Below are 144,179 nucleotides of genomic sequence, written 5' to 3'. Positions count from 1 at the left end.
TCAAGTGCAATATGACATGTCACTATCCATGCTACATTCCTAATGATGCAGATAAGGCTGGGTGCTGGGCAATGTCAGAAGGCTCTTGTAGGATTTGCCCAGCAAATTGCTATTGGGACTCTCACAAAAACATGGGCTTTAGGTTTGAGACAAAGTGGAAGAAAGAAGAGCGTACAGTGCAAGAACTTCTTGACAGATATGAAAATGCCCAAAAGGGCAAACTTGATAAAGAAAGTATTATCAAGGCTATTGAGGGAGACATCAATGACCATGCTAAGAAGGTTTGGAATATGATCAGGGAAGCACAGGCCCATGTAGAGCGTCTGGATGAAATAGCACTGAAACCCAATCCTTTATCAACAAAGGAGTACATTGAGCTCATGATTGAATCTGAGAAGATGCAGAAGCGCCATAACTTTGAGAAAAGAATTCAGATGCTACAAAAGATAAAAGATGAAGTTAACGTGATTCAGGGAGTGAGGGGAAACTATGGAAATCACTCAGGGGAAGGCTTGTTGAAATACTTCCAAGATCTAATGATTGATTAAAGATGGTTTGCAAATGAACCAGCACTGAAGGATGGAGATTTTTTTTTTAAGGCAACAATTGGTATTGCTTCTAGTAGAACACCAAAGAAATTTTGAGGAAATCTTAATGACCTCAGTAGGGATTTTGTGAATGTTTGTTATACATTGAGTGGAGAACTAGTGCATTTTTAGTGCTGTCAAGGAAAAGAAAAGGAAATTTGCATTTGTAGGTACTTCTACTATTTTGCTGCATTTATTGCAAAGAAATTTGTTGCAAAGTGTGTGTATATATATATATATATATATATATATATATATATATATATATATATATATATATATATATATATATATATATATATATATATATATATATATATATATATATATATATATATATATATATATATATATATATATATATATATATATATATATATATATATATATATATATATATATATATATATATATATATATATATATATATATATATATATATATATATATATATATATATATATATATATATATATATATATATATATATATATATATATATATATATATATATATATATATATATATATATATATATATATATATATATATATATATATATATATATATATATATATATATATATATATATATATATATATATATATATATATATATATATATATATATATATATATATATATATATATATATATATATATATATATATATATATATATATATATATATATATATATATATATATATATATATATATATATATATATATATATATATATATATATATATATATATATATATATATATATATACATATATACACACACACACACACACACACATACATACATACACACACACACACACACACACACACACACACACACACACACACACACACACACACACACACACACACACACACACACACACACACACACACACACACACACACACACACACACACACAGCATGTATGTGTATATTTTATTTATTTATTTTTTTAATTTAATTTATTTTTATTTTTTTTTTTATTTATTTATTTTTTTTTTTTTTTTTTTTCTCTTTGTATACAAGAGGCATTATTTATGGTAGATTGATAATTATGCATGACCAAACATTAACAGAACTATAGAATTTAATTGAGATAATATTTTCATAATGATGAAATATATCTAATGTATCATGGTTAATTTCTCTCTCTCTCTCTCTCTCTCTCTCTCTCTCTCTCTCTCTCTCTCTCTCTCTCTCTCTCTCTCTCTCTCTCTCTCTCTCTCTCGGAAATTAGGAATTTTGCAGTCTGTTGTATTGATTTACCACAAAATACATTAACTTTGTTCCTCTTGTTGCATTGTGAAGGTTTGTCAATAAGAGCTAAAATATGATGTATTCCTTCGGTTTAATTTCTGTTTACTGCAAACAGTAATTGCTAGATTTTGTATTATATACATAAAGTAAACAATTTGTTAGAATTCAGAAATAGGAGGGTTTTCTTAATTTGTGACTTGGAAAAAAAGATGCATTTTATGCATTTGTAATGTGAAGTATCCAGTTTTATATGTATTAATACTGTCAGTTTACAAATTGCTCGGAAAATAATTTTTAAGTTACTAAAGTATTGTGATTCTGAATTATGTGAAAGCCATGAGGTTTGAATACCTACAGGAACCTGGTGCATTATAGCTATGTATCATATACTTTGAATAAATATTATTGCAGGATGTACATATACATGTATAAACACTTCCTCACTTCATGGATATGATCTTTGGTAGCATCTGGTACCTTTTAAGTTAAAGATGAAACTAGCAGATTCATGGTCAGGTTAACACAAAGATGAAAATTGTTATCAATTACATCCTTATGATCTTTCAAAGTAGTATCATTAGTTATTGTTTTGCTATCTTGTAAGGTAATGGTGATCTTTGTAATTGTGTTAAGTATGAATAGATTGAAAATTAACTGCACTGTTTTCTTCTTCCCTGGCTCTAAGTGGTTTAACTTGAAGTGATAATATTACTTTACATACTTAATATTATTGTATGTTGTTTGCTAAGGTGGCATTACTATTTTTGTCATTAATAGTGTAGTTGCAGCAGCAGCAGCTCATGAAGGCAAAATTTCCCTAAATACTTCTCTCCATGTGGTCACTGTCTCCATTGGACTGATCACAACCCAATAGTATGTACCTTGTCCAATTGCTCACATTCCTCTTTAGGATTCCCGAAGGCAGAGATGCCTGTAGTGTTTTACCTCTAGTAACTGGTGACCTGAAGAGGTATTACTCTGATTTTCCTTTGAAGAACTACAGCTTGTCAGAAACTTGATATGCTATACAATACTTGTTTCATCCATACCAAAATAAAAGAGGATAAGGGAAAGCTTTTAAGGTTAAGTTGAAAAGTGTAAATGTATATTGAACACAAATGTGCCTGATGTCCTCAAGCTTGGTGGTATTTTGTTGTTACTCGTGTTATTGATTCAACTTTTGATGAACTGCGTCTATGAAGTAAGACATTTTTTCTTTTTAACTAGGCTGTATTTTAACATAATTGCATCTCTAAAATTGCATGATCTTGCTTTAGTTATTTTTACTATACATATTTTATTTAACAAAATAAAGAATTCTCTCTCTCTCTCTCTCTCTCTCTCTCTCTCTCTCTCTCTCTCTCTCTCTCTCTCTCTCTCTCTCTCTCTCTCTCTCTCTCTCTCTCTCTCTCTCTCTCTCTCTCTCTCACAGCAAGTTTCATATCCTCATTAATCTCAACAAGCACTTAAATAAAAAAAAATTTTTTTTGTATTCCAGAAGTAATGGCTATCATATAGATGACTTCCTTGAGTATCATGAAGTAAGAATGCTTCACCTCTCTGCTGGATCTTGGAATCGTCTCTGACAAGAAACAACCTCACTCACCATGGACTTGTAAGTCAGTCTCTCTCTCTCTCTCTCTCTCTCTCTCTCTCTCTCTCTCTCTCTCTCTCTCTCTCTCTCTCTCTCTCTCTCTCTCTCTCTCTCTCTCTCTCTCTCTCTCTCTCTCTCTCTCTCTCATCAAGATTACTCTAATTTTAATATATAGTGGACAATTGCTTGGAGTAGTGAAGGCTTTAAAGAATCTCTAAATGTTGACTTCCAGGGGTTATTGCAGATAAGGATGATAATGATAAAGGTTCTAGATTGTTCTGATCAGCTCTGTCAAGTGCCAACTGCATATTTATTTGTTTTGTAGTTATTAATTATTATTATTATTATTAGAATTAATATTTTTTTTTTTTTATTATTATTATTATTATTAATAATATTATTATTAATTTTATTTATTATTTTTATTTTTATTAATTTACTTATTTACTTGTTACATATTTATATATTTGATACTTTTTAGAGAACCAGAGGAGTCAGTAGTAAGTGCATACTCCAAGGATATCTCTCTTGGATATCTTTATGATCCTTCTACAAAGGAATACTCTCCTGGAGACACAAGGCATGCCATCAACACAGAAAAATGTAAACCCCAATACGAGACTAGGATTAAATCAAAGGAAGAAATATCGAACAATGTGAATAAATCAGAACTACTGAAGGACACACCTTGGGGCAAAGATTTTACAAACACAAAATTTTTAGACTATATTCTTCTGCAGGGGATAAAAAATTGTGAATGTAAGGGCAATGTGGAACCTCATACTAAGCTGTATGTCGTGTCCTCTGTTTATTATGAGTCATATATTTATATGCTGATTTGCTTTGATCATGAGATTGAGGACAAAGACATGGCAGACTTGAAAAATTATATTGAATCTCTAAAAGAAATGAAAATAAGTGAAGACATCCAAAATAGAGGTGAACGTACAGATTCAAGTAAAAATCAGCCAGATACCACCGTAGCATATATACCAACAAGAGTTGATGGGGCATTTTCAGTTGGATATATATATGTAAATGGAAAAAGAACCACAGCATCATCAGTGAAGTATATGTTAGAAGAATTCTGTAATTATCTAGTACACTCAAATACAGGCAAGTTCCCAGTAAAGTGCAAAGTAAAGAAACCTCTGCACCCTCTTATGTCTTATGCATCTGTGGTAAAGAATGACACTACAGTCTGTGTTGCTGATAGGATCCGTGCTGTTCAATCACAGATTAATCAGCCTTACCGTACTGGTGGAGCACCTGATAATGCATCACATGTCAAACCAAATATACATGAGCGTTCAGAACTTAACAGGCTGTGCCATACTGGTGGAGCACCTGCTAATGCAGCACATGTGAGGAAACCAAGCCAAAGAGATGAATTACCAGTCGCACACAACACTCAAAGTAATAAAAGACTGAGAGAAACCACAACTGATAGGATACATGCTGTTCAATCACAGCTTAACCAACCTTACCATACTGGTGGAGCACCTGATAATGCAGCACATGTGAGGAAACCAAGCCAAAGAGACGAATTACCAGTTGCACACAACACCCGAAGTAATACAAGACTGAGAGAAACAACAACTTTAAGCCACCACTGTAATGTGACCACGAAAAATTCAGAGCAGAATGAGAACTTGGCTGACAGAAACACTTACTTGCCAAGAACAGATAAGAATTTGTCTGTGTACCATCATGTAGAACAGAATTCAATAAATCATGAAGTTGATAGAAAAAGTGCTTTTTCTGAAAAGCAAGTTGATATGAAAGGAGGGCAGCAGGTAATTCCTCACCACCAAGGTAAAGAAGGAAAATCATGTCCTAATAAGGATAATGAAGCACACAATACTTTTGAGGCCCCTCTCGATGATGCATCCTGTCAATTATCAAGAAAAAATACTATTTCTCAGTCCAGCCAGAATTTAACACCAGAATGTGTTCAGTTGGATACATTAAAGAACTTTAAAAGAGATGAACCAGAGTCACATGATTCTACTGTGCAAAGAAGAGCTCAAGAAGTACAATTTCAGCATAAAACAAATTTGCCTGATTCGACATGTGTTGGTAACATGAATATTTCAGAAAAACGAGGAAGTGTGGAGAGAAACCAATTGAAATTTGAACACAAGGCTGGCCAAGTTATGCCTGGAAAATCTCTAAGTAATACACCAAATCCACCTGAATTCAACAGTAACAATGCTGAATCTTCCATGCTTTTTGCCCCCGTGAAAGAAACGGAAGTATGTGGAATTGCAAGGAAATTTTATGGAGTTATTCCTGAAGCTGAAGGGAAAACTATAATTCTCTTAGGTGCATCTGGTAGTGGTAAAACCACTCTAGTAAATTTTATAGCAAATTATTTCATTGGTAACAGAAAAGCTACTGGCAAACTAATTCAAGTAGCAAGGAATTCCAATGACATTCAAGGACACACCACTCAGATAACTGCCTATACTTTTTGTGAAAGTAAGGACTTTCCATTTACCATTATTGACACACCAGGGCTCAATGATTCCTCTGGAGCTGAAGTCTATGACCATGTCCAGTCTCTCAAAACCTTCTTGGCGAATGTTGACTCACAAAACTTACTGATACATGCCATAGGTTTTGTAGCACAAGCCCATATAGTGCGACTAACCTCATCAGAACGCTTAGTCATGGATTACATTTCCTCACTGTTTGGTAAGGAAATTGGAAAACATGTTTTCTCCTTTATAACTTTTTCTGACAATCAGGAGGCTCCACCAGTTGTTGAAGCAATTAACAGGTATGGTGTGAGCTGCAGTGTTTTTCTCAAGTTCAACAACTCTGCTCTCAGTAACAACAAAGAAGAAGAAATTGATGAGCTGGACAAAATTTATTGGCGGATTGGATGCAAAAGCTGGAAGAAGTGTATAAAATTACTTGGAAATCTTCCTTCACTCTGTTTTAAGTCTTTGACAGATGAAATTTATGTGACACAAATTATGGAAGTGGCAGAGAGAGACCTTATGACTGAAATAATGGATTTTATTAATTGCCGTAGAAAAAATAAGGTTGTTAATAAGGAAGTACTAAAAAATGCTGAAAGAGTTTGGGTCTTGGCTGAAACAGTAAAAGAACTAAGGCTTATCCAAACATCACAGTGCTCATCTGTCAATGATATCTTACTGAACTATGTTGAAATATGTGCATCACAGAACTCGTACTGGTCCACAAAAGAGTGTATGGAATTACTTTCTCTGTCTCCATCAAGACCATTACTAAAGGCAGGTCTGGCAATTGTAACCAGTGTTGCACCCATTTATAACTCAGTAAAGCAAATATGTGGTTCAGCATGGGAAAGAAAAACTGATCCCCCAGATATGCTTTTTTGCCTTGTCTGTAAGGAGAACCATGTTTTGAACAGAATAGAGACAAGAACATGGAAGAACACAGTGTTGACAAATAAGAACATTGGATACAAGTGTAAACATTGTAAGTGTCCAGGAGATGTACATGGAAATGAAGATGAAGAATATGAATATCCTGAATCATGTGGATTTACACCTGGGAAATTGCTTCAGCATACTAGAAATAATATTGAGAAAGTTTTAGGAGATCTATGCTTACCAGGGTATGGGATTCAAGAAAATGAATACATCAAATGGTTGAAACATTTCGCAAAACAAGAAGTACAACAGTTTTGCAATGATCTACTCAGAATTCAGTAGTCAAACTAACAGACAAGCTAATGGTTATTCTCTCTCTCTCTCTCTCTCTCTCTCTCTCTCTCTCTCTCTCTCTCTCTCTCTCTCTCTCTCTCTCTCTCTCTCTCTCTCTCTCTCTCTCTCTCTCTCTCTCTCTCTCTAACCTGAAACTTTTATGAAGTAGCTAAGTAATGAAATTTCTTAGAAAATGTGTTTGTCTCTTGGATGATATCACAAGAAATTATATATGTGATAAAGTTGCTGAGATCCAGCACTCGTACAAAGATCACTGCATGTAATTAACATAATGGTCAACAACATTTTTTAGAACTTATAAATGTGGCATTTCAATCATTTCATTTATTAACCTGTACTGAATATCTTAATTGGTAGCTTGCAATTGGTATAACATTTTGTTTTGTGAACTGAACTGTACTGATTTATTTATTTTTTTTTTTTTAACTCTTGGTAGTACCTTGTGTGATGTTCTAATATACAATGCTTTATTATATAATATGCAGTATATTTTTGAGTACCGATAGGCATTTTGTATAGTACCTATGAAGTGGAACAATACGAGTCTTCATTGGAGCATTTCATATTTTATATTGGATAATGTGTTGGAACTTCACTTCAGCTCGTTAATTTAGCATTCATGGCTTGGCCAAGGAGACAGTGCTCCATAGTTGTAGTTATTAGTTGATTGCATGGTTATATTGGAAATTAGTTTTTTTTTTTTTTTTAGATTTCATGCTAGGGTTAGAAAATTATTGAAATTTTGAAATGTGTTGTAGTTTAAATATTGTTTGATTAAACAGTTAACATTTCAGTAACACATTTTTAGTAACCTGATTCAAAAGGCATGATATATATCTATATATATATATATATATATATATATATATATATATATATATATATATATATATATATATATATATATATATATATATATATATATATATATATATATATATATATATATATATATATATATATATATATATATATATATATATATATATATATATATATATATATATATATACATACATACATACATACATACATACAGAACTTGAGTGGTTATGAGTTAATAATATGAAAGGAAGTACTAATAAGCAGATGGATGATTGTTTTACATTAGGAGAATTTGGTCTTTCACTTTGTGGCCCACTTATTCATTCACTGTATGCCTTGGTGTAAAAAGTTTGACTAAACTACTTAGCTTTGGGATTTATGAATTTAACTTATTTTAACTTGTAATGATAATTTGTTTTTTTGCATAGCATTTCTGCTACTTTAAAAAGTTGACAGACAAACATTTTATCTACATACTATGGTCTGAGAAAAAACTGATGTAAGTGCAATATCATTTAATGTAAATATAAACTGTGTATGTTTGTACGGACACATGTCTACTATGCAGATTTCAGAAGTGGATGTACCCCAGGAAATAGAATCCATATATATATATATATATATATATATATATATATATATATATATATATATATATATATATATATATATATATATATATATATATATGGTCTAAAATTTTAAGTGTATATGCACACATACATAATGCAATGAAACACAGTAAAGCATGCTTTTCTTTGCAGGGTTCGTGCTTATGAAGTTACAAGCAATAATGAAGTGCCAACTCCTCAATCACTACACACTATGGCTTCAGAAAAGTCTGAACTAAATAGAAAGGATAATTTTGAGACTGAAGAAATCACTGAATGGGATGTTAAGTGTATAACTGCAAAAACTTTAGAAACAAGATGTGGAAATGACAACAAAGAATTTCCCTGGTTACAGGATCTTAAAGGTATAAACTGCAATTATGCTATTTTGGTAGAAGTTCTGAAAGCCTATGAAAAAAAAAAAAGCACTGAATATTGTGGTCAGCCCATAACAGCTTCAGTGAAAATCAATCATGAAAGTAAGATGGTATTGGTTTTTTCAAAGCCTATTAATGCACAGATTTCTGCATTTCGTCGTATAATTAAAGATGTTCTTAAAAATGCCAAGCCTTGCACTCCTGAGAACTTGGACAATAACTTTGAATTTGCTTATCTTTATTTTAATTGTGAGAAGTCTCCTAAAATAACATCATTTAAAGTATCTCTGGAACAGTTCTGCTCTCATATCCATACCAATTTTCAAATAACTAGTGATATTGTTATGAAGCCATCTAATGCAATGGATGTTCCAGTGACAAGGGAAATAAATGAGCAAGCAGAAGAAATTAATCCTATTGAGTGTGCTGCTAAAGACAGCAAGTACCTTATGTACCAAAAGCAGTCATACAATCATAGCAACTCTAACAGCACTGAATATAAAGACATAAATCATTCTAGGAATAATAGAATGCCAAATGCTGAAGTTCAAGACAAGGCTGTGGACTCTGGCTTATACAATAATGACGAAATTCACTCTGATTCAAAAGAAAATTACCAGAGAAATTCTAAAACTCATCAAAATCAGGTTTGTGTAAGTCACCTTAATGTGAATGAATCTGGAAATTGTGGAAATGGCTATGGTCTGAAAAAAAGAGAGATGGTGGATGGTTCAGTTCAATCCAGTATTAATTCACCCTTAAGAGATGAGCATACATCACATGACAGAAGAGAGAAACCATTGAGTACAGGATGTGACTTACATTACCAAGATAGATCTGCCTCAGTTTTGCAAGTTGAGAGTGCACAAGTATCAAGCACATGTTCAGTCAGTGTCAATGAAAAAAGCTCTTCCACAGAGCATAGTATTGAAGAACACCAAAGCAGGCATATTAAATTTTGCTGTTTAAGTGAAATAGCTTGTGATGAAGATTGTTCTGGATTAAGAAGAAAATACTTTGGTGTTAAAAGTTCTTTAAAGGAAGAAAAGGTAATAATTTTAATTGGGAATCAAGGAAGTGGTAAGACAGCTTTAGTAAATTTTGCAGCAAATTTTTTGAAAGGAGTTGAAGATGCTGATGATAAACTATACTATGTAATGATGGATAAATTAAATGGAGTCTGCCACACTTCTTCAGTAACTGCATACACATTTTGCTTTGCTGAGGATGCTGCACCAATTACTATCATTGACACACCTGGACTGAGAGATGGCAGAGAAACTGACAAAAATAATCCTCTGCAAACACTGAAGACTTTTTTCATCAACAGTGACTCCAACATACAGCTTCATGCCATTGGCTATGTGATCTCCTCCAGTGCAGTTGGCTTAACTTCATCAGAACACCACATGATTGATTTTCTTATTGAGCACTATGGACATGGAATTTCAACAAATTTCATTACAATTGTTACATTTGTTGCTGATGTGATGAAAAATAATCCTCATAATGATATGTTTACAAAATATGGCATTAAGTCAAAAGTTCTCCTGAAATTCAACAACACTGCTTTCAGTAAGAAGGAATTGGATGATTTTGATAGAGCCTATTGGAAGATGGGCATTAAGAATTTGAAAAAGTGTATCAACCATCTTAAGAAACTACCACCTCTAACCATGAAGACTCTTAAATTGAAGCAGAAGGAAATTTATTCAACATGTATGGTAAAGTCACTTGAAGAAAAGTTAAAGGGTGAATTGAAGAGTTTTATGTTGGCATACAAAGACACACATAGTCTAATGCCATCAATACAAGTAAAGTCAGAACAAATATGGCGATCAGCAATAGTTCTGTATCGTCTCTTATCCACAAGTGATTGCTCCTTAAGTGTTGAAAGTGTTCTTGTGAAATATGTTGATGAAGTGGCACGAGAAATTTCTTTTCCTTCTAAAGACTGTGTAATGTTACTCTCTCTTTGTCCATCACGAGGTCTTCTTGAAGCAGGGAAAAGAGTTATTGAGTTCATTGGACCAATACATACTCAGATAGTAATTGATGGAAAGCAAAAGAGACCTATGGGGAAGGAACCAGAGGTTTTGTTTTGCAAAAAATGTGATGATCAACATGAAATAAAGAGAGTAGAAAGTAAGTCCAAGAAATCTGATGTCACTTACCATTGCACAAAGTGCCAATGTGATGAAAGTGAGCATAGCAAGTGGACCAAAGCAGAATATTGTGAAAAGAAATGCTACATTCCCATAAAGATTTGTCTTGAACACACCAAGAAGGCCCTTGAAAATGTCTTACAAGAATTTTCAGTTCCTGGACATAAGTTAAACATAATATCTTTTCTGAAAATCGTCAGACAGAATGTAGATGAACAGTTCAACTACTTTATTGATAGTATTATTCCTTCTTGCACTTAGTTTCTTGCTAGCATAATTCCTACATGTAATGACAAGCATTACTGAAAAAAGATTAACATTTCTTGAACTACATGTGTTTAAACTTAAGAAAATAGTATTTTCAATGTTTCAAACATTTGTTAAACTTATTACAATGTAGGTATATGAAATGCATAATTTCGTAATTACTTCCAGTCCGCAGTTTATTTATAAATTACTTGTAGTTTTTGTTAGCATTAGTGTCAATAAAAGTGTATAATTGTATGAGGTCATACAAATGTTAAGTCTATATTCTACTGTTTGATACATGATACTGCTGTTATCCTCTCTTGTAGTGTGATTGCTTTCCTGTATTCTCTAGAAATAAAACATTCATATGATGTTACTTATTAAACTAGATAATTCTTAATATGGGGAGTAGGAAGTCCATCAGTCATATACACCATCATATTAATTCTTTCAAGTAGTATGGATTCTAGAACTAGTGATTATTTATTATTATTGTTGTTGTTGTTGTGACTGCAGCTTCATCATGTCCTCTTCTAGCATGTTTAATTATGAAGCAATGATTATTGTCAGTAATTAATGGAAAAAAAGAAAAAAAAATTATATATATATATATATATATATATATATATATATATATATATATATATATATATAAACCTCATATTCTTGTGAATATATTTCACAGCTCAGCAGTATAGACAAATATGTTATCACCGATTCAGTCATACATAATATATACGAACAAAGCATGAAAAACATTTCATAATCATTATTCTGTAATGTAATGCCTTGCATGTAAATGGGGTTTCACAAATCAATAAGGGAAAACTAAAGTGTGAGAAGATCCATTGAGGAAGGTTCAGGCTCCATAAATGCCACTATCCTTTGAGGACCATTATTACTAAACTGGTCTGAATACATACTTTAGAAATGGAAGACCTATTGTATGACAGATCAATGTGGATACTGGAATAACCAACTAATCACATTGCCACCTTGACCCACAATAGTCTACTAATTTGTTTGAAACACTTTTTTATAAAAATCTTTCTCCATCAATTACTGATCATAATTATTGCTCCATAGGTAACATGCTAGAACAGGACATGATGGAGCTGCAATTTCAATAATGATAATCACTGGAATTAAAAAATCCATACTACTTGAAAGAAATTATATATGGTGTATATGACTGATGGACTTCCTACTCATCATATTCAGAAATATCTAGTTTAATAAGTGACTTATGTGAATCAGTTATATATATATATATATATATATATATATATATATATATATATATATATATATATTTATTTATTTATTTATTTATTTATTTATTTATTTATTTAATAATAAGTCAACCCTTCTCATCTGCCCATGAGTGGCAAACACACACACACACACCCACCCACCCACCCACCATGGAGAGCGGACGTGCCTCCTACTTAGAGTGGCATCTGACTAGCGCTCCACACGCTGAGCAGTGTGCTTGGGTGAGGGTCGTTATTGGTATTGAAGGGCGGCCGGAGCGAGTGTGCAGAGTGAGCATGGCCTGGTGGCGTGTGCATGAGAGTGGTCGGAGGTGTGAGAACCTCCGCACTCCAAGCGACGGAGCGGGAACCGCACAAGGGCCAGCCATAGCAGCCGCCGGCGCATCCCACCACACACACGTAGCTACCAGGCCTGGCCCCCAGTGACCACACACCCACATGCTCCCAGGAAGAGTAAAAAAATGGATAGACCGGTAAGAAATAAATTACCAAATTCAAAATATGCCGATGAGGCCCAGGGAGCAAAACCAAAAGTGGCCAGTCAAAGCATGAGTCCATCTTCAACAGGGGCAACAATGCAAGGTCGACTGGTAATGTTGGAGAAGAGATTTGAGGAGTTGGTGAAGGAATTAAAAGTTCAGAGGAGTGAGGAGGAGCAGGATAGAGAATTCCGCAAGGCTTTGAAGGAAAGAGTTAAGAGACTGGAGGAAAATGAAAAACGATTGGTGGATGAGAATGCACACTTGAGAGTGGAGGTTGAAAAATACAAGAGACGGTTGGAGGAGAAAATGGAGAGAGTAGTAAAAGAGAAAGATGACTTTAAGGAAATGATCAATGAGCAGAATGAAAGGTAATGGGAACTGAAGAAAACAATGGACTGAGTCGAGGGAAGCAGAGATGGTTGGATTACAAGAAATAATTAAAGAGCAGTTGAAGGAAGACAAAAAAGAAAGGTCTAAGGAAACTGGTTAATGTTATGAAGAATAAGGAAACATTGATAAGAGAAATAGCAGAAAAGAAGTGTTAATATTTGGGATGAAAGAAAATATAAGCCTAAGAGAATTAAGGAAGAATTAAAAACGGTAAGAGATCTCTTCAAAAATCTAAATGATGAAAAAAAAAAGACCTACAAGAAGTGGAAGAGATCCTTAGACTGGGTCCGTATAAGGAGGGAGTGAGCAGACCGATTAAAGTAGTACTGAAGTCACAACAATCTGCGGAGGATGTCCTATATAGAACATCAAAGTTAAGAGAGATAGAAGGTTGTAAAGAGGTGTTTGTGAGAAAGAATAGAAATGAGGAAGAGAGGAGAAGATATAAGGAATTGTTGGAAGAGGCGAGAAGGAAAAATGATCGGTCTGAGGAGGAAAGAAAAGTTTTTGGAGAGCTATAGGAGAGAGTCAGAAAGTGGTATGTGGAAAGAAAGAATGCGGAGAAACCCCTAGAGCAGTGTTTCCCAACCTTTTCGCAGCGATTACCCAAAAATACAATTTCACAATTATCCATTACCTCAATGAACAAATACTCGTAATATAGGAAAAGAAGTAACTATTTCATACTTCAAAAGCAGACAAAATAGAAACTATGCAACACAATAATGCAAATCTATAATACGAAAAGTAATTTTAGTTCATACATAGAAAGCAGAAAAAATTAATAGAAATCTTCATTGAAATTATATGAAAATGTAAACTGATTGCCTCATCCCATGCCAAACATCCATTAAAATATGGGGTCATTAACTGGGGTAATTTAAGAGTTGGGAGAACCACTGCCCTAGAGGGAGCAGTGGGTGGACCGTAATGTATACTAATATAAATGGGATACTGTCAAGTAGATTGGAATTGCAAGACTATATGATGGAGAAGCCTGATATAGTGTGTTTGACTGAGACAAAATTGCATGAAAAAACAAAGGTAAATTTGGATAATAAATATAATATATGGAGAAAGGATAGAGAGAGTAAAGGTGGAGGAGTTATGATTATGACGAAGAAATAAATAAATGTGGATAAGGTTTGGTATGGGAAGAACAACGCAGAAGTGAGAAGCATGAGGATAAAAAGTGATGGAAAAGAATTAATAATCATGGTGACCTATGTACCTCTTAAAACAAATTCTTGGACATTAAGGGAATACGACAATATGATCAAGGATACTTTACAGAGTTTGGAAAGTGTATTATCTGGGAAAAGAAAGGTGATACTAGTAGGAAATTTTAATTGTAAGGAGGTGGATTGGGAAAATCTAGTAAGTGGTGTTGGAGAGGAAGCATGGGGAGAGAGATTTCTTAATCTAATGATGGAAAATATGATGGAACAGAGGGTGAAAGAAAATACTAGATATAGAGGAGATGATGAACCGGCTAGACTGGATTTGGTGTTAACAAGAGAAGTGTACCTATGTGGAGATATACAATGCAAATGTCCTTTGGGAAAGAGTGATCATGTGGTTATGGAAATGCAGATAGCAACAACACAGCGAAGGAGAGACGAGACATACAGGAGTGGTAGATTGAATTATAGAAAGATGGACACAGAAAGTTTGAAAAATTATTTCAGAAAATTAGATTGGGAGGAGATGTTACAAATCAGAGAAGTGCAAAAGAATATGAGATTTTTATGAAATATTATAAAGAAGGAGTTATGAAATTTGTACCAAAGTATAAACCGAGAGAGGAAGGAAGAAAGGATTGGTTTAATGCAACTTGTGTTAAGGCTAAGGAAAAGAGAGATGTGGCTTGGAAAAGATGGAAAAGAGCAGGAATATACTAAATAAGGAGAATTATAGAGTGGCGAGAAATGAGTATGTGAGGGTAAGGAGGGAGGAAGAAAGAAAATTTGAAAAAGATATTGTAGACAAGAGTAAGGAACATCCAAAATTGTTTTACAGGTTCATAAATGGTAAACTTAAAAAGAGAGAGTCCATTGAAAGATTAAAAGGAGAGCAAGGGATAGTAGATGACCCTAAGAATATAGCGGAATTGCTAAATAATAGGTTTCAGCAAGTATTTACTGAAGAAACAATGTTTGTAAAGCCTCAGAATGTACAAGGAAATGTGCACATGGATGACATTAAGATACCTAAAAAGGAGTTATATAAAATGTTGGAGGAACTTAAAGATGATAAAGCGATGGGACCAGATGAAGTTTCAGGAAAATTATTGAAGGAGTGTAGAGAAGAATTGATTGATCCATTATATGATATTATAAGGTGCTCATTAGAAACAGGGGAAGTACCAGTAGAGTGGAAAAGAGCTGAAGTGGTGCCCATTTATAAGGGAGGCAGTAAGGAAGAGCCTCTTAACTATAGACCTGTGTCTCTAACAAGTGTGGTCGGTAAGATTTGTGAGAGGGTGATAAAGAAATATTGGATACGGTTCCTGGAGGATCATAAGTTATTATCGGATCATCAATTTGGCTTTAGGAAAGGGAGGTCATGTGTAACAAATCTACTGAGCTTTTATTCAAGAGTGGTTGACAAAATACAAGAGAGAGAGGGATGGATGGACTGTGTATATTTGGATTTAAAGAAAGCTTTTGACAAGGTACCTCACATGAGACTGCTATGGAAATTAGAGATTTATGGAGGACTGAAAGGAAAAGTGTTAAAGTGGATGGAAAACTACTTGAGATGGAGGGAGATGAGAACGGTAATAAGGGATGCAAAGTCGGACTGGTTGGTGGTGGAGAGTGGAGTCCCACAAGGCTCAGTGCTGGCACCAATACTTTTCCTTGTATATATTAATGACATGCCAGAGGAGTAAACAGTTATATTAATTTGTTTGCGGATGATGCGAAGTTGTGTAGGTGTGTGAAGAGTGAAGAAGATTGTGAAATTTTACAGGCAGATCTGGATAAGATTTGGGAGTGGAGCAAGAGGTGGCAAATGGAATTTAATCTGAGCAAAAGTCATGTGATGGAGATGGGGAAGAGTGGAAGACGGCCAAGAGGGTCATATAAGATGGGTGAAGAAGTAGTGTTGAAAAAGGTGGAAAAGGAAAAGGATTTGGGAGTGATAATACAAGACCATGGGCAGTTTGAGGCTCATATTGATAAGATGTTTGGAGAAACGTATAATTTGATAAGAAATATTGGATTAGCCTTCCATTATATGGATAAAGATATGATGAAGAAATTAATTAGTACGGTAATTAGACCAAGATTGGAATATGCTGGAGTGGTTTGGTCCCCTTATAAAAAGAAGCATATAAGGAAGTTGGAGAGATTGCAGAGAATGGCAACAAAAATGGTTCCGGAATTGGCAGAAATGACCTATGAGGAGAGATTAAAAGAAATGAATTTGCTTACCTTGGAACAAAGAAGAGAAAGAGGAGATTTAATACAGGTTTATAAACTGTTGAACGGACTGGATGAAGTGGATAATGAGCAAATGATGTTGAGAGAGGAAAACTTAAATAGAACTATGAGATCGCATAGTAAAAAGATAGCCAAGGGAATATGCTTGAAGGATGTGAAGAAATATAGTTTCCCACAAAGATGTGTGGAGGTGTGGAATGGTTTGAGTGAGGAGGTGGTGTCAGCGAGGAGTGTGCATAGTTTTAAAGGAAAGTTGGATGTGTGTAGATATGGAGACGGGGCCACACGAGTATGATACCCAGGCCCTGTAAAATTACAACTAGGTGAATACAACTAGGTGAATACACACACACACGCCGGATGGAGATATTTGGGTGTGTCTCCCTTCACGTGTAGCCCCTGTTCACCTAGCAGTGAGTAGGTACGGGATGTAAATCGAGGAGTTGTGACCTTGTTGTCCCGGTGTGTGGTGTGTGCCTGGTCTCAGACCTATCCCAAGATCGGAAATAATGAGCTCTGAGCTCGTTCCGTAGGGTAACGTCTGGCTGTCTAGTCAGAGACTGCAGCAGATCAAACAGTGAACACACACACACACACACACACACACACACACACACACACACACACACACACACACACACACACACACACACACACACACACACACACACACACACACACTGGGAAAGAGTGAAAGACAACCCGTGAGAATCTATAAGGTGGGAGATGGAGTAGAACTGGAGAAAGTAAAAAAGGAAAAGGACTTAGGAGTGACGATGGAAGAAAACAATCAACCAGTAAGCCATATTGATAGAATTTTTAGAGAAACATATAATTTGCTAAGGAATATGGAGTAGCATTTCACTACATGGACAAAGAAGTGATAAAGAAATTGATAAGTACTATAAAAAGACCCAGATTGGAATATGCAGGAGTAGTGTGGACCCCTCATAAAAAGAAACACGTAAGGAAATTGGAGAGAACAAAAAAATGGCGAAAAGAATAGTTCCAGAATTTGAAGGGATGACATATGAGGAGAGACTAAAGGCTATGGATCTACCAACCCTGGAACAAAGAAGGGAGAGAGGAGACCTGATACAACTTTTTAAATTGATCAACGGAATGGACCAAGTGGATATTGGGAAACTGATCCTGATAGAAGAATGACATCCGAAGCATAAGATCGCATAGTAAAAAGCTGAGAAAAGGAAGATGTCTGAGAGTTGTTAAAAAAATATAGTTTCCCGCAGAGATGTATTGAGACGTGGAACAGTTTAAATGAAGTAGTGTTTGCAACGAATGTGCATACTTTTATTAAAGTAAGATTGGATAAGTGTAGATATGGAGACGGCCACACGAGCATAAAGCTGGCCCTGTAAAACTACAACTAGGTAAATACACACACACACACATGGCAGAACTGTTAAATAATAAGTTCTAAGAGGTCTACTAAGAAATCCAAATTTGAAAAACCCCAGGGTAATAGAGAGACCATTTATATGGAAGAGATTAAAAGTAACCAAGCTTGAAATAAGAGTTAATGAAGGAACTGGATGAAGAAAAGTCAATGGGACCAGATGAAATCTCAGGCAGAATACTGAAAGAATGTAGGGAAGAACTAGCGAGACCTATACACCATAAAATGCTCAATAGAAAATGGAACAGTACCAGTAGAATGGAAAAGAGCCGAGATGGTTCCCATAAATACCATATTTATGAGAGGAAGGAAGGAAGATCCTCTGAATTACAGATTGGTATCACTAACTAGTGTAATATGTAAGAATTGTGAAAGTAATAAAGAAATGTATCGAGTTTCTTGTAGACAACAAAGGATCAAATAGCCAATTTGGCTTTAGGAAAGGGTCGTGTGTAACAAATTTACTGAGTTTCCACTCTAGAATAGTTGACAAGGTACAAGAGAGAGGGATGGGTTGATTGTATATAAGAAAAGGCGTTTGATTAAGTGCCACATGCAAGGTTACTGTGGAAGTTAGAGGAGAAGGGTGGCTTAAAATGAAGCACATTGAGATGGATGGAAAATTATTTGAGGGGGATAGAAATAAGGACGGTAGTCAAAGATATGAAGTCCAAGTGGAGAGATTAGAAAGCAGAGTGCCGCAGGGGTCAGTATTGGCGCCAATACTTTTTCTCATTTATATAAACGATATGCCAGGAGTGAACAGCTACATAAATCTGTTTGCGGACGATGCGAAACTGCAGAATTAAAAAGTAAAAAGGATTGTGAAATACTGCAGGAAGACAAATAAGATTTGGAAATGGAGTGAAAAGTGGGAGATGGAATTCAATGTGGACAAGCCGTCATGGAAAAGGGAAAGAGTGAAAGACGACCAGTGGGAATCAATAAGATGGGAGATGGAGAAGAATTGGAGAAGGTAAAAAAGGATAAGGACCTGGGAGTGACATAGGGAGAAAATAATCAACCGGTAAGCCATATAGATAGAATTTTCAGAGACAATTTGGTAAGGAATATTGGATTTTGCACTTCACTACATGGACTTAGAAATGATGAGGAAATTGAACAGTACTATAATAAGACCCAGATTGGAATATGCTGGAGTTGTGTGGACACCCCATAAAAAGAAGCACATAAGGAAGTTTGAGAGACTACAAAAAAATGGCTACAAGAGTGGTTCCAGAATTTGAAGGGATGACGTATGAGGAGAGACTAAAGGCTATATGGATCTTCCAACCCTGTAACAGCGAAGAGAGAGAGGGGATCTGATACAAGTTTAGAAGTTGATCAACGGAATGGATCAAGTGGGTAATGAGAAACTGATTCTGAGAGAATATGACAATCGAAGCACAAGATCGCATAGTAAACTGAGGAAGGGAAGATGTCTAAGAGATGTTGAAAAACATAGTTTCCCGCAAAGATGTGCTGAGACCTAGAACAGTTTGAGTTAAGAAGTGGTGTCGGCAACGTGTGTGCATAGTTTTAAAGAAAAACTGGATAAATGTAGATATGGAGACAGGACCACACGAGCGTAAAGCCCCAGGCCCTGTAAAACTACAACTAGGTGAACACACACACACATACTAGTAGTATGTAAGTATATAAAAGCTGAAATTTACATGGTCAGTCCATATAGTTTTATTGTGCTTTATTACAAACATATACTCACTACAAAGGCTGTGGCAAGTCTATTTGCATTCCAGCCTGACTTTCTTGGCTGAAGAGGCCCGGTGTGGGCTACGAGGAATGATAATATGATATATCAGAACTGAATTATAATTGCTTTAATAAATCATGATTGGAGAAGTTTTCTTTTGTTGCCTGCCTCTTTCTAGATGGTGCTGAAATGGTTTGTGAATTCAGAATAATCGAGAAAGGATTGGAGCATTTTTTCGTGTGAATTGCACGGGGAAATTATTTTTGGGTTACATCAATATTTTGTAGGTCATGAGGACCACCTACCTAGACTCTATACCTTCCATTCTGAATAATAGAACAAATACAGCCTATCAGGTGAATTACTCGGTAAAGTAATCAGAATAAATCAACCTTTTATTTGGTTTGTCTTGTACTGTGTCAACACGTGGATCACTTCATGTGGTTCAAGGCAGTGAACTGTAGTACGGCATGTGTGGGGAGTGATAGTAAGACTATTAATAGTAGTTATAATAGTTAGATAATAATAGCCTGTTAGATATATATGTATATGCTGCGACCCTCCTTCAGCTTCTTCTTCAGGGAGGGACGCCTCACAATCTTCTCGGGATTCGGGCGTGTGTGTCGAGGGAGAAGGACTTTACCTGGGTGGCGCGGCGCGGCTGGGGTGGAGCGGCGGGCAGATCGCTCTCTCAGGCCTGGCTGTCTGCTTCTATAGCACCCACTCTCACTCAGCTCAGTCACACAGAGTGGGAAGAAGGAAACACTTCTTCCTTATTTCTCTATATTACAGCAACTATACACGAGTCACCGGGAACAGGTGGCGGCGGCACACAGGACGGGCAGGGGCGGCAACAAAGTACGGGTAACACTTTGTTAGTTCGTCAGGCACTTCACTGTCTCTCTGTCTCTCGTTCACTCTCTGACTGCTCCCCAGAGTACGACTTGTTCCTTCGAGGTCTCTTGCTACACTCCCCTTTCCTCTGTCCTCGTCGGTGCCACACAGTGCCCCACAAACCACGCCTCCTGTGCCGTCGCACCTGCCAGGCAATGTCCTTACGAGTCTATTTCAGCTTATTAGGTAACGCTATCTACCTTAACCGCTAATTACCAATATATCCCTGATAATGCTGGCTACAAGCAATTCACACATGCATGCCTTTATTTACACGGTACCGTATGACAATTATCCCAGGGCTGGCCAGTGCCCTCACACACACACACACACACACACACACACACACACACACACACTCTTATCTCCCCGTGACCTCCGGGGTCACATCTCCTCCGTCATGGAGGCCTAGCTCAGCGTCCCTTCCATTAAGGTGTGACAGTTTCATAAACACGAGCAACCAACACCTCGCTCACCCTTTAGCTAAAGTCTGCACATATGTACTCATATGTACTACCCATATGTACTCTCTTATGACGCTGCTCCACACTCACACAGGCACACGTACATATCTGGGAGGCTGCTGCAATACACCTTCGCAACACTGCCCCCTCCCACATAAATAGTCGTCTCGACTATTTCCCTAGTCTCGTCCTCCACATTTTACATCCTAGCTACTCAAATCTGTTTCCTCATCTAGAATATAGTCCTGCAATCTCCGTGGTGGTCGACGCTGGCGGGGTGGGCGGCGGGCGGCGGCTGGCGGTGAGTCACCCACTCCTGACTCAGCTTCTTCATCCCCGCTCGTCCCCGCTCCACCGTCCTCGCTGCCCACGAGGCCGGCGTCAGGCCCCGTTACGTCCTCTGCTACTATGGCAAGGGCAGCTTCCTCCTCCTCACTGCTGCTGTCACACGGGGCTTGGCCCCAGGTGAACTTCCCCGGCCCGTGGTATCTCCACAGTCGGTCAGCATGAATTATCTTGGGCTTCCCGCGTTGTCCTCGACGAATACGGAAGGTTACCTCCGACACCTTCTCGATGACAGTGTATGGCCCCTCCCAGGGGCTCTGCAGCTTCGGTGAGAGACCTTTCCGCCGGCGGGGGTTGTAAAGCCACACCTTGTCGCCAACTGCAAACTCAGCCGCGCGACTTCCCCGGTCATAGCGGTGCCTCATGGCCTCGCCTGCCAGCTTAAGTCGTCCTCGCACCTGATGATGAGCCTCCACTAGCCGCTCCTGCAGTGCTATGGCGTAGTCCGTGGCCACAGTAGGCAGTTCTTCATCTGGAGGGCGTCCTGTTGTCAAGTCCACCGGCAGGCGAAGCTCCCGGCCCATCATAAGCCGGGCCGGCGTGTAGGTGGTGGCCTCGTGCGCGGCAGACCTGTATGCCATGAGCAGAGCGGGAAGCTTCCGGTCCCACTCTGTCTGTCCCTCTGTACAGTATTTGGCCAGTTCCTGAGCCAGTGTCCTGTTGAAGCGCTCCACCATCCCGTCAGACTGCGGCCTCAGTGGTGTTGTCCTCGTCTTCCGCAGGCCCATTAGCTGGCAACACTCGCCGAATACCTCCGACTCAAACTCGCGGCCTTGATCGGAATGCAGCTCTCCAGGCACACCAAACCTGGTGAAGAACTGCTCCACCAGTACCTCTGCTACAGTCACTGCTTCATGGTTCGGCAGTGCGTACGCCTCGGGCCATTTCGTGAAGTAGTCCATGGCAACACAGATGTAACGATTGCCAGCTGCAGTCGCGGGTAGCGGCCCCACGATGTCTACTGCTACTCGCTCCATCGGGGCTCCCACCTGATACAGCTGTAGCGGCGCTCTACCCTTCCGTGCTGGTCCCTTCTTGGCGTTACAGGTGTCGCACACTCGGCACCATTCTTGTACATCCTTGCGCATCCCCAGCCAGTAGAACCGCTGTCGTAGACGACTGAGTGTCTTCTTCACTCCTAGATGCCCACTGGCGACGCCCTCATGCATCTCCCGCATCAGGCTAGCTCTCATATCACGAGGAATGACTGTCTGCCAGTACATCATCCCTCCGTCAGGTGTCAGCCACTTCTTCACCAGTACTCCTCTACTCAATTTCAGCGTGTCCCACTGCCTCCAGTAGAATCTCGTAGCTGGGCTCAGGGCTGCCACTTCTTGCTCGCCAGGGCGACCTTGACCTTCCTCCAGCCACTTTACTACTGGGTGGAGATCCGGGTCCTTCCTCTGCGCCTCCTGCAGAAGCGTGTCTCCGTCACCCTCCGCGCCATGGACTCGTGTCAGCCTGCAGACTTCTTCTGGCTCCTTCCTGCTGCAATGGTGACACTCAGGCTCACATGGACGTCTGCTGAGGCTGTCAGCGTTCTTGTGGACTCTCCCAGGGCGATGCTCGACGCAGTAATCGTACTGCTCCAGCCTGCCGATCCACCTCGCCAACTGCCCCTCAGGATTCTTCATCGTCTTCAACCACCGCAGGGCTGCGTGGTCCGTCCTCACAGTAAACTTTGCCCCATACAGGTACGGGTGAAAGTTTTCTAGACTCTTCACCACCGCCAGAAGTTCCTTCCGCGTGACACAGTAATTTCTCCGCGTGACTGAACTTGTTACTGTAGTACGCCACCACATGCTCGCGTCCGTCCTTCAGCTGCGACAGCACCGCTCCCACGCCCTCAGCACTAGCGTCACAATCCACGACGTACGGGCAAGCGGGGTCCGGGTATGGCAGCACAGGAGCGTTCACCAGCGCCTCCTTCAGCCGCTCAAAGGCTGTCTGACACCCAGCATCCCAGCAAAATCGGGCCCCTTTTCTTGTCAGGTGGTGCAGGGCGCCGCTATGCTGGCGAAGTCCTTCACGAACCTACGATAGTACGTGCACAGGCCCACGAAGCTCCTCACTTCGCCCACATTGGTCGGGACAGGCCACTCTGCCACAGCTCGCACCTTCAGTGGATCGGTGCGCACCCGTCCTCGCTGACGACATGCCCGAGGAAGGGCACCTCCTGCTGGAACAACAGACACTTCTTCGGGCTAAGCTTCAGATTAGCTCTCCTCAACCGCAGAAGGACGTCCTCCAGCCTCTGCAGCTCCTCCTCGAAGGTGCGTCCGAAAACAACCACATCGTCCAGGTAGACGAGGGCAGTCTTCCACTGCAGGCCCTCCAGTACCCGCTCCATCAGCCTTTCAAAGGTCGCTGGTGCATTGCATAATCCGAAGGGCATGACGCGGAACTGCCATAGTCCCTGCCCAAAGGAGAATGCTGTCTTCTCTTTATCCTCGTCCGCCACCTCCACCTGATGATAGCCAGACTTCAGATCCAGAGTGGAGAACCAGCGGGCACCTGTCAGTGCATCCAGCGTGTCGTCAATCCTGGGTAGTGGATAGGAATCCTTCACCGTGACGTCGTTCAGGGCTCTGTAGTCTACACAGAGACGCGTCGACCCATCTTTCTTCTTCACCAAAACTACTGCAGAAGACCACGGGCTGTTCGATTTCTCGATCACACCTTGCGCCTGTAAGCCTCTCACCGCTTTCTCCATCTCCTGACGTCGAGCGGGAGGTATTCTTCGTGGTGCGTGCTTGATTGGGTGGCTGCCACTGGTATCGATGCGATGTTGAACCAGATTCGTGCAGCCCAGGTCCGTGTCTCCTTCGAGAAGACATCAGCGTACACGCACAGCATCCTCCGCAACTGTACTGCTTGCTCAGTGCTCAGACGCTCCATACTCTTCTGCAGCATCTCCCGTAGGTGCTCCGGCACACGTCTTCCGTCACCGTCCCTTTCAGCAGGCTGTATCGCGCTCCTCGCTGTCCGCCCGCTGGTGGCGGCCGGGTGCGCCGCGCTCCTCACCGCCCGCCCGCTGGTGGCGGCCGGTGTTGCCACGCTCCCCGCTGCCCGCCCGGCTGGCAGCCGCTGCACCTCACCTGCTGGCTCCACTTGATCACCGCGCCCGCTCACCTCCCGGCGCCGTTGTTGCTCGCCCTTGTCCTGCTCCCTGAGGCCAGGCCAGCAGACCGGGCGCTTGCTACCTGAGGGCAGGCGTCCTCGGGGAGTAAGGGCACTTCCGTATCATGTACCCTCAGCGTTCCTTTCCCGAAGTCGATACAAGCCCGGCCCTTCGTCAGGTAGTCGATACCCAGGAGGCAGGGTTCCTCCAGGTCAGCCACGTACACAGGTAGCTGCATCTCCTCGCCTCCCACCTCTATCCGCGCCTCCACTGGTCCCCGCATCGCGCTGCAGTGCCCCGTCACTCCACACATCTTCTGTGGGGCAAGGGGAGGTTCCTTGCTGCGATGACGCCCTTCCTGACGAGCGTCCTGTCCGCCCCAGTATCCACGGTAAGGCAACACGGTCGTCCATCGATCACGCCTTCAACCTGGGAGGTGAGGGCGGCAGCAGCTGCAGCGGCGACAGAGCGGCGGCCAGTTAGCGGGAGTGGGGCCTGGGTGATGACGGCTGGTGTGCGGCCCCGCTCCCCAGCCAGGCGGTGTTTCCCGCCCGTGTTCTCCTGCCCGCCTGCGTCTTCTGGGGGCAGGACCGAGAGAGGTGGCCCAGTTGGCCACAACCCCAGCAGCAGGGCTGGTACACGTACTGCCCCACCTGCTCGGCGGAATGAGACCGAGCGGGGCTGGGGACCGGCGACAATCTTGCTTCCTATGTCCCGTCTCCTTACAGTTCCAACATGCCCCTCTGAACGGCCTTGCTCTGCTTCTCCTGGCCCGTCCTTCGCCCGGCTCCGTCGGTAGCGTTGGTTTCTTTCGAGTCTGTCCTGGACCTCCCGGCGCTAGTCTTAACGAAGGACTCGAACTCCAGTGCCCGGGCAAGGGCCTCTTGCAGATTTGCAACATGCGCCTGCTTCACGTAAATCTGCGATTGCGCGTCCTCCAGCGCATCAATGAACTGATCCTCATCAGCAGCGTTGCAGTTTCTTCTGATGCCCGTGGGTACGCCTTCCGCATCAGATGCTCCAAATCTTGTGCCAGCTGTTGTAACGTTTCTCCGCGTCCTCGGACTCGGGCCCGGAACCTCGCCCGATACACCTCTGCCTGGTACTGGTGTCCGTAGCGCCTCTCCAAGACGCCCACTACGTCGGTGTAGGACTCCTGTTGTGCAGGTGTTAACTGACTTAACACCTCCACGGCTGGCCCCTTCAAACTTGTCACAAGATTCAGGGCGCGCTCCTCTTGACTCCAGCCTTGCGCTCGAGCCACGACTTCGAATTGGGCCAGGTAAGCCTCCAGCGACACCCTTCCGTCGAACTCCTGTGGTCTAGGCCGCCTGGGGGGCGCAGAGGGGGCGGCCGCTGGCTGGGAGGAAGCTCGAGGCGGGAGGCGGCAGGGGAGAGCGAGCTTTCCGTTGGTGGGGGGGGAGGCAGTCTTGGGTGGGGCGGCTGCGGGAAGGGCTAGCGGAGGGCAGGGGGGGAGACAGTCCGAGGCGTTTTCCGTCTCGTCGCCCTCAGACTCCTCGTCGGTCTCACCCGCCAGCCGGACGCTAGCCCAGAGCAGACGGGATGAGCGCTGTGCGACTGAGCACTCATTCTTCTCACTGGGCCTGCCGTCGCTTGCATGGCATCTGCCATCGCCCCAACTCCTCCTTCATCTCCTTCTTCAGCGTCGCACATTGGAGTTCGTTTTCGTGCCTGACGGTAATCAATCCCTGCCCGACGGTAGTCACTTCGTGCCTGACGGTAGTCAATTCCTGCTGGATCGCCACCAACATACACATGAGTTCAGCCATTGAAGGCGGCTCCTCGCCCACAACTTCCTTCTTCACGATCTGCTCGCCGTCAGCCATTGTACCTCCGTCAGGTAGTACCTTGCCTTCCGCCACAACACACAAGACGCCCTTAGGATCCCACTCCTGACACCAAGTGCTGCGACCCTCCTTCAGCTTCTTCTTCAGGGAGGGACGCCTCACAATCTTCTCGGGATTCGGGGCGTGTGTGTCGGGGAGAAGGACTTTACCTGGGTGGCGGCGCGGCTGGGGTGGAGCGGCGGGCAGATCGCTCTCTCAGGCCTGGCTGTCTGCTTCTATAGCACCCACTCTCACTCAGCTCAGTCACACAGAGTGGGGAGAAGGAAACACTTCTTCCTTATTTCTCTATATTACAGCAACTATACACGAGTCACCGGGAACAGGTGGCGGCGGCACACAGGACGGGGCAGGGGGCGGCAACAAAGTACGGGTAACACTTTGTTAGTTCGTCAGGCACTTCACTGTCTCTCTGTCTCTCGTTCACTCTCTGACTGCTCCCCAGAGTACGACTTGTTCCTTCGAGGTCTCTTGCTACACTCCTGTCCTCTGTCCTCGTCGGTGCCACACAGTGCCCCACAAACCACGCCTCCTGTGCCGTCGCACCTGCCAGGCAATGTCCTTACGAGTCTATTTCAGCTTATTAGGTAACGCTATCTACCTTAACCGCTAATTACCAATATATCCCTGATAATGCTGGCTACAAGCAATTCACACATGCATGCCTTTATTTACACGGTACCGTATGACAATTATCCCAGGGCTGGCCAGTGCCCTCACCCATACACACACACACACACACACACACACACACACACACACACACACACACTCTTATCTCCCCGTGACCTCCGGGGTCACATCTCCTCCGTCATGGAGGCCTAGCTCAGCGTCCCTTCCATTAAGGTCTGACAGTTTCATAAACACGAGCAACCAACACCTCGCTCACCCTTTAGCTAAAGTCTGCACATATGTACTCATATGTACTACCCATATGTACTCTCTTATGACGCTGTTCTACACTCACACAGGCACACGTAGGCTACATATCTGGGAGGCTGCTGCAATATACCTTCGCAACAATATATATATATATATATATATATATATATATATATATATATATATATATATATATATATATATATAAATAAATATATATATATATATATATATATATATATATATATATATATATATATATATATATATATATATATATATATATATATATATATATATATATATATATATATATATATATATATATATATATATATATATATATATATATATATATATATATATATATATATATATATATATATATATATATATATATATATATATATATATATATATATATATATATATATATATATATATATATATATATATATATATATATATATATATATATATATATATATATATCATAGAAAAAGCTCGTTTATGCTTGTAAAGCTTATACATTTCGCTTTCACTGATAACAATATAGATTTATGTACTGCTTGACATCAAGAGCGTGTAATTAAAACAATTCAACTGAAATGTTATTCAAAGATTTTTGGGAGTCGGTGCTTCTCAAAAACTGACGAAAAGGACACGAGTCTTAGTAATTGAACCTTGATGTGTGGCACCGTGTATGACTTGCTGGATCACTATGAAAACTTTTAAGCTTTTGTGGTCCCAAGCAGTAACTCTGTAAACTTTTATTGTCTTGAGCAGTATTCCTTCAGTGACTTTAAAGTTACTTTTTTTTTTTTTTTTTTTTGTAGAGTTAGATTGACTTTATGTTTGCATCCTAGAAGATAGATGTCTTGGTAATCATAACATAACATATAACATAACATAAATAACAGGATAACAAAGGGCCACCAGGGCCCATCTAGGTTATCCTGTATCAGTCGCACAGCGACCTCGTCATCAGTACTTAAAGATACACTTACAAGTACACAATACATTATATACTAATTCTAAATATTTGGCCCATTAACAGGGCTAAGTCCTGCAGCGAAATCCTCTACAATTTGTGGTCCCCATATATGGGGATCATGTCTTGTTTAACTATAGTAAATTTCTTATAAAACTATCATGCAATGCTATACATAATTATAAATTTAATAAAGTTAAGTGCTTATCTAATCTGTTTTTAAACATTGTCAAACTAGTGCTATTTACAACCGTCTCTGGCAATGCATTCCAGAAGTCTACCACCCTATGACTAAAGAAATATTTTCTTATATCTAACCTGCAGCCTTGCTTTCTAATCTTCCTGCCATGATTTCTAGTCCTATTTCCCTCCTCTAAGGTAAAGAAAGATCTCACATCTATGTAGTTTGTATCTGAGAACATTTGAAATAACTCTATCATATCCCCTCTTATACATCTCTCAAATGAAAACATGTTTAATTCCTTTAATCTATCCCTATACTCCAGGCGCTTTAATGCTGGTATCATCCTAGTTGCTCTTCTCTGAACTGCTTCTAACATGTTGATATCCTGCCTATAGTGGGGTGACCAGGCCTGTATGCAATACTCTAAATGGGGCCTAACATAGGAATTATATAAGCTACGCACCACTTCCTTACTTCCTAATTGTTTTCAATTCATCCATTCATTTGTTTTATTGATCTATTTATTATTATTATTACAATTACCACTATCTTATTCATTTTCCGGAGGACGAAGACCGCACACATGAATAGGTGGAAGATGTTGGCGGGAAGCACGGTCATTTTCCTTCCGGCGTTTCTCTACTGCATCAGCAGGTCCTCCTTCTCGTTCCCTCACATCACAAGTGGAATCGATAGACTGGGTCGTGTCGCTTTTAAATCATCTAAGGTAATGAATAGAAAATAAGACAGATATCTTTATCCTCTAGTTTCTGCAAATGATATTGCCATCCGGTATAGTCAATATGTGGTTTTGTTAAGATTTTTAAAGGGCTTATATTAGTTTTCATCAGAAAGAAAACATAGTTGTTCTCAATTGATACAATAATAGGACATCAGCAGATTATGTTGACTTGTTTTTTATTAACTTACTTATTGATTTATTTGTCTATTTATATATGTGTTTTTTTTTTATTTGCTCAGTTCCCCAAGGGATTCGTAAGGCTTCTGGAAATAACTTTCAGAGAGTGTTCCTAGTACGGAACTGTTTTCGTAGTTGCAAGTTAATGTCTGTAATTATCATGGTCTGTGATGGCGTAAGTAATACAGTATAGAATGATGTAGATAGTTATAATTGTAATCATGCCTCTGCAGAGAAACCACTAAGCTACCACTTAGTCAGTAGCAGTGGTTTTGCAGCGCTCTGCCTTGTAGTATCTGAAATCTAAGGTAACGTACCACTTTCAGTTTTCAAGTGATACTCTACTCTTTTATTTAAGTAAACTTTTTGCTCTGTCTGTTGGTGAGGTAGCTCCAGACTGTGATTGGACCTAAACCACAAGACGACTTGGTGTGGTGGGAAGCCGAGGACTGTCAATGCAAGACAGAAGAATGCCGTGAGCTCTCGGTGACCTTCAAAAGCTCGGTAAAAGAAGAATTAAGTGGAACGTGTGGCCGACGACCATGGAATGCTGGCTCTAAGATGCTGAGCTTCTCGTTTTATGGCACAAATCCAGATTACTGGAGAGGATTGGAACACATACTCTTGGAGGTAACAAAACTTTTGCTCCAGAGCATAATCTTTCTGAAGTTCGTTGCTTTTAAGATGAAATACAAGTTCGTTGCTTTTAAAATGAAATACATTATCAATTAATATATATATATATATATATATATATATATATATATATATATATATATATATATATATATATATGTATATATATATGACTTGAAAAACAGGGCGTCTATAGCGTACACGATACAGAGAGAAGACCCACAAAAGGACGGTTGTGAAGTGGATATAATGAAGATAACCGTCCTTTTGTGGGTCTTCTCTCCTGTATATATATATATATATATATATATATATATATATATATATATATATATATATATATATATATATATATATATATATATATATATATATATATAGTGTTGACCTTCGGTAACTCGGACTGAAAGGGGAAAACGCTGGTCCGACAAACGGAATGTCCGACTTAAACGAATTCCATCCCTCTTCCCTCAAAAAGAAAGAAAAAAAAAAAAGATAAATGAATAAATAGATAAATAAAAAGGGGCGGGCAGTTCAACTCGGACTTTGTGGGAGTTGTGCATGGTTTATTTGGGGATTATTGCCTCTCGGAAACGTTCAGACCCTAAATTATCCCATGGTGTACCTTATTTTTTTATGATTAAATACCCATCCCATCAAAATGCCATTTTTAAATGTCTTGTGTAGTCGCGTCATAGCGTGATTCACGCCCTAAGAAATTATATATCACTTAATGCTTGTGGCTACGCAAAAAAAAATTATATGAATATTTTTCTCTCTTGATAAATTTCAACCTTTCGTCTCTCTCTCTCTCTCTCTCTCTCTCTCTCTCTCTCTCTCTCTCTCTCTCTCTCTCTCTCTCTCTCAGTGCGTGGCCAGGCGTCAAGAGGGGTCATGGGTCAGTTAGCTCTCAAAATTTTCAGAAATAATTGCCTTCTTACAGGCATAAATTTGATGAGAATTACAATCAGATATTTCAAGAAAAGAAGACAACAAGAAACAAACGTATAATTGCAGACAGCTATGCCTGACAGCTAGACCTTGAACCCTGGCCTCCTCTCCGTCACAGGTGTTATCTCCCCCTCCTAGACCCTCGCCGGCCGCGCCTCAATAGAAAACGAAATAAAATATAAGGAAATTATAAAACAGGCGGGCAGTTCAACTCTAGACTTTAGACTCTGGCTCGGTCGTAGTTTGACTTATCGCGAAATCCATGTTATTGAGGTTCAACAATATATATATATATATATATATATATATATATATATATATATATATATATATATATATATATATATATGTGTGTGTGTGTGTGTGTGTGTGTGTGTGTGTGTGTGTGTGTGTGTGTGTGTGTGTGTGTGTGTATTAGGAATAATATTTGGCATTTAAATGACTTACTTCGTCATGCTAAGCGTAAAATCTTTTTACGATATAAATAACGCTGAAATGATTGGTAACTTTAGGTAAAGAAACTTTATCCTGGTTGGAACGTGCGCCTGTACACGAATCCACGAAACCGAGCAGCGATTCTGTGTCCTTTGCTGCATCGCTACAGCTCTTTGCTGTACATCTGTGATATTACTAGCCTCCCACACCCTCTCGGTAACCTCTCCAATGTGCACCCAATGATGTGGCGAGTGGTGCCCCTTGGAGACTCTGAAGTGGCCGCCATGTTGATTCGCGACACCGACTCTCAGGTAAGGAAACTTTTTGGCTGAAATATGCGCTTCATATCAGTTACAAGCAGCCATTCCGCACCTCCTCAGCTGGAAGGGACGGCAAATGTCAGCAACTATTTAATCCCATGGCATTCATTTCTTTATTCATTTATTTATTCCCGGATAAAAATGATATATAGTATATAGTATCGTCTATCATGAAAATAAAATTATCTCTTGAGTCCAGTTGCACTATGTCGAGATGTAAACTGAAATATTTCAATGCATCAAAAGAAAAGTCACAGCAAATCGATGACTTTCAGCACAACAATTACTTAAAAGTACATTATGTGTGTTTTCTCCTATAAGACAGGTGTGTTAAAAGTGAGTGCAAAAAATACTGAGAAACAACAACAAAAAATAGATAAATAAATAAAAATACAATCACTATCTTAGGAGACGTGAAGAACAATTGAAGTGAAGCATCTCTTTACTACGTGCCTGTAGGTGAGCCAGCGGGAGTTGGCAGCGGTGGAAGAGTGGCTGGCATCGGGAAAGATGTTCCACGTGATGAGGGACCATCCTCAACACGGCACGCCCGTGCTAGGTGGATTGTGGGACGCCCGCTGGGACACCAATCCTGCATTTGCTACCGAGTTAAGACACCTCAGGAACAAGATGCTATCCATGGCTATCAACAAGACGAAGTACGGTCTCGATCAAGAAATTATCAAGGTAAAAAAAAAATGCCTCTCTAGTCTAGCTTGACTAACCGCCTTACTCGGTTGGCAATGCAATCATCGTCATCATCAGTGTCATCCCTATCATCCTTGTCATTGTTATCACCATTCTCATCGTCGTATTACTAGTATATTAACTTCTGTCTATCCTTTTCTATTAGCATACTTGTCTGTTTATCTGTCTTGTTTAATTACTGGCCAGTGTGGTGTTCTTTCTTCCATTTTTGGGATGTCTATCAAGTGTCCATTGAGCAAGGTGTTTTGTGTCATCTTGGGTTGCAGAAAGTTCTGTGGCCGAAGATGATTGGCAGTTTGGTGGCACACGACAGCTATACTTGCAAATCATTTAAGGGATCTTCTCCATGGCCCTCGCAGCGATTGGAAGGAGATTTCGTTGGAAGACCAAGGTTTGTTGCTTAATATTTTTGCTAAAACATGAAGATTCAAATATTAATGAGCTTTCTTCTCCCCTTTTCAGTACGAGAGCAGCTCAGAGGAGTGTATTTCCTGTGACTTTCTGATCCTGCATTGTCAAAAGTTTCAGCGTCCTTTGAGATTTTTAATAGCATTAGTAAAAGTTATTGCCGTTTTCTACGGGTGTTTTCACGCTTCTAGTTGGTCTAACGGTAATGTTGGGTCATCAGAGGGATACACAATCACAAGGGCCTAAATACTCATATGTTTGATCCTTGAAAGTGATCTTAATGAGACCTCAAGGCTTTTTGGAATGCGTGGATACAGTTTTCATGCAGAGAGTAGTGACGTTACACCCATATCACTGAAATCACCTCTATGAGAATAAAAAGCCAAAAATGTGGAAAAAGTGCGTGATTTAGTTGCATTTGTATGTTTCCACAGGTGTGCCTGCATACACGCTTCCACTGGTGTTATGTTTTGTACAGCTGTGTGTTGTGATTTACAGTTGTAGTTGATCTCAGAGGGTGTCTGGCATAAAAAGAAAGAAAGAAAAAGAGTGAGTGGGGATGGAATATCATACTATCGTGAATATAAACTTGTCAGTAAACCCGCAGTTGTAGACTTGGCAATGCCCTTCGAAACGTCCAGAACAAATACTTCAAGTCTACAGCTGTGGGTTTACTGACAAAAAAAAAAGAGTGAGTAATTGGTTCACAAGAAACAAAATAACTTTACACTATCACATCAGTGAACATTTTTGTTTTTTGATTGCAGTTTTGTTTGCTTGGCCGGTGCCCTTCTTACATAAAGCACATTAATAAATAGATAAAGACTACAGACTGTACCACAAAATAGTTGCTGTGCTTACCTTTGATGTTTTTCCTTATTTTGTTTTTTTCTGAAGTTGTCTGAAACACGGAGTTCGTTTGAAGGAAGAAAACAATGTAATAAGTCTTTACCTTTCAGTGTTCATTCAAGAGCTTATGAAAAAATGAGAGTCATTTAAGAATTTATAAAAAAAGAGAGAGAGAGAGAGAGAGAGAGAGAGAGAGAGAGAGAGAGAATGAAAAAATGAGTCATTCAAGAGTTTATGAAAAAAATGAGAGAGAGAGAGAGAGAGAGAGAGAGAGAGAGTTTATGAAAAATGAGTTATTCAAGAGTTTATGAAAAAATGAGAGAGAGAGAGAGAGAGAGAGAGAGAGAGATGAATAACTTCCTATACTCTGCTAAGTTAGAGATTCACATTCCAGATACCGTAAGAAGTATGAGAATATTACCTTACACAAACCCTGTCCGGTGGCATGCCGTCCCCGTGACCATCAAGACTGGATATACTGCTGAAACCACCTCCCTTCTGCTGTTGCTGTTGCCGCTGCTGCTGCTGGAAGAGGTTGCTCGTATTGCTTGTTTTACTTGCATTGTTATTGTAAAAAAAAAAAAAAAAAAGCTTACATTGTATCGACGTATACCAAGGAGAGAGAGAGAGAGAGAGAGAGAGAGAGAGAGAGAGAGAGAGGACAGATGCTACGTAGAGGACAACCACAGCCCGAGAGTTGAGGAGAGAGAGAGAGAGAGAGAGAGAGAGAGAGAGAGAGAGTGAGTGTGTGTGTGTGTGTGTGTGTAAATAATAATAAACAAGGACGGCTAAACATTGGTTAGTAGGATGCATGAGGGAAGTGGAGGAGGACGGCGTATATTCCCCTGCATATAAGGCTTATTTATTTATCTATTTATTTTTCCTGCTTCTCCTATTGGGTGTCGCTCTCCGGGATACAGCCTGCATGCTATACTTTTGAATGAATACCATACTGTAAACTTTTATGATGATGAAGTAGAGTTGCTTCACTGTGAATGATTTAATGGTTATTGGCTGGCGAGGCGTGAATGGGACACAGTGATACCTTATTATTTTTTTCATATTCTGCATGACAGAGAAGAATATCAGTATTTCTTTGGATAAGATGTTTGAAAATATGTTTAAAGGAAAAAATAACATGTGCGGTTACTTAATTCCTTGTAGCTGAAATGAAAAAGTGGATTAATAGAACTGTTAAATTTAAACAATGAATTATGATTGAACGAGCGTCATAGAGATGATGATGATGAGCGGCTAGCGGTGAAGGGGAAGCCGCTCACCGTGTCTCGAGCCAGGAGAAGAATCGACAGGTTGAGGTTTTGTTCTCTCTCTCTCTCTCTCTCTCTCTCTCTCTCATTAATTTTATGCAAGCTAATTATCATTATCGTACTTTCTCTGGTTTCTTGTGGCCTTCAGAATGGGCGGTTAGTTCATCTTGCATTGAAAACTACAACTGCACACCACATTATATAATGTTCATGGAACTTAGCCTTTGTTAGAACAAATCACTTCCACGGCAAGAATAATGGCCATTGCTGCTTCAGAACCTCGTGAACCACTGAATGAAACACTGCTGCAGAGTCCTTGTTGATTATTTCTGTTCTCAACGAGCTTTTCACTAGAGTGGTTTGGATTAGTGCTTCCCAAATTTGGAGGACGCTCCTTAAACGGATGTGAGGAGAACACATGGAAGGGGGTTGGTGATGCTATCTGGCCAACAAACAATTGTTTGAAAAGTACATGATGAAATTCCATCAGGATTAAATATGTCTTGAAATACGCTGTTCAAACCGTTCTATTCATGCAGTCAGTTCTTTCTTTCAGTATTAGGAGACACGGAAATATGTATATGTCATCCCTACATGTTTCTCAATTAGTTATATAGGTATGTATGTATATATATATATATATATATATATATATATATATATATATATATATATATATATATATATATATATATATATATATATATATATATGATCTCCCCGAGACAAAAAAGGAACGTCCCATATGATGGTTAGACTAGTTAACAATGCCTTTAGAATGATGCTTATAATGAGTAGTTAAAAACCATCTTTATAGCAGACAAGGAGGAAAGGGGAGGGGGAGGAAGAGGAGGAGGAGGAGGAGGAGGAGGAAGTAAAGAGGAAAGGAGTAGGAAGAGGACCGTTCATTTCTTTTGGAGACTGTTCGCAGGTAAGTTTTGTTCCTCTCCTGGAGTCTTGTCTTGTTGTGGGAGGTTTAAAATGTGTTGGTTTAGTGTAATGCGTTTTCGTTAGGATGTGGACAGTTCGATATTGCAGAAGAGCACTGTGAAATAGTGCACTAAATTTGTTCGTTTCTTTAATACGATAGATGTTAGGGTTTGATGTTGTCTCGGAGGAAAGTAGAGAGTGTGCCTGTGAAAGTTTGGTGCATAAGGAATATTACAAAAGATGATGTAACGGTTTTGTGTATGGTATTGTGATGCATAGTATTTATAAACATTGGTGCTTCAGTGTAATAGTTGATGGAAGAAGCCTCATAACTGTTGAGTGAATGGAAGAAGCCTCATAACTGTTGAGTGAATGGAAGAAGCCTCATAACTGTTGAGTGAATGGAAGAAGCCTCATAACTGTTGAGTGAATGGAAGAAGCCTCGTAACTGTTGAGTGAATGGAAGAAGCCTCGTAACTGTTGAGTGAAGCGTTTGTTTAACATGTGGTAATAGTAAATAGTAGCTATTTGAAGAGGTATTTATTGGAATGGTTGTGATGCGTAGGATATTTCTAACCATTGGTAATGCAGTGTAATCGGTGTAAGGAACCTCGTAACAGTGTAATTAGTGTAAGAAACCGTAACTGTTGACAAGCATTTGGGTAATGTATGGTTATACGAAATGGTCGTTACTTGATGTATTTTGAGATGGTTATGCATGTTTTTCGATAAATACATTAAGTAGAATATGAATAGAACATCATTAACATAAGCCGTAACCTGTAAAGTCAACTGGGTAGTACTGATTTATTCAAGACGTAGGTGGTTTGATGCAGGGCAAGTGGAGCGTGACAAGGAGTTAGGTTGTTACTGTCTAAGGCCGGAGCTCGCAGTAGGGAATGATCGTTAACTTCCTCTTGTGGATTTCAGCGAAAGGCATTAGACTGGCTGACTGGTTCATGTTCCTCTTACCGTAGCCTCCATACGGCGTTTAAAGTCATTGTTTAAGTTGCCAATTTTAGCATGTTCTGATATTTGGGGTGTCTCCTTTGTGCTGTGATTCTCCTTTATTGTTCTGACATCTGAGGTGTCTCCTTTGTGCTCCGTCTTGTTTCCTCCGTTTCGTCCACAATCTCGATTGTATTCAAATATAGAAGTGTATCGAATCTTTATTTTACATAACAGCTGCTGCATATCCTGTATGGTAATCTGTTATAAACTGATTTTGGTGAGTAGCGTTCAGTGACCATGTGAATCCTTGTAAATCTTGTTCAACAGAACCGTTGTATAGGACGACATGCTGCCGAGACCACCCAGAACCGAAGACCATATTATATTGATGTGGCGGAGTGTTGGTGCCTCATCCACGTGTTTAGTGCTTCTTGTGAATTGTGCAGAGCGACTGAGGTTCGGAATCCACATCAGTAAAGGCTGTTGAGTGACAAATTCAGTTTCAAACACCGAGAAAATGAATAGAAAATGTATATAGAAGCCACGAGCTCCTGCAGGCTTTAGGTTTCGTGAGTTTCGTGAAAGTAGTCGATGAAATTCACGCAGATTTAGACTAGCCTAGATTATGCCGTTATCTTAAAATGGATTACAAATAAAGATTAAAACGACAGATGGAATGACGGATTTGCCTTGCGAATCGAGACAGGCGCTTTTGAATCTACAGCGAATAAGGATGTAGAGGTCTTAATTAAGTGTTGAGGGTTACTGCAACAGAAATCTGCCGTATCATTAAAAGCTTAAATTCAAATCTGGTAGGTCATCAAAAAAACAAAATCTGTATTCAAATAGTGGTGGATTAATGGAAGGAAATAGAACTGTATCAGTGTCCTTGTGAAACATTTACAGCCCTACGTGTTCATAACAGCTCGGAACACTCCCGTAGGTATAATCAGGAAGGGAGTGTGCATTCAGATCAACGTGTGCTTACATTTACAAGTTTTATTCAATTTATTTCAGGTGCCTCCACTACTGAAGGGAGAACCAAACCAGTGTATCCTGCGAACTATCCTGATCTTACTGTTGCGCTGGGATATTTGCAAACGATCCTAATCCTATAGTGCAGGAAGCTGGCTGAAGGAGGAATGAGAGATCTGCAAACGATCTTTATACTACTGCAGGAAGCTGGCTGATGTTGGACTGGGAGATCTGCAAGTGATCCTGAGATTATGCGTGAAGCTAGCAAATGTTACCCTGGGATATCTGCAGACGATTATCTTACTGCAGGAGGCTGGTTCGTGTTGCACTGGGCGACTTCTAGGTGCCATCTGCCTCGCTTCCCCTTCCAGAGGGAGGAGAGACTTGCTTCTCTCTCCTACATGCTGTCATTCTTGCCTTTTTGTCCTATGAATGTACTTTTGTCTATGGTTTCAGCCTTAAAGAATAAAAATTATGGACAAATCGCATCGCTTTGTATTAAGTATATCCTAACAGGCTTAGACAATACTTGTCATGCTAGCCTTTCTTTTCCCTCTGAATGTACTTTGTCTATGGTTTCAGCCTTAAAGAATTAAAATTAAGGACGAATAACTGTTTTCAAGTATTTCCTAACAGGTTTAGACAATACTCCCACAGATAGATATATTTTAAACCAATCGGAGAATAAAAACCATGTTTAGGAAATGAGATTTATTTGGATTACTACGATTACACTAATTTTGTGAAAAATGGGTGAGTATTTTTTTGCCTTAATGCCCTATGGGCAAGCAAAAACCAATGTTAAAAAAAAAACTATAAACAAAAGCACTAAAGAAATCACCTAGATTTAATTAAAATTTTACAAAAAAGCCCTAAAATTCAGAAAATTGCAAAAAAAGGTACAGAAAACTGCCTATAAAAATTTACAAAAAAGCCCTAAAATTCAGAAAATTGCAAAAAAGGTACAGAAAACTGCCTATAAAAACTGTACTAAGTCAAAAATACTCAAAAGGGTCTCCGGAAACAGATGCATATTGACGGTAAAATTAAATGGAAGAGTCTCCCTTACTTTATATATAATGCAAATTACATGGAATACAAATTACATCATGGTCTTATATAATACAAAATCTCTTGTGTAACAAATTACACATGGTCTCGTCTAATAAAAACAGTACACTAAATTTCCTACAACAGTCTATGGGAAACTTTCAACAATTTTCTCTACAACAAAATTCGCAACAAAAACTTTTCATACAAAAGTCTACGGGAAACTTTCAACTTATACAATTCATCTACTTTCAAGCATTTCACAAAACAAAATCAAAATAAAGTCTATAAGAAATCAAAATAAGTCTATAAGAAATCTTCAATAATTAATCTATCTTTAAGCATATCACAAGTGCAAACACTGTAAGGCCATCATAAATATAAAAATAAATACCTTTAAAAGATACCTTTGGAGTCTTACAAAGAACACACTAATTGCAATCAAAGTTCTAAAAAGTTGAAAAGCTGGCTATACTTACAATAGTCAAGCTAATATTCTCAGCTAATTACTGTACACACATTTCTTTCCTAAATGACACTTACAAATAAGAACAGCTATACAAAGACCTTGCAATTAAGACTGTAAAGTTCCATCAGTAGGAAGTGCAAAGATTCATATCTGGACCATTAACCCGTCTGCTGCAAACGATGACACAGTGTCGTCGGTAAAAAAAATTCCGAAGACTGCGGACGACGCACATTATGCGTCGGCAAATAAAAATATTCGTAGAATATTCCCAATGCATTACCGAGCTCTCAAATTTTGACAGAGTCATCCCTGAAGACTGCCTGTGCTTTGTTTATGTCCATGACCTTGGACGAGGCTTATCTCATGACTCCCCACCCACCAGCTGGTATTTACCGCTCACCACAGTGGGCGTAGAAAATGCCTGGCTCAGACACGTTTTGGCTTATCGCGCAAAACTTTACATATACAACAGGTACTTAGAACCTATTTTTCTTTGGTTTTTGGATCACAAGGATTCCATTTCCGCAATAAAAAAGAATTAATCAAACCCGCCGCACTGGCGGTACATGTTTTGAAAAATAGTGTCGCAGCGGACGGGTTAAGCACAAAGTGAACTGACTGAAGAATACACAGAGATTGCAGGATTTGAACTGACGAATGACTGACAAAATGCATGACTTGAATAGGTGACAAAGACTGACTGAACTAGATCAAAGGTCAAGCTAAGAACTTTAAACAAATCTTCATAATGCAAGTTCTAATAAAATTTTATGCATAATAAAATTAATAAACTATGACTCATTCTTGCTAAATGAATGGGTCCAGGAAATTAAATGACTTGACACACACAGATGAAAACACTGCCAGGTCATGAATAGTCCTATACTTGAAGCTATATGCACTACCTACACCTTTCACAAAGAATAACTCTTCAATTAATTTGCTGTGAATGTCATTGCATCCTCCATCCTCACTCGATGCTCTATCTTGTACTTGCCACTGGTGTCTCTGCATGCCTGTGTGCTGCTGGTGCTGGACATCCAAACGCCTGCAAGAAAAACAAAAAAAATCAATAATTGCCTCAGAAGAATAAAGGAGGAAGAAAATAATAGTAAGGAAGAGTGATTGAAGAAAGGAAACAAACAGAGGTTTTAGACTCCCAGTGATCTCATTGATGATGTGAAATGCTCATCCGGGTTGTGTTCATGTCTGTCAAGAAATCTGGATGTCATAACTGAAGTAAGAGGGCAAGAGGTGGGTGATTATTACCTTAAAACATAAAGCCAACACCTACACTTGTCCTAATCAACTTACCTTGAAATGTTTACTTGTGGCAGTACACACGCACAGGTCACTATGAGGCCCCACTCGAACCCTGTAATGTACAACTAGATAAATACACACACACACACACACAATTAATGTAGGAGATTTCATAGAACCAGATGATGAAGCAATGCAAGATAGGTTACAGAATGTCATGGTGCAAAAGCAAAAAATTAGCAAATTATTAGAGAAGGTAGATGTTAGAAAAGCAATGGGGCCAGATAAAATGTCAGGTTGGACACAGAATGTAGAGAACAGCAGGTGGAACTAATTTGGGATGTGATTAACAGTTCTTTGATATAAAGGAGAGTGCCAAGGGAGTGGGAAAAGAGCAAAACTAGTGCCTATATATGAAGAAGGAAAAGAGACTGAGCCGCTAAATCACAGACCAGAAAGATCTATGAAATTGTGATCCAGAAAGAATGGGTGGAATATCTGGAGGAAAGTGAAATTACAAATAGCCTCCAATTTGGTTTTAGAAAAGGAAGATTGTATATAACAAATTTACTAAATTTCTACACAAAAGTAATAGATTAGATACAAGGAAGAGATGGATGGGTTGACAGTAGTGCATTTGGATATCAAAAAGGCTCTTGAGTACCACACAAAAGACTCTTATGGAAAATAGAAAACACAGGAGAAATATAAGGAAATATCTTAAGCTGGATGAAGGACTACTTACAGAAAGAGAAATAAGGACTGTGATAAGAGACACCTCATCAGGTTGGAGCACAGTACGTAGTGGTGCAGCACAGGATTCTGTGTTGGCACTAATAATGTTCCAAATATATATTGATGATATACAAGAGGGCTTGAGTAGGAAACTTGCATTTCAAGTCTTTCTTTTTTTTTTTGTTATTATCTATTTATTTATTTATTTTTTTTTTTTTTTTGGCCTTGGCTGGTTTCCCTCTTTCATTAGAAATAAAAAAAAAATGTTTGCAGATAAGCAAAATTCTTAAGAGTAATAAAGAGCCATGACAGCTGTGTGGAACTGCAAGGAAATATTGACAACATCTGGGAGTGGAGTCAAAAATGGAAATTAGAATTTAGTGCTGAGAAATTCCATGTGATGGAAATGGTTAAAATTAATAGAAGACCTATGTGGTAGTGCAGAATGGGAGAAGAAATTATAATGAAGAGGAATGAAGAGAATGACCAGGGAGTGGTTATACATGACACCCTGACCCCAGAAAGACACATAAATAAGTTATTTACTTCAACATATAAGACACTAACAAATATCAGGATTGTGTTTAATTACATAGATAAGAGTAAAATGAATAAAATCATAATTACAATGATAAGGCCCAAACTTAATAGGTAGCAGTGGTGTGGTCTCCACATATGCAAAAGGATATCAAGAAACTTTAAAGAATTCAAATGGCAGCTATAAAGATGGTGCCAGAGATGAGGGACCTTACCTATGAAGAAAGACTGGGACTACCAACTTTGAAGGATAGTCAGGAGAGAGGAGATCTAATAATGATGTATAAGATAGACAGACAAGACCTAGTATCACTGACTGAAGATGGAGATAGATGGACAAGAGGACACTCCAAGATCATGAAAAGTCAATGTTTGAGGAATATTTTAAAAGTTCAATTTTTCACATAGAACAGTAAATATCTGGAATGGCTTGAGTGAAGAGATTACAACAGCAGAAAATATGCATACATTTCAGAAGTTGGATAAAAGTAGATACGGAGACAGGTCATTATGAGCTCTGCTTGAACCCTGTAATATACAACTAAGTAAACACACACACACACACACACACACACACACACACACACACACACACACACACAACATAGAGAAGGTTGGGTGGATGCTATCTACCTGGACTTGAGAAAGGCCTTTGATAAAGTACCACACAATAGACTGATGTGGAAACTAAAGAAGATTGGAGGAGTAAATGATGAACTAGCAAAATGGATGGAAAATTACTTAATGGGAAGAGAAATGAGAACAGTGGTGAGAGGAAGGAAGTCCGAGTGGAAGAAGGTAACCAGTGGAGTTTCACAAGGGTCAGTGCTTGGTCCCATCATGTTTTTGATTTATGTTAATGATATGCCAGTAGGAATTGACAGTTACATGAACGTGTTTGCGGACGATACTAAAATTATGAGGAGAGTAAGGAATGCGGAAGATTGTAACAAGTTACAGGAAGATCTTGATAAAATATATGAGTGGAGTAAGGAGTGGCAGATGGAATTTATTATAGACAAGACCCATGTCATCAAAATGGGAAGAAGTAGATACAGACCAAACTGGGATTACAGGCTGGGTGATGAGAAAATTAAAGAGACCAATGAGAAGAAAGACTTTTTTTACCTAATTACATATTTTTGTTTATTTGTTGTTTTCCTAGGAACCTAGGCAATCTGTCAACTAATAATCTATGAATCTAAATAATTGAACAGGAAAACATGAGATTCTTAGAATGGCTCCTGAATTCAGTCCCTGTTAACTCTATGTCAGGCTGGAAAAGAAAGGCTATGTACAAATAATGGTCATGAAATTAATCCGCTTTCAGCTGCATTATCATATTATTAGCCATCAGGTATCTATTCACATTATCTTTCATATATATAACAATCTACCTATGATATTCCACAAACAAAATGGACTATCCCACTCCTCCATCTGAGGCACAAAACTACCGGTGTATGCCACCTGCCAACACCACCCGGGGGTGCTGCTGCCATGGGACTGTGGCCACAACACCACTCCTCTCCAACCTTCATCAACACATCAACTAAACTCTCAACTTTGGATACAAACTGAACTAGTACAAAAGATCTTCCTACTATATAATTGTACTGTGGTCTATTATTTTCTTAAAAGGTTATGAAATTGCCAATTTTCAAAAAAAGGATTTCAAATGCCATGACAGTTTGTTAATTCAAATGCACTGCACACTTATTCCGACTTCAGAATAGAATTACCTTTGTTCAAAGTAAATTTACTTGAAAAACTAAATACATTTCTTTCATTCAAAAAAGTATTTTTCTTTTATGATGAGTTCAGTATTCCTTATGTGGTACATGCCATGCTACAGAAAAAGTATTTGTTGGTAAGATAAGTAACATGTTATTTTGTTTATACATGAACCTGAGTTTATGGGATACAGTAATACTGTATTAAGAAAATAAAAGACACACAACACTTCAAGGTATTTGGGAAATGTAATGCAGTAAAAATAAACAATAGAATAGTCACAATGAGACACTTCTGGCTGGGGATGGAATCATTATATACCAGATAAAAAGAAAAAAAAAAAAGATAAATAAATGAAAAAAGACACTTTGTCACCGGAGAAACACATTAACAAGATTTTTTTGAAAACATATAACATGCTTCAAAATATTGGCCTTGCATTCCACTACCTAGATGAAGGAATGATGAAGATATTATGTACTTTAATAAAACCCCAGTTAGAATATGCAGCTTGTGTCTGGTCACTGCATATGAAGAAAAATGTGAAGAAGGTAGAAAGGATACAGAGGCTGGCAACAAGGATGGTACCAGGACTCAGGGAGTTAGACTATGAGGAAAGACTGAGGAAGCTGGGGCTGACCACATTAAAAGAAAGAAGAACAAGAGGAGACATGATAACTATGTATAAATTGGTGAACAAGATTGACATACTGGACAGAGAGTTGATAAAGGTGACCACAAGTAATCATCTCCGAGGACATGGAAAAAAGCTAATAAAAGACATCTGTCTAAATGACGTGAGAAAATACAGTTTCCCGCATCGTAGCATTGATAAGTGGAATAAACTGAGCAGTGATGTCGTTGATGCGGTGTGTGTCAATCAGATGAAAGAGAGATATGACAGGAATGGACAAGGAGACAGGACACAGAGAGCTTAGGTCGGGCCCTGTAATTCACAAATAGGTAAATACACACACACACACACACACACTCACAATCAAATTGGAAAGAAGTAATAAGTGGAGTCCCACAAGGTTCAGTACTTGCACCAATCACATTTGCTGTTTATGTTAACATGCTGGAAGGAGTAACTTGCTACATAAGTCTCTTTGCTGATGATGCAAAGATCATAAGGAGAGTCTCAAATCACGACTGTGAAGCAATAAATCAAGAATTATTGAAAATACAGGAATGATCAATGAAATGGAACATGGAGTTTAATGCTAAGAAATGTAGCATGATGGAGTTTGGAAGGAGTGCTAGGAGAACAAAAGGTACTATCACCTGGGAAATGAAGAAATTAATAAAAGGAGAGAAGAAAAGGATCTCGGAGTAACCCATCTCTGACAGCATGTCATTTGAAAAAGCATAACAAGATCACAGGGGAAACCTATAATCTACTTAGAAATACCAGAGCAGCACTTACATACATCAACGAAGATAACTATGATAAAAAAAAGTTGATAACAACAATGATATGTCCACGTTTGGAGTATGCAGCATTACTGTTGTCACCAAATCTAAAAAGACATCAGGAAGCTGAGAGAATCCAGAAAGCTGAAACAAAAATCTTTACAAATCTGAGTGAATATAGTTACAATGAGAGGTTGGAAAAACTGGGACTAACTACACTGGAGGAAAGGAGGGAGAGGTGATATGATAGCACTATATAGGATATTGGAAGGCACAGAGAAGGTAGACAGAGATAATCTACTGGAACTCGATATGAGGAACACTAAAGGACATGGAAGAAAACTGAAAGTGAGTGATTGCAGAAGAGATATCAAGAAATGCAGCTTTCCTCACAGATGTATAGGAGTGTGGAACAAACTTGATGATGAAATGGTGTGTGCAAAGACCATACATAAATTTAAGGAAAATTTTGATACAAACAGATCAGGAGGCAGGACAGCATGAGCCTAGTGTGGCTCTTTTCCTGTATCTCACAACTAGGTAAATACAACTAAGTAAACCATCTTATTGACACTCTTCTTCCAGGTGTTTTGAACACTGACAAACAGGTCTACCTTTCCTTGTCATTTTCTGATGGTGAAAGAAGCACAGTAGCACTTCCCTGACATACATGATGGCAGAAGCTCAAGATTGTAACAAATGACACTAGCTGCAAGCCAAGGTGGTGGTCTCTGGGCAGTGGTAGAACACAATCCATTATGAAGAGATGAGAATGATTATGTCTGTTTATGTCCTATAACCAATGTAATAATAAAGGCCACAGAACAATATCTAAAATAAAAAAAAATGCTTATTATGATTATCATTGTAGCCAGTATGAAAGTTCACATGTAAATAAACCATGTACCTGAGGTGTTTGATGTTCCTCATTGCTTAAATAAGTTTTGCAATAAAAATTTGTTTGTGGAAATTCTATGGTATGAGGTACAAAATGCTATACTTAAATAATATGTACCTTTTTGGCCCATATTCTGTCTTCTGGGTCGATATCTCTGTGAAGTTTGGCATAAAGCTGAAGTCCATCTGGTCCTTCTCATGTCCATCAGCATCATTGGATCTTGTGTTTTGATGCCTCAGACACCTTGCTTGTGGGAGAATAGATGGCTGCTGCTCCTCACTTACCACTACTGGAAGCACTCACTTGTAGTTAACCAAATTAGTTATGATATTGTACTTATATAAGACAAAAATTCAGTATTCGTTATCTCATACCTGTTACTCCTGGTCTTGCAGAGCTATAACTATCTATAAAGCACTTCATTAGTCCATATACTATCATTTTTAATTTAATTTGGAAACACAAGAAATTGGATGCATGTCTGCCAACAATGTAGAGGAAAGTAGAAATAATTGCCACTGATTCAGCCTGAGTGAGAATCTTTGTTTGCTAGAAAGAAGCCAGCTCATGCAAGATATGGTTCTTCTATTCACTGCTGTCTTTGTCTTTTTTTTTTTTATCTTTCTTTTTCTCACCTTACCTTACCGCAGTGCCGTGTCTAGTTGACGTTGGCAACAATGGCGTGCCAGATTCTTCTGTTCCCAGCCAATTCCACCACTTCCTCCATCCTCTCTCTTCCCACCATCTCCTTGATTGCATCCATATATTTCATCCTCTGTCTTCCTCTCGCTCTTCTTCCCTCGATCATCCCCCAAGAGGCAGTCTCTCTCTAGGCCATCCCCTCTCAAAACATGCCCAAGATACCCGAGCAGTCTTCTTCTCACTGTAGTCATTAACTCCCTTGTCGTGTTGGCCATCTGCAATACCTCCTGATTTGTTCTCCTTGCCATCCACGGGATCCTCATCATTCTTCTAATGAACCACATCTCTGTTGCCTCCAGCCTCTTCTTTATTTCTCTAATAATGGTCCAAGTTTCACAACCGTATAATAGTACTGACCATATGTAACACTTTAAGATTCTTAACCGGATCCCACTACTCAAGTTCAGGTTTGTTAGTATCCCTCTCATTTGCCCAAAGTTAGCTTTTGCCATTCCAATTCTTGATCTTATTTCTGCATCACATCTACCATCTTCTTCCACCAAACTTCCCAAATATCTAAATGATTGAACTTGCTTCACTGCTTGAGCACCTATTCTCACATTCACTCTTAATTGATCCTTTTTCTTGGTCACTCCCATCACTTCTGTTTTACCGATGTTAATCCTCAATCCAACTCCTCTACATTCCACATCCAATCGATCCACCAATCTTTGTAACTTTTCCTCTGCAATCAACACTGTATCATCAGCATATCTAATGTTATTTATATTCATTCCTCCCACCTTAATGCCTTCCAGATTGGTCATTTCATCCAAGACAGCCTGTGTATAGAGTGAGAACAAGTCTGGTGACAACACACATCACTGTCTCACTCCTCTTTCTATTTTAATCCAATCACTTTTATCATCTCCAATTCTCACCACAGCTCTCTGCCCCCAGTACACATTTGTCATTATCCTTATATCAGCATTATCGACACCCAACTTTCGCAGCCTCTCCACCAATACCTCGTGCCGTATCATATCAAAAGCCTTTTCAAAATCTACAAAACACATAAATAGGTCTTTTCTAAAACCAAACTGCGCTCTGTCCACCGTTTCCTCTACTTTTCTCCTCAACCTCTCATCTATCACCCTTAGTACGATCTTCGCTACCTGACTCATAATACTTATTGTCCGATGCTTACCACACTCTACTGTTCCTTCCCTTTTCGGTATAACAATGAATTCAGACTCCTCCATTCTCTTAGGTATAATACCTGTTTCATATATTATATTTGCTAATTCTGTGATCTTCTCTATAGCAAGATCCCCAGCAGCCTCCACCATCTCAACCACCACGCCATCACTCCCTTCTGTCTTCCTCCATTTCATCCCCCTCACAGCCTTCTCCACTTCACATTTCAGTATCGAAGACCCTGGTTTGATCTCCCCAAACTCTGGTCTCTCTCCTCTCGTATCTCCATACAGTTCCCACCTCTTTAAAACTTCTGCTCTTTCTGTCAAGATGTTGCCATTTTTGTCTTTTACTATCGTACTCCTGGTTGTTTTCCGTTTCCCTGTTATTTCTTTAATTTTCTCTGCCGTTAGCCTGGAATCTACCTTTTCCAGCTGTTCCATCTTCTCACACATCTTTCCTAGCCACACCTCTTTCTTTTCCTTGCACATTTGCTTTATACTTCTGTCCAAATTCATATATCTTTCCTCCGACTTATTTTTCACTTTTCTTCTCTCTTCCATTAGGTCCAGGATTTTATCAGTCATCCACGCTTTCCTCCCTTTTCTTTTTTCATTTGGAATAATATCTTCTGCTGCACTCACCAGCGCATCTTGCAACACTCTCCAATTTCTCTCCACACCCTCATCATCAGCTTCTTCCCACAAAATGCTGTATCTGTTAGATACCTCTACAGCATACTGTTTGCCCACTTCTTCATCTCTTCGTAATATATTCGTCTTTCCTCACTTTTTTGTTTTTCTTAATTCTTTTGTATTTCAGTCTCATTTCAGTCACCACCGGAACATGATCACATCCTCCACCACAGTCTGCTCCCGGATAGGTCTTTACTTGCTTCAAGCTGTTCCTGAACCTTTTATTGACTGTGATGTAATCTATTTGGTTCCTCGCTCTATCTCCCGGACTTCTCCATGTGTATAAGTGTCGTGGGTGATGTCTAAAAAATGAATTCATTACAATTTGTTCCAACTTTCGCACCACTCTACCCATTTGTCTCCCCTTGCGTTTCTCTCCCATAATCCAAAACTTTTTCTCACCACATTAGCTTATCATAAGTTCAGCAAATGAATAGATACATTTTTACTGTCAATGGAAGCTCTAACCTAATTTGCCATGTAACTTATCAAAACATTGAGCACCCTTGCTAGCAAATAAAAAAAATTATCATTTGTGATTTGGAGTTCAGTTATAGAAAGCAAGAATCATCCTACCTACAGTGACTATCCACATTTTATGTACTGTAATATACAAATCTCCTCAAGCACGTTAAAAGTAACTTGTTGCAGAACATCATCTGTCTCATTTGAGAAAACACATCTGCAACAATCACATCTGCAGAAATCAATAGGATATGCTTCCCACAAGTACAACACCTGCAGGCAGCTACAGAGTAAGTATACATATTATTAATAAACTATTTAGCTAATACCACAAGAACAGGGAACACATCAAGATGAGATGAGACTATCATAGCACTGCAAAGCCATTATATGTTGATAAATTTTTACAGAAAGTAAATATTAGTCAGCATTTTCATTAATGGGATTTAAGCCTTCTCACTGAGGAATGAAAGGTAGCTGTCACTATTCTGGTTATTGTAACATACCTTTAGATTTATAACATTTCCTCTCTATTACATAGGGAGGAAAGGAAGGCATTTCCACCTCATTGCTGCTAAATGGTTGATAGTTAAGGGTATTTAGATATTTTGTCTTAATTTCTTGTCTGATCTTAACTAGTATATTTTCTACTGTTAATATTAAGTGTTTACACTTTGCTGACATCTCTTTCCTCTTTCTTCTAAGGAATCATTTATCAATCTTGTTAAGGAAGGACTTCAGTGTCATCTTCACTAAAACTTTGGATGTAAAACCTATATCATATATTCAGTTGTAAATCCTCATTAAGTTACCATAACTGTTTTACTAAGATGATATTATATACTCACTTTTTTGTATCCTTATATCAAAGAAATAAAACTAAGACACAAAATTTTATTTTTATTTACTCCCTCCAGGTCACATGAACATCATCAGTCCTAAACCTTTGTGTTACCCAAGTATCCTGCAGTGGAGTTGTGATGCCTGACGTGTACATGAGGTACCCAGCCTGTGCTATCATGGCTCCATTGTCAATACAGAATGATTCATCAGTTGCATAGAGTTTTGCTCCTCTCTCCTCACACATTATTTTCATCATCTGTTGTAACCTGAGGTTACAGCCAACACCTCCACAAATGAGCACTTCTTGTGAGCCACAATGAGCCATAGCTCGTTCAGTGGTCTCCACTAACATCGCAAATATTGTTTCCTGAAGAGAAAAGCAAAGATCACTTTTTGTATATTGCCCACTCTTCAGAAGCTTATCTGCACGGTCTTCCAGGTAGGAAAGAATACCAGAAAATGAAACATCCATACCTTTCACACAATATGGAAGAGGAAGATATTTTGAACCATTCTTTGCCATTTGTTCAATATTATATCCAGGACTTGGATCATTGGATAGCATCAAAATTCTAGCAAATCTGTCCAAGCAGTTTCCAACAGCCATGTCAATAGTTTCTCCAAATATTCTATATCTTTTTTCTAAATAAGCAATTATTTGTGTATTACCTCCACTTACATATAGTACAGTTGGATTTTTTGCACCCGTTACCAATCTTCCCATTTCAATATGTCCAATACAATGATTGACAGCAACAAGTGGTTTATCCCACAGCTGGGCAATGGTGCGGGCCACTACTGCCACACTGATCAGTGGTGCAGCCATTCCAGGACCCTTTGTGTAAGCTATGGCACTTATATCCTGGGGAGTGACATCTGCTTGTGAAAGAGCTTCATTGAGGACTTCTAGTACATTTGCCTGATGGAGAAATTTGATCTGATATAAAAGCTACAACAATGCATGTAACTGCTATAAACTATTGATTCCCTTAAGTTAAGGTTGAAATTAACATTACAAAACAAAATAAAAAAAGAAGTGTAGATAATCCTTTCTTAAAGATATCTCAAATTTCTTACATTCCATACAGAATCCTGGCACAAAAAAGACCACCAATGCCATACAAATTTCTCTGCAAATTTTATAACATAAGAATACATATATGTATATTAAAATAAAAAGTCAAACAAAGAACAGCACCATCTGAGCACTCAAACTGAACATTACCATCCTCATCCATAAATATCTAACGTCTAGTCGCCTACTTTGTTCACTGAGTTTGTTCCACCATCCACAACATTGTCTTTATACCAAATTTTGTCTATAGCTTTTTCAAAATCTAAAGTTGTCTTGTTTACAACCAACTGTATGAGCTTTTTATTTTTAGCCAATCTAAGTGCTGTACTTTTCTCGCTTTCCCATGAATACAACTTTGGCATTCTAACCTAACCCTTTCAATACTGGGACTCTTTTATCATGATTTTTGAGTATGATGAGACAATATTATTTACATTAGGAAAGGTCTACAGAGGTCAAAAGATTAACGGCCTGAGTCTTTACTCTTCTAATCCCACCTAAGTTTCTGAAACTGTATAAAATTGCTAAATAGTAACCAGAATGAAAGTTAAAATGTGGTACAGGTAACTCTCCGATTTATGCGTATTTGATTTGTGTGTTATTGTTATAACGCGATCCAAAAAAATAAAAAAAAAAAATAATTAATGTAATTTGCATGATTGGTTAGCTTATATGCGATATGGCCCAACTGCATTTTCAAACTGAGCGGCAGACGCATTTTCAAACTGCGCGCCAGAGAGTTCCACAGCTGGCCGATAGGTGGCAGCTCCACTCTTCTTGTGCCTCATTTGCAGTCTGCCAGCACTAAGTACAGACGGAATCTCTTCACTCTGCCTATAATTCACCAAGATGGCCCCAAAACGTCCTTCATCTTTTTCTGCATGTGGGGTTATTTTTGATAGGTGGATTTTTGATAAAGTGGTAAAGCTCAGAGGAAGATGGTGACTGACTGTGGTGTGAGTGGTGAAGGTAGTGACGCAGTGAGTGTTTTGTTTACGTATTCTTTGTTTTGTTGTTTTCTCTTATTATTTGTTACTTTTCCCTTTACTTTAATTACACTTCTAGTATTTAAAATGTTAAATAATAAAAACATGTTAATTTAGCCAAATAAATAGAGTATTTTGTATTAATTTTTTTGGACCACATCCCAAACAGTGAAACACATGCCCCCTATTACCTATTGTTTCTTATAAGAATTACATGTTTGTTTTATCCAAATTTTGATATACGCGATGCCTCTTGGAATACATGTTGCATAAATCGAGTTACCTGTATAGTACTGAAGGGGTTAATCATTGTTTGTGGACAGAATCTAGCCTAAGAGTACAGGCAACCCCTGCTTAACGAAGGGTTACGCTCCTAAAAAAAAAACCTTCGTTAAGCGAATTTTCATTAAGCGAACCAATTATAACAAGTTTAACCTCTGACTTGAGCTTCCACTGAGAGTAAACAAAGTGAGAGTGCATCATAGTACAGTAAAAGGTTTAATGAAAGTAAAAATTATGAAGTTAAACATTTAAGCAGTTTAATTTAAGACTAAGTCATTATAATGTACACTAATGTATGTATGTAAGTAACTTTATAATGTTGTTGATCTTAAATTTATGAAGGGAGGGTGAGTGGAGCAGGAAATACACTAACTGGCAACCTATGGAATGTAAACAAAGGGTGTATCATTGTACATATAAAGAGGATAGGATACAATGGCTGTCTCTACAATGACAGCAGGAAGTGAATTAATCTTGCAGGCAGGGCTCCTGACAGAAGAAGGACACTTTCTGTATGTGCAGAGATCAATTACTTCTCACCTGATGATGCTTGGCTGTGTCGTGGGGAACAAATCCTTGACCAGGTGGGGTGATGTATGTTCGGCGAGGATTTGACAAAACTACTCCATCTTGAATTATGCCAATACCAATCTTATTGGCACTTCCCTCAAGGCCAATGACAATGACCATTTTTTTGTGCTGATTAGATCTGTGAAAAAACTGTATGTATTAAACAATCATCACTACTCAGGATGGAAATTTTCTAACCAATATCAATTCCATTTAACAATTAATCTTTGGGAAGCTGTAACTTTTTTGGCATCCTTCATTCAGGTATAACCATTGCTGTTCTTATTACTATGCTATTTATTTTCTATGAAGAATATTTAACTCTCCTTTCTTCACCAATATATGACAGTTATTTAATTCTAATCTCATCTTTCATGTTGAACCATATCATGTGTATCATCAGCCCAAATATCTTCCTATAACCTCAATCACACAAACAATCTTTTACAACTCATAATAGTAATTACACACACACACACACACACACACACACACACACACACAAAGGCTATGGATCTATCAACCTTGGAGCAGAGAAGAGAGAGAGGGGATCTGATACAAGTTTATAAATTGATTAACGGAATGGATGAAGTGGATAATGAGAAACTGATCCTGAGAGAAGAATATGACTTTAGAAGCACAAGATCGCATAGTAAGAAACTAAGGAAGGGACGATGTCTGAGAGATGTTAAAAAATTTAGTTTCCCGCAAAGATGTGTTGAGTCTTGGAACAGTTTGAGTGAGGAAGTGGTGTCAGCAAAGAGTGTACATAGTTTTAAAGAAAAATTGGATAAGTGTAGATATGGAGACGGGACCACACGAGCATAAAGCCCAGGCCCTGTAAAACTACAACTAGGTATATACAACTAGGTAAACACACACACACACACACACACACACACACCCCGGTAGCTCAGTGGTTAGAGCGCTGGCTTCACAAGCCAGAGGGCCTGGGTTCGATTCCCCGGCCGGGTGGAGATATTTGGGTGTGTCTCCTTTCACGTGTAGCCCCTGTTCACCTAGCAGTGAGTAGGTACGGGATGTAAATCGAGGAGTTGTGACCTTGTTGTCCCGGTGTGTGGTGTGTGCCTGGTCTCAGACCTATCCCAAGATCGGAAATAATGAGCTCTGAGCTCGTTCCGTAGGGTAATGTCTGGCTGTCTCGTCAGAGACTGCAGCAGATCAAACAGTGAAAAGTGAATACACACACACACAGACACACACACACACACACACAGGGAAAAAAAAAAAAAAAAAAAAAACTTGCAATTACAACTCCCTCTCCGGTATGTAAAATATGTGTGTGTGTGTGTGTGTGTGTGTGTATATATATATATATATATATATATATATATATATATATATATATATATATATATATATATATATATATATATATTGTAGCGCTCCTGTTGAATTTTCGGTTGTATTTGCTTTAACTTTCTAATGTTTCCCCAAATTGATTCTTTTCTTTGGAACTTCACGGTGGATTAGAAAAACGGGAGGTGAGGCTAATGTAAGTTTCTTTTTCATAGTGCTATATTTATACTCATGGCATGAATTTAACCTCGTTTTGTACTTAATTCTATTTTCAAGCATTTATTTCATTATTTTTCAGTATTATTAGAAGACTAGAATGTGTCTAATGTAATATTCATGTAACATGATGCAATAAGGATAACTCAGTGTAGTATCGGGAAGACTTATAAACTTAGGGTAGAGTTCAGGTCGTAATACTAAGTTTAGTCTAAATTATGGGGCCAGCAGATGTACCTACCTGGCTAACCAGCTTGCCTACGTTTTTTTTAAATTCACGGTTCAGTGTAATTCATTCGTAGTAAAGGAAATTCATTCAGGAGGTAGTTCCAAAAATTTTTTGGTGGCGTCACTTAGGCCGGTGTTCTTCCCTGGAACAGGGTCAAGGCCATAATCTTGTCGAGTATCTGGGAAAAGCGTGCTAGTTTTTTTTTTTTTTTTTTTTGTCTAGGTTAATAACAAAGGATATTGTAAGTGCCTGAGCAAATCATATATCTACTACCTCAGTGTTCATGAACTGGTGATATATGTACCGGCCAGGTGGTTCTAGATCTGAGACAACTCTGTGTCAAATTCATGCCAAAGTTAGGGTGGTGTGTGTGCTGAAAGGATATTCCAAGTCGAGGTCTAAAATCACGCCAGAAAATTTCTCAGTATAACTTCTCTTGTTGTAATTTTTTTTAATGAGTCAGCTCTATTTTTATACCAGTCAAATAAAATCCCTTGTGTAGTACTTTGTCTCAGTCTCCAGCCCCTACCCTCTGATCAGAACGAGGAAGGCACAGAACTTCTCCTCCAACTAAATAATTTTTGTTCTTATTATTATTTTTTTTTTTTTGTGCAACATCTGTTGAGATTTAACCTCGTATATTAGAGTTGATTGAAGCAGTTGTTACACTGGTGGCAGCGATACCATGAATCCTTAACAGCAACAACCCCGTGTAACTGGATGGTGGTGGGTCTCTTCGGAGTTGTACCCCATGCAGAAAAGGGGGGTTGTAACACGGGTTGTTACAAGATAAATAAAAATAGGTAATCCAGTGGTTCCCAGCCTATGGTACACATACCACTAGTGGTACACAAAAGCCTTCCAGTTGGTACATGAGCACTTTCGGAATCATTTGTGATTTTTAGTTAAACTAAATCAATTCATTTTTCAGAAAAATTATTATATACTGCCTTACACAAGATAATCTGCCATTGATCAGTTGGTGGAGAAGAAACAGATGCATACCTCACATTAAACTGAGTTGTGTTCCTTGTTGTTGGTTAATATGTGTGTTCTACTTGTGAATGAATTGATATTTGCTGGAATTGAGTTTTCTGGAACCAGATAGTACACAAGGACTGTACGGAACTTCCAAGCGGTACTTGCTCAGTAAAAGTTTGGGAACCACTGAATTCAGTCAGACTGACACAAACAGATGGGTAGACAGATACAGGTGAATATAGGTAAACTGAGACTATACTTGGTCTCATATTATTTACTATCTTTGTCACTCAGTTCATTACATTCATGTGATATTAATCACTCTCTCTCTCTCTCTCTCTCTCTCTCTCTCTTTCGAGTATAAAGTGATTGAAACACAATTAGGAGAGGGAGGTGCATGAGCTTTAGAATGAACAACACTGGACAGTGTTTGTTCTTAACTCAAACCACAGGGTCCCACTGAAACCTATGTAATATACATTCATTTACTATATTATGTTTATATAATAAAAAGTGGCAAGACATAGATTTGTATGAAAAGGTCCCCTTAATGTCAGTTCTACTTGGAATATGTGAAAACTGGCATTAAGTGGATCTTCTCTTTGTTACCCTTGCACAATGCCCCTCTTACATAAAAAAAAAAAATGTCAATGTTTACTACCAGTCCTTGTCAGCATCTTTTTTCTTTTTTTTTATGTTAAGGCCTATAGCACCTGTAGGCTCACTTGAAGAGTGTGTTGGAAGCACTGTTCAGCTTCCACCCATTACTGGCGCAGGCAATTTTATTTATAGTGGTACCCACATTAGGGCACATATCACCACCCAAGCTCATAAACTCTTCTTGGGTGTAATCACCTAGAAACCTGGATATCATGATGACATGTAGGTAACTTTAAACCACTCGACAAATGGCAAAGTGTTTAAGGCTGCACGTGGTGTGATTTAAACCTACGTGTGGATGTCTGCCTGATTCCACGCTCACCACTTTATCCACTATGCCACTGCCTCCCCATGAGCATGGCATGACTGCATGTTGTGGTGATACACTGATTGTACTTCACAGTTAAGTTTTCTTCACACACTCGGCCATTACTGTCTCATATTGATGCTTTTGGAAATCAAAACATCAAACCAAAATGGACTTAGATTAGGTTTACGTTAGGTTAGCTTAGGTTAAGTTGGTTTTGGTTTAGTTGGTTGAGTGTACAAAAATAGACCAAATCTAGCATTTCCTAAATTGTCTACGGAGACAAACGGCCATATTTGGCAATAGAAAGACCTCTTATTGATATGTACTCACCATTCCCCTCAATAAAAATAAACAAATAAATAAAACAAAGCATAACTGGCAACTTAGATCAGCAGGTTACAGATCCAGTCTGGCCGGACCCTCATTTCTCCAGGAGTGGCCACAGACCAAACTAACTGTGTCATGAAAAGCACACCAGAGTGGTGACTGGTGCCGCCTGCTGAGCGTCAAGGCAATCAGATCTGCACTGGTGCCTGGCGCTAACACCTCACTGCACTACACTCACTTCCACACCAGTGTCCTCGTGGTGGCTGCTCTTTATGTAGCTGGCTTAGCGTTAAGTGCTGGTGCCACGACATACAAGTGCTACTGAATGATGTGCCACAAAATACAACTTGTCATGACCAGAACACATGTTACACAGCCAGCTAGTGTCAAGAGGCTCTGAGCCGAGACGTGGCATGACGTGACTGCAACACAGTTCTATTCTTAATAACCTGCATGACTGAACTACGTACCAAGTGGAGGTAATTCCGGCGTGTGGTTATACTTAGCACCAGAACCGCCTCTTCTGACTTCACGCCGCCGTTCTTGATCTTGATACTACAGGCGACTCGGGATCATTCCTGAGCCGGGCCTATGGATCGGCAGCTCCTGTAGACGAAAAAAAAAAAAAAAAAAAGGCACAGAATAAAAGGGAAAAAAAAGAAGAAAAAGGAAACAGGGTCTTTTGCTCTAACCGTCTGTACATCTGGCACGCCACATTCTCTCCAGAAACTCCTTCACCGCCTCAATCATCCTTTCATTCGTTTCTCTACTCAGTCCCAGCAGCACCACCATCCACTCCCTCCCTGTCTTTTCCACTCTTTCGTTCCTATTATGCCCTAACTCAGTCAACACCACTTGCATCATCTTATACCTGTCTCTGGCATACTTCACACACTCCAGCATCACATGCTCCATCGTCTCGTCCTCTCCCGAGTCACACATCTGGCACACTTTGCTGCGGCCTGCGGGACTCAGACCACCTGTAACTCAATTCTTATGTTGATCTTGAATCCTTGATCTTGATGTTATAGGTGGCTCGGGATTACTCCTTTGGATCGGCAATTCTTGTAGAAGACAGAAAAAAAAAAAAAACAAGCAGGAAAGAAAACAATACTAACTTCCACACTAATCATTCCAACATCTGACACGTCACATTCTCTCTAAAAACCCTTACACAGCCTCAATCATCCTATATTCTCTACAAAAAATTATTTTACAGCTTCAATCATCCTTTAATTCACCTCTCTTCTTTACCTACCTACCTACCTACACAATCCCATCAGCACCATGCCCATTCCCTTCCTGTCTTCACTCCTTTATTAGCATTATGTCAAAATCACTTGCATCATCTTCCTCTTGTCTCTTCATACCTCTCACATTCCATCACCGCATGTTCCACCGTCTCATCCTCTCCTCTGACAGTTCTAATAGGCTATCTACTTCCTCCCCGTAGGTACTAATTTCACCCTTATCCTTTATCTTTCTATTATTTCCTTGGTTGTTGAGTCCTTACAAAATCTGACTACCTTAAATTCTGGACAGCCGCGTGCCCTTTTATCTCGGAGCCGCTCCAACTCATATGGTAGGGGGGAAAGGGAGGGAGAGGAGAGAAGAGAGGGAAGGACACAGGTGAAAGAGGCAAGAAACTTATTGAACACACACACACACACACACACACACATCACCGCGTAGTGTAGTGGTTAGCACGCTCGACTCACAATCGAGAGGCCCGGGTTCGAGTCCTAGCGCGGCGAGGCAAATGGGCAAGCCTCTTAATGTGTGGCCCCTGTTCACCTAGCAGTAAATAGGTACGGAATGTAACTCGAGGGGTTGTGGCCTCGCTTTCCCGGTGTGTGTTGTGTGTGATGTGGTCTCAGTCCTACCCGAAGATCGGTCTATGAGCTCTGAGCTCGCTCCGTAATGGGAAAGACTGGCTGGGTGACCAGGTGACGACCGAGGTGAATTACACACACACACACACACACACACACACCAATAAAAACAAAACTCTCTCTCTCTCTCTCTCTCCTTTATAATTTTTTTCTATTACTACTACTATTACTACTACTACTACTACTACTACTACTACTACTACTACTACTACTACTACTACTACTACTACTACTACTACTACTACTACTACTACTACTACTACTACTACTACTACTACTACTACTACTACTACTACTACTACTACTACTACTACTACTACTACTACTACTACTACTACTACTACTACTACTACTACTACTACTACTACTACTACTCGTCTGCTTCATACGTCTCTACTTCCTTTTCCTTCTCCTCCTTCTTCTATTACCACTCCACCAACTATACGCCTAAAAATACATGAAAACATTAGAAAATTAAGGTGAACGTTGAGTTTTGAATCTTTTCTCGTTTCCCCTCGTCCTTCGTTTCTCCATTCTTCCTCTTCCTCTTCCTCTATCTCTCCTTTCTTCCTCATCCAATTACTCGTACTATTAATACATACCTCTTCTCTATCATCCCCACCTAAGTTATCTCTCTCTCTCTCTCTCTCTCTCTCTCTCTCTCTCTCTCTTAGTGAAAATTCATAATTTAGATATTTTACTAATATATATTTTGTAATACAAAATATGCATACAGTTAAAGATTGGATATTTCAGAATTTGCAATGATAATAATAATAATAATAATAATAATAATAATAATAATAATAATAATAATAATAATAATAATAATAATAATAATCCGTGACGGCAATACAAGTCGTGCTTGAGTGTCATCAGTGACTCACCCTGACGGTGGAACTTTATAAACCCACTGGGGATTAATCAACGGTCAGTTTAGACTGTGCTTATACCGATCGTGAATACAATAGTATAATGACACCACTCACACACACACACACAGGGACAGCACTTATCACACACATCTGAGGCAGGTCTAGCCAATGACAGCTACCGTGGAAAAAAAATTATGATAGATACTTTTGTCAGAGCTATAGGTAAGGAAACTGCTTCACCAAGCAGGTAGCCAACACAAGTGGTGACGAGACCAGGGGAAACATATCACCGTGCTATGATTATAACTCCAGTTTATTTTTCATGTAAGAGGGGAACTGAGCAAAAACAACGAAAACGAAGAGAATTAAAAAGGGGTTATCAAGGTCCCAAAAGGATTACACGTGAGACATACAGACACACAGATAAACCGATCTAACGTTAAATGTATCATGCGGACAAAGTCTGCAGCTGCAAGAGGCAGCGTGCAACTAGTACAGCTGTAGTGTTGCCATCTCTGTATGGTGATCTTCACAAAATTCATAAGTAAGATGTACTCAAGACTTTATTTCAATCCTTCCCCAAGGCGGTGCACTGCATGCCGAGTTGGTCATGTGTGGCGGCTCAGGAAGAGAGCGCTGAAGGCACTTCTTGGACTGAGAACGAAGGACCCCTCCTTATCTCGCCGCCAGATGGGACTCTCCCGTTCAGTACCTTCTGAGAAAGAGAAATATAACACATTGTACTTGCACGCTGCGTGCTAGCTCTAAAAATTCAATTGAAAATTTGTTCTAATGTTCATGGAAAATAACGACACAAGTAAGTATAGCAATGAGTCGCGTTTTGCGTGTTGTGTTTGACAATGCTCAGTTATGTTTCACTATACTTCTAATTTGATCTATCCCTCTCTGTATTTGGGTGCTTAGTTTATAGGTCATTCACTAATTTGCTTACTTAAATATTCCAGTTCTTTCTTTACTGCCTGCAAGTTTGTACCAATCACGTCGGCATGAGCAGGGATTCTAGAAATAACTGCGTCTTTTGATACCTGGTCATTGCTTGAGGACGTGACTGCTGACCGCGAGAGTCTGCTAGAAGAAACAGAACAAGACGGACTCATATATGGGGAAATACGTTTGATATTAGGAAAAGTAAGTAAGTCCTTTTTTGTTGACGATGAAAGAGAGCTAGTTGGTGACTCTCTCCTGCTGCCTACGGTGTCCTTCCTTTCACTGGCGGGTGGATGCCGCATGCGTGGTGGTCTGCGCAGAGTGAGGAGGAATATGTCAAGAAGCAGCTCCAGTACCTCCATGATGCTAACCATGGACACGCCTACGAACAGCCCCAGTGAACCACCAAGATTGCTGAGTAGAGTGTCCCACTGTGGAAAAAGGAGAAGTGTGGTAGTGTGTAATGGAGAAATGCGAGTAATATAGCTTGTGGCGAACAGGTTTTTATACATACGTGAAGATAACCATGACTGGACTGGCAGCATAAATGAGTGGCATGGGGTAGGATGTGCGAGATACTTGGAGCGAGGCAATGGTTATTGGGGGCTGGTGGTGCTGAAACAAACAAATATGTGCTCGACGTTAGCATGCTCGGTGCTGCTATACCACACACGGACCGTATAGGTGGGACTCTCCTCAATCAGCTGGTAGGAGGCGGCGTCGAGGTACACGTGCAGCGCCGCCATCTCTGCTGTCCTGTTGCCAAAGACAATGTTAGTAAAAACGTCTGGCGTCAGTGGTGGAGGATGGTGTGTTTGTTGTGATAGTAAACTGATGCACGGTCCCAGTCGGTCCCTCCGCAATAAGCCAAAAGGTTGCCTCTTTAGATAGTATTAGCTGACTGGATTGCTGGCATCAGTGCATCGACAATGTCACGATTCACAGTGCGTATAGTGTATACTGCTTCTGTTGTTATTTGTAGGTGTAGGTAAACTAGAGCAAAGGATGTTGAACGGGAGGGTATGTCAAGTGACTCAACTGTGAGAATAAACACGTCCCAGAAGACATATTGAGAGAGAGAGAGAGAGAGAGAGAGAGAGAGAGAGAGAGAGAGCTCACCTTGAACATAAACTAGTGTCGCTTTTCCTGAATTGGTGTAGGAAATCATAGTACTGTTCGTTGATGTGACTCGAGGTGACCTGCGTGTGGTATTCCGTCTCTCTGCCCGCGGGACACAGAGGACAGCGTGACGAGAGGATGAAAGTGAACGTGGAATCAGACTCAAACATTTTTACATCCCTTACCTATTACCAACATATAACCATCCAGTTTGTGTTCTGTGGATAGAGATCGTTTAACAAGTATTCGGCCCCATCAATGAAAAAAAAAAAAAATAAATAAATAAGAATAAATAACACCGAGAACATGTCTAACCGCCTCTGTAGCTTATGAGAAAGGGAATATTTTTTTTTTCAGCATTGGCGCCTGTGTTAATGGCAACGTTCAATCAACTGACCTGCAAGCAACCGGACAGTCACACTGGAGAGCCCTGCTGAGATAGTCTGCATGCACCAAATCTATGCAGAGTTCTGAAGGAAAGAATGTGGTTGGGTGACGGTTTTCATAAAGTTGGATCGATGTTCTGTGCCACTTCCGCCGATATTTTTCTTATTCTTAGCTGCCAACCTTATACAGTGTTCCTATATCCCTCCATGTATAGAGTGCTGCTTCTATGCACACTAAAATTCAGCTCATTCAGTATATAGAATGGGTATCAGACAGCTATGAGTAGGAATGTGAAGGTAGCGGTGAAAGAAACTGGCTACCTCACACACATGCCGAGGCCCCAGACTTGTGTTTGCTCTAAGGCCTGTATTCAGAAACACTTTTCTCTCTCATCACGACTATTTTCAAAGGCCACAGATATGATTTGCTGGGTTTTCAATATCGTTTTTCCTGTTAAAATTATGGAAAACTTATTAACCCGCCATTAGAATACACACATGATTAAAAGAAAAACATGTCAGTTTAGCAAGACCCCTTTGAAAGCTGTCGTGATGAGGAGAGAAGTGTTTCAGAATACAGTATCGAGTATCTTGCCAGCTGTTCACTCCTCGCTGACAACCTCTCACGGCGCACTCATCCCGACATGGGTATATGTGGAAAGTGTGAGCGATGACTTACTTTGCGTAGCGTTCTGGCGGGAGCAGAGGCCCAGTGGCGGCGGGAGTAGCTCATCATGCACCGGGCTTGCTCCCTCTCCGCACCCACAGCGTTCTCTCTTCTCGCGCTCCACACACACTTGCCTGCACACCTGTCACGCCCATCACACCATCAGGAAATGTCCTCCGTATAAAGATAAGGCCAATAGTAAACAGCTTCTTGTTACCGCTTTTCCAGTTATCCTTATTCTTATATGTTATTATGTCACCACACAAATGTTGCTTTTGATCTATGACGATGCGTTACTTTAGAAATATATAAATTAGCAGATTTCTAACAGGATTAACCCGTTCAGTACCGTGACGTGTTTCCATATTCATTCTACTTACTGCTTGATGGTTTTACACAGCTTCAGAAACTTATGTGGGGATTAAAATTGTGAAGACTGTGGCCATTAATCTTCTGACCTTCATAGACCCTTCCTAATGTCAATGAAATGGTCTAATCGTACACAAATCTCAAGGGAAAAATGTGTCCGAGTACTGAAGGGATTAAAGACTATATACTATTTGTTTACAGAATGTAGTGCTTTGATGAGAAGTTTCTGTGTAGGTGACTATAGTTAGGTTGGTGCATGATGACAATTTACGTAAGATTATATACGAAAAGTGGAAATTTATAGCAATCCATCAATAAAGTCTAGCAAGAATGTGAGCTGAATACACTCCGAAGCTGCAGACTGTCTCTTACATGCCGAAAAGAATAAGAGCGTAGACTTAACCCTCTGACTGGTATGAGATCTCTTCCAACTGACTTTAGTTATAATGATTGCAAGTCACCGATACCAACAAAGTGAATGACCAAACACTTCGAACCTTTTACCCTTGTAGCTTTATATTTTGCTAATTCAAATAATCTTGAGCCACTTAGCCCCTTCAGTACTGAGACGCATTTTTATACCTTGAGTTTTGGGTCTGATTAGATGATTTTATTTTCATTAGGAAGGGTTTATGGAGGACAGGAGAATAATGGCCTAGAGTCTTTACTGTTTTCATCCCCACGTAAGTTTCGGAAGATGTATAAAATCACCAAATAGTAAGCCGAACAAACACGAAAACGATATTCCAAACGTGTTTTGGTACTGAAGGGTTAAATGAAACAACAGGTATGAAGTACAGCATTGACTCAAGTCGAAGGGTTAAAAGGAACAACATTTAACTCCTTCAGTACCATGACGCATTTTCATACTCATTTGGGTTACTGTTTTGTGACTTTACACAGCTTCAGAAACTGTGGGGATAAAAAGAAATAAATGAATAAAATAAGACTGTGGCTATTAATTTTCTGACCTCCATAGACCCTAATGTCAGAAAAAAAAGAAAAAAAAGATAAGACTGTGGCCATTAATCTTTTGACCTCCATAGACCCTTCCTAATGTCAGTTAAACCGTCTAATGATTCCCAAACTCATGGTAAAAATGTGTCCCAGTACTGAAAGGGTTTAAGTCCGCGTGTACCGTAGTGGAGTAGTGAGGCACGGAGGGAGGGTCCTCGCGACACAGCCAGTGAGGTTTGCCAAGACGTCGATTTATGATCTGGGTGGAAAAAAAGTCACAATGGCTACGTTTATTTATATCCGCATTAAGATTGAAATGGTAAAGTGTGTGTGTGTGTGTGTGTGTGTGTGTGTGTGTGTGTGTGTGTGTGTGTGTGTGTGTGTGTGTGTGTGTGTGTGTGTGTGTGTGTGTGTGTGTGTGTGTGTGTGTGTGTGTGCGTGTGTGTGTAAGAGTACGTCAGATTTACATTTACCTTGTTCCATTTATTCACGAATCTTTTACTGTTTTAAACTACAAAATTACGCGTTTCTTTTGTTTCTGCTATTTATTATTATTATTATCATCATCATCATCATCATCATCATCATCATCATCATCATCATCATCATTATTATCTTTACCATTATTTCCTACAGTGTAAGTATCGTACCACTGGCCTTCACACAAAATTATACAGAGTCGCACACTGACTCACCCGGCTGACAGAGACGGAGGAAGCACCGGGCCCACATTGAATCCCTGTTCATCTGGCACCGGCAAGTGGTAGGGATTGTGAACCACCACGCGCAGCCCCATCTCAGGCGATAACAGCGACAGGCCAGGGTGAACTGTGAGCGCCAAGCGAAGTCCATTCTAAAAACAAAAACAAACTCTCGCAAGGAATGTAAAAGAAGACTGTTGACTGAAGTGACTCTCATTGGAATTCGATTCAATAAGTTGTGATGCATTTGACTTGTATAGCACTACTGGATCTGACTTTTCGGTGCAGTGGTGGCGACGAGGCAGGGCAAGGAAGAGATGGAGGGACTGCATAAAGAGACGATTTGATAGAGTAGGTCAAAGCGGAGAAATGAAAGATGGAGGTTTGTGCTTTGTGAAGAGAGGATCACTAACGCCATTGTGGTGATGAAGGAGGAGGAGGAGAAGGAAAAGGAGAAGAAGAAGAAGGAGAAGGAAGAGAAAAGAATGAAACAGAAAGGAGAAATAAAAGAAAAACAAGAAGAAAGGAAAAAGAAGAAAAGAAAGGAAATAAAAGAAAAAAAAGAAAGGAAGAAATAGTGAGACAGGCAAAATAACAGGGAGAATGAAAACACAGTTCGCACTCAGCAAGTTCAGAAGTTCACTAAGTTTTGAAGGTAGTGAAGTCAATGAATTAGAGAAGAGAGCCACGCGAGCACCATTACCTTGGGGCCCACGTGAGCGGTGGCGGCCGGCGGGCGGGGGAGGGTGAGATTGTCGCTGTGTCTCGCGTTGAAGGTGTAGCACATGCCGTGTGTGTCACTGGGCCACGTGAAGAACCACCTGGAAATTAAAAGCTGATGACGCTGATAATTCTTACAAGAAAAAAAATAAAAGAAAAAAGAATATAGGGTGACTGACTCCTTAGATGTGAAATGGAGGGATCTCGGGATTAATTTCCAAGTTGGTGTGTGTGTGTGTGTGTGTGTGTGTGTGTGTGTGTGTGTGTGTGTGTGTGTGTGTGTGTGTGTGTGTGTGTGTGTGTGAAAACAACCGTAGCCCCGTTCAGTCTAATAAAGTCAAGTGGCAGTATAAACATCTCTGGAGTCCAGCAGCGTCATCTTTTTTTTTTTTTTTTCCATAGCGAGGTCCATCTCCCACTGGCAATACCATGAAACAGAGAGGGGAAGTGTCCATTCACCGTCCAGCAGCCGTATAGCGCTCCGACACATGCAGTATACACTACCCAAAAAGTCGACAGAGGGTGTTGTTCTTTGGGTCAGAGTGAAGTCAGTGGTGTAACGAAGCTATGAAATTGTTTTTTTTATTCTTCATGAAAGAACTTTTATCTATCTTAACCTACCGATAGTCACAGGGGGTGTTGTCAAGTGAACAAGAGTAAACGAGGCTCTCAGGGGGGAGGGAGTAGAGGAGCTGGTCGGCGGCTGGGGTAGAGAACACTTCTTGAAGGTCTGCAAAGTCAGCTCTCTGGCGAAGCAACATCAGCTTCAATGTGGTCTGCTCCAGCCGCCCTGCCCGCCAGTCGTCCGCCCCTGTACGAAACAGAGGGCACAGCTAATAAAGATGTAAGAGACGAAACGAAATGATCACTGCAACCATGCATTCAGGCACACTATAGGCAGCAGTGGACAGACCAGACACCACCAGTAAGTTTGGGTCGCACCGCTAAGTCACCAGCGAACGTATGGTCTCTCGTATGCTTGAACTTCCCACACTCACATCTGGAGGGCCAGCAGAGATCAGTGGTGCCGCCACACTTGGAGCACTGCAAACCAGGTCTAGGCGTGCTCTCTTGATAACCTGCCACAATACAATATATATATATATATCAAAGAAATGTCGGTGTGACGCTGGTTGCTATCGATTGTGTCAGTAAGCCATCAGGATTGTTTTGAAAGGCCACATAAATGATGGGTAGCTTCTCTTATTAGAATATATATAAGAGAAGAGGAAATACTCGTCATGCCATCACCATCATTATGAAAATATCCTTGAGATTCCATTTAACTTCCACTTGAAGACTGTTACCAGCATGTGAAGACAAGACATCGAAACGTTAGAGAATGCTGTTCCAGGACTTACTTCTGAGGTGATCATCATAACACCCGTAGTGGTCACAGAAGATCCCCGTCTGGCAGATGACACTCCAGTCGATAGTCTCCAGATAGGTGTCTGTAGGAGAAGCTACTTTAAGATACGTCTAGCCATGCCTATCCCTGCGCCCTGAGTACCTGATGATGCTCGAGAGAGTTAGTGTCCTTCACTCAGCTTTGTGACCAACATTAACTGATCCGAGAAGTTATACCTCAGAAAGTGAAGTGTTCGAAATATGGGGAAAGATGACTGTATGTTTTCTTTTAATGGTTTAATGATCATAACTTTCATCTGGTAAATACTTGCTCAATAGACGTAAATTCACCACACACACACACACACACACACACACACACACACACACACACACACTATACCGCAGATATCTTGCTGAGAATGAGCAGGGCTGACAACAGATCTCCCTTGAAGACGAACTACTTCCCGGTATTGTTGGCTGCACTGACTACGCAGGTTGTGCACTACGGCTAACGATGACACGTCCTCTGCTTTCAAAAGTCTAATTAATACTCAGAGAGAGAGAGAGAGAGAGAGAGAGAGAGAGAGAGAGAGAGAGAGAGAGATTTTCCACCCTTATAAATTCTCAAACTTTTCTGTGCTTCACCTCTATTATTTCATATTCAAATTTACACTAGTTTTTTTAAGGTGTTTTACTGTTTTTGAGGCAGAGTGACAAAATTTTTACATTAATATCTGGAAAAACACTCTTGAAAACCCCGCTAATCATCTCGGTGGCCTTGAAAAACAGTCCTGGTGAGAGAGCAAAGCGTTTCTCAACATGGACCAGAGAGAGAGAGAGAGAGAGAGAGAGAGAGAGCTGATACGAACCACAGTATCGACGTCGTAGTTCATCAGGGCAAGGCGAGGACGACCATGGTTCAGAACACAGAAAACGAGGATTGACGCAGCTCCCTATCCCGCACCACACCAGCCCCGCGGGACACCCCTCGGCCGCGGCTGCTGAGGGCGAAGGAGCAAAAGAGTTTCAAAGTAGGGTACTGATCTGGAGTTTTATGAAGAGTAAAGAATGATTTTGAAGATACTGCAGCTGTGGAATCTTGGTGAAAAATTGGAGGCTTCATTTCCATCGATTTTTTCTTAAATTATTATTATTATTATTATTATTATTATTATTATTATTATTATTATTATTATTATTGCCATTATTACTTTTTCTATAACTACTACTACTACTCTTACTACTAATAATAATAATATTACTACTACTACTACTACTACTACTACTACTATACGCGTTATTCTACTTTCTCAAGTAACAGTTATGATACTTATACAAAATGTGATTAATCTCAAATAAAACAACTATGGTACCTGTAAATTGTACTATTCATTCAAGATGATTATTTCTTATGATATTAATGTGTCATTGCCAACATTTGTGGCTGAATGTTGTCTACAAAATGCCAGTGCTAAAGTGACTGCTGCTGGAACATTAGTGTGTCAGTGATCTGTAGGTTATGACTTGTAACACTTACTGCAGTTCTGTTCCTGTGATGGTGCGCTGCAGTCTGCGCCACACAGGTGATGGGCGGCAATGCACGTGTCATTGTCTGCACAGTAATGTGCGCCACCCACACAACTGTCTGAGAAAAAAAAAAAAAAGAACAAGACAATGCTGGACTTGCAATTTTTCTAAGTCACTTAATCATTCCATTTTTTTTGTAAACTTACCTTTATTCATGTATAAACTTACCTTTATATATATACATATATATATATATATATATATATATATATATATATATATATATATATATATATATATATATATATATATATATATATATATATTTGTCTCAATGTATCTATGTCTGTCTGTCAGCATACTACAATTTTATTCATCTATTATTTCATTGCATTTATTTGCTTATTTATTTATTTATATAGTCCTATATGAGAGTGAGACCTCCATTCTTCTCATTACATCCCACAAACTGAGAAAAATTCAATATTTCGTCACCCATACCACAGCTCACTTCGTCCTCGCCAGTGGAGCAGTCTCTCTCCCCGTCACACCTGTACCTTGCCGCCACACACGTGCCGTCATCACACCTGAAGTCGAGCCCCGGACAAGCCTCCACGTACTCCTCTGTGTGCAAGAAACGACACTTTACCCGGCAGTTGTCTCTATCTAGAATACATCTAGAATCAGGCAGCCCGCTGTGTTACACATATATATTGAGTTTCGGGCAAAATGTCTCCCAACAACTCATTCATATAATGATGTCTATGATGGCCTTGATACTCACCGCACAGCAACTCATCGGCTCCACTTCCACAATCGGCTCGTCCGTCGCACATTTGTTCCAGCGGCACGCAATAGCTGGACAGCAAGTCTTCACAAAGTAGTCCCAGCTTACACCCAGCTGCAACAAAGCAGATCAGGGTTATTAATGAAAGACATAGGGAAGTGAAATTGCTTCAAATCAAATTTTCGTCACTTTCATTTGTCAAGTACTTACTGCAGTTCCTCTCGTCGTGAGCACCGTCACAGTCAGCGTAACCATCACAGCGCCGGGTTGGGTCAACACAGCGCCCCTCGCTGCACCGCATCACGCCCTCAGGACATTGTTCTGCGGATGTTGTCACCTGAACAGTCTTAATGTAGACCACCAAGGCAAATTTTTTTTGCAGTGTACTCCTGTAACGAACTTTGCTTTGGCAAATGTAGTTTTTAGTTTGTTCATTTACTTCACTTTTTCAAAAGATACTTTGTTTTTGATCAGGCAAGTAACAAAAAATACTGTTATTCAGAACAAATGCTTTGTCATAAGACTGTAAATCACAAACAGATGAATAAGTACAAAAACAGCATCAAATTAAGTATTTGGCACACAATTCTTAATAACATTAAATATTCAAACAAAGCAGAAACTCTTGGACTCAAAACTCACTATCTAATGACTTCCACTCAGAACTCACCGCAATGCATTTCATCTTCTGCGCCACTGCAGTCGTCGACGCCGTCACAGCGAAACATTTGGTGCACGCAAATGTAATCGTTGCACACAAAATAGTCCTCTCCACACAAACCTGAAGTTTTGGGTCGCTTTAGTGTGACCGACATACTGAGTGACAGCAGTTGATAAAACAGTGAAAGGCATTATGGAAAACTGCAAGGCGCGGAGCACACTGCTACTCACCGCACTCCAGCTCGTCTGTACCATTCACACAATCTATCTCCCCGTCACACAGCTGGAAGGAGTAGATGCACGTGTCGTCGCCACTGCAGAGCACTCGGCCCTCCGCGCAGGCCTCTGAAATGAATCAAAACACACATACACTTAAATAAGAAGCTTGAAATGATTCCTTAACAGAAAAGATGGTGCTTCACCAATGTTAACAATTAGCTAAATATTACAAGCTACTGCAAACTCAAAGACGTGTGTGTGTGTGTGTGTGTGTTCATCGAAACTGTTGTGTTGTGCAGTATAAGCGCGTCTGATGGATGAAAGTGAGCGTGACGGGACTCACCGCAGCCTCGCTCGTCCCTCCCATTTCGACAGTCTCGATGAGCGTCACAAAGATAGCTGTTGTGGAGGCAGTGGCCATCCCCGCACACCAGTGAGTAGTTCATGGGACAGTCTCCTGTGCGACACGGGAGAAAGACAAATAAATCAGCTGTGTAACAAATCGTAAATGAATCCAAATTATTATTTTTCCCCAATTCGTTATTTCATTCTCAGAAGACAATCCATGACATGAATGCTGAAATGCTCACAAGAATTGATCTTGACATTGCTATTACCATCATAATTATTTTTCTTATTTCATAGCTACAGCACCAGTAGTAGTAGTAGTAGTAGTAGTAGTAGTAGTAGTAGTAGTAGTAGTAGTAGTAGTAGTAGCGTGTTTTTGTTATTATTATGTTAAAATCTTCACTTTTCTTATTTTCTTTATTCTTTTCTACCGAAATCATTACTATTGCCACTATTACTACTACTACTCTATTACTACTACTAACAGCTCTATTACTATTATCACTACTACTACTACTACTACTACTAACCTTACTACCACTAATGCTGCAACACATAAGTGCATGACATACATACCACAGATCTCGTCCGAACCGTCGCGACAGTCTTGTAAGCCATCACACAAGTTGCTGGCGGGGAGACACACTCCTTCACCTGCGCAATGATGACTCCCTCCAAGGCAACGCTCTGGCCAAATAATTCATAAATCAGTGTGTGTGTGTGTGTGTGTGTGTGTGTGTGTCGTAGATGCACTGTGACATATAGACAGGAACCGATTTTTTTTTTTTTTATTAATTTTACACCATGTTGGCTTTTCACGGGAATTTATGGGATAAAGGTGATACTTTTTGTGTGGTACCTCCTATCTCAAAGCCCACCCGCTAGGAAACCGTTGCCCCGAGTGAGGAATCCCAACCTACACTCAAACCGTGGACAGGATTCGAACCCGTGCGCTTGGAGACCCCTCGGACCCCAAAGCATGCATGGTTCCAACACTGCTATCCAACACTTCACTGCAACACTAACAGTTAAACAAGCACACAATTAATTATTCATCCGTATTTTTCTTTTTATGGAAGAGGAGGAAGCTGGCCAAGGGCAACAAAGAATTATAAAAAAAAAGGCCCACTTGATTGCCAGTTCCTTAAAAGATTAACAGAATTAGCCAAGTCTGGGACAAATGTCTTGAAATCTCCCTCATAAAAGAAGTCAAGTCGTAGGAAGATGGAAGTAAAGAAGCAGGTAGAAGCGTGGTACAGTGGAACCATGCGCGCTTTGGGGTCCGAGAGGTCTCCAAGCGCCTGTCCACGGTTTGAGTGTAGGTTGGGATTCCTCACTCGCGGCAACGGTTTCCTAGCGGAAGGGCTTTGAGATAAAAGGTACCCCAAAAAGTATCCCCTTTAGCCCATAAATTTCCGTGCAAAGCCCACATGACATAGAAAAAAAAAAGTATAGGAACGTATGAATGTTTTACCACACTCCCTCTCGTCCTCGCCGTCCGGACAGTGGTGGCTGCCATCACAGCGCTGGTGGAGAGGCACGCAGGTGTCGTCCTCGCAGTGAAACAGTCCCTCGCCACACTCACCTGGGTTGAATTATAAAAAGAATACACCACTAATTACTGAACCTTAGACAGTGCAAGACATTAATGAGCCGGACGGTGTAAGTTAGCTAGTACAGAAAGAACGTAAAGATTGAGAAGGAAAAGATGGTATTAATCACTTATAGGAAATTTGAAAGACTTAATCAATGAGAAGCCGAGGACGTTGAAAATAAACAAAAATGATAGCCATAATGATAACAAATATAGTGATAAAATAAACTATCATTATTATCAGCCCGAGGAGTTGCAGGGGCGTTCGTGCGGCGGTACTTGGGGATGCTTCATTCGCCCTCGGGATAATTCTGGTCCTCGCCTAACACAAATACGGACGTTTGGCACTTAGTTGCGGTTTGATAAGGTGGATTAGGTGGTGAGTGTGGGATCGGGCAGACGCCCATGCGCATAGGTTCGAATCCCACCACGTACCAGCTTGAAACTTTTCTGTCATTTGTCGAGTTGTTTAAAGTTACCTATATGTCGCCATGATATCCAGGCTCTAGGTGAAGGTGTGATTGCCTTACACCAAAGATGCGCTTGGACAGAGTGCGCTTGGACCTAATATGAGTACCTCTATAAATAAGATTGCCTGCGCCGCTAATTGGTGAAAGCTGGAAAGCGCTTCCCATACTCTTCAAGTAGACCTACAGGTGTTATAGGTTATGACAAAAAAAAAGATTGATGTACGTGTCATGGTGAGCAGATGTTTGTCTCCTTCATGGGATTCGAGATGAGGTGAATGGAAGTATACTGCTAAGACTGACGGATTGGTTGATTGATAGATGGATTGATCGGTTAAGTTCTGGTACCGCGACTAAGTGGTATTATGGGACCTGTGGTGCTGAGAACATGATGGGAAAAAAAATTGCCAATGTGGACATGAGGAAAGTCAATGAAAAGTTTACGCTATCTTATTCTCCTTTCCACGTCTATGAGCAGAACTTAACTCCTTCAGTACTAGGACGCATTTTTACAACGAGTTTTGGGTATAATTAAACTTTTTTTTTTTTTACATTAGATTAATGGTCCAGAATCTTCACTATTTTAATCTCCACATGAGTTCCTGAAACTGTATAAAATCGCCATATAATAACCAGAATAAATATGAAAGCGTGTCCTGGTACTGAAGGGGTTAATGAAAGAGTTACGCACTGGTGACATCAGATGCTTTTTCTTCCTATTGCACCCATTGCAGTCAATGTTCCCACCTACCGCAGTCTTCCTCATCGTAGCCAAAAGAGCAATCCTTTCTTCCGTCACAGAAGAAGGCCGGGTGTAGACAATAGTGAGAGAACCATTTGTAGCAGGTAAGGTGGTCTGCTGGACACTCCTCACTTCCGTCCGCTGTGGAAATCATCAGTTCTGAAACACTTCCGCGCCGCACCTCTACTATTGTCAAAAGCCTCCCTCCAGTTGAAGTTACACAGGTTTCAAAGGGTGTTAATTTACGTTTTCAATGACAGATTAACAAGATTTCTACATTATTAACAGGAGAAATCTTGGGAATCTCGCTAATCATCTCTGTCAGCCTCATAATCATTGTGAGAGAACCGAGTGTTTTTTAATATTGTATACGTGGCCAGGAAACTTGAAAAAACAGAAAAAATGTAAGTCATAGTATCCCGCGCAATTCACTACATCTGGTGTCCTGAAGGAAGTAATGGTAGGCAAGGTAAGTGATGGGAATGCACAATAAGCATACTATAATCATGCTCGTAACAGCCACAAAGACATTCGCGGGAGAATATAGTATACATGTATAAGCTTGCGAAACAAATGAGCAGACGATCTCAAAGTATCTTTTATCACTGTTACCATAGCCATTGTCAAGCACGGCAGTAGTCATCGTTTGGTGTTTCCTCTCGTCTATCTAGAGCAGGGATGTTAGCAGCTTACTTACTGCAGTTGGCCTCGTCCTCGCCGTCGGGACAGTGGTATTCCCCGTCACATCGTAGGTGCAGAGGGAGACAAGTGCCACCGCAATGGAATAGGCCCTCTCTGCATTCACCTGAGAACACCACGGATGTAAAAGCCTAAGTGTTGTGGCTCGTGATTTATCAAGAAGCAAGAAGGAATAGGAAAATAGATAAAAAAAACAAAAAAAAGATAGATTACTAAATTTCCAAGTGTATTTTTCATTACATAACATTCAAATCCCTCAGAAAGTAAAATGTTATACGAGAGTTCCCCGTTTGTCAGGCACATGCACTCACCACATTGTTGTTCGTCGGCGCCATCAACACAATCCTGCCGCCCGTCACAGAGGAAGGTACTGGTCACGCACAGCTCGCCGCACGCAAACTCCCCTGCCGCGCAACTCGTACTGTTCTCTTCTGTAAGCCGTGGAGAGGAGGACGGCTGTTGTGAAATGGTGGTTGAGAGAGAGAGAGAGAGAGAGAGAGAGAGAGAGAGAGAGAGAGTGTGTGTGTGTGTGTGTGACTGTGTGTATGTAATAATGCCAAACACTATATATATGTAATCTTCAGCATCATCACCATCGCTTACGAAACTCTACCATACCATATACCCTATACTATTCTAACACACTAACATGTAAAGGCAATCAACACATATCATTACACCAACACATTTTACGCAGTCCCATTCACCATCGACTCACCACAGTTCATTTCATCGCTCTGGTCGTAGCAATCTGGGGCGTGGTCGCAGCGAAGGTAGTCTCGGATGCACAGTCCGCTGCTACACTGCCACTCCCCACTCTGGCATTTCCTGGAGATATATATATATATATATATATATATATATATATATATATATATATATATATATATATATATATATATATAGAGAGAGAGAGAGAGAGAGAGAGAGAGAGAGAGAGAGAGAGAGAGAGAGAGAGAGAGAGAGAGAGAGAGAGAGAGAGAGAGAGATGATGGTGAAATGGTCATCAGGTGTGTGTGTGTGTGTGTGTGTTGATCATCTTTACGTCGTCAGAAACTGGTCCCAGAGAGTATAAAGTCGCCTGTCTCTGCAAAGAAACATTTACGATTTTACGAGGAAGAAAAAAAAGAACAATAATGAAAAAAAAGTAAACACGAGACAGACTGAACACCATAAAATTCCATTCAGAAGAAAGAGAGAGAGAGAGAGAGAGAGAGAGAGAGAGAGAGAGAGAGAGAGAGAGAGAGACCGACACCTCGTCAAAGAACCACTGCGGGTCTGGCATGTATCTGTTGCGTGCTATACGAGTAATACATCAATGTTTACCACAGTTGCGCTCGTCGTCATCCAGAGGGCACTGCCATACGCCGTCACACACCATGTTGGGAGAGAGGCAGATCAGCTCCACGCCGTTACATCTGTACTCCCCAACGCCGCACGCTGCAAGGATAATAAGTAGTAATGGTAATGTACACATGCACACACACGCACACACACACACACACACACACACACACACACACACACACACACACACAATTCCAAATCCAGAAACATTTTGGTCTATCACCGCGACTATTTTCAAAAGGCCACATAATTTATAAGTCGGGTTTTCAAGAGCGTTTTCATTACAATAATTTGTCACTAAAACTGTCAAAACACCCTTAAAAACCCTTGTTGATTCATTCAGAGCCTTTGGAATTGTAGAAGTGTGACGCAGAAGGAATATGGTCCAATGAATGACTCTTATTCGTTGTCACTCACTGCAGTTCTCCTCGTCAGTGTTATCGGGACAGTCCTTCCAGGCGTCGCAGGCTCGGTGCTCCCTGAAGCAGGTATTGTCCCGGCAGGAGAGGTATCCTGTCCCACACTGGCCCGAGTCGTTCTCCTCCACCTCGGAACTGTTACTCAGCCCTGTTGTCCGGCCATGAGAGGAAAGAAATGTTATGATGCAGCAGATTTTCGTAACCAATGCATTTTTGTGATGAAGGGAAAGACGCGATTATGAAACTTACACTGTCATGAGAGGAAAGGAATGTGACTAGGTAAATCTATGTAATGAGAGAAGAAAAACACGATTGTGAAACTGTTATACTGTCATGAGAGGAAAGCAATGTGACTAGGTAAATCTATGTAATGGGTGAAGAGAAACATGATTGTGGAACCGTTACGTATATATACTCAGCTACGAGAGGAGATGATCAATAGGTAAATAAGTAAAAGTTTCCTGTCATTAAGAAAAACATACTGAATAACAAAAAAAAGTGCAGTTTATCATATTGAGTGACGAATTTTGTCTTTAAGGTAACAACAGAAGAAACAACAAATACAGTTAATTGTAATAAGAGAAATATTCTGGTGATGAAGATGATAACAATTCAAAAAATACAGTGAATTCTAATGATGTATAAATTCACCTCACAAACATGGCCTTTATTCCGAACCGCTCCAGTGCTTTACCTCTACAGCTTATAGTAGAAGTTACTAAAGCTTTCATGACTGTTTGTACGGTTTCTGCACAATCTGTAAAGAAAACCCCCATTTGAGCTTGATTCCAGCTAGATGAGGCTCACTTTCCGTCTCGTTGAGCCTCTCCGTCACCGTTACTGGAGCTTTCAAGACTTTTTGTGCGATACCAAGGTTTTTGCATAATCTATAAAGAAATCCCCCATTTGAGCTTGACTCCAGCTAGATGAGGCTCACCTTCCGTCTCGTTGAGCCTCCCCGTCACCGTTACTGAAGCTTTCAAGACTTTATACGATTCTACCAAGATTTTTGCACAATTTATAAAGAAAACTCCCATTTGAGCTTGACTCCAGCTCGTAGATGAGGCTCACCTTCTGTCTCGTTGAGCCTCTCCATCAGCGTCTCCAGAGTGAAGGGAGCACAGTGCAGCAGGAGCAGGATCGAGGGAAGCAACACCGTGACGAACAGATTAATGGAAAGAAATAATATTATGTTCGGTTCAGGTAGTATATACAAGATTAAATAACGCGAACAGAAAGCAGACGAATAGAAACAACTAATACTCAGGAGACTTGAGTGTAAGCGTGTGAAAAAAAAAAAATAGTTATCACACGGAAACAAGACCGAGTAATTACAATGTCCATGCATGCGTTCTATATAGTACACCCATTTGAGAGACTGGTTGAGTATTAACGCCGCAACAACAGGGTCATATGGCGCCGCTTTTTTTAAATTCTTCACACTTATACAATTTTTCTTCTTTTATGCAGGAGGGGAAGCCGGCCAAGGGCAACAAAAGCTTAGAAAAAAAGGCTCACATTAAAAAAAAAAGCCCACAATGCCAATAAAATACGACTAGATTCACTGTAAGGAAAATAAAAATGTTAAATCTCAAATAAAAGGGACCTGTACCTGGGGACTGGAGAGTGAGGCACGGGATGGTGTTGGTGTCCCCACGTCAGTAGCTTTCTTCAGCGGCAGTGTCCTCAGATCGTTTCTCATCGCATGTCCACTCTCTTCAAACTGTACTCTAGCTTTTACGAAATCCTGCCCTTTCATTTCACGTTCGAATTTCCATATATTTTCCCTCCTGGCTGAGCTTCTTTCCGGCTGTCCGTGACCAACAAACAGGGATTCTGCTCTTGAGAGTTCTCGATGCTGGGTCAGACGTAACATCCTCTCATGGACTCGATTGCGTTCTATTTCACTTACTTCTTGCCCTAGGTTAATATTTTCTCCCTTATACTGATCATTGTCCTTCCAGAGTTTCATAATTCGGTATGGAACACTTTGGTCCTGTTCTTCATCCATAAGTTCTTCCCTATACTGAACTTTATCCTTCCCAGACTTCCTGACTCGCTGTGGGACTCGATTCTTTAGCTTTGAATCTATGAATTGTTCCGTGTGTTCACTATCTTGCTTCCAAAGTGCATCCAGAACTTGATGATCGTTTAGGTGTTGTTGCTCAGGGAGTCTCGGATACTCAAGGTGTTCATTGGGTGGCTGTGGCTTCCTCCGCTCAGGGTTGACCTTCCCGTAGGTTTTATACCTCTGTGGAAAGATTTGTGTTTCTTCTGAATTGAAGGATTGAGCTTGAGAGACAATCCTACTCTTCTTGTTATGCAAAAGACTCGCTACTGCATTCGTCCTCATTGGTGCGCTCTGAACATTTCTACCTAAAGCGTGAGGGGATGAGTACTCTGAGTCACTGTCTGGTAGGTGCTCGTTGGCTGCCTTGTGGTGCATCAGTGTTGTAATAGCATGAGTCCGTCGTGAAGCTTCATTCTGGCGTCTCATTGCCGTGGCTTGAAAGCCTCCGTCAAACGAGGAATGGGATGGATTCATTGGTTGACTTTGTCGGACCTTCTCAAACTTTACTCTGGCTTGGAGATCACCGCCTTGCTCGTGGCCCAGCGTGCTGGCCTGAGCACCGCCACCTGCCGCAGGGTGCCGCCCCCTCGTGGTGCGGGTGACGCTCTCGGCATTCCTTACTTGGCTAATTTCTGGCTGTGTCTCATCGCATTCTGAACAATAATAATGATAATAGTAATAATGATGATGATAATAATAATAATAATAATAATAATAATAATAATAATAATAATTATTATTATTATTATTATTATTATTAATATTATTTATTATTATTATTATTATTATTATTATTATTATTATTATTATTATTATTATTATTATTATTATTATCATTATCATCATCATTATTATTATTATTATTATTATTATTATTATTATTATTATCATTATTAATTACTTATTATTATTATTATTATTAATAATATTAATTATTATTATTATTATTATTATTATTATCATTATTAATTATTATTATTATTACTATCATTATTATTATTATTATTATTATTATTATTATTATTATTATTATTATTGTTAATTATTAATTATTATTATTATTATTATGATTATTATTATTAATATTATCACTATCATCATTATTTCTGGTTGTGAGGAAGATTTACGCAGTTGGTGGGCAGGGTTACCTGGCGTGGTGGCGGCGTCCTGCAAGGCGAGGAAGGCGCCCCAGGTCGGGTGTGAGGCTAGTGCCGGGGTGGCTGGCAACGGGCTCAGGTTGCACACGGTGATGGCAGGCAGCTCCACCAGCCGCTCCTCCTCGGTCTGCCACACGGGTGGAAATGCAGCGTACACTCATGAGCTTATAGATCTTTTTTACACAGCTAGTGTATTACAGATAAGATTTCATCTCGCGAAACATGAAATGTGGTGTAAAATAAAGAATATTATTACCGTTGCCGAGGATATTGCTAAACAATTTTTATTCCCATTAGTGAATGAAAATATTTGATTCGGTTAATGAAGACGGTTTACGAGGTATTTATGAGATTTGAGCAGACCGCATTTTGGTGTGCAGTGAGCTGTGATGTGCAATATCACCATGCATGGCCAAAGTCTTGCTTAAGACGGGACGGAGGGATTAATGAAACAAATAATCGCCGGGAATGAAAGGACGTCGTCGGTGACTATGCACGCCTGAGGTGGCGTGCCTGACTCAATCATTAAGAAGGTTATACACACACATGCACACACACACACACACACACACACACACACACACACACACACACACACATGAAATGGTGGTGAATATACTCACGCTTCGAGTGATGGTCTTCGGATATTTGGCGTAGTCCACAGCCACACTACAAAGCTGGTAAATGGCCCAGACTGACATGCACGCCCACAAGGCGAACCACATAGCCCGCCGCCACCAGTGGCCAACACTATTATAAAAATGAAAAGTTACTAAAGCGCCTGAACTGCAACATCTCCGGTCTTTGACAGGAATACTCATCCACACAACCTGAACACTTGGTATTGGTGACTGGCGTAATCGTCCACACCACACAGTGCCCGTGAAAAGGTTGCCTGCTCAGCTCTGAGGACGCTAGCGGCTTGCATGACTTATAGGGAACGTGAGAACCGAAAGTGGACAAAGACGTGCTTTATAATTTTATTCATGAGAGGGAACTGATTCATCAAACAGTTAAAAATTCAGTTTTCCACTAGCCTGTAGATGCGGCCGACCCCGTGAATGGTTGTTGAGCTGAAGAAGTCTGCCACCCTGGAGGTTAAGGAGAGCTCCTCCTCCCATCTCCTGTTGTCTTCCTTCTCCCATCCCTCTTTCTCATGTTCATTCATGCTACCCGTCACTCCTCTGAAAGCTGATACAGAATGACTATAGTAACTGGCCATACTGACTGAAGAAAGCAGGTCTACTGTTACGAAAATCTTGTCTGCTGATATGCTGCTAACCTCACCATTGCAGAATGTCACTCCCTACACCTCTACGTTAAAAAGGCTACTAAAAATCACAATAATAAATAAATAAAATTCAAGTGATATAATAAATAAAAAGAGACGTGAAAAGTGGTGGACCATTGACGAGAGCGCGGTATATTTTCTGTAGTTATTTATCTTCATCTTCCCCAATACAATTAATCACATCTTACTACTCCGCCATTGCAGTAACGGAAGTAAGATCAACTAAGTAATATGACACAAAGCTTTATACGCTCACACTGTTTTTTTTTTTTTTTTTTCCTCTGTGTTCCTCTCGTGGAGTCCCGATGAACTCTGAGGCAAGTTTCTTCAAGTGCACGGGGTGGAGAGGGAAAGAAAATGGCTGAACCTCATGTAGAGTTTGCGCAGAAGAGGACCGTGTGTGTGTGTGCACGCGCGCGCGAGTGATTAACCTCTTCAATACCGGGACACATTTTTATCTTGAGATTTACGTACGATTAAACCATTTCATTAACATTAGGAAGAGTCATTGGAGGTCAAAAGATTAACGGTCACAGTCTTCACTATTTTAATCCCCCACATGAGTTTCTGAAGCTGTTTAAAATCACAAAATAGTAAGCAGAATGAATACGGAAATGCGTCATGATACTGAAGGGGTTGATAATACATTTCATCGGCATGTCATTAGTGCGAGTGATCGATTCAATGTCCTCCATCCGTGTGTGCTGCATCAGTTATACCTATACTCACTGACTGGTTTTATGGAGTTATGGCGCCACAGAGAGGAGCGCTCTTCCATAACTCACTGACATGTTTGAGTCTTCACTATTTTTGGTTTATTTTTCATTGACGGTACAGAATCTTTGTTAAACTATGAAAATCCTCTCGAAAACTGTTTAGCTAAGGTGTCTCACTGAGGGAAATGGGAACTTTAAGGAGTCTTATGATAGCTTACTAAGGAAAGCAGAAACCAGCTCATATTTAGGCTCATATTCTCAAAAACTCACCTTCACTATTTCAAAAATCTTTATTTAAATTAATACTCTATTTTTTTATGGTGTTTTTACGTTCCTAGAGGCAAATTGAGGAGATTTCTGTATTATGAACTGGAGAAACACTCTTGAAAACCCCGCCAGTCATCTACTGTATATGTGACATTGGAAAACAGTCGTGGTGAGGGAGCAAACCGTTTCTGAATACGGACTTATAGTGACGAGGCCTCCCGATACCAAACACCCACATGACGGAGAGGTCAACAGAAAGAAGCAATGATGTTGGCAGCACACCATGACTCAGCATTACACGTAGCCATGCACATCCTTTTGATTATCCCTATAAGTTACATACACGTCCCATAGCCTGACAGCCCTTGAGGCAGAGGGAGTTAGTTACCAGTCATCTACGCTGCTACAGAAATCTGCTTAACTGAGTTTCGTCATTCTCACATAATTCGTCTTATAACGTCTGATACTTTTCACAAACTCTGGTTAAAGTTATTTGAATTTTCAAGGATAATTTTAGAACGCTTGTGTATCATCGATGGAAACATATTCTTTCGAAAATTCCTGCACTTATAACCTTTTTAGTCTTTAGAAATTGTTCTTATGAAAATCCAAAGCATTGTAAGTTAAAAGGAGCAAGCTTATAACCGCTTCAGTACTGCAGGGGACACATTTTTACCATGAGTTTTGTGTACGATTAGACCGTTTTATTGACATTAGGAAGGGTCTATGGAGGTCAAAAGATTAATGGCCACAGTTTTCACTATTTTAATCTCCTCACATAAGCTTCTGGAGCTGTATAAAATCACCAGATAGTAACCAGAATGAATATGGAAACGCGCCATGGTGCTCAAGAGGTTAAGGATGAGCAAACTGTAGCAAAAGGAACACGATGACGCTGTGTATACCCGTAACATTAATCTTTTGAAGGGTTATACAGACAGAACAGATAGATAACCTCAACGTAGACCCACATGACACTCGCTCGACGTAAAAGAAAAAAAAAAATCAAATTAATGAGACGGAAAAGCGTTAAACATCAGCCTATGTGACACTGCAGAAAAGTACTGACATCATCTTCACTTCATGACACTATTGCACGTAACATTGACAATGTACGCCTGACAACTCTCTGGAACAGCCTTGAGGGTGCGTGGTACTATATGACTCCTATTCTCAAACTCCTCTGTGCTTTACCTTCACTATTTCAAAAAGCTTCATTTAAATTTACACAAATTTAAGGTGTTTATACGGTTCTAGAGGCAGAGTGACAAGATTTATGCATTATTAACTGGAGAAACACTCTTGAAAACCCAACTAATCATCTCTACAACTTTGGAAAATAGTCGAAGTGGGAGAATAAAGCGTTTCTGAAGACTGACCTGTATGACGCGTGCTCTAGTCAAGGAACAGGTGAAGGCTGTGCAGATAGATATAGAGTAGGTTGTTATTACAGATGAGCGTCATTATGAAGATAAGACTCACAGCATTGTCTATAATGAATGGCGCAATTAGCGGATTGGTTATCTTGTGCCATAGCGTCTGTTCATGTTATCAGCCAAGGAGGACTAATGATACACAGGCACGTCACACCAGTACACGCCCCTCATAATGATACCGAAGAATTATTGCTTCTCCTTCCTCTTGCTTTATCATTTCACTTTCGCCATAACATATAAGGAAATCTAAACAACATTCGTAGCGATGCATTCTTAATTTCCTATCATCATCATCATCGTCGTCGTCGTCGTCGTCAACATGTACAAGTCCAGAAAGGCTTCAGCGGGTTGTCAGGGAGCACTCAGGCATTATGGCACGGCACGCAGGCCCACATAGGGAGTCTTAGCGAGATTGCCGGGTTGCGAGATCACTACATGACCTCACAGTTAAGAGACAAGCACGTCAGCCACTCCTACATCACCAGACCGCTAAGAGTGAAGGCTTCTGCTGCCAAACGATCTTCACGTTATAGAAATACATTAAAGAGAGAGAGAGAGAGAGAGAGAGAGAGAGAGAGAGAGAGGCAGACAGACAGAAAAAGAGACAGACAGACAGGAAGACAGACAGACAGACAGACACACACACACACACACACACACACACAGAGAGAGAGAGAGAGAGAGAGAGAGAGAGAGAGAGAGAGAGAGAGAGAGAGAGAAAGAGAACACGCCTAGTCATGGAAGGGGGAAATATCTATTACTTTACTTTTCTGCCGCTAAGTCGCGTCTCGGCATGGGCGTCACGCCACAGCCTGCACAAGTATCCCAACGCCGCAGCTGTCACTGGGGAAGAAAGGAAGTGAGAAGCCTATACCTATATTGTTTGTCAGTTCTCCTTCTATCAGCGCTGTAGATAACGACGCCACAGGCTCTAAATGGACAACACAACGCCGCTATAGCTGGCTCGCTCGCATTGTAACGAACAAACTATAGAAAATCATTAACCCCTTCAATACTGCGACACATTTTTACCATGAAATTTGTGTACGATTAGACCACTTTATTGACATTAGGAAGGGTCTATGGAGATCAGAAGATTAATGGCCACAGTCTTCATTTATTCAAATCCCTACATAAGTTTCTGAAGCTGCTATATAAGATCACCAAATTGTGAGCAGAAGGAATACGGAAATGCGTCATGGTACCGAAGGGCTTAATGACTAAACTGGCTGTTGGTTAGCTACCGGGATGTGATGCCAGTGGATTGACATTAGCAACGAGGTAAATGTGGAGGGAAAGCTACGAGTTGTATGACTTAAGGGAATTCCCAAGGGTTATTAGGGAAAGCTATGGGAGTTAAATCACCCAGGGGGAATGGGGAAGCAAGGAAGTATATTACCTAAAGGGGAGGGAAAATCCTACGATATTTACATTGACACGTTTTCTTCATAACGTATCAACTTTGTCGGTAGTATGTGTGTGTGTGTGTGTGTGTGTGTGTGTGTGTGTGTACGGGGCGGGTTGAGTGACGGCAAGTGGCGGTGATGCCGTGGTGGTGGTGGTGGTGATGGCACTGCGAGGGAGGGCGGTTGGGGTGCCTCAGTCTTGCCACTCACACTCTAGAGCTCAGTGTTTGTATAATCCCGCCAGCTTCTTTCTGCATCAAGCACCACCAAACAGGATCTGAGAGGCACGACTACTTAAGGTGAGTACAGCAGTGAAAGTTTTACCTAAGTCATCCTTTCCGCCTTCGCCATAACACCCTCATTTTTCTCGTATGTCTTGCAGTTGTTTATTGAGGTTTTATTATTCGTTATTTGAGTTTTTTTTTCTTCTGGTGCAATATTTTCATTTTGTACCAGGCTTCCTGCCACCTGGTGACCACAAGTCTTCAGCAGGACTCGCCAGTGTGAGGCCTATGGAAGCGTATGGCGGGATGAGGGAGTACGTGCCGGGTGGTCGTCGCCAGGGCCAAGGGCACTGGGGCGCCGCTAAGTGGGTGGATATTTACCTCCTCGCCTTCATGCACACCATCATTCTCCCTGGACTACTCGTCCTCTTCTTCGTTTTCATTCTCAACCCACTTTACCTCCGCGTCAACCAGGTGAGTCTTCTGTGTCCTCATCTTGAAACGCCTCAGCCTCTCATTGGCGCTGTGACTGTTTTCAAAGGCGGCAGAGATGTGGCTGTGAAGTGACGCTGGGTTTTTCTTTTTTCTTTTTCATATAAACTGCAATTTTTTGTTAAATTATCCATGAAACGATGAAAATATCTTAAAACCATGGACAATTAATTTCCACGACAGATTCTTAACAGCAGTCGATAGGACGCTGAAGCGTTTCATACGTATAGGAAATACTGTGCATCACACACACACACACACACACACACACACACATACACACACACACGGTAGCTCAGTGGTTAGAGCGCTGGCTTCACAAGCCAGAGGACCGGGGTTCGATTCCTCGGCCGGGTGGAGATATTTGGGTGGGTCTCCTTTCACGTGTAGCCCCTGTTCACCTAGCAGTGAGTAGGTACGGGATGTAAATCGAGGAGTTGTGACCTTGTTGTTCCGGTGTGTGTTGTGTGCCTGGTCTCAGGCCTATCCGAAGATCGGAAATAATGAGCTCTGAGCTCGTTCCGTAGGGTAACGTCTGTCTGTCTCGTCAGAGACTGCAGCAGATCAAACAGTGAAACACACACACATACGTACAAGCGAAAATCTCTTTGTTTTGAAAAAAAATAAATAAATAAACATGAAAGAAAAAATGCTTGCTGATCATGAGTGGAAGGGGAAAGGTTTTATTTGAAGATATTCCGATCCCAAGTTTCTCTCAGGTGTTGAATAAATGTGTTTGTAATTCAAGTCTGCTGAGCCAGCTGCTTTATAGAACAGCTGGGATATTTTAGTGGTTGTGATATGCTCCGACATTTTGAAAATTGATTTCTAGTTGTAGTAGTAGTAGTAGTAGTAGTAGTAGTAGTAGTAGTAGTAGTAGTAGTAGTAGTAGCAGCAGCAGCAGCAGCAGCAGCAGTAGCAGCAGCAGCAGTAGCAACAGTAACTGTATAAGTAGTGATTTTTGTTCTTCTGTCACTAGTTATGTAAGTCAAACTCACGAAGTTTTCCATACTGTTCACAAAACAGATCTTTGGCCACAATGAGACCGACAGCTCACCTTTCCCGCGCTTCTCCATGGTACAAATCTTGCCCATCGCAGCACTTGTGGTCTCCCCTCCCTCTGTCCGCCTCGCAGCAGTCATAGCGGCCACGACTTGCTCTATGGTGCTGAATCGAGGAGCTGCTGACTCGGTAGACTCCACAGCAGTGATGAGGGAAGAAGACGACGAGACAAACGAGAAAATCTGAACAAAATGCACTCGTTATTTTTCCACCTTGTGGTACCTTGTTGTTGTATGCAAAGCTGCTACTAATATTACCATTGTATTACTCATCAATATGTACGTACAGTACAAATTAATACAGTGCAGATACGCGAAACACTTGCTAGTCATTATGTTTCACTTGGATGAAATTAAAAAAGATCATGTGAACAGAAGTACATACCTCCTATTAAGTCAGTAAAGATTGTAATCACATGCAGTCTGCAACATATGAATTTGCCAGCATTGCGTGAGTTATGCTTATGTATTCAGTGCATAATAAATGTTTTTTATTCATACTTAATTTCCTTTCCTTTGTTATATAACGCAACGCGTTATATCTATCAAATCTGATTATCTTTGAGAAAGCTTACTACTTTTTTTTTTTTAATAAATTGTTTTTCCTTGAAATTATGTAAAGATATGAATGGAAAATAGCATGCAAAATACCTTTAGTACACTTGAGGTCACTTGTCGACTCACGGCTAAATGTATTACAATGCCTAGAATTGTGACAACACCACCAATGAACACCAATGAAACAGCCGGGCCGGATAGGTTTCCAGGTATTCACTCTTATATGTAAAGGAAATCTAAGAATAAGAACATAGCCTTAGAAATACCTTCAAAATATGAATGTAAGGCACTGTGAAGGGTTATGGTGAATGTATGTAGTAATGTTGGCTTGGTTTGAAATGCTGGATCATCCTTTTTGGGAATATGGCAACGCTTCACTTGTGTGTGTGTGTGTGTGTGTGTGTGTGTGTAGGCATGTTCTGCATGTGTCTGTATTAGAGTGTTTTGAATATATAAGGGTGTGTGTTTTGGGGTATAGTTGGCTGTGTGGGTGTATCTGGATGTGTGGCAAGATTACACAGTCCACACCACGGTCATTACTAGTACTGCCACCACCACCATTACTGTTTGACCCGTAGCCGTAGGTATGTCTGTGATAGCAGTGTCTGTCTGTCTGTCTAGATTCGCCAATCCGAAGGACTGGCCTGGGCCTTTACTGCCATGGTGGCGGCCCATAGGTGTTTGCTTTCCATCGGTGTTTGCGCTTGTAGAAGGTGTCCATCGTTGAGTCTTGCCTGCCTGATGGCAGTGTCTATAGTATAAACTGTAATATTGTCTATGATAACTATCTATTACTACATTTATTTTAATGAGATAATACTATACTTTACACATTTCATATATCAATTCATTGGTTATATGGTAACATTTTTTTTTTCGCTATCGTGTCCAGCTAGGGTTAATTGGCGAAGCAGTAAGTAGTACATTATTTCTAGTTAGTTTGACTGAGATGTGTCTATTGTGCTTACATTTTGCATATCCCGCGGAAAGAGAGAGAGAAAAAAAAAACGAAGATTTTGAAAGGCATACTATGATATTATTTTTCATTCTCTCTTTCTATCGCCTCTGTTATTAATAAATAAGTGTTTTGACGATATACCAGAGTGAATTAATGATAAGTAGGAGAATACATAACTTTTTTCATGCTTATCTATCTTCTTATCTGTCTAGAAATTTATTTACTTATCTATCTGCAAATCTATCCATCTATTTATCTATCTATCTGTCTATTTATCTATCTACCAACCTATCAAATTACCTGTTTATCTATCTATTTATCTGTCTATCTTCACACAGACATGGAAATATTAACAAACTGGCACAGGTGACATCTCTGTGGGAAATAAAGTGTGTGTGTGTGTGTGTTATCAAGGATTTGGCGCGACAGAGGCAAGCTTGTGTCAACTATTTCCTTGCCTCACAATGTCCATTTATCGCCAAGAGGAGAGAGAAATAAACGACGGTCAATTCAGAGCAAAAACTGATAACGTCAAGAATATTTTACAGATTCTGAAGACCATGAACTTCAGAGACGTAAGTGATGGGGAAGACAAGTGTTGTAAACTGATTCAGGGACTCCTATGTTGCCACTAGCATTATGTGTGTGTGTGTGTGTGTGTGTGTGTGTGTGTGTGTGTGTGTGTGTGTGTGTGTGTGTGTGTGTTAAAATGACCCAGGTGTTATCGGTGTCTTGACTTCCTTGCATGATGAGTGTGGTTTTGGCACTGTCGTAATATAGGTGTCCCTCCAGCTGTCTTCGTTTCCTGGCTCCCCCTTCGCAGCTCTTTCATTCAGTTGACGGGACGTGGGAATGAAAATATGACCTAAACTAACCAAACTTAATCTAACCCTAATTCTAGCCTAACATATCCTAGATGAGGTGACGCTTATTGCCGATACGTTTTCCTCTGAACCCTTCTGTCCAATAATGTGGTTAGGTTAGGCTAGGGCTAGGTTAGTTTTAGTGATCATGTTTTAATTCTCCACGTCCCTTCAGCTGAGTGACAGAGCTGCGAAGGCGGAGCCGGGAAGCAAGGACAGCTGGAGGGACGTCAATATTAGGACAGTGCTGTGTTTTATTACATACTGGCAGATAATATCATGTTGAAGAGAGAATTGACAAAAACTTTCCGGAGAGGAGGGAAGCATAGTTACAGTACATACACGACAGCCTTGAAATCTGGGTAGAGTTGACATTATTTTGGTAAATGTTTATTTTGGTAAATGTTAACTCTCTGGTAATTATTGGTGATTGTTTTTGGAGAAAAGATGGATTGAATGTTTTGTTCTTGTGGAGATAACTGTTTGTTTTCCAGAAACTTGTAAATATATTTTGTGAGATGTTTCAACTACACTTCAAACATTCCAAGAGAGAGAGAGAGAGAGAGAGAGATTGGTTTTGAAGAAAAAAAGAATACACCTCCGAAACAAAGCTAAAAGACGAACAGATTAAATGTAATCCAAATTTTAACTGTAAAAGTAAAGAAAGCAAGCTTTGTGGAAGATCTGACACTAAAATTGCACATTACATCCTATCTTCTACTTCTTCTCCTCTCTCCCTGACAGAGTAGGAGAACTGGCAGGAGAGATGGGTTTTGGGGTGGGAGAAGTCCAGTTAGGTCAAATTTGGATGTTATAATTTGCCTGACATAATCATACCTAATTTAACCATGGGGTGTGAATGGACTGCCTTTTAAGGAAACTGACAACCTAAAATGACCTAACAAGACTTAACTCCTTCACAAGAAATGGGGCTTTTGTAAAATGAGGCTTATGTGTTCAATGCTGAGCCAGAGGCCATCAGGGAGCAGACTGGAGTGTCAACAGACTCCTTCAAGTGTCAGTTGGACAGATGGTTGGCAACAGTGCCTGATGAGCCCCAACACCAGGTTACCTCACCTCTGGAACCAACTCACTGGCTGGATTGCCTACTACCAGAGAAACGAAACTGCCTGACGGCAGCAGTCGGCCACCTTAGCTGTGCCCTTGGAGGCAAAATCTTAATTAATATCAAGAAGAAAACAAGAAAACAGTGGTATTTTTCATGGCTATGAGTACATCAGCAATGGTATTTTGCCAACTGATAGATTTAAACTATATTTGTAATTTTTCTAAATTATATTTTCATTCATTTTGTTTATTAATTAATTAATTTTATTTATTTATATATTTTTTTCCAGCAAGCCAATGTTGTTCTCTCTCCTAGTGGCATCAAAGTAACAGTGGAGAATGTCAAGTGTGCACAAGCTAATGCCTTCATTGAGACTGACTTGTTCCAGGTATGATATTGATGAATGACATGTTATGGTAGGTGGAGGTGGAGGCTCAGGACATATACTCTATATTTTTTATATTACTATATTGCTGGTTCAGGTCTCATTACTACAATATGTATAACAAATTATCCATGAGGATATGAGGTTCAGTACTGCCCTCTTCAAAAAAGTTTCCTGAGAGGAGCACTATAGTGCAACCCAGCAATGTTCCATTGTTGAGTTTGTCAAGCACCTGCAATTTGAGCTGAATCTTCACATTAGACTGATGGTGGACAGGACGAAGTCTGTCTTGACCTCTGACAGCTTGCTCTGTATGACCCAACCTTCTCATTAAGGTCATCACTAAAAATAAAGCTTGCTTCTAAAGTTGCAATTCCCAAATAAGATAACAGTTTTCACAGCAGAAGAGCCTAGTATCTCCATGACTGAAGAAGGCATTGTTTTTATTGCCATTTGTACGATTGGGTACTGTTAATTTATTCCTTGATTCTGTTGCAATTTTTAAAGGCTTTTGAGGAAGACACTTTTTTAAAGTACTAGCCTGAAATGTAGTGATTTAAAGCACCATGATGACCACATATCTTTTCATCCCACTCTTGCAATGCACAAGTTTCTGGTAACAAGGAAATGACTCCACATGAATAACAACTTTTTTTTCTTTTCTTTTAAAGGAATATGAAATTGAGGAAGAAATGGTGATATTCAAGCTGAACCTGACTTCATGGATAGAGTGCCTCAACATATTTGGTGGGGGCTCTGCTGGTGCTGCCTCACCCTCCCTGAAGATGGTGTACAGAGGCCATGGCTATCCACTGGTGCTGGAGTGTGTCTTCCTGTCATTTTTGTTGTTGTTTCATCTTAGTTATAATTTTTCTTCAGCTCTCGTTGGTAGTACTATTGATAGTCTGTGTCACATATACAGTAGTGCCACTTTTCCAGTCTCACAATTTAGCTTAAGGACATGACAGCTGGCACTATGGTGGTTCACTGTCTGTTGACACCAGTAAAATACTATAACAATAATGTCAATAAGGGTTTGTTAGGATTCAGACCACAATAATGAAAGTTGCATATGCTGTGTGGTAGAACTTAAATTGGTCTTGCTGATTGTTTCTTGTGTAGGTGTATGTAGGTACAGATATAGAAGAAGCAGGAGTTTTGGAGCGCTTAAAGGGATGAAATTTCAGAAGTTAGCTTCTCTAGCAGCGAGAGAAGCTGAACATTATACGAGAATGCCTTCAGGCACTAAAAATAATACAGTGAGATGGAAGTGGAGTACTACTTTGAAAATTCACCAAATACTAGATGAGGAATGAAGAGATAGAACATTGAAATTAGCAAGTAGGAATCTGTTAATTTCTCAAAACATTTTCAAGTATAGGATAGAGTGTAGTGTGTATTTACCTAATTGTAACATACGGGAAAGGAGCTATGCTCGTACTGTCCCGTCTCCATATCTACTAATGTCCAGCTTTTTCTTAAAATCATGAATATTCCTTGCGTTGACCACTTCCACGTCTAAACTATTCCATGCTTCCACCCTTCTATGAGGGAAGCTATATTTTTTCACATCTCTCCTATAAGTGGCCATTTTTAGTTTTTTCCCATGCCCTCTCGACACTCTTTCATTCCACATACACAGATCTTCCCTATCCATTTTTTCCATGCCAATCATCACTCTGTATATTGCTATCAGGTCTCCCCTTTCTCTTCTGTGTGTGTGTGTGTGTGTGTGTGTGTGTGTGTGTGTGTGTGTGTGTGTGTGTGTGTGTGTGCATGCATGTGTTTCACTGTTTGATCTGCTGCAGTCTCTGACGAGACAGCCAGACGTTACCCTACGGAACGAGCTCAAAGCTCATTATTTCCGATCTTCGGATAGGCCTGAGACCAGGCACACAACACACACCGGGACAACAAGGTCACAACTCCTTGATTTACATCCCGTACCTACTCACTGCTAGGTGAACAGGGGCTACACGTGAAAGGAGACACACCCAAATATCTCCACCCGGCCGGGGAATCGAACTCTGGTCCTCTGGCTTGTGAAGCCAGCACTCTAACCACTGAGCTACCATGGTGTGTATGTATGTGTGTGTGTGTGTGTCTATGTATTTACCTAGTTGTAGTTTTACAGGGCCTGGGCTTTACGCTCGTGTGGCCCTGTCTCCATATCTACACTTATCCAATTTTTCTTTAAAACAATGCACACTCTTTGCTGACACCACTTCCTCACTCAAACTGTTCCAAGTCTCAACACACCTTTGCGGGAAACTATATTTTTTAACATCTCTCAGACATCTTTCCTTCCTCAGTTTTTTACTATGCAAGCTTGTGCTTCGAATGTCATATTCTTCTCTCAGGATCAGTTTCTCACTTGATCCATTCCATTAATCAATTTATAAACTTGTATCAGATCCCCTCTCTCCCTTCTCTGTTCCAGGGTTGGTAGATCCATAGCCTTTAGTCTCTCCTCATATGTCATCCCTTCAAATTCTGGAACCATTCTTATAACCATTTTTTTGTAGTCTCTCCAACTTCCTTATGTGTTTCTTTTTATGGGGGGGTCCACACAACTCCTGCATATTCCAATCTGGGTCTTATTATAGTACTTATCAATTTCTTCATCATTTCTTTGTCCATGTAGTGAAATGATAATCCAATATTCCTCAGCAAATTATATGTCTCTCTGAAAATTCTATCAATATGTCTTACCGGTTGATTGTTTTCTTCCATGGTCACTTCCAGACAAATGTGTGTGTGCGTGTGTATGTGTGCACGTGTGTGTGTGTGTGTGTGTGTGTGCATGCATGTGTGTGTTTCACTGTTTGATCTGCTGCAGTCTCTGACGAGACAGCCAGACGTTACCCTACGGAACGAGCTCAGCGCTCATTATTTCCGATCTTCGGATAGGCCTGAGACCAGGCACACACCACACACCGGGACAACAAGGTCACAACTCCTCGATTTACATCCCGTACCTACTCACTGCTAGGTGAACAGGGGCTACACGTGAAAGGAGACACACCCAAATATCTCCACCCGGCCAGGGAATCGAACCCCGGTCCTCTGGCTTGTAAAGCCAGCGCTCTAACAACTGAGCTACCGATGTATTTACCTAGTTGTATTTACCTAGTTGTAGTTTTACAGGGCCTGGGCTTTATGCTCGTGTGGCCCCGTCTCCATATCTACACTTATCCAATCTTACTTTAAAAGTGTGCACACTCGTTGCAGACACTACTTCATCTAAACTGTTCCACGTCTCAATACATCTCTGCGGGAAACTATATTTTTTTATATCTCTCAGACATCTTCCCTTTCTCAGCTTTTTACTATGCGATCTTGTGCTTGGTGTCATATTCTTCTCTCAGGATCAGTTTCTCATTATCCACTTGGTCCATTCCGTTGATCAATTTATAGACTTGTATCAGGTCTCCTCTCTCCTTCTTTGTTCCAAGGTTGGTAGATCCATAGCCTTTAGTCTCTCCTCATATGTCATCCCTTCAAGTTCTGGGACCATTCTTGTAGCCATTTTTGTAGCCTCTCCAATTTTCTTATGTGTTTCTTTTTATGAGGGGTCCACACTACTCCTGCATATTCCAATCTGGGTCTTATTATAGTATTTATCAATTTCTTCATCATTTCTTTGTCCATGTAGTGAAATGCTACTCCAATATTCCTTAGCAAATTATATGTTTCTCTAAAAATTCTATCAATATGGCTTACTGGTTGATTGTTTTCTTCCATCGTCACTCCTAAGTCCTTTTCCTTTTGACTTTCTCCAGTTCTACTCCATCTCCCATCTTATAGATTCCCACAGGTCGTCTTTCACTCTTTCCCATTTCCATGACATGGCTTTTGTTCACATTGAATTCCATTTCCCACTTCTTACTCCATTCCCAGATCTTATTTAGGTCTTCTTGCAGTATTTCACAATCCTCCTTTTGCTTTATAACTCTGCACAGTTTTGTATCATCCGCAAACAAATTTATGTAGCTGTTCACTCCTTCTGGCATGTCGTTAATATAAATGAGGAAAAGTACTGGTGCCAATACTGACCCCTGTGGCACTCCGCTTTCTACTGCTCTCCACTTGGACTTCATATCTTTAACTACCGTCCTTATTTCTCTCCCCCTCAAATAATTTTCTATCCATCTCAATGTGCTTCCTTTTAAGCCACCCTTCTCCTCTAACTTCCACAGTAATCTTGCGTGTGGCACTTTGTCAAACGCCTTTTTTAAATCCAAATAGATGCAGTCAACCCATCCCTCTCTCTCTTGTACTCTATCAACTATTCTAGAATAGAAACTCAATAAATTAGTTACACAAGACCGTCCTTTTCTAAAACCAAATTGGCTATTTGATATTAATTTGTTGTCTTCAAGGAACTCGATCCATTGTTTCTTTATTATTCTTTCACACATCTTGCATATTACACTAGTTAGTGATACCGGTCTGTAATTTAAAGGTTCTTCTTTCCTTCCGCTCTTATATATGGGAACCACCTCAGCTCTTTTCCATTCTACTGGCACTGTGTGCATGTGTATGTGTGTGTGTGTGTGTGTGTGTGTGTGTGTGTGTGTGTGTGTGTGTGTGTGTGTGTGTGTGTGTGTGTGTGTGTGTGTGTGTGTGTGTGTTTGTGTGTGTGTGTGTGTGTGCGCGCGCATGTGTGCATGCGTGCGTGTGTGTGTGTGTGTGTACTTTTAGCAACTATTATTATTATTTTTTCCTGATAAAGATGTCTCGGTACTGAGAATACGTTGATTGCTATACATTACAATTTTAAGACATGATATGTTTGATAAGGCTTCACTTGGCTCCCCTCTCCAGGTTAGAAGAGGATGGAGTGGTTACTGACTGTGAGATAAAAACTGAAGAGCCAGAGGACACCCTAGACTTTGATTTTTTCAGTACAGGTGACCATTAATTTATACTGTGTAGAGAATGTGAAGGACAAAACTATCTGGGGTAGAGTTCATGTCTGTGTTGGAGTGGAAGACCTTTAGGAAAATGTGAGGAAATTATTAGCATTAGAGATTTTAAGAATTTAAGTATTTGAGAGGGAAGGATGGAGAAAGCAGGATCTGAGGAATATTGTATGCAAGAGTGAGGTGTGTGGGAATGAGGTAGTAAGTAGAGATTTGTGTATTAAAGTTTGAGGAGGACAGGCATCACAGTGTTTCTCTCTCTCTCTCTCTCTCTCTCTCTCTCTCTCTCTCTCTCTCTCTCTCTCTCTCTCTCTCTCTCTCTCTCTCTCTCTCTCTCTCTCTCTCTCTCTCTCTCTCTCTCTCTCTCTCTCTCTCTCTCTCTCTCCAGGATTTAAGAATGAAATGGTTCTAGTTCACATTATATTCACCCCTGACCATTTCTTTACTGTTATTTTCCTAATCAATCTGTTTTCATGGTTTCATCTTCGTTTTTTTTCACTTATTCCAAGGCATCATTGGTATCAATGGTGTGCTTCACAACGACACATGATTAGTACATTTAGATACTCTCACTTCAGGTACTTACTCAAATGTATGTGCATATATCTTCAGGTATTCATATATCTTCAGAACTATAATCTTTAGGTACATTTGCTTGATATTAGTGTTATATACTTAACAGATTTGTTCCTTCAGGGGTGATGAACAAGATCATCATGCGGTCAGAGTGCTTGAAGGAAGTGTTCACTGACCTGGATGTCACAAGTGAAATGATGGAGATCCTCATGTCTCCCGATGCACCGTACTTCAGAGTCTCCACCTTTGGCAACTATGGCACCAGCCAGGTTAGGAGCAGATCTGGAGGATTTTTTTTTTTTTTTTTATGCTACACAGTTTTGATGATCAGGATGTATGTTTATGATAGTGCATATAAATAAATATAATGAGTAAAGTTGAACTAGAGGAGAAAAATTTTTTAATGAACTTTTTGAAATGCCACTTCCACACACCCAGACACCCATACATATACCCTTGCCCACACACACATGAAATGGAGTATAATATATGAGATTCTCAGATTTATGAGATTCCTGTTGCAACTGTTCCTCTGTAAGGCACAAATAGAGAAGAATAGGGAAGTACAGTACAATGGTATTGGTAGATCTGCAAGCATGTAACCTAACCATAGATTATTGTTTGGGTTCACCAGTCGTAATGCAATGTGTAGCATCTTTTAAAGTAATGAGTGCTGTCAGTCAGGACTTTTCACTTTTTTTTTTTTTTTTTGAAGTATTAAATACTAAATATTAAATATTTTGAGAGTACAAACTAGAACATTGTATTTATTATTAGCTATGCTTGCAAGTAATTAAAATTATAATTTCAGACAGAAATTTCTATGGAGAGTGAGTTGGTGGAGCACTTTGAGTGCAAGCAAACGCTGAAGCAGCGGTACAGGATGTCCCTGATTAAGCCCAGCATCAAACCCCTCACTGCCGCCCTGAAGGTCTCAGTGAGAATGGATGCCCGGGGATTCCTGTGTCTTCAGTTCATGATCAGAACAGAGAGTCATCACATCTGTTTCATTGAGTACTTTGTGAGTGAGGAAGGAGGAAGGATAACTTAACTATGGATTTGGCATATATGTAGTGAGGTTAGATGTAGCTTCTTGACATTAATACTCAATATGTAAATTACATAATATATCTTAACTATAATCTTTCTGTGAGTAGTGATGTTACTATTTCATGAAAACCTGTAGTCCATAAAGGCATAACATAACCATATTAACGTAGTGCTAGTATGATTATTAGAATGGTTTGCAAAATTGAAGTGGTAGCCAGTTGCTTATTAGTTCACTGCTGTCCTGATTCTTTAAAGAAGTCAAAGCATAGGGGTGAAATTTTTAACAAGGCAGTGTTTCAGGATTTACAATGCAAAGGGATGGCAGCGTGAACATTCTGATAAGTTGAGCAGAGTATGGATGACACTGAACAGAAAATAATTCTGCCAAGTTGTAACAGAGTAAAGCATGCATTTTTTTCTTTCCTTGTTAAGAAAGGCCAAGAGATTAAAAAAATTGAGAAGAGCAGGTTGATAGGACAACTGGTAGGGAAATTAATTTATTTTCTGAGATGGAGTAGAGAACAGTAATCATAACAATATCAGTTGAAAATATGAAAGATCCACCATTACATTAGACTGAGGGATTAAAGACAGTAAATTACAGGACTTGAGTTTTGAGGTAAATGATATAATTTCAAATAGGAATTAGGGAGCTGGATTGATTTGCTGGCTTATATTAGTTGTCACTGTATTTTTTTTCAGATAGCATAAACCTAAGAGTTAAAGGAATTAGGATTTGAGATAAATATATTCAGGAATACAAGAGGAGGCCACCATGGTACAGTGGGACCATGAGTGCTTTGGTGGCCGAGAGGTCTTCAGTTGCATGGGTTAGAATCCTGACTGTGGTCTGTAGGTAGGAAGGATATTCACTTGGGATAATACTTCTCAAGTACCAAAACCAAAAGTCCTTCATTAGGAGGTGCTGTCTCAGGTTATATAAACTAGGGAAACTAGATGTAAAAGAAACAGAATGAATGATGTAGTTAGGAACATGTGTAAGAATATGCCATATCAATTTAATTTAGTTGTGGAGGAGCCATTCATTTCCAGCTATGCTAGAATGCATTAGTTAACAATGAAAATCTTCTGTGTTGCAGTGCTGTCCTGAGGAAGAAGATGGTGATGACTGACAGTAGCAGCAAATATTTGATTACAAGTAGCTGATAATCTTTTAAGGAGCCTTCATATATAATTTTCCAGAACTTTGTTTTTAACTGCTAGGAATTACAAGTAAGTACATCTGTACGCACTTGAGTACCATCAACAAATAAAATGTCTCTCATCATTTATATCCAGAATTTTTTCTCCCTTAAGTATTGAAGTGAAGTTCTTGTCTAGAGGGAGATAACTGAAGTTGATATGCTTCCTACTTACCTTACTTTGCAAAACTAAACACCATTTTGCACATTTTGCTGACACATTTTAAACAACATATTGTTTCTTTTGGGTGAGGTGCCAGTGACAGGCATCACCATCGGCTAGATCAGAGCCACGTCAGAGTTGGTAGATTATAACAGTGTTTCCCAAGTTTTTGGGGTTGCGAACCTAAATGCAGTCTTAACCTGGAGCAGGGACCCTAATTGTAATAATAAATCCAACCATTTCATGTTACAGTTATTGTATTGCACATGAAAACTATTGGTACTATGGGCTGAATTGCACAAGTATAGGTGTTTTATGACTGCGCCTCTTTTGTTATTGTGTCAAGTAAAATTGTCCTACTAAAGTAAATCAGTTACATTAATCAAAATGAAAATGTGAAGTTAGGATATATTTTTGTAAGATCCTCTGGCGACCCTCAGAAATAACCTCATGACCCTAATTTGGGTTGTGACCCTGGAGTTGGGAACCACTGAATTATAAGATGGTTGAGGAGAAATTAGAATAATTTTCAAATGTCAATTGAGATTAGTGATTGATTTTTTTTTTAACTATTCTATCAGTAATTTACTAGATTTGATGTATGCGACTATCACCGTGTTCATTGTTACCTGAAGTCAAACGTTAGTGCTTTTATATTCTTCCAACATCTGTAATACGTATATGCCACAGGCTAACACCTTCCTTCGTTGCTCTGTGTCAAATTGAAGTTGAGAAGGCAAGTAGGAAAACTAATATGTATCCCTTGTTTTTTTCATAGTGATAGGCAACATTTTTTTTTTACCTATTCAAGATTATGTTTCAAACCAAGTACTGAAAAGAGACACAGTCCAAATGTTGGATTGAGGAACTTGTTTATGAGGGCTTTCCAGCTCAAACTGGACACAAGTCACATTAACTCTGAAACACTTGTACTTTTTATGCAAGAGGGAAAGCTGGCCAAGGGCAATAAAAAAAATTGGATAAATAAATAAAAAAAAGTCCCACTTACCAAATTCTTGCTTTTGCTAATGTATCTTTAGTATGTAAGCAACAAGTAAACTCACTCCTGCATGTCAATGATGGTGAGTGACATGACGAATATTTTATGAAAGTGATAGCTGCCTGCAGCTATGTTTTGAGTGGACACTACTAAATCTAACTACTAAATAATTGTAAGACTGTTCTGTACATCTTTGACTGGTCCCTCTTCCAAAGAACCCAACTCAGGGCAGGGCCAAGACTAAAGTCCTAACATTGCTGCCCTTGTATGCCTTCCTATCATGTTGTAAGGCTCTCATTCACCCTTCTGTTGTTCTCTTGCATGGTTCCATCTTTTGCCTTCCCATAACTTGGCTTCTCAGGCTTAATGCATTGCTCATCCCCACTCTCTCTCTCTGATAAATAGTTTAGTGGTATGCTTTAATTATATAGTTACTTCAATTTATAATTTTGAATGGCTCTATGATGTTAGTCAGCATGCCAGCCTGGTTATGTGGATCCTGTGTTGAATGAGTGCTAGCTTTAGAACATTTTCACACATCAGAGGCGCCCAGTGTGACCTTGACGGAGTGAGAAGGAACGTGTGTATCCCAAAGCCTTCCAGACCAGACAGCCACACACGTGCATGACTCTGTACTTCATAGATCACACTCTCCACTCACTGCAAGTAGAACACATTTTCTGTTTTCTGTTACATGTGAACTTATTTATTTTACTTTATTTATCATTTATGTATTTCATTTATTTTACTTGTTTTGCTTTATTGCAAGACATTTGTGACTCTCCTTTGGTTAATTCTTTACCAGTGTTTTAAGGAACTTGCATTTCAAGTGAGCCTTTTTTTTTATTATTTGTTGTTTTTGGTTAGTTTCTCTTGCATAAAAAATATATATTTGTATGTATATGTATTGATTTCATTTATTTACTTACTTATCTTTTTTTGACAAAGTAAAATGAAGATGTTATGTATTATGTATTGTGTAACTAACAGTGACACATTTCTCTATGCCACGAGAAACGCCTAAACATGTGAACTACCGTAGTTACCCATCACTTCACGTTCTCTCTTATGGAGAAAAAAAAAAAGCAGCAGCAACTTGCCTTATAGTCAGTATTCTGACCTAAAACTTCTCTCATAAGTAGGGTGATGAACTATTATTTTCATATAATCTGCGTGCATTGTAGCAAACACATATTTTCCAATGAATTTCTTTGTAACATGTGTTTATATTTTTTGTTATTTGAATTGCTTGTCTGAGCACGGCCTGTTCTATGGTATATCTTTATTACTATATACGCTTTATTTAACTTTACCTTTTAAACATGGTCTGCAATGTATGGATTCGTATTTTCTTTTGCCGCACTCTCCAACGCTCGTGTCTGTACAGGAGTGCGTGCCCGGGCTGAACTATTTGTCCGTCTACCCTGTAGCAGTGAAGTCATACCTAATATAGATGGAGAGGACAACAGTGCCAGCGAGTAAGAGAAGCTAGCAGTTATAGTACCATAATATAAGCCACAAAACAAAGGAGGTTAGACAGTAATTGGATAGATGGCTGTGGATAAAATGGTGGCAATTCAATATGCCAGCCATGGAGATCTTTACTACTTAATACGTGGTGTAGTTTAGAGTACAATTCCCAGCATCCCTAAGTTGTAGAGCCACTTGACCTGGTAAGGAGGTGGTTCTATTACTATTGGAAAAGGTGCATTAGTAGTAGTAGTAGTAGTAGTAGTAGTAGTAGTTGTAGTTTTTTTTTTTTTATACCATGTTTATAGCTGTTCTGGAGAATATAGTGTGTATCTTGGCAATGAGGGTTCGTCAGGAATTATCCACAGGTACAGAAGATTAGATTTAAACATGGACAGCTCTATACTGGTTTTGTAACATTTGCAATACAATATATTTAGAACGCGAATCATCCTCGCGTTACATTAATTTCCTTCATTGAATGCGGGTGTTTAGATAAGGTCACTAGTATACCGCTTGCCGTGACTCGTGAGGTCCTCGACTCCTCCACGCGCCGCGACCTTCACAATCACCAGCCATACAAGTTGTAGTCATCTCATGGAAGGTGATTTTACATTCTTACGAACAATTTCTTTATTCTTACGAACAATTTCTTTACTTTCCATGCCTTCTATGACAGTGTACGTACATTATTGTGTTACGCTGAGATAGCGCTTTAGTAACCGAGAAGTCCGCTTGATTGATTGAATTGTTGATTTGTGTGTGTGTGTGTGTGTGTGTGTTCACTGTTTGATCTGCTGCAGTCTCTGACGAGACAGCCAGACGTTACCCTACGGAACGAGCTCAGAGCTCATTATTTCCGATCTTCGGATAGGTCTGAGACCAGGCACACACCACACACCGGGACAACACGGTCACAATTCCTCGATTTACATCCCGCACCTACTCACTGCTAGGTGAACAGGGGCTACACGTGAAAGGTGACACACCCAAATATCTCTACCCGGCCGGGGAATCGAACCCCGGTCCTCTGGCTTGTGAAGCCAGCGCTCTAACCACTGAGCTACCGTGTGTGTGTGTGTGTGTGTGTGTTTGATTTATTGATTCTGGATTGATTTACAGAACTATTGAAATATTTTGAGAATCATTTCCTTCTTAAAAAAAGAAAATGTTTTCAAGAAGTCAGGTTAATAATTCTACCTATTTTAATATGTGTCTCTCACCACAAAAACATTCTCCACTCTCTCTCTCTCTCTCTCTCTCTCTCTCTCTCTCTCTCTCTCTCTCTCTCTTATGAAAAGGGCATCCTCACATCTGTCACAGTAGACCTTCAGAATGACACTTAAAAGACCAGTGTTCTCGGTAGCGGTCGCAACTATCATACCTTCCTCATGTTGCTGTGAAGTATAGTTTAATATTCCTGAACGTTGCGCGCGTCTTCCATGCATGGGCGCCTTGGTGTGGAAATCTAATCAAACACAACACTTCATCTGTATCCACTGAAGGAAGCCGTCTGTAGAAAGTTTCAATAATAAAGACGTAATAAGTTGCCTTGTACTGAAAATGTTCTAGTTTTCCTTCTCTATATATCTGTTAACCATTTCAATATGCTGGGGCGCATTTTTACGCTAAGTTTTGGGTGTGATTAGACGATTTCATTTACATTAGGAAGGGTCTAAGGAGGGTATTTACAATTTCGAATCCCCATGCAAGGTTTTGAAGCTGTAGAAAGTCACCAAATAGTAGGCAAAATAAAATGAAAACATGTCTTGGTATACTGAAGCTATATTAACCCCTTCAGTACCATGACGCTTTTCCATATTCATCCTATTTAGTGATTTATACAGCTTAAAAAACTTATGTGGGGGGTAAAAATAATGAAGACTGTGGCCATTAATTTTCTGACCTCCATAGACACTTTCTGATATAAATAGAATGGTAAAATTGTTAACAAATCTCAAGTTAGAAATATGTCCCAGTACTAAAAGGATTAACGTATATAAGGATCTCGATTAGTCTACACTCTATACAGGCAAGCTGACGCCGCGACCTGCATGCCTCGTGGTGCTAGGAAGAGTCGACAGGTGGCTTGGAGTGCGGAACTGTGGAGTGAGCTGCTTTGTTTGCGCGCCGAGCGGAGACCGGACATTACAGCTGTTGTGTGCGAGTTGTCTTTGTTCGTCCTCTTTCCCTTGCGTCAGTTGAGGAGAGAAAGTGCCCGCGAGGTTGCTTGATCAATTTTTGCGTTTCTCCAGATCTGTGTAAACATATATATATATATATATATATATATATATATATATATATATATATATATATATATATATATATATATATACATTTTTTTCTTATTTGTTTGAATGTTACAGTACTTTAGTGAACCAATCCCTGTTGTTGTTGTTGTTGTTGTTGTTGTTGTTGTTGTTGTTGTTGTTGTTATTATTATTATTATTATTATTATTATTATTATTATTATCATTATTATTTTTATTACTATCATTATTATTATTATCATTATTATTATTATTATTATTATTATTATTATTATTATTATTATTATTATTATTGTTGTTGTTGTTCTTCTTCTCCTTGTTATTATTATTATTATTATTATTATTATTATTATTATTATTATTATTATTATTGTTATTATTATTATTATTATTACTTTATTGCTACACTACTACTACTACTACTACTACTACTACTACTACTACTACTACTACTACTACTACTACTATAAACTGCAGATCGTATACCTCCCCAGTCGTGCAACATTTAAGAGGGAGGTTTCAAGACATTCATCCCTTTCTTTTGGCTCACTCTCTCAGACGTGTACGGGGACTAACATTCTAAGTGGGCATTTTATTCCTTCTTTCTATTTCCCGTGACCAGTTTTCCCCTCTTACATAAACAACAGCATACATACAAGTAATGGTCTCAGCCGAGTATCTTAGGAAGTCCTGTGTGGTGTGCGCCTTGCCGTTGCGTGGTGATTTAGTCAGTTATGAAAGCATCTGTACAACGTGTGGTAAACGCATGCTACTCCCTGCCTTCTGTGCATGTTTCCCTCCTCCGCTTCCAACCTGTCTGTGTGCAATCCGGTAGAGTCTTCATGTTTTCATTGCACCAAGCCAAAAGATCATCCAGTAGTGAAGAACGCGTGCTCTTACTATACGTCCTTTCTGTAACGCGGCATGGGCGATTACAGAAACGGACATACAAAGACGGACGTGGGAAAAATAAATGTTAAGCTGGGATAGCCCGGAATAGACGGGTAGAGAGAAGTGGAGGAAGTTGACACACACACCGGCGAGTATTGCGTGTTTCTTTTGGAGAAACGAGAAAATTACTGTATGTTGTTCCTGCCACTGATTGCCAATAGTCCAACTTTTATATTTATTATTTGAAATCGAAGACTACAAAATATTGGTGTGTATGTGTGTGTGTTTGCGGGATTACATTGGAGCGCATCTCGTCTTTCTTCGCGTCGTCGCCATCTTGTCCTAAGCCCCGCCTCTAGTGACGTCACGATATAACCAACTTTTTCCCATGTATTTATCTTCACCCCAGCCCCGCGCTTCAAGAACAGGAGTGAGAAATTCTGCACAAATGTCACGATGCTTGCTACTCCTGTCTCTTCGTTCCAATTAGCCCCTGAGTTGCAAAAATATTAATAGGAAGGGAAAACCGTCACTTTCGGAGTCAATTGGATGATGAAGGTGACACGTGGCGACACCTGGCGGTAGCATTCCCAACCACGACTGGGACCAAACTGTCGGTCAATAACCAGGAATGCGCCGAGTGTTTTTCGTGAAAGGTTTTGTTGTTTGGTGTAGTATTTGGGAATAACTCATTACTTTGCCATGGTGAATTTACCCTAATGTTTCCATGTTCACATTTCGATTCCCTTCAGTAAAGTCGTACTTCTTGCTGGTAGTCGAAAGTTTGATGGGGAGATACCCTTACACTGGCTGGTGGTGGCGGTGCTGCACTGCTGTTTAGTGAAGTAACGTATCTCAAAAGTTCTGTATCACGCCTAACATAACACGGAATCGCTAGGGTTGGCGGCACCCCTCACCTCCTCGCCGTCCCCCCTCCAGCGCCACCCCCGCCCTAGCCGACACTTCCTCAATGAATGACAACTGATTTACATGAATGAATTATTAACAGGATACAACTTTTGCTCAGTAGTAGTTTCCATTAGTTTTTATTTATTAGTTTTTTTTCCGAGCTTATTAATAATTATTAGTAGGGTCAGTCCGTCCCGTCCGCCCCTAGCGGCCATCCGACCAATCAGCTTCGGCGGGCCATGGACGCTGGACCAATAGCGGCGGCCCCGTGGGAGGAGCCAATTATTCTCTCACGTAATTGGTTTTCCTTCATTAAGTGATATATAGATCCAATTTTCTCTTGAAAGGCTCGTCTTATGATTTATTGACCGCGTGATATAAGGGAAAGGCAGGGCGGCTAAGGGTGAAGAAACGAACACACATCAACAACGTTAATAGAGGCGAAGACGGAGAGGAGAGACTCAAGAGCGATTATTCGGTAACATGAAGAAAAAAGACATGAAACTTTTTGTTCCAATACAAGGAAAGGAAATTGATGCATAGACGATATTGGTGGAAGAGATTTGACAAGGAGGAGGAGAAGGAAAAGAGGATTGTTAGAGAAATGTGTGGTGCTGTGCAATTTCCATGTCCTTCAGGTTGGCGCCAGTCTTAAAGTTACGGAAGCAATTAGTGTCACAGTTCTGAACAATTTTTTTTTTTGAAGCTCTAAATAGCACACAGTGCATAGTTGCACGGTTTTTTAGCCGATCATATATACCAACACAGCGTGTCATTAAAGCTGCTCCAGGGTCTGATTCAATCCATAAAGAATAGTACGGTACCTACTCTTGTTTAGTAAATGTATACATGTCGTGTAGAAATGCTAACCACATTGACCAGTGTAAATCTATTAGATCTTTGATTATGAACCTTTCTTTCATAAAAGTGAATACATAGCTACGTGTAAATAAATAAGATCACTGGAAGATGGTGGATGTTCGTCTTTCCTGCAGTCACTATAGAGACTAACTCAGCACGGGCTCAAATCTCATAAATTTAAGACATGTGTAACAAAACTGAAAACAAGATTGGAAGATAAAGATTCTGTAGAAGGAGTGCGTGACGCTCAAAGATGTCTTGGCATTCAAGTTAATTTATAGGATTTTATAGCGGTTCATTCTTTTCATCCCGCATGTCAGGGCTCGCCGCCGTAGCCTCGTGATTGATGTACAGAACCTTTGTGCACGCATATGTGATACAAATAAAATAATAAGTATAAATTATAAATGCGCGTGAACGGTAAAAAAAAAAGAATAAATAAATAAAATAAGAAGCAGAAGCCGATCTAGTTCTTACGTCACTTATGGAAAGCTGAGTACATTATCTGGTATTAAGTAAGAGTTGTAGAGCAGCGAGGCACAGTGTACGAAGAGACGGTGGATCCATGATACACAGCTCATTCATTCGCCCATGTATATGGACGTTTACAAGAAACGCGATTACGTAAACTATACAGTATGCGTGTTGGATAATGGTGGCAGCCTTGCGGTGTGTGTGTGTGTGTGTGTGTGTGTGTGTGTGTGTGTGTCAGTAGAGCGAAACTCCAGCATTGAACTTAAGTCCTTATGTGTATGCTTAACTTAACACACACACACACACACACACACACACACACATACTGAAGCAAGAAAACAGCATAAAGGCAGCTGCGATGGGCCAACAGGCCCTCGCGTGCACAGCCCATTCCTAGCTTGCGCTGCGGACAGGATTCGAACCTGTGCGGGCAGAGCCCAATGGATTTCGAGCCCATCTCCTTAACCACTCGGACACCGCAGCTTATTCAGTAGGAAGATTCATGCCGTAATGATGGGAGAAAGTATAACATGCATGATAGTGATAATGTGAGAATAAAGAAGGCAATGTCTATTAATATTATGATGGTGATGGTAACAATACTATTACTGATTGTTGTAATCATCATCTTACTGTTATCATTTATTATCATTATTCTCATCATCATCATTATCGTCGTCGTCGTCGTCGTTATACCACCACCACCACCACAATGCGTTAACCCTGTCATGATGATTCTCTCCAGCATTCAGTTGACAGTTCAAATATTTGTTTGAGTTTCCTCCTGAGGGCGGCTCGATGCGACATTCGTGGTTGTGGAGGGTGTGATTCCATGACTTGCAACACTGGTGTCCGGAACTCACTGTCTAGCCGTCTCGGATGACACCAGCTGCTGCTCTGCTTACTGTACAAACAAGTGTTGTAGTTTGACAAAATTAATAAAGTTTACTATTGTGAACTTTATTAATTTTGACGTAGCTATCTTAAGGGAACCATGATTATTATGACGTTTATCAGGAAAATTTGTGACATGACACCTGACACTGAACCCAAACCAGGCCGCTCCGTCACACTGCATGTTACTAACTGCTCCGTCCATCGCTGAAGACAAAGTCCTTGACTTAGAAAATTCTACTAATGCTTCCCTAAATGACATGATACATGCAGCCAAGTGAAGAAAATGGCTGTAGAGAGCCGTACCACTTGACACGACTAGCCCGAACAGCCCCATATGTACTGTACCGTACTGTACCCTCCGCTCCACGACACACATGCCTGCCACTGCGCGTTTATTTTTTCATGGAAGCGGAGTGGCGGTGACGGGTGGTCCTTTCCGTATTGGCGGCGATGGACAATGGTGGCGGCTGGGTGGTGGCGTGTTGGCGGCCAATGTACTCTCCCTCCTCTACTAACATGTCACCATTTAAACAATTCAGAGAGCAGCCAACACCCATGGAACACGAAGGTGGTCTTGATGGCAAGCAAAGGTAATTATAGACCGGAGGTGACGGACGGGCAGAGGGCGTCGCTCCTGGCCACAGTGGATATTATTTGTTGGTAGTGCTATTTAGAGCTCCCGCGGCGTGCCAGGTGACCGGCAGCCCGACCATGCAGGCCTTGTTCCCTCCTGGCCGCCGCCGTCAAGGTCAGACCGCCTCTTGGCTTCCTTCCTCTTGCTGGTTTGTTTTGAGTGGAGAGGCTGCGAACTGATGCCGCTCAATGGAGGACTTGCACACACACACACACACACACACACACACACACACACACACACACACACTTTTTCGATAAGGCTCATCTTCATATTATACATGTCATCGATGTATCCCTTATAATAACTTTAGATTTAATTTCTCTCTCTCTCTCTCTCTCTCTCTCTCTCTCTCTCTCTCTCTCTCTCTCTCTCTCTCTCTCTCTCTCTCTCTCTCTCTCTCTCTCTCTCTCTCTCTCTCTCTCTCTCTCTCTCTCTCTCTCTCTCTCTCTCTCTCTCTCTCTCTCTCTCTCTCTCTCTCTCTCTCTCTCTCTCTCTCTCTCTCGTCTATAATGTCTATAATGTGCACTATTTGCTCGATTATTTCCTGTATATTCATTGTGCAGTTTTGTTTATCATTGACTGTGTGTTTGTGTGTGTGTGTGTGTGTGTGTGTGTGTGTGTGTGTGTGTGTGTGTGCATGAGTGTGTCTGTTCATAGTACTATGTTCCTTTCTTCCCATGCATGACTTTCCATTGACCTCTGTATACACGTGCGGAAATGCATAAACACACACACACACACACTCTCTCTCTCTCTCTCTCTCTCTCTCTCTCTCTCTCTCTCTCTCTCATCATCATCATCGTCTTACTTTTTTCATCTTTGTCTTTGGCTTTAACTTCCTGCAATGAACCTTGAAGGCCTTAACACAAACACAGGCAGTAACACATCGGCAATACTGGAGAAGGTCTTTTTACTGGGCAGAGATTAACCTTCCTGATGTCAATAAAATCGTTTAATTCACTCATCCATGTTAAAAATGCATGCGTTCTAGTACTGAAGGGGTTAATTACCTTGAAGGCGTGTACGTAGCAATGGGAAGTCGTGTGTGTGTGTGTGTGTATGTGCGTGTGTGTGTGTGTGTGTGTGTGCGTGTGTGTGTGTGTGTCTGTCCTCGCCATGTCCCAGCGGCCATTGTGAGGTTTTCGATCATCGGTGGGCCACTAATCAATATTTTGTACGTTAGAAGGTTTACTCATTGCCATAGCGCGAACGTGACTGCGACGGAGTTAGGGAGGTAGTGAGGTGTTGTGGTGTGTGGCGTGCTGCTGTACAAGATATATGGCGCGGGAGCTTCCGGGCACCCTCCTCACCTGAGGTAGTGCTGCTTTATAATTAATGAGTTCCGTGGTGCCGTATAGAGGGCCGCCAGGTGAAGGGACGCCACCCAATCACCTCTGAGGGCTGACATCCCATTTTTTTTTTATTTCTTTATTTATTCTTATTCATCTAGTTTTATTTCTTAAGCTCTCAACCCATTTATACCCAGTGTATATACTTCTAAAGGGCCGTATTCAGAAACACTGCTCTTCACCACGACTATTTTCTAAGGCCACAGAGATGATTAACGTGGTTTTCAAGAGTGTTTCTTCAGTTAATAATGTAGAAATCTTGTCAGTCTGCCTCTAGAACCGTAAAAATACCTTTAAAAAGTTGTGGAAATTCAATTAAATCCTTTTGAAACAGTGGAGGTGGAGTGCATGCGTTTGAAAATACCAACCTATAAGCGCGACTATCACCTGTATTCAGAAACGCCTTGCTCTCTCCCCATAACACTTTTCCAAGACCACAGAGACGACTAGACAGGTTTTCAAGACAGTTTCCCCTCATGATAAACTAGAAATCTTGCCAATCCATCACCAGAACCATAAAAATACTCTTAAAAGCACGAGTATCTTTCCCTCCCACTACGACAATTTTCCAAGGCCATAGAGACGACTAGCCGGGTTTTCAAGACAGTTTTTCCTCATGATAAACTAGAAATCTTGCCAGTCCATCACCAGAACCACAAAGATATCCCTGAAAAATTCGAGTATCTTCAACTAGAGCCTTTGGAAAGTAGTGATGGTGAGAGAGCAAAGCGTTTCAGAATACAGGCCCATATCTCAGAAAATCCGACATCTTGTAACGCACTACTCCTACACCACCACCACCAAGAGTCGGGACACCACCACCACCACTGCAAGCGTCGTGGTGGTGTTCGTGTCCCTCTTACTGAGCAGAATCTGTCAAATCATGGTGGCGGCAACACCTGTCGGGTCCTGTCCTGTCCCAGTGAGTGTCGGCGGAAGGGTGGGACTGTTCGAGGAGGATCAGAAGTCAGTCATGCGTGATCGCGGTGACGTGCCTTATCGTTGCCACCATCACCATCACCACCACCGTCACCATCACTACCATCATCACCTCCATCATCACCAACACCGCCATCACCACCATCACCACCACCACCATCACCTCCATCACCACCACCACCATCACCACTATCACCATCACCATCATCACCATCACCGTCGTCACCATCATCGCCATCACTGCCGTCACCATCACCACCACCACCGCTTTACCTCTTCTTGATAAGTCACTCACATCTGATTTCAGCTGTACAAAACGTCTATTCCGAGGAAACATACACACACTCCTAACTCTTTACCAATGTTTTTAGGGAACTTGCAGTTTAAGTGGGCCTTTTTTCTATAACCCTTTTTTCCCCCCTTGGCTCCTTTCCCTCTTGCATGAAAAAAAAAAACTCTGCGTCTCAGATAATTTATATAACAACGTAATACGAGAGAACAGAGAAGGAAAACAAGATTCTCTCATCAGTACTCTGTAAAAAGGCGTCGTGCACTTCCATTCCAGGTGACACCACGCCCTAACACTGTTTTAAAGCTCGTGCTGCTCCATCACAGTCTTCAAACTAGTAACTGCCAAGGATCTGTTATTAAAGGCACAACTTTGTGCAAACTTCTATTATAAAGACCATGGCTTGTAATCTCTTCAGTATAGTGTTGCATGTGTAGTGGATAAGATGGTAAGCGTGAGATCGGGCAGACGTCCACGCGTAGGTTCGAATCCTACCAAGTACGGCCTTGAAACTTTGCCATTTGTGGAGTGGTTTAAAGTTACCTACATGTCACCATGATACCCAGGTTCAGGATAGTTACACCAAAGATGCGCTTGGGCCCTAATATGGGTACCACTATAGATGAAATTGCCTGCTCCACTAATAGGTGAAAGCTTAACAGCGCTTCCAATACTCTTCAAGTTATCTACAGGCGCTATAGGCCAAGATATATATATATATATATATATATATATATATATATATATATATATATATATATATATATATATATATATACTGTACATATCAAAGATACTATATAGCCACTAAAGACACTGGTTTATATATGAACCCCTGAATAAAGAGCGGTAAGTCTGTAGCTGTGGAAAGAAGAATCCCCAAGGTCTGTTCATTAATATGGGTGAGCGTACGGGCAGAGCGGCCCAACCTGTTTGGTGCACCTTGCTGTTGATTACCTGATGATTAGTGACTTGTGTTACCAGTTAGCATATTCCCAAGTAATGCAAAGAACACCCGGATGTCAAGTGGTGTGAATAAGCGTACGAAAAAGAACCCTCGCAATATAATACCAATGATTACACCAGCAACTTTTCGGTAAATCGTAAACACAATATTTCCATACATGTCAGTATTCCATAGAAGGAGCGGTGTGGTGGACCTTCGTTCGTGTAAGATAGCGGGTGAAGTACTGTGGTCACCAAAGAGGATAGTTAGGTTAGAATAGTTTTGATGAATTATCTCATTACAGAAACACACACACACACACACACACACACACACACAACCAGAACCATCACCTCTTTGCAGTATCCTGTACACCTAATAGAACAGAGAACATAGCAGCACAGTGGTCGCTCACCCAGACGCCTCCTGCACAGCCGCCTTACCTTCATCACCTCAATGGAAAAGACACGTGCACTGAAAGCGATAGTTTTCTTTAGTACTGCGATGGATGTAGAAATTAGAATAGCCTAGTTGTGGCCTAAAAATTTGCTGCTGTGAGAAATGCGCTATTATTTTTAACTTTCGTTGAACTATATAGTAAGGAAGTGCTGCGTCTGACATTATTTTTTTATCATAAAGTGAGCAATGTAGCAAAGAGGCTCCTTGTTCATCCTTATTGTCTCGGTACTTCACAGCTGTCGCGTACTGGCGTGCACCGCGTGGCCGCGAGGGACTATAAGTAGTATATAGATAAATCTTAACAGGAAAGATTCAGATTGCTTTAATGAATGTGTTATTTCTCCGTTAAATTGTGAAGTGTGAGGGATTTGCTAGGCCAGGGTTTTTCATATACAATTCTGCCTTTTTAACGTAGTGGTGCTTTAACAGTAGCGTGACATACCTGACAGTGAAGGTGCAGTAGTGTGGTGTCCGCGCCGCGATAAGGTGACACTGCATGGAAGCACGTCCAGTAAAGCTGTGCTGGCCACACGCTGCTGTCTGTCATCCCTCAGTCCCACCCACGGTACCTCCCTTTCACCATCACAAGCACAACGCACACCCATTACCTCCCCTTTCCCCATTCATCCGTGCTTATCAATATGATATAAATAACTCAGCTTCCATTGTTGTCACGGGGCGGCTCCCGAGCACCAGTGTTTGTCAATAACAGTGGACCACCTCCTCCATCACTCCGGCTTTGTGCGGAATCCTCCCCTGTGAGAGAACCGCAATTTTCTAGTTTTCATGTTAACAGGAGAAGTAAGGAACGTTTTAAGAGAGACAAACAGATGAAACGAGCCACACAAAACAGTCAGTTCCTCTGTTCAGCGGCGAGGCGGCGGTGGCTTACTTACACTAAACTCTTGCAACAGCATGCCTCAGGAAAGCCTTCACTGATGTTCTTTGTCTCTGTGGTGGTGAGAGTGGCGTGGCAGAATGTGGCAGTGTGATGTGCATGTGGAGTGCAAAGGTGTGTGTGTGTGTGTGTGTGTGTGTGTGTGTGTGTGTGTTGTTCGTCGCTGTGCAGGTTTTGTAGTGAGGCAATTGTGGTGTAGAGGTGCAGTGTCTATTCGTACACATTGATGGGACTGGATCTTATTATGCGATGTGCTGTGGCGCTGTGACGTGAATGGAGTTATGGTGTGTTGTTATTGATGCAGAAGCGTAGTGGCAGTGTGGCTACAGTGGTGGGGCGTCTCGGTACATGTGGCGTGGCGGTGTGGGTACATGTGAGAGTAGAGAGAGGGTGTGCCGCGAAGTAACCCACACCATCATGTGTCCTGTGTGCTGCCTGGGGTTGTACTGCGAAGTGCTGCTTGATATGAATTTTGCTACTGAGATATGAATAGTTTTGTAAGTCATGTACGTGGTCACATCTTGCCGTGGGGAAAAAAAAAATGTATGTATATAGATAAAAAAAAAAAAAAGAGATGCTTGGAATTGACTGGAAAATTACTAGTTGTACTTTGCTTATTTTTCGTTTTCTCACTCAATGAGTCTTTAAACAACATTGTACCGGAACCACATTCAGATTCTTAGTTTGTTGTGATTGGTTTGAAGTGCATTACTAATATGGTTATATAAACTCAAAACTCCAGCGAGAGCCAGACAGCCTCCATGCACCCGCCTTTACTGTCCCTATCTCCTACTTTAGATAAGATAGGGCAGCTTATCACAAACATCCTCGTGAGAACCAACACTTCCCTTGCTGTTTGTTCTACGCTTGCCTTCCTTTCTGACACTTTTATGTAGTGAGTTAAAGTTATCATACTAATAATTGGATTCTTTGTTTGCTTTCTACTGATAGCTAAGTGGTCTGCGTTCTGTAATATTTGTGTGTCTGTTAAGTTTTGTATAGCAAGTTATAAAGATGTGTGTGTGTGTGTGTGTGTGTGTGTGTGTGTGTGTGTGTGTGTGTGTGTGTGTGCGTGTGTGTGTGTGCTCTCGTGCCATGTAGAGCGTGACGATTCAAACTGAAGGGCATGGAGACAGAGCATGCGGTGGACGATGAAGAAAGGAAGCAAGGGTGGAGGCGGTGAATGGTGGCTTAGGAAAGTTTGACGGGCGGTTGGTGGTGGTGGTGGGTGTGGTGGACGCGATGTGATGTGCGGGGGAGTGAGGGGTGGCCGGTGTGGCGAGTAATGGCAGCTGGGGAGGCAGGGCTGCTTTCTTGGTTTTGTGGAAGGCGACTGTGGTGATGTGGTAAAATGTGGGTGACTGTGTGATGCTGAGCCGTCAGATTCTGAAGACAGGCATCTCATTATTATCTCGTTGGATTTGTGGCACACTCAGCTTAGTTCACACCTGTCCGCGTCCCAGGCTGCGCCACGGACGCCGCCCCGCTGCTTCAGTGGACATGCGTTATGTTAATGAGGTGTACAAGCCATGGCCACACGCCTCCCATGCAGCTCCCGGACGTGAGGGTGAATGGCACTGGTAGCCCAATGTGTCGCCAGTTGGGAGTTCATTGACGCTAGCCGTGGCCTCGAGAGCAGCAGAAGCATCTCGGTACTTTACGTCAAGTTCCATTACACAGACCCGTGGGCGGCGACACCCAGTCAGCCAGCCTCAGCCTGCGTCACGGCCACCACCCGCACCCGCCACACCCGGGCCCTGGGCATGCTAGAGATCAGTACCTCTCTTTCTTAATAACAGGTGGCGTCAGCACGCAAGCTAGTAATCACACTCCTCCAGCTCCAATTATGAGGATAAGAAACCTGCCGCCGCCGGGTGAGGGGAACAACGCGGAGATCCTTGAGCCTGACCTCGGACACCGCTCACAATAGGAAGATTTGAAACCTGAGGTCTGAGTGAAGCATAAGACTACTATTACAGATTTCTTAGCTGCTTTACAAAAGCACTCATAAAGTCGATGCCCCGAAATGTTGAACCAGCGAGTGTGCTTTTTTTTTCTCTTTGTTATGCTTTCATCGCCAACCACCCTTGGGACGCCACTCCTTTTATCACAGTCCGTCACTAGCCTAGTAAACGATGATCCGAGAAAGTACAATTTCAAACCCATATGCAATAGTCTGGTCTTATCTGCATTATAAGCGTCATACTGGCTTGGGACGAGACTGGCAACGCGCGGCTCACAGTGGCTTGGGATGAGACCATGACCTTGAGTCGGCCGCGGCAGAAAATGCCGCAGTTCGAGGAATTTGCTAACGTTTTACGAGTGATTTCTTATTTACAGTTCAAGGTGAGAATTGATGCCGCTTGATTTTAGACCGCTGGAGATACTGTGGCCAAGCATGGCTGTTTAGTGAAGGTGGAAGAGTGTGTCGTGGCCAGAGCGGGGCTTGATGAACTCTGAATAAACACCGACCAGGCACTCAACAGTCCGAGCATGTATGGTGGTGAGCGGCGGCGAGGGACTCAGCGGTGCAGGCTTGTTGCTCATTCATCGCCACACTCTCTTCACTGTGGTAACTTGAACTTAATTTCAGTAGACGGTACTTTCCATATCCTTAGTAAGCTTCACTCAACACCACATGCATGAATAAGAGCATCAGTTCATTATTCCGAGCGACATTGATTTGAGAATGAATTAGAATGGAAAGGAACGATATGAAATGACACGTTCTATCAAGAAAGTGTTCACACACTGTCTCGTACGGAGGGTAAGTATGGCGATATAAACAGATGGACGAGTCTACCCTCCCTGTCACCGCCTCGAGTCACGCCCCCGCCTGCTGCACCACAGCCCAGGCGGCCCGCGGGGAGCCAAGACCAGGACTCGTAAACCTCGGAATGAAGGGAGTGTATCCAAGTATTCGAATAAGCGGTGCGCACGGCGGCCTGATATGAAGACTGAGGCAGAGACCCGTGCCTTGTGCCTTGTGCTTGTCTTGGTGTGGCTGCCGCCTGCCTGCCGCACCACCACCACCACCACCACTACCGCCGCCGCCGCCACACCTGTGCCCTCTACACCTGCTTCACTGCTCCACCGCCTACGTCTTGCCCTCTGGGATGTCCCCTAACTTGTAATCACACACACACACACACACACACACACACACACACACACACACACACACACACACACACACACACACACACACACACACACACACACACGCACACACACACACACACAGAGTTCCGTTCCTTATACCCAAAATGATGTACAGTAGTGGCAAAGGTGTGCACTAATACTGCTCAATAATGAGAAAGAGTAATGATTGGTAACATTATTGTAACACCAACAGGCGAGACTGAACTCACGCAAGACTCATGAAAGTGAGAGAGAGAGAGAGAGAGAGAGAGAGAGAGAGAGAGAGAGATTGCAAATTAATAGGGAGATAGCTGAATCAATTATTCTACTGATTAACTGAGAGAGGGAAGAGAGGGAGGACTTAAAATTTGTGTCCATATGGTGAATGACATATACGAGGATAGGAGGTTGCATCAAAGTAATACATCCTCACACACACACACACACACACACACACACACACACACACACACACACACACACACACACACACACACACACACACACACACACACACACACACACACACACACACACACACACACACACACACACAGCACAATGTTCGTTCTTTCCTTCACCATCTTGTATTACTAGTTTGCGAATATGGCAGGTGTTGGACACATGGCAAGGCTTGTACATATGAAGCCATGCAATCCTACTCATGAGAATTTACTCTGCCAATACTAACCCTTCTTCTCTTGGTTCATCATGGTAACGTTAGTACATTTTTTTTCTATGCAAGAGGGGTAAATTGACCAAGGGCAACAAAAACGATTAAAAAGAAAAATATTCACTGAGATGCCGAGAGATGTCGAGAGAGTTAACCAAAAGAATGGGATGAATGTCTCGAAACCTCTCTCTTAACCACTTCAGTACCATGACGCGTTTACATACTGTCTCTGCTTACTATTTGGTGATTTTATACAGCTTCAGAAACACATGTGGGGGTGGGGATTAGAACAGTGAAGACTCTTGCCATTAATCTTCTCACCTCCATAGACTCTTCCTAATGTTAATAAAATGGTCTTATCGTACATAAATCTCAAGGTAAAAAATGTGTCCCAGTGTTGAAGGGGTTAATTTTTACAAACCTTCTTATGTCTATTTTTCCTGGTAAGAGATGGGATTCAAATGTGTTATGGGACTTTTCCTTCAGGTAAAGCGTAGTATAGCATGTTTTTTTTTTTTTTCAGATAGAGTAATGGTTCTTATACTGTGTGGTATAGATGACTGGAATACACTCGGTAAGAATTGGTGGAGAGTTTGTATAAGGAACTGTATACGAAAAGATTAACTGAATATACGCTGCAGGGATGTTGGATAGATGTATATACAGTATGTTTGTCATGTTGAATCTTCTATTGGAGTCATTCATAAGGGACAGTGGAGGGTTTGTATGGGACTGCATAAGACAAGATTGATTTAATGTTACTCTGGGATGTTAGGGTAGATAAAGTGCACATATTATACAAGGAGTGACACGTATTATAATATATTTTCAAGGGGCAGTCGGGGGTCTGTAAGGAACTGTTTTTAAGAGAAGATTAACTAAATATACACTGGGATGTTGGGCAGACATAGTACACATATTATACAGAGACTAACACGTTGATTATTGTCTTTTTCATGCTTAATTTTCTGTTAGAGTAATTTATAAGAGACAGAAAAGCCAGCAGAGAGAGAGAGAGAGAGAGAGAGAGAGAGAGAGAGAGAGAGAGAGAGAGAGAGAGAGAGAGAGAGAGAGAGAGAGAGAGAGAGAGAGAGAGAGAGAGAGAGAGAGAGAGAGAGAGAGAGAGAGAGAGAGAGAGAGAGAGAGAGAGAGAGAAGAGTTAAGATTAGCTACGAGCATATACTTCATTGGGTGGACGCGAGGAAATCTTCATTCTCAAACATTTCCCATTTCAAATTTAGCAGAGTAGCTTTACACAGAAAAAAAAAAAAAACCTCACAAGGGCCAATATGTCTACTTGTCCGCTCTTCCTTTATATTCTTTCGTGTGGCGGTTCTCCGAAGTATTTGTCTTGAGTTGGTGCTTCCCTCGTGAGATTATCGATCCGTACACCTCGCCTCGCCATCTTTGTAGTCTGCAGCAACACAGCTTTATTCCTCGCCCCTCGGCTATTGTGAACCTGTGGATGTGGCCTTGATTTAATGTTGATGCTCCTCCCGCTGATAGAAGCTGCTACCTGTTATTCACCAGCTCTCATAAGTGTATACAAAAAGTCATTAACCGCAGTATTACAGAGACATTACAAAAGATCTTGGTATTTATTCTCTTGTTTTCCTTCTTCACATCAAGTAATTCATCGAGGTAATTTTAAAGCGAGTTGTTTCACCTTCACTTTTAGTCATGTAGGTTGGAACATTAGTGCAAAACTGCTACTGGTATTTAGATCCGCTACTTTAAAGAATTTTTGAATCGAAACTTGGACGCATTTCTTGTAAAACTTCACGCATATACCTAGTTAAAGATGATAGTGTGTGTGTGTGTGTGTGTGTGTGTGTGTGTGTGTGTGTGTGTGTGTGTGTGTGTGTGTGTGTGTGTGTGTGTGTGTGTGTGTGTGTGTGTGTGTGTGTGTGTGTGTGTGTGTGTGTGTGTGTGTGTGTTGAATGGAGGCTCTTCTTATATATCTATCTTAGCGTTTGTTCTTAACCCCTTCAGTACCAGGACATGTTTTCATAGTCATTCTGCTTACTATTTGGTGATTTTATACAGCTTCAGAAAATTACGTGGGGATTGAAATATTGAAGGTTTTAGCCACTAATCTTCTGACCTTCATAGACCCTTCCTAATGAAAAATAGAATCGTCTAATCGCACCCAAAACTCAAGGTAAAAATGCGTACCAGTACTGAAGGGGTAAATTTTATTTAGAACAGTAAGGTTATTCTGATAAGATGCACCGGCTCGTCCTTTGCTCGCCTCTCTGAATGGAAGTCGAAGTAGTTCTGTAAAGGTAATTAAGGGAAGAACTGTGAGTCACTTATCTGCGGTTCGTTATCCAGGACTCACTTATCTAGTCACTCCCGCTTTGATGGCAAGCCTTAATTCATATACAGTGTTTCTTATTTATTCACTCATTCCATCTATTATCATTTTTTTTTTTTTCATACTATCGTTTCCAGTCCATGTTTGGCTGTTGACACTACAACTTGTCGTGTTTTCCGCATTTTTTTTTTTTTTTCCATCTTATTACTCTCTCTAAGAAACTTCCATTCCCTCGCTCTCCATGTCTTGTCCCTTGCACCTTCAGACTGTCAATCTATCCGTACACTCACGAAGAACTGTATACAATGCAGAACGGAAACTTTAGTGAATTCCTTCCCTCAAAATTATGTCTCCAGTCCAGTCCAGTCCAGTAGTTGGCGTGAGATTGAAAGCCTTTGTATCGGCTCCCACTTTTTGTGTTTCTTGTTCTTATTTGAGTTCTTCCTGAAACTTTCCTCGGCACTTCGACTTCTTTCAAAGGACTGCAGTTGAAATTATACAAATTTCTAAGGTTTTCTTTTTTTTAATCATTTTAGTGATAGATTAACAAGATTTCCACATAATTAACAGGTTAAATGCTCTTGAGAACTCGGCTAATCATCATTTCGGCCTTGGAAGATTGTCGTGATGGGAGAGGAGTGTTTCTGAATACCGGCTAATCGTCCATATTCAGAAACGTCTTTTCCTTTAACTTCAACAATTTTCCACGGCCACAGAGACCACTAGCGGGGTTTTCAAGACATTTTCTCCTTTTATTAAACTAGAAATCTTACTAATCCATCACCAGAACCATAGAAATACTCTTAAGAACACGGGTATCTTCAACTGGAGCCTTTGGAAAGCAGTGATGGTGAGAGAGCAAAGCGTTTCAGAATACTGGTTTATATTTGAACTATCTAACACTGTGCGAACCATTCCACGGAACTTCACACATGCATGCAGTAGTCTTATAGATCCTTACAAGATTGCCTTTATTGGTACACTATACATACATTAACACTAGATTTTTTTTATTAAAGAAGAGAAATAAGGTGTAATATGCGTTTACCATTATTAGAGAGCCTTAAAAGATTAGACAATTTTATGGATGAGGATGACAAATGAAAAAAAATAAGTAGATAGTTTCATATTCAGGGACTGTCTCTTGTAGACCTGACGGCTTCTTTCATTTTCCCTTATTGTCCATTATTGTCCTTATTGCGTTTACTGTTATTGGAGAACTTTAAAAGATTAGATAAATTTGTGGATGAGGATGACAGATGGAAAAAAAAATAATAGACAGGTAGTGCCTCTTGTAGAACTGACGGCTTCTTGTCCATTATTGTCCTTTAAGAGACTAGAGAAATTTATGGATGAGGATGACAGATGTGAAAAAAAGAAAAAAAAAGAAGAAAAGTTTCATATTCAGGAACTGCCTCTTGTAAACCTGATGATTTCTTGCAGCTTTCCCTTATTGTCCTATTTACAGAAGATTCTATATGCTGGTTGATATGGTAATGTGCTTTTTGTGTCATGTAAGAAGTGTTGTTGAGAAGATAATGCTCAGTTTGTAAAGGAACAGAACGCATAGACTGAGTTCAGCATCCACGCATGAAGACCGCCAGTCGCAGCACAGTGTCAACAAGGAATAATGTGATTCACTCTCGTTGATTTGCACGTATTGATCTTGTCGATACTGCAACATAAAGCTCTGTTAAATGGAGACTCTTCGTCAGTTTAAGGTTGTGCATGACTCTACACGAGCTTTTTTACCTTTTTATTTTCTCTGTAAGTGATCTGGTGCAGGTTAACCCCTTCAGTACTGGGACACATTTTTACCTTGAGATTTGTGTACGATTAGACGATTTTATTGACATAAGGAAAGGTCTGTGGAGGCCAGAAGATTAATAACCACAATCTTCACTATTTTATTACCCAACATGAATTTCTGAAGCTGATTAAAATCGCTAAATAGTAAGCAGAATGAACATGGAAACTCGTCATGGTACTAAAGGGTTTAAGAGTATATTTTTCAAATCACCACTCCCAACAAAGCAGAGATCGAGTTGTTCAGACATCTTAGTGACTTTACGTTGTGTCTTTTTTGCTCAGTTAGATAGTTTATAGCTAATTAAATGAAGTAAGAGAAGTTATAGCACAATTAACAGGCAAAACGTTAATTGGATCGGCGCATCAAGGAGAAAAGCAACGTGCATGATTAGCGCGAGTTACTCAGACCACTTTCCACGGAACATGTGCCAAATGGAAAACTTCTAAAGATATGATACGCTCGGGCCGCCGCTTATGTCCAGAAGAATAGTGTGTTGAATGCCAATAAGTTTCTTTTATGTGGGAGGTAAATGTTACATTATGACATTAAATTGTTCATTCCTGCCACGACTCGATCCTTAAAAGGCAGACCGGTGCTGGGAGCCTCTCTGCACGATGGTGGGGGCTTCCTCCTCCTCCTCCTCCTCCTCCTCCACCTCCTCCTCCTCCTCCACCTTCTCCTCCTCCTTCTCTTGTTCTTGTTCTTGTTCCTCTATTTTTCCGTCTGATAAGTTTTGTTGTTATTATTGTTATTATTATTATTGTTTTCTTATCTTTTTTTTTTCTTCATCTATTTGTTGATATTTCTTCTTTTGATACTGTCTCTTCCACCTGCGGCCTTCTTCCTTCTCAATGCTCACAATGCTTCACTCGCGACAACGACAAGTGGAGCTGCGCGAGCAATTCCACCAATGACACCCACATTTATCACCGCCTGCCGTGATGCTGCCCCTCTCCTCCTCCTCCTCCTCCTCCTCCTCCTCCTCCACAACACTCGCAGCGGTGTACAGAAAGTCATCGTTATAGTAAGCCTGACAAAACACTCCGTTGTGATGACAGTTTCCCTCTCCTATCATCACACGCCGCCCCTCATCACACCTGTGGTTCACGTATACGCGTCACACTACACCGCATCTGCCGATCATCTTTCACCTGTTGCTTATCGTCTTTATGTGAGTGGCTCTTACGGCTGAGGTTTTCACTGTGCCGGTTACCTCACTCACTTCTTACTTATAATCAGCTTGGAATACTGCGACGGACGAGATAAATTGTGGGGTTTGGGTTCTTTCACGTTGTTGTCCCTCTCTGGTCACAGTTAAACAGGTGTAAGGCGAAAATATGAGTAGTGAGAGTGGTGATTGTACTTCTCGGTTGTAGGAATGGAAGGATGTATGGTTGTTCTGTTGTGTGTGTGTGTGTGTGTGTGTGTGTGTGTGTGTGTGTGTGTGTGTGTGTGTGTGTGTGTGTGTGTGTGTGTGTGTGTTCAGTTTTAATTTCTCGCAAAGGATTGTATCTCTCCAATTATCTGTATATTGATTCATGTATCTTCTTATTATTACTACTCAGCACAGTAACACACACACACACACACACACACACACACACACACACACACACACACACACACACACACACACACACACACCTGTAGTCACTAATACTACAAGAATTTTCTATAACTTCACCTCACTCACCTGTCTACGCAAAATGACACACACACACACACACACACACACACACACACACACACACACACACACACACACACACAGAGAGAGATACCCCAAGAAACCGCGTGTAGGAGTGGTGAAGGAACATGCGTGCGTGCTGAGGGCGGAGGCGGCGGCGTGCGGAGGGAAGGAAGGAGGAAGGGGAAGAAGGGCGCTGGCTGGCCGTCCCTCCCTGATTAACGAGGGAGATTAAGGGCAGGAGGGAGGCGTCTGTTTGTTTGTTGGCTGGAGTCACCGTCCCTTCCTCACTAACTCACCAAGCATACTACTATAATCTTCCTTCCTTACTTCTCTTCCCCATCATCCTATCATCTTAATCCTTCCTCCCCTTCCTTCCTTCCCTTCCTTCTTCAGTATTCTGGCTATACCTTGCGCCGCCCCTCGCACCGCTCCACCACGACTCACTCTCCCTGCCTCCCTGCCTCGTCCCTGCCTAGCTGCCACCCTCCCCTGGCCCTCCCTCGCGGCTCTCTCCCCAATCGATGTTCGCCCGGGGATCGCGACGTAATATAAAAGCTAAGAGGGATGGAGAACAGCGGGAAAGGAGGCGGAGAGGGAGAGACGGAGGGAGAGGAGCAGAGAGGAAAGTCGTGTGGATATAGTAGTGGTGAAGGGAGGGAGTGGAGGAGAGGAATGAGAGGAAATATGAAGGATTAAAAGCTTTGATGAGAGAGAGAGAGAGAGAGAGAGAGAGAGAGAGAGAGAGAGAGAGAGAGAGTAATAATGTAGTTAGAAGCAAGTGGCGGAAAGAACATGATGACTAAGAAGAGGAACAGCAAAATGTGACATAGGGAACATAACTCTTCATTCCCACCACCACCACCACCACCACCACCACCACCACCACCACCACCAAAGACATTCCTTCAGGGAGGGCACGAGCGACAGTTCCACACCCTACCCTATCAACTGAGATCTATTAAATTCTCCCTCACTCCCTACCCTACTCTCTCTCTCTCTCTCTCTCTCTCTCTCTCTCTCTCTCTCTCTCTCTCTACTCCTCTTCCTTCAATATACTCGTGTTTCAGTCCCCACAACAGCAAAACAAGGAAGAGAAATAAGATAGATAGATAGATAGATAGATAGATAGATAGATAGAGAGAGAGAGAGAGAGAGAGAGAGAGAGAGAGAGAGAGAGAGAGAGAGAGAGAGAGAGAGAGAGAGAGGGAGGGGGGGAGAGATAGAGAGAAGGAAAAGGAAGGAAGGAAGGAGGGAAGGAGGGAGGGTTAGCGATACGGGAGAGAAAGAAAGGCAGGAAGGGTGGTGGTCTTAGAGAGAGAGAGAGAGAGAGAGAGAGAGAGAGAGAGAGAGAGAGAGAGAGAGAGAGGAGAGGAGGAGTGGGGTGAGGGAGAAAGTGGTTAAAAGGAACATGGTGGGGGCCAATGGGAGGGATGGAGGAGAGGTGCGGTGGGGGAGAGGGAGAGAGAGAGAGCCGGAGAGAGAGAGAGAGAGAGAGAGAGAGAGAGAGAGAGAGAGAGAGAGAGAGAGAGAGAGAGAGAGAGAGAGAGAAGAGACTGCTGGAGAAGATGAGAGAGAGAGAGAGAGAGAGAGAGAGAGAGAGAGAGAGAGGCGGCCTGGTGGGTACTACACAATGGCGAGGAAGGAGAGGTTGAGGGAGGGAATGAGAGGACAGAGAAAGAGAGGAAGAAAAAGAAGGAAGGGAGGGAGAGGGAGAGGGAGAGGGAGAGGGGGAGAGCAAGGGTGAGGGAGGACGAACCGATGAAGGGTGTGTAGGGGCGAGCAGAGGTGGTGGGTATCGCCTGGAGGAAGGGAGGGAAGGGAGGGAGGGAATGGGAAGGAAGGGAAGGGAGCGGGAGGGACACACAATCCACCTCCCCTGATTGGTCGTCGCCTCCTCATCCTCACCAAGTTTTTGTGCCGCCATTGGTGACCTCTGACTCAACCTTGGCCACGTGACTCACCGGAGAGAGAGAGAGAGAGAGAGAGAGAGAGAGAGAGAGAGAGAGAGAGAGAGTTTTTATATACTCATAGAAATGTAACAAAACGCATCTCATTAGTTGGTTTTAAAAGCTTATAAGGAATTTCAAACATCAACAGTCCTTTTAGATTCTCATTATTCCGCTTCGTCTCGCTACACAATTAACAACAAAGCTACAGTAATAAGTGAAAGCTAAGTGGCTATTCACCCCACCGGTAAACGTATACATTATTCTCACTGACTACCACTACAGTCACAAATATCTACATTCGACTGTTGTCCCTCCAAAGCAATTAAACGTACTGAACTGCACTAATAAGTAAAAGGAAATACATGGCTATTCACACACACCGGTAAACGTATAGTACATTATTTTCACTGACCACAACAACAGTCACAAATATCTACATTCGACTGTTGTTCGTCTATAGAAATGACACTTATACTGAACTGCACTAATAAGTAAAAGGAAATACATGGCTATTCACACACACACCGGTAAACGTATAGTACATTATTTTCACTGACCACAACAACAGTCACAAATATCTACATTCGACTGTTGTTCGTCTATAGAAATGACACTTATACTGAACTGCACTAATAAGTAAAAGGAAATACATGGCTATTCACACCCACCGGAAGACGTATAGAACATTATTTTCACTGACCACAACAGACACAAATATCTACATTCGACTGTTGTTCCTCCAAAGAAATGACACGTATGGAACTGAAGGTATATCGACCCCTTCAGTACCATGACGCATTTTTGCCATGAACTTTGGGCATGATTAGACGATTATATTTACATTAGGAAGAGTCTATGGAGGTCAGAAGATTAATGGCCAGTGTCTTCTCTATTCTAGTTTCCCCACATGAGTTTCTGAAGCTGTATAAAATCGCCAAATGGAAAGCAGAATGAATATGGAAACGCGTCATGATACTGAAGGGCTTAATAGTATAAGATATGCGGGCCGTTTATAAAATAGACAAATGTAGTTCTCAAATGAAAGCAAAGAACAATACATACTAGCTGGTGTGATGACGTGTGATGAAGTGATGTATTAGTGGTGTAGCTGGAGGCAGTGCAGTCTAAAGATGTTCGAGTATATTTATAAATTTGAGTATAAAGAGCTTAGCGCATTCATGTATGTGTAAATTTGAATATAAAGAGCAGAGTGCGGTCATGTATGTAATCTTAAGTAAATATATGTTGTTGTGGTAAATAAAGCTATCTATCTACTATGTATCTATTTGTATTTGAGTATAAAGAGCTTGGTGTTGTCATACGTGTGAATTTGAATGTAAAGAACTTGGCGCAGTCATATATGTAAATTTGAATATAAGAAGTTTGGTGCAGTCATGTATATAAATTCGAATATAAACATTTTGGTGCGGTTTATCCGAAGTTCCCTGCATGTCACGAGTCTACTAAGGGTGACGAAAAGCGGCATTACCTTGTGCAATTATACGTGAAGAAATATCTGCACTGGACAAGTATTGAGAGTGTGCCTCGTTACATTTTTATTCCTATATACTTGCGCGGAGAAGATTCATGGCTTACCTTGCTGGCTGTCAGTACTGCATGCATGTAGACAAAGGATGTTCAGTGGAAGAGGGTTCGCTATTACATTCTTTACAATATTTAGTTCTACGCTTCTTCAATGGAAAAATAAATAAAAAAGTGACCATTATATTCTTGGCAATAATGCGCTGTAGGTATAAATTTATTCGGTGTAAAGCAAGTTGTTTTATATTTTCTTATTGAGTTGGTTTGTGGTGACCGTAATATCGTTCTACGTATTATAATCTCCCCTTTTTTCGATTTCGCTATAGTAACCTTTCTTTGTTTATACTTCTACGTTCAGTATCGCCTCATTAATTCACCATCTTCTCTGACCTTCGTTCTGTGTATCTTTCAGCAGCCATTGCGTGTATAATCTCATCGCTCTTCTCTCCATTCTTACATTAAACTTTGCACATTAGAATAAGCGGAAATAAACTGACGTGATGGAGCAAGTATACATATTTAAACTCGTTCTTCACATCAAAGCAAATTTACCTTTCAGCAGCTATTGCGTGTATAATCTCACCGCTCTTCTCTCCATTTCTACATTGAACTTTGCCAATCAGAAGCTAAATTAGACTGATGTGGTGGAGCAAATATACATGTTTAAACTCGTTCCTTACCTCACAGCAAATCTATCTTTTACCAGCCATTGCGTGTGTATTCTAGCCGCTCTCTTCTCTCCATTGAACTTTGCATATCTGAAGAAGAGAAATTAAACTGATTTGGTGGACCTAGTATACATGTTTAAGCTCGTTTCTCACATCACAACACATTTATCTTTCAGCAGGTGTTGCGTGTGTAATGTAGCCGCTCTTCTCTGCATTTCTACATTGAACTTTGCAAATCAGAAGAAACGAATTGAAACTTATGTGGTGGACTAAGAATACATGTTTAAACTTGTTCCTCACGTCACAGCAAATCTGTTTTTTAAGAGCCATTGCGTGTGTAATCTCATCGCTCTTCTGCGTTGAACTTTGAAAAAAAAAAAAAATGGAACTGCAAAGAAGAAGCTACAAAAATGTGGACCACAAGTACTTGCGTGTTTAAATTTGGTCCTCACGTCACATGCAGTAAATCAAAGGTCATGTCACTGCGTGCTGAGAAATTATGCTGGCCAGATTTTGCATTGAATTTAAACTCGAACTGGAAATTGATCTGCGGTTCCAGGAATTTCTATATATTTCATTCACTGCATTAGGAGATCAAAACGAGTTAGACAATGATTTCACAAGTTATTCTACGTTCCCATTGTTCATTCTCCCTCATGTCCTCAAACCACGCGGCGTAAACCCTGATTGATGTGTGTTCGTAGCCAAGTATTCGTGTTCTCTGAGTAGCTTTCTATGGTCACCTCTCACCTCTCACCGTGAAGATCCTTTTGTAAGTGTAGCGATGCGTTCATTTATCAACGGTTTATCAAGATTTTGCAACGCCTGGCACGTATGACAATTTTTTTTTACAGCAGAGAGAGAGAGAGAGAGAGAGAGAGAGAGAGAGAGAGAGAGAGAGAGACGGACGGACAGACAGACAGACAGACAGACCGATAGCCAGACAGACAGACAAACAAACAGAAAAAAGAAAGAAAACGAAAAAAGAAGGAAAGAAAGAAGGAAGAGAGAGAGAGAGAGAGAGAGAGAGAGAGAGAGAGAGAGAGGGACAAAAGAGGCTCCAAATGTTTTCTATATAGACACTCTTATCATCCAGGATTAACCAGATGTATGTAACTCAGATCCTAACATAATTGAAGCGCAAAGGAAGCATGTAGGCGAAAGATATCATACATGTATTGTGAGCACGACACGCTTCTCGGATTCATGAGGTCGGTTGGGTTATCAAACATTGCCAAGGGAACAATTTTCTCTGACCACCATTCTGATATACCAGAAGTCCACGAAGCAGTGACGGGTGATGTTATAATATACCTTTTTAATTCATCAGCTTCCCTGCATGGCCCCTTAGCCCCCTTCAGTACCATGGCACGTTTCCATATTGCTTCTGCTCACTATTTGGTGATTTTATACAGCTTCAGAAACTTATGTGGGGGATTGAAATAGTGAAGACTGTGGCCATTAATTTCCTGACCTCCATAGACCATTATGTACTAAATAAAATGGTCTATATCGTACACAAATCTCATGGTAAAAATGTGTCCCGCAGTATTGAAAGGGTTAACCTCTTCAATACTGGGACACATTTTTTACCTTCATTGAGATTTCTGTACGATTAGACCATTTTATTGACATGAGAAAGGATTTACGGAGGTCAGGAGATTAATGGCCAGTCCTCACTATTTTAATCGCCTACATAAGTTTCTGAAGCTGTATAAAATCACCAAATAGTAAGCAGAATGAATATGGAGACGCGTCATGGTACTGAAGGGGCTAATTCATCAACTTCCCTGGTTTTTTAATACTGCTTGATGTTGTGAGGACCGCTTCAACTTGATCGTATGTTTCCTTATTGGCTTTTAATCTGTTTGTTCTGTAAGTTAAGAGGTTTATACTTATTGTTAATATATCGACTACACTCGGTATTTAAGTCTGTATTCGTAAACCATCTATTTGCACGCGTCTGAACTTCTGTCTGTTTGTCTGTCTATATATCTGTCTATTTGTCTGTCTGTCTGTCTGTCTGTCTGTCTGTCTGTCTCTCTCTCTCTCTCTCTCTCTCTCTCTCTCTCTCTCTCTCTCTCTCTCTCTCTCTCTCTCTCTCTCTCTCTCTCTCTCTCTCTCTCTCTCTCCTGTGTGTGTGTGTGTGTGTGTGTGTGTGTGTGTGTGTGTGTGTGTGTGTGTGTGTGTCTGTGTGATTCAGCCAAGGTCTTAAGTATCACGTACCGGACATATGATCGCCAGCTATACCCCCCTCCCCATGCAGCAGCCTATATCCGTCCCTCACACCCACTCCATCCTCCCACAATCCACCCCCGGAATATCAATACGCTAGTCTGGTGGTGTGGTGTGGTGTGGTGTGGTCTGGTGTGGTGTGAGTGTGGCGTGGTGTGGTGTGGTGTGGTGTGGTGTGGTGTGGTGTGGTGTGGTGTGGTGTGGTGTGGTGTGGTGTGGTGTGGTGTGGTGTGAGTGTGGTGTGGTGTAGGTGGATAGTCTCGAGTCACAGTGGAGCAGTGTGGGTCATCTTATATAGACAGTGGTGTGGTAGCTTCGTGTGGAGTGATCGTAAAAGTGGTGTGGTGGTGTGGATTATGTGGTGTCTTTGGTTTGATGTGGTAAGGACTCTGGTGTGTGTGTGTGTGTGTGTGTGTCTTTCCTGTTAATAATCAGTAAACACATAAGCAAAAAACGAGACGATTCGCGGCAGCACACACACACACACACACACACACACACACACACACACACACACACACACACACACACACACACACACACCGCCTGTCCCTCAACACATTACTCTATTTTTCCTACTTTTATTCCTTATCGCGCCACAAGCACCGTCTCTCCTCGCATCCCACGTATCTGTAGTATCACTCCCCTCACTGCCTTCCTCTCTTAAAAGTCCCTGAAATAATAAATCAGTTCCTTGCACTTGAAGACAGGCACAGTCAAGTAAGTAATCTAAGCTCCGTTCACCGCGGCTCTTCAAAAAAACACTTAATATACCGCTCACTCACGCTCACCATTTCCCGTCACTCACACAGACATACACAGACACACACACACTCACGGTATCAGCATATATAAACACAATTATCCCCATCGTTCCCAAACCTGACGGCCTCACTCTCCAATATTAAACCGTCTTCTTGGTTGGTTATGCCTGCTTTATATAATTATGTAACGATAAAGACGGTGTGAATGTTGTAGCTTCGTTCTCTCAGTAAATGTTTAGGTGGTGGAGGCATTACGGGTGGTACTTGGAAGCGGGGGCTATCTATAGAACATTGAGTCACGGCTGGCGGTCGAGATAAGATGAAGGAGGGACGCAGTGATTGGTTTAAGTGCCGTGTTATTACAGACCGGAGTTTCTTCATTATGTACAGTACAGTGGCCCTTCTCCAGGCTTTTGTGGGGATCATTTGTCGGTAATCCAAGTGCATAAGGTACTATAAGTGCTTTGAGCCAGTATACTGCATGGTGGGTGCCCTATATATGATGTGGTGTGCTCCCGTGCCAGTGTGTCGTGTTGGTGAAAGGTCCGCTCAGTCACAGGCGCGTGGGAGTTACTGGAGCATAGAGTTATGGGTTAGTGCTTGCCAGAAGGGATAACCGTGCGTTTAGTGTAGCTTTATAAAGTTGAGAGGTGTACTTGTGCTTTAGGGATGGGTGTTGGTTTTGACGTTTTTATGGCATGCTAGGTTATAACTTCACCGCGTAGAGAAGCGAAGTGGCGGTTGTAAGGATCGTGAGTCACGCACGTGTAAACGAAGCGTTGCAGAAAGAGCTTGATCATAATTTCATAACGGCATTACGTCCAGGAGTGTGACGCTGTGTTGCAGATGAGATTTGCTGTACTGATGAAAGAACTGGAGGACTGTGTCATGAAAAACTGATGCGAGAACTAAAAGAAGACTTCGGACACGTAAATTCTCGGTGAGGAAAAGAACGGAACTGGAAAACAAACGCTCAGGGAACAAGAAACTGGCGTACCGCACTCTGAATGCAAGAAAAGCTTTATAATCATGTCAAATCATACGTCTGGGCCAGAAGGAAAGAGATATCAGCAAACTGTGTGTAGTGATGTGTAAACACTTTCAAACACACATTCATATTAACTTCTTCAAAACTGTGACACATTTTTACCATGAAACTTGTGTAGGATTAGACCATTTTATTGATATTAGGAAGGGTCTATGGAGGTCAGAAGATTACTGGCCAGAGTCTTTACTATTTCAATCCTCACATAAGTTTTTGAAGCTGTATAAAATCACCAAATAGTAAGCAGAAGGGATGTGAAAACGCGTTATGGTAGTACTCAAGAGTTTAAGGAGTTATTACCATGTTATTTGAGAGAGTAAGCCATGCGTGGAGGAAACTTATTGTATTATGGCTACAAAAACTAAAAAAAGAAAAAAAAAAAGAAACGCGTGTGTGACTATAACATATTAGAAGATAGGTTCACTTTTAGGGATGTGTGGAACAGTGACGAATATGACATGAGGTGGTAAGTGTGCATGAGAGAGAGAGAGAGAGAGAGAGAGAGAGAGAGAGAGAGAGCAGCGTCTAAAGTGGAGGAAGGGGAATTGAGCGAGGTGGGGCGGGCCAAGATATATTTACCACCACGCGTCTGTGTGGCTCTCCTCTCCCTGGCTCTGGGCGTGATGGCCGACGGGGCACCAGCTGAACTATGCCGCTCCTCTCATGTACAACTTAATAAGAGTCATGACACGCTTGGCCGCTCCTGTATCGCCATCAACACCTCGCCTGTCTCCTTGGTTCCGTGGAGTCACTGCTTGCGTGTGTTTGTCAATAGGGAGGGATTACATCAGCGACCGGCGAGGGAGGTGTTATTTAATTTTTTTTTTGTTTATAATTGTTATGTATACATGAGCGAAATAAAAGAAAAGCATCACATGACTATACCTATCACACACACACACACAAACACACACAGTCTTGGTCACGTGGTGAATTCATGGTAACAGACAGACAGCTCACAGGTTTTATAGTCCGACCCTGCATGGTGAAGGTGCATGGAGGCGTCGCACATGCACGCCACACACCTGAGCCCCGGCAGCTGCTTGCTTATCGACGAAAACATTTGTGACTTGAGCGGGGAGGAAATCGTGGTGCTTACTACCTCGCCAGTGTGATCATACTACATACTACTGTACCTTCACGCTACTACACTTTTGACCAACCATATCATTCTTTCAGTACTGGAACGTATCCTTATCTTGAATTGTTGGTGTGATTAGACGATTTCATTGACATTAGGAAGAATCAATGGAGCTCAGAAGATTAATGGCCAGTCTTCACTATTTCAATCCCCAACATAAGTTTCTGAAGTTATATAAAATCGCCAAATAGTAAGCAGAGTGAATATGAAAACGCGTCATGGTACTGAAGGGATTAATTAAAAGGATGGGGATTCGTGCCCCGTTCAAGTAGCAAGTCTGCTGGTGAGCGAGTCGCTACTGCCCTTCCTGAACAAGAGGTTTTTGTGTGTGGTGTGAGAAAGGTCACTGTTCTACCTTGGGATCAGAACAAATGAGATGTAGAGCTTCTCAACGAGACGAAAACTTGCATGCTCATGGCCACCAGCAGGAATCCAGTTCGTGACACTGACCACCGTGTTTCAAGATATTTATCCTTTTCCTTTGCCTAACTCTCTCGGACCTACACGGGGACTGGCATTCCAAGTGCGTTTTTTTTTTTTTTTTTTTATGTTGCCATTGGCCAGATTTCCTCTTTTACATAGAAAGAGTCAAACGCGCGCACGACCACACACACACTCTCTCTCTCTCTCTTTCATGGTAGTGTTATCAGCACATCGCTTATCGCCCTGCTTTAGGTGTCTCCGCGGGTTGGTGGACGGGGTCTGAGTGGTCGGGCGCCACCAGCCTTCCCTGGTCATGACGTGACGCGGCTACCCAACGTCAGCCTCGCCCGGGGATAGACGTGCATGCTGTTGCTACGCCAGTCTGCACAGCGCCTCCGCTGCCCAAAGTGCACTATAGTAGGAAATAACGGGCCTTTTGAGAGCAACTGGCCTGTCCGCGCGCATCCCGCATGGTTATTACGTTGTAGGTGTTAGTGAAGGCCTGGCAGGGTGACGTGCAGTGACAGTACAGTGTAGTGCAGTGCAGGGAGCGAGGCCGCGGGATGGTGAGGCGTCCGAGGGTTTGAGGAGGAGCAAGGCGAGGGTGACCGTTTCTTCGTCTCCAATATTGATCCTGGGGAACTTATTCATGTGGAGCGAGGGTGAAGGAGTGCAGCGGCAGCAGCGTGTGGCCGCCGCCGTGAAGCCTGGCATCTTGGCACCCCGGGCATCCAGCATGCTCAGGTTGACGGGTCTGCCCAACACTTGATACACGAAGTGGCGGGAAATAGAAGTGTGGATGCCACCTCAGGGCGCGATAGCCTGACAGACGGTGGCCGCACCCCTGCATGCTGCTGAGTGGTCTCTGAGGGAAAGAACGCCCCCTATGCTGACCATTATCGACCTGGCGACCTGAGAGCCTCAATAAGCACTGATGGCCTATCGATTCTCCCATTGATTGAAGTCCCCGGGTCGACACTCAATGACCATGCGGTCGGGAGAGCCGTAGCTCCACCCATGTCCGATCCACCAATTACTCCTCGGGATGGAACGATTCGCCCCGCCTAGAAAGCGCCGATTGGCTGGCGGTGCGCCCGGCTCTGGTACAGTCACGTGACATGCGTGGACGCACCAAACTCCAGTCAATCTGTACGTGGCCGAGTGACGGTGCAGAGTGTTGGTGGGGCTCCGCATCATTTCGCCTCATATCTCCAGCCCAAGGAGTTTACCCGCTCTGGAATCAAGTGAAAAGTGTGTGTGAAGGTGCAGGCTGTCAGTGTGGAAAAGTTCAGGCCTGAAATCTAGTGAGAAAGGTTCCAAAAGTGAGTAAAATAGTGCAGTGTGAAGTCTGTGCCTCGGTTGTGGGCCAGACAAGATGGCGGAGTGGGAGCGAAGGCCGTGAGGAGGTCGCCGTGCCTCACTCCAGCTCAGGATTACTAGCACGGATTTACTCAGGAATTAGACCCTCCTCCCGCAGTATCCTTCAGCCAGCACTCACAGGTGGGTCCGGGGCGTGTGTGGCGGGCGTGGTGTGCAAGTGGCGTGGTGGTGGGGTGAATGTGTGAATGTTGAGGCTCAGAATATTCAAATGTATGTGACTGAACCCCAGCAGAGCTGCCTGCGAGGGTAAATTCGCCCGGCCACCAGCGGCGGCTCAAGCCTCACGCATCACAGACCAGTGCTGCGGCCTGTGTGTGGCCTGCAAACACAGGGACGTGCATGTGTAAACTGTGTGTGTGTATACGTGTGCGTGTGTTTGTGTGTATGTATGTGTGCGTGTACGTACGCGGTGGATACAGTGAAGTTGCCTCTTGGTTGGTGGCCCAGCAGGCTCACGGTGTTCTATATTCCGTCCTGCTTGACCCTAACCCTCCCACCTCCCCCCACCCAGCTAGCGTCGGGGCTCCGGTGCTGGCAGCCTCCGTGAAGCAGACCAGGGGCGTCGCAGGTGAGTGGGTGAGTACGGTTTTAGGTGAGCGGAGTGTGGGAAGTTGATGAGCGGCGAGATCAGCTGACGATGAAGCGAGTGCCGCGGTGGTGGTGGAGGCGGCGGCGGCGAAGTGTGCCGCCTGCCACCGACCCGGGGTTATCGATCCAACAAGTGCAGCGCCACGCAGGCAGGCAGGCCGGCAGGCAGAGGGGAAGACAGGGAAGGTTGCCGCCGTTGAGTCTGGGAGGGGTAGGGTGTGTGGTGGGAGGGAGGGAGTGCCGTGGGCTGGTCAGAGCAAGGGTGCACGATACTGTGAGCTTGGCGAGGGGGTGGGTGTGGCGGTACATGCTACAGCTTCCTTGGCCACGCTGTATTCACATCATTAGTGCGGCCCGGGCTTGTTTTTATCGGAATGTTAAATCCGTCGGGTTGGCTGGCGCATGACTGGTCCGGAACGGGTTGGGTAGGGTAGGGTGGGGCGGGGCACTTACATTGTCTGTGCCCACTCACCACTCGGCATTTGTGTGGCCCAGGGAGTGGTGGTGCTTGTAGCCGTGCGCACCATCTGGGACATCTTTGAAAAGGCTCACGGGCATCTGATAACACCTATTCCTGAAGCATCCCTGACACACGTGTTGAGCAGCGTCAGGAGGGTGGCGCAGTGGCAGGTGTCTGGCGGCACCACGCTCTGTCCAGTGTAGTATTGTGTCTGACGGCATGTAGAGCTCCTGTACTGGGTCGAATATGGACAAGAAGCTTTTATCTTACTTGTTTATGAACACATGACTTGTGAACACAATGCCGTGCTCAGGCCGGCGGACAGCGCGTGTTGATTGTGCCGGGCGAGGGAGGGGAGGTGAGGGCCAGCCTGGTGAGCGTCTCGCTGCCACTTGGAGAAAACTTTAAGGGACGCTAATGGGTTTCCCTGCGCTCTGCCTTGTTACCTGCGGATTTTTACACCACACAAACTCTACCCAAGCTTCCAACTCTGCATACACATGAATACTCCGTCCAGTCAGTCTGAAGTCTCCCGCCACTCAACCCTTCCTCCCCCTATAGCACCAGCCTCCCTCTCTCAGCACCCTCCATGTGTCACTTATCCCCCTTATTACTCCAACCACCACCCATCACCAAAACCAGATCTTTCCCATCACCAACCAGCTACTGATTTCCCTCCTCTTCTAACTGTATACATCTTACCAGGCACTTGTTCTCATGTTCTTGTCTCTTATCACTTTCCTTTTTATTTACTCCCACTGTCCTCCACTACAAGATCCACACCGCTTCTCTTCTATCGTCTTTCCACCAAACTTCACCTCTGCCACACACTCCCACCAACGCATCCTTACGACTCTTCTCATTTACTTCTACACCATCTCCCACACTACAAGAACCACACCGCTTCTCTTCTATTGCCTATCCACCAAACTTCACCTCTCTGCCACACACTCCCATCAGCGCATCCTCACGACCCTAGCTGTAGCATATCCTGGTCCTCTTCTCATTTATCCCTGCCATTTCCCGTGCACTACGAGAGCCACACCGCTTCTCTTCTCTCGCTAAGCTAGCAAACTCCACCTCTCTTCCTTTCGCCCATATTCAGAAACGCCTTCCCCTCTCACTACGACACTTTTCCAAGGCCATAGAGAAGATCAGCCGGGTTTTCAAGACAGTTTCTCCTTTAAATTAACTAGAAATCTTGTCAATCTATCACCAAAACTATAAAATACCCTTAGAAACACGAATATTATCAATTGCAAGCCTCGGAGAACAGTAATGGTGCAGTGAGTAAAGCGGTTCAGAATACGACTCTGGCTGTGGCATATATCCTGGTCGTATCTCATCCTAGCAACACGAGTCACATTGAGCGTGCCAGGTGGTAGTGCCGCAGCTAATTCTCACTGCTGGAAACATTTGGAAACGATCGAGATTCCACGTGTTGGTTGTAAGAGATGAATTTATATCTCTCATGTAGGCAACTTTCATGATGAGGGTAGTGTATGGTGGTGGTGGTGGTGGTGGTAGTAGTAGTAGTAGTAGTAGTGTGTGAGAGGTCAGAATCAGCCTTCCTCCTCCTCCTCCTCCTCCTCCCACCCGTTCATCGGCTCGCTCACTGGCACCCTCCTCCCTCCCACCTCCATCTCCCCACTAGCACCAATCCCCCTCCCACTCTCATCTCCCCCCACTTGCGACCCTCCACGCGCGCATCTACACTACTACACCTCCCAACCCATTGCTCCCCCACTCCCTCATCCCTCACTTACGCAGAGAGAGAGAGAGAGAGAGAGAGAGGATGGGTTACGCTTACCAGTATTTCGAGTTTGTGTGTGTGTGTGTGTGTGTGTGTGTGTGAGAGCAAGATTGTTTCCTTCCCTCATTCCTTCCTCTCAAAAAGTCCAGGGGAAGGGAAAGCTTATCCGCTGTGGGAAAATGTGAGTTATGAAGGAAAAGCCAGTCAGGGGTACAGGGAGGGAAGGAAAGGAGGAGGCAAGAAGGGAGAGAGGCTTAGCAAGGGGCGCGCGGGCTGAGGGCGGCGTGGATCAGGCTGCAGGGGCGTCTCGGAATCAATAGTTGGTCAAAACGAGGATGAATCTATTAAATTTGTGGGGGAAATATAAAAAAAAAAGTTACGCACCGGTTGAACATTTAGCACGTTTGTGATGATAGTGTGTACCTCTCTCTCTCTCTCTCTCTCTCTCTCTCTCTCTCTCTCTCTCTCTCTCTCTCTCTCTCTCTCTCTCTCTCTCTTTGTGTATGCATGGGAGTGTATGAACGTACGCACGCATGTTTGAAGGGGAGAGAGAGAGAGAGAGAGAGAGAGATGGGTGGAGGGATACCTGAACATTTTTCGTGAGGAGGTAAAGAATATCAAAGTTCACTTGCGTTATCGGGTTGTTGGTGTGAGGTCATGCTGGGACGGGCGTGGCGTGGCGTGACGTGACGTGAGGCCTGGCGGCGTGACATGAGCTGCCGCTGTGGTAAAAGAAGTGACATGTTAATTGAAGCAGAGGGAGAAGGTAAGAAAGGGAGATAACGGATAGGTAATGAGTTGATGGGGGAAAGATGGAGATGAAAAGGGAAGAAATGTAAGTTTGAGAAGGAAGCGAAAACAAGAATGAAGTGACATGTTACGTGAAGCAGAGGGAGAAGGGAAGGGATTGGAGATAACGGAGGAAGGATGGAAATGAGAGGAAGGGAAGAAATGCAAGTTTGAGAAGGAAGAGAAAGCAGGAATGAAATGACATGATACTAGAAGCAGAAAAAAAAGTAAGGGAAATAATGGAGGAAGGATGGAAATGAGGAGGAGAATAGATGATGAAAAGTTTGAGAAGGAAGAGAAACAGGATGGTGAGTTATTAATCATGAGTGTCGAGGGCTTTAATTCTTTCCGTCATCCATCATTGTCATCTGGAGGGAGTGCATACAGGCAAGGCTCAGGTTATACTGTAAACTTTCCTTCCCCCCTCCCCCCCTCTGTCATTTGCATCTTAGGAACAGTGGCCCTTACAAGTTTCTGAATAAGTAATGCAATATTCTATCAAGTTCATTCGTGCATAGTGTTGTTGTTAACCCCTTCAGTACCGTGGCACGTTTTCATATTTATTCTACTTAGTACTTCGTGATTTTATACAGCTTCAGAAACTTATGTGGGGATTAAAATAGTGAAGACTGTGGCCATTAATCTTCTGACCTCCATAGACGCTTTCTAATGTGTATAAAGTCGTCTAATCACACCCAGAACTCAAGATAAGAAATGCGTTCCAGTACTGAAAGGGTTAATTGTAATAGGATTATAAATGTTCTTCCAACGAAAACAATTATCACTCTTTCCTTCCTCATGATATGGAAGACAAAAGAAATTATCACTGTTTCATCTCGTCAGAATATTAAGAAGAAAGAAAAGACTCACTGTTTATTTCGCCAGAACATGGAAGACAACAAAAATCAATGATCGCTGTTTGATTTTGTTGGAATGTTAAAAAAAAACCTCAGTTTACTCCGTCAGAACAGGAAAAAAAAAGGTCACTGTTCACTCCAGAACATGGAAAAAAAAGTCACTGTTTACTCCGTCAGAACATGGGAAAAATAATCACTTTACTCCGTCAGAACATGAAAAAAAAAAAAAAAAAAAATCACTATTCACTCCGTCAAAACATGGAAAAAAAAAAGGTCACAGTTTACTCCGTCAGTTTACATCGTTACAATATGAAAAATCAGGACCACTGCTCTTCACCGTCACAATCTGAAAACACACGCACCTGCTGAACACTTGACTCCACCACCTCACACCTCCCGGGCCGCTCCCACACCTGGCCAACAAACGACCTTGAGTGACGCGCCGTGCACAACACACGTGGCGGCCAACGACTCCCTCACCACAGCCAACACGGAAACAAACACACTGCATGCACCACCACCACCACCACCACCATACAAGACTCCCCCCCTCTCCCTTCAATGTTTAACCTCTTCAGTACCATGACGCATTTTCATATTCATTCTGGTTACTATTTGGTGATTTTATACAGCTTCAGAAAATTATGTGGAGATTAAAATAGTGAAGACTCTGGACCATTAATCTTCTTACTTCCATACACCCTTAATAATGTCAATAAAATCGTCTAATCACACCCAAAACTCATGGTAAAAATGCGTCCCAGTACTGAAGGATTTACATGCAATGGTGGGTGATGAGTGGGGGAGATGGTGGTGTTAGCGGCGGTATCAGGCAGTAAAGTAAAGCAATTGACTATGAGAGACTGATTTTATTGTACTTCACCCATAAATAAAAGAGCAAAAAAAACACACACACGAAAGTAGAACAGTTAGAAATCAATAAGAGAAAGCAGGTGGTGGTATGTGGGCTGGTATTCTCAAACGCCTCTCTACTTCACCTCCACTATTTCAAAAGGCTGTTATTTACATGTACACGAGTTTTAAGTTTTTTTTTTTTATGGTTGTAGAGGCAGAGTGACAACATTTCTACATTATTAACTGGAGAAACACTCTTGAAAACCCCGCCAATCATCTCAGTGGCCTTGGAAATTAGTCGTGGTGAGAGATACTGATCTGAGACTCCACTTCACATCTCGACTTCAGACATGCAGCTTTTTTCGCCACCTCTCCCCACACAAAGGAACACAAACGATGACAACAAGGCGCAGCAGACCTGTTGGGCCTGCGAGGACGTGTTACAAGCTACATAATAAGTAACAAACGTATGGTAGTAAGTAAAGCTGACGGTTCCTCCTTCTTTGCTGGTGACTTGGTGCCTTGGAGGTGCTTAGTGAGGGTCAGTAGAGCGAGGGGCTGACAGTGGTGGTGGTGGTGACGCTGGTGATGACAGCCCCGGCCCGAACTGTTTACCTTCCATTAAGACGCCACGGGTAATGGCTGGGAGGTGGTGGTGTGGGGCCAGGAGGAGGAAGAAGCGTGGGGAAGTTAGTGGTAGTAATAGTGGTGGTGGTGGCTGTGGCTCATGGTTGAAGTGGTGGTATACAGGAGTAATGGTTAGTGTGTGTATTATAGTAGTGGTAGGAGTAGTGGTAATAGCAGTGATAGCCAGTGCAATACACTCCCTCACTCGCATAAAACAGCAAATCTCTTAAACCTCCTTCAGTACCATGACACATTTCCACATTCATTCTGCTCACTGTTTGGTAATTTTACACAGCTTCAGAAACTTGTGTGGAGGATTGAAATAGTGAAGACTGTTGCCATTAATCTTCTCACCTCCAGAGACACTTCCTAATGTCAATAAAATGGTCTAATCGTACACAAATCTCGAGACGAAAATGTGTGTCAGTATTGAAGAGTTTAAGTTTTAAGGATTTTTAACATTAGCTTTCACTATCAGTACTCCTCTTCCTCAACACTGGCTCTGCTACCGCCGCCACCGCCACCGCCATCACTACCGCCACCCACCCAAACATCATTACTGCCAGCCGCTACCACACTGCCCTCCACACAGCCTCCATTATCTCATTACGTCCCGCCGCCACCGCAGCGCCACCCCCCACTAACGCACGCACTCCCTCCTCCTCCCTCCTTCCTCCTCCTCCTCCCTCCTCCCTCCTCCTCTTCTGAGTCGCAAACACGGAGTGCCTTCAGACTCACTATAGTTACACACACACACACACACACACACACACACACACACACACACCACATCATGAATCAACACCACTGTCACCACCTTCACCACCACCACAGTTACAGTTAAGTATGACACTATTGAACCACGTGATGACCTTATAGTCACATGAGGACAGGCAGAAGAGAAGGGATAGGGAGGGGAAGGAGGGAAGGGGGAGGGGTGAGGAGAGATCAGCCATAACAGGAGAAAGGTAAGTCACCCTCAGAATCCGTAGAAAACGAGGTTATGTCCGTAATCTGCGTTATGTGCGATTGGAAGAGAGAGAGAGAGAGAGAGAGAGAGAGAGAGAGAGAGAGAGAGGAAAAGGGAAACAATAGCAGAGATATTTATCCATTAGTTTCTGTTAAAATATACTGAAGATGAGAGAGAGAGAGACAGATTTGAGTGTTATGTCAAACTGAAAAGGGAAAATTAACGTAGAGCGGAAAGGGGGAGAGAAAGAGAGAGAGAGAGAGAGAGAGAGAGAGAGAGAGAGAGAGAGAGAGATAAAAAAGTTAAATGTAGTAATGCTAACTTTGCGAGTGAGGGAGGAGTTGAGTGCAAGCCAGGCCGGGGCAGTGAGTGGCGGGGCGGGTCGGGGCGGGACGGGAGAGGGACTGAGGAAGGGTAGGATAAACAGGTGAGGGCTCAGTGTTGGATAAGAAAGAGAGTACATTCCTTGTCTCTCTCTATACTCTTTAAAAACTCGCAGGTCATCACGTGATTAGAACTGGTCAGTGTTGTCTTTATCTTGTTAAGGACGACTCTATCTAACCTGGCCTGACCTTGCCTGACCTGGTCTGGCATGGCTCTTCCTCTTCTATTGGCCCTGTGATTGCTTATGCTTCTTTGTGAGTGAGTGCTCTCTCTCTCTCTCTCTCTCTCTCTCTCTCTCTCTCTCTCTCTCTCTCTCTCTCTCTCTCTCTCTCTCTCTCTCTCTCTCTAATCCTCTACTTATTCCTCGTTTCCGGCTTCTCTGTCTTTCTTGTTTCATCTTCTTATCCAATTTTTTTTTTCAAGATTACTCACCTAGTAATAGTATTTACAACCAACAACAACAACAACTACTACTACTACTACTACTACTACTACTACTACTACTACTACTACTACTACTACTACTACAATTCTAGCTCCTCGTAGTCAGTTGGCTTGTTGCATGAAACGTATATAATTGTGTGCATTTCTCCCTCCTCTCCTTCTCGTGCATGCTACGCACACACACACACACACACACACACACACACACACACACACACACACACACACACACACACACACACACACCTGTAAATTGCACCACACCTGCCGCCTCCCCGTATTGTTCGCTGTGGGTTGAGTCTGAGTCACAGGTGCATAGAGGCGCCATCAAAACTCATTTAATTCGAGCAAAATTGCGAGAAACTACGTGCAGCAACAAATAAAATAGAGCAATAACAATCAAGGTAATAAAGTGCTGTGTTGTAATGGTGCTGGTGTGTTGAGTGAGTAGTGAGGGCGTAGCGGTTACCAGTGGGCGTGTGAAGGAAGCTGCGGTGGGCGTGAGTGAGTGGACGGAGGCCTAAGATGACATTACTACGCGCCCATCGATCTGTGTGTTGACGCGGTGACGGTCCCCGAGGGCAGGCGTGAGTTGGCAGACCAGATGTGTCCCGTGTAAACTGGACCGGCCACTCCACCTGCTGGGCCGCGCCTCGTTGGAACACCACGTCACGTTCTCGTAATGCTGAGGACCAGTATTATTGCTGTCATTATTTGCCGGCATTTGGTTAGGTAATCCGTCAACTAATATGAGAGTGGGTTGTAGACTTCCCGGGCTCGCTTGTTAGTGGTGATTTAGGAGTTCGTGGCTAATTGTGGCGGTAATGAGTGCGGCGGAGTAATTTATGTTTTAGATGTTAATCTTGGCCGGCGTGACCATGGCGGGCCGGGGCGAGGCGGGGTAGAGTGTTTCCCCGTCACGTCACAGATCCACAGAACCCGGCTGTGTGGTGCAGGGCCCGTCCGCCGGCGCCTTTGTGGTAAGGTCCCAGGATCATGTTTACACACGTCACTGCTGTGTTACGGTGAGGATCTCTTGAGGACATGGAGGGGAGGAGTGTGCCTCTAGGCGCGACGCTCGGGTGTGGGAGGCGGGACGGGATGGCGGTGTAGGCAACGAGAGATGGTGTTCGTCGTGGTCGTACTGGTGCGGTGTGAGGGAGGTTTTGTTGTCACCACTTGAGCGTCACTGTCATGGCAGCGTCACTTACCCTGTTAGTGGGATGTGCTGATTACTTTAAGTCTCGCCATGGGAGGGAGGGAGGGCGACCCAGTGACGGGGCGACGGACGACACAATTACCATATCAATGGGGCGCTTCGTCAGGACTCTTGTCTCGCTCCAAGCAGGCCAGGGACACTGCCGGGCCTGTGGTTGTTGCCTCCTGCGATTCCTGCTCAAGGTCTGTGTCGTGAGGAGTGTTGGCCTGTAAGAAGGCGTTCATCACTCGACACTCGGCCCGGGCACCATATGGGGCACCAAGGGGGGGAAACCGTCACGTTGGGTGATGCAAATGAGTGGTTCCTTCTCCGCCCCGTCCCGCCCTGTCCGCTACGCCTTGCCACCTCAGGAGTAACTTGATGACGGTAATGATGAGGCAAGCGTCTTAATTCCCCCATTAGTTAAGATCTTCGGTGATGCGGATGTGCGTGGCTTGGCGCGGCGGGTGCTCACTGTAGCGAGGTTGCAGCATTATTCCAACCCTCAACGCGATTAACCACAAGTACTGTCACAAGTTACACGCGGGTTAGTTGTGCGAGAAAGAAAGGACTCTTTTTCTCCCAGGGTTCGCTAGACCAGCATTGCCCCACCTCCCTTCTTTCTCTCTTTCTCCCCCTCGTCCCCTTTGCCTTGCTCCTTCCTCCCACACGCCCTCCCTTTCCCACTCACCTCACCCTCCTCAGCCCTCACCTGCCTCCCTCACCCCCCACCCCTCACCCGTCCTCCCCACAGCAGCATTCTCCCAAACCTTCACGACACCGACAGCCATCCTCCCGTCCTCCCGCAGCCAGACGCCACTGCTCCTCGTCTGGGGATCGTCTGCGCCACCTGTCCTATAATTTGCAACACAGAGAGGCCATTACGGCGCTTGAATCATTAAGAAGCACATTTTACTCTTAGTGTCGCGGTCTCGGGGTTACGTTCTGCTCCCAGGCGTCGGCAGGGACAGACTGGGGGACTTATTGTGGTGGAGGCATTCCTGTTGTGTTTCATGCATGCTTTACTTACAGTGGTGTTAATAATGGTAGTGCTGTAGCAGTGATTAATTAACGACTGTTTGAGAGAGAGAGAGAGAGAGAGAGAGACAGACAGACAGACAGACAGACAGATAAACATTTGGGTAAATCACGGCGTTTGGTGACGTAACTGTGTCCATCTGAGAATCCTTCACGAGAGAAAAACCGTCTAATCGCCGCCCTGGTGATGGCACGACCCCGAGACCTGGCTGGACTTCCGTGTGTCGGCGCAATTAACCGTGAGGAGCACCACTGCACGCCTGGCAGCAGAGTCCCGAGGCTCGCTGCTAGCCTGCCCCGGACTGTGCTCAACGTTCGCTTGTGCTGGCTGTGAGACGTGAGCTGGACATTGTTGCTACTGTAACTGTTTATGTCGAATAGCCAGACAACAATAACTGATAATACTGCTGCTGCTGCTGCTACTACTACTACTACTACTACTACTACTACTACTACTACTACTACTACTACTACTACTACTACTACTACTACTACTACTACTACACACACACACACACACACACACACACACACACACACACACACACACACACACACACACACACACACACACACACACACACCATCCCCCAGCCACCACCGCCACTGCTATAAGGAAGCGGAGCCAGAAGCCGGGAGCGCTGCGTGGCCTCCTTGCAGAGCAGACAGTATCATTAGGGCGGGGAAGCGATAGTAATGAAGCAGCTCGTAATCTTGACGCTGAAATTAACGGAAGTATCAGCTGAAGAGAGGAGAGGTGGCAGTTGCGCGAGACAGCCAGCGATCCCCTGCAGCTGTGGCGCAGGAAGAGAGAGAGGGAGAGGGAGAGGGAGTATGTATCTTGAAATGCTTTGTTTACTTACCAGGATCGTGTTTAGATGGGTTAGTCTGTTTTGCATAGTTGATTTTTCATTTCGATTGAATCCTTTTAGTACCATGACGTGTTTCCATATTAATTTTGCTTACTATTTGGTGATTTTATACACCTTCAGAAACTCATGGGGGGATTAAAATAGTGAAGACTATGTATGGCCATTAATCTTCTGACCTCCATAGACACTTCCAAATGTCAATGAAATGTCTAATAGTACACAAATCTGAAGGTAAACATGTGTCCCAGTATTGAAAGGGTTGAGGTGCAATTCATGTTAAGCTTAACAAAAATCACAGAAATGGTTTTTAGAACTACTATGGTTTGTATTTCTTTACCCAGTATACAGAAACGCTTTGCTCTCTCACCGCGACTATTTTCCAAGGCCACAGAGATGATTAGCGAGGTTTTCAATAGTATTTCTCAGTTAAAAATGCAGAAATCTTGTCACTGCCTCTAGAACCATTAAAAAACCCCCACCTTAAAAACATGTAAATTTT

The 144,179-nt window shown here is 41.6% G+C and overlaps 6 protein-coding genes, 1 long non-coding RNA gene and 1 other non-coding gene across 19 annotated transcripts in view; 5 read left to right on the top strand and 3 right to left on the bottom strand.

Moving 5' to 3' along the window:
- LOC123498237 overlaps positions 1-12,664 on the top strand; it is a 22,101-nt gene extending 9,437 nt beyond the window's left edge. For 5 of the 8 annotated variants that reach the window (XM_045245404.1, XM_045245408.1, XM_045245406.1 and 2 more), the window contains one exon: positions 1-734. This exon is cut by the window's left edge and continues 1,158 nt beyond it. In XM_045245404.1, the coding sequence (XP_045101339.1) occupies positions 1-548 (548 nt within the window). In that variant the 3' untranslated portion in view covers positions 549-734. Of the gene's footprint in view, positions 735-3,354; positions 3,472-8,758 lie in introns of those variants that run through there. The other 3 variants (XM_045245402.1, XM_045245400.1, XM_045245401.1) reach the window with 2 other exon arrangements.
- A 16,750-nt stretch (positions 12,665-29,414) lies between these two features.
- LOC123520688 lies at positions 29,415-38,699 on the top strand. Of its 2 annotated transcripts, XM_045283205.1 has the most exons (7): positions 29,415-29,592; positions 30,175-30,414; positions 31,884-32,117; positions 32,586-32,813; positions 33,101-33,225; positions 34,486-34,625; positions 38,258-38,699. In XM_045283205.1, exons 1-6 carry the CDS (start codon positions 29,449-29,451, stop codon positions 34,574-34,576), a joined length of 1,062 nt encoding a protein of 353 aa, XP_045139140.1. In that variant the 5' UTR covers positions 29,415-29,448; the 3' UTR covers positions 34,577-34,625; positions 38,258-38,699. The 2 variants fall into 2 exon arrangements, with proteins under 2 accessions (XP_045139140.1, XP_045139141.1); XM_045283206.1 differs by lacking the exon at positions 34,486-34,625.
- A 1,412-nt stretch (positions 38,700-40,111) lies between these two features.
- Positions 40,112-46,269, top strand: LOC123520687. Its single transcript, XR_006679338.1, has 2 exons — positions 40,112-40,206; positions 46,002-46,269. It is a non-coding gene; the product is annotated as an uncharacterized LOC123520687 (long non-coding RNA).
- A 3,931-nt stretch (positions 46,270-50,200) lies between these two features.
- LOC123520686 (probable tRNA N6-adenosine threonylcarbamoyltransferase) lies at positions 50,201-57,718 on the bottom strand. Of its 3 annotated transcripts, none has more exons than XM_045283202.1 (3): positions 57,583-57,718; positions 53,040-53,208; positions 50,201-51,075 (listed from the first exon to the last, which is right to left on the bottom strand). In XM_045283202.1, the coding sequence occupies exons 2-3, from the start codon at positions 53,187-53,189 to the stop codon at positions 50,218-50,220; spliced, it is 1,008 nt and encodes a 335-aa protein (XP_045139137.1). In that variant the 5' UTR covers positions 53,190-53,208; positions 57,583-57,718; the 3' UTR covers positions 50,201-50,217. The 3 variants fall into 3 exon arrangements, with proteins under 3 accessions (XP_045139137.1, XP_045139138.1, XP_045139139.1); XM_045283203.1 differs by lacking the exon at positions 57,583-57,718 and adding an exon at positions 57,351-57,529; XM_045283204.1 differs by lacking the exon at positions 57,583-57,718 and adding an exon at positions 57,116-57,271.
- Positions 57,719-60,015: 2,297 nt separating this feature from the next.
- On the bottom strand, positions 60,016-111,661 carry LOC123520811. The gene is made up of 33 exons (XM_045283433.1): positions 111,612-111,661; positions 111,064-111,184; positions 86,023-86,209; positions 80,171-80,324; positions 79,757-79,883; positions 79,125-79,260; positions 77,518-78,629; positions 76,977-77,007; positions 75,904-76,053; positions 75,466-75,579; positions 74,858-74,968; positions 74,451-74,570; positions 74,138-74,245; positions 73,450-73,581; positions 72,112-72,222; positions 71,214-71,324; positions 70,633-70,746; positions 70,302-70,415; positions 70,081-70,191; positions 69,621-69,731; positions 69,408-69,524; positions 69,125-69,247; positions 68,634-68,741; positions 67,966-68,097; positions 67,497-67,622; positions 67,108-67,197; positions 66,745-66,825; positions 66,368-66,557; positions 65,730-65,847; positions 65,021-65,178; positions 63,012-63,141; positions 60,832-61,258; positions 60,016-60,594 (listed from the first exon to the last, which is right to left on the bottom strand). Exons 2-33 carry the CDS (start codon positions 111,157-111,159, stop codon positions 60,488-60,490), a joined length of 5,157 nt encoding a protein of 1,718 aa, XP_045139368.1. The 5' UTR covers positions 111,160-111,184; positions 111,612-111,661; the 3' UTR covers positions 60,016-60,487.
- Positions 87,915-97,702, top strand: LOC123520812 (cell cycle checkpoint protein RAD1-like). Its single transcript, XM_045283435.1, has 7 exons — positions 87,915-88,117; positions 89,764-89,862; positions 90,531-90,682; positions 94,687-94,772; positions 95,481-95,629; positions 96,172-96,381; positions 97,511-97,702. Exons 1-7 carry the CDS (start codon positions 88,007-88,009, stop codon positions 97,541-97,543), a joined length of 840 nt encoding a protein of 279 aa, XP_045139370.1. The 5' UTR covers positions 87,915-88,006; the 3' UTR covers positions 97,544-97,702.
- Trnas-cga lies at positions 106,055-106,136 on the bottom strand. Its single transcript has one exon. It is a non-coding gene; the product is annotated as a tRNA-Ser (tRNA).
- Positions 111,662-132,179: 20,518 nt separating the features above from the next.
- The window catches only part of LOC123520636 (probable serine/threonine-protein kinase tsuA), a 135,050-nt gene continuing 123,050 nt past the window's right edge, over positions 132,180-144,179 (top strand). The window contains exon 1 of one of the 2 annotated variants that reach the window (XM_045283116.1): positions 132,180-132,965. The gene's annotated coding sequence lies outside the window, so the exon portion shown is untranslated. The remainder of the gene's footprint in view (positions 132,966-144,179) is intronic. The other variant, XM_045283114.1, reaches the window with a different exon arrangement.

Source organism: Portunus trituberculatus, chromosome 47, assembly GCF_017591435.1.
Source record: "Portunus trituberculatus isolate SZX2019 chromosome 47, ASM1759143v1, whole genome shotgun sequence".
In the NCBI taxonomy this organism is placed as follows: domain Eukaryota; kingdom Metazoa; phylum Arthropoda; class Malacostraca; order Decapoda; family Portunidae; genus Portunus; species Portunus trituberculatus.
This window is presented reverse-complemented; position numbering and strand designations above follow the sequence as displayed.

Excerpts from the sequence above, each read along its gene's own strand:
- LOC123520688 (XM_045283205.1), top strand. The coding sequence starts at position 29,449 with ATGAATAGGTGGAAGATGTTGGCGGGAAGCACGGTCATTTTCCTTCCG. Across the intron at positions 30,415-31,883 it reads TGGAACACATACTCTTGGAG|GTAAAGAAACTTTATCCTGG; the intron begins GTAACAAAACTT and ends TGGTAACTTTAG. Across the intron at positions 32,814-33,100 it reads TCGATCAAGAAATTATCAAG|AAAGTTCTGTGGCCGAAGAT; the intron begins GTAAAAAAAAAA and ends CTTGGGTTGCAG.
- LOC123520686 (XM_045283202.1), bottom strand. The coding sequence starts at position 53,189 with ATGGTCATTGTCATTGGCCTTGAGGGAAGTGCCAATAAGATTGGTATT. Across the intron at positions 51,076-53,039 it reads ACACAGCCAAGCATCATCAG|GCAAATGTACTAGAAGTCCT; the intron begins GTGAGAAGTAAT and ends TTTCTCCATCAG.
- LOC123520812 (XM_045283435.1), top strand. The coding sequence starts at position 88,007 with ATGTCCATTTATCGCCAAGAGGAGAGAGAAATAAACGACGGTCAATTC. Across the intron at positions 88,118-89,763 it reads AGACCATGAACTTCAGAGAC|CAAGCCAATGTTGTTCTCTC; the intron begins GTAAGTGATGGG and ends ATTTTTTTCCAG. Across the intron at positions 90,683-94,686 it reads GGCTATCCACTGGTGCTGGA|GTTAGAAGAGGATGGAGTGG; the intron begins GTGTGTCTTCCT and ends TCCCCTCTCCAG.
- LOC123520811 (XM_045283433.1), bottom strand. The coding sequence starts at position 111,159 with ATGAAGGTAAGGCGGCTGTGCAGGAGGCGTCTGGGTGAGCGACCACTG. Across the intron at positions 79,261-79,756 it reads CGAAGACCATCACTCGAAGC|ACCGAGGAGGAGCGGCTGGT; the intron begins GTGAGTATATTC and ends CCCGTGTGGCAG. Across the intron at positions 63,142-65,020 it reads CCTCCGTCTCTGTCAGCCGG|GTGTGCAGGCAAGTGTGTGT; the intron begins GTGAGTCAGTGT and ends TGGGCGTGACAG.